The sequence below is a fragment of the Conger conger genome, chromosome 2 (assembly GCF_963514075.1).
Source record: "Conger conger chromosome 2, fConCon1.1, whole genome shotgun sequence".
In the NCBI taxonomy this organism is placed as follows: domain Eukaryota; kingdom Metazoa; phylum Chordata; class Actinopteri; order Anguilliformes; family Congridae; genus Conger; species Conger conger.
The window spans coordinates 85,774,704-85,899,356 of record NC_083761.1 but is presented as its reverse complement, the minus strand read 5'-3'; the positions used below and the strand labels follow the sequence as shown (position 1 = coordinate 85,899,356).

General features: G+C 43.1%; 5 protein-coding genes and 1 long non-coding RNA gene across 7 annotated transcripts in view; 5 read left to right on the top strand and 1 right to left on the bottom strand.

Moving 5' to 3' along the window:
• The first annotated feature begins 17,565 nt into the window (after window positions 1–17,565).
• On the top strand, window positions 17,566–69,706 carry LOC133121427 (scavenger receptor cysteine-rich type 1 protein M130-like). Its single transcript, XM_061230591.1, has 6 exons — window positions 17,566–17,624; window positions 55,913–56,004; window positions 57,047–57,358; window positions 60,799–61,110; window positions 61,752–61,883; window positions 69,648–69,706. The coding sequence occupies exons 1-6, from the start codon at window positions 17,566–17,568 to the stop codon at window positions 69,704–69,706; spliced, it is 966 nt and encodes a 321-aa protein (XP_061086575.1).
• A 6,508-nt stretch (window positions 69,707–76,214) lies between these two features.
• On the top strand, window positions 76,215–76,875 carry LOC133116369 (uncharacterized). The gene is made up of 2 exons (XR_009705859.1): window positions 76,215–76,317; window positions 76,449–76,875. It is a non-coding gene; the product is annotated as an uncharacterized LOC133116369 (long non-coding RNA).
• An 18,229-nt stretch (window positions 76,876–95,104) lies between these two features.
• LOC133116335 (deleted in malignant brain tumors 1 protein-like) lies at window positions 95,105–102,288 on the top strand. The gene is made up of 5 exons (XM_061225779.1): window positions 95,105–95,368; window positions 95,817–96,122; window positions 99,965–100,273; window positions 100,714–101,019; window positions 102,161–102,288. Exons 1-5 carry the CDS (start codon window positions 95,257–95,259, stop codon window positions 102,211–102,213), a joined length of 1,086 nt encoding a protein of 361 aa, XP_061081763.1. The 5' UTR covers window positions 95,105–95,256; the 3' UTR covers window positions 102,214–102,288.
• Window positions 102,289–105,114: 2,826 nt separating this feature from the next.
• On the top strand, window positions 105,115–112,947 carry LOC133116347 (scavenger receptor cysteine-rich domain-containing protein SCART1-like). Of its 2 annotated transcripts, none has more exons than XR_009705857.1 (3): window positions 105,115–105,346; window positions 109,983–112,380; window positions 112,512–112,947. XR_009705857.1 is itself a non-coding variant. In XM_061225805.1 (3 exons), the coding sequence occupies exons 1-3, from the start codon at window positions 105,136–105,138 to the stop codon at window positions 112,568–112,570; spliced, it is 351 nt and encodes a 116-aa protein (XP_061081789.1). In that variant the 5' UTR covers window positions 105,115–105,135; the 3' UTR covers window positions 112,571–112,947. The 2 variants fall into 2 exon arrangements, 1 of the variants encoding a protein (XP_061081789.1); XM_061225805.1 differs by having other exon boundaries at window positions 112,300–112,380.
• A 2,021-nt stretch (window positions 112,948–114,968) lies between these two features.
• Window positions 114,969–120,660, bottom strand: LOC133116342 (16 kDa beta-galactoside-binding lectin-like). Its single transcript, XM_061225792.1, has 4 exons — window positions 120,505–120,660; window positions 116,587–116,666; window positions 115,855–116,026; window positions 114,969–115,347 (listed from the first exon to the last, which is right to left on the bottom strand). The coding sequence occupies exons 1-4, from the start codon at window positions 120,508–120,510 to the stop codon at window positions 115,201–115,203; spliced, it is 405 nt and encodes a 134-aa protein (XP_061081776.1). The 5' UTR covers window positions 120,511–120,660; the 3' UTR covers window positions 114,969–115,200.
• Window positions 120,661–120,836: 176 nt separating this feature from the next.
• The window catches only part of LOC133116296 (GTP-binding protein 1-like), a 30,111-nt gene continuing 26,294 nt past the window's right edge, over window positions 120,837–124,653 (top strand). The window contains exon 1 of the mRNA XM_061225753.1: window positions 120,837–120,855. The gene's annotated coding sequence lies outside the window, so the exon portion shown is untranslated. The remainder of the gene's footprint in view (window positions 120,856–124,653) is intronic.

Below are 124,653 nucleotides of genomic sequence, written 5' to 3'. Positions count from 1 at the left end.
CTTGCACACACCGGGGAGTACAGCTGCAGAGCAGGGAGGAGCAACCCAGTCTGGTACACAGAGTACAGTCCCCCTGTCCACATACAGGTAACAGGTGAGTGCTGTTACACAGAGTACAGTCATCCTGTCCACATACAGGTAACAGGTGAGTGCTGTTACACAGAGTACAGTCACGCTGTCCACATACAGGTAACAGGTGAAAATCGTTCAGCAGAAGTTCAGCAGTTTCTGAGATAATCAAACCACCCTGTCTTCCACCATCGTCTTTGTAATGGACAGGTTTAACATCTTCATCATCACTGCCACCGTAATCAGCACCATAGAGTATATATATTTATTTTATTAATTAACAAAGGAATACAGTAAGAATTCAGTATACAGGGAATAGTGTACAAACAGAACAAAAACAAAAGAGCCAGGGGTATATCACACTCGAAAAATATAAGATATAAAATATATAAAATATAAGAATATAATATAAGATCCCCACCTTCAAGCGCAAGCTGAAGACACACCTCTTCAAGCAGCACCTCTCCCCATCCCTCCCTACCTCCCTGTGAACCTTAATTGTTGTCTCTGTGACTTGCTTTGTGTATCGGTATTTTTAGCTGGCTAGGTAAGCAGTGTTTGGATAGTTAACTTTGGTCACTTTTGCTCTGTTTGTTTGTTTGTTTGTTTGTTCAAAAAAAAAAAAAAAAAAAAAATGGCCCTTGTCCTTATCTTTGTTGTACAGGTAGCAGTTGAAATTGTACTTCCCTCTAGGGTCTTTCAGCGAACTTATCCCTGGTTATGGGTATGCACTTTGTTGTACGTCGCTCTGGATAAGAGCGTCTGCCAAATGCCAATAATGTAATGTAAATGTAATGTAATGTAAATTTAACATTAAGTGCTTTGATAGCCTTTTTGTTTGTTGAATTAGAAAGTAGTTTCACATACTGTTCAACATCTTTCATGAAAACAACAAAGTAAGGTTTTTTATTACTAAATTTACATTTATGAATGAAACATTTTGCCAGCATCAATATCAAATTTATTTTTCCCAAAATAAATTAAATTATTTAAAGATATTATCAATGAAAAATCTGCAAAGATCTTGCCACAATTTCTTGTTGTGAGAACAATGCCAAAATAGGCATAAAACTGTTTATGAATACGCGGTGACATACAGAACAGAGACAACATCTCTGAAAAATGGCACGTCGAACTCGCCTGTCGTCTCGTAGATCAGAGATCAGTTATGCGTCACTGAAGCTTCCTAGGAATGCCACGCCCCCTTTCTCTCACATTGAAATCAGTAGTAAAAGAGTCATAGTACTACAACGACAAAGAACAAACAGAAAAAGCGATAAAAACGCCCCAAAAAAGTTGCGATCTGCACTGCCATTGGAAAACCCTGTTTTTCATTTTTGTACGTTTGTCATGTCAGATTATATATGACTATGATTTGTTTTATGCTAAAAATAGCTACAATGGGGAACCTCACAGACGCGCCACATCGGTTGCAGGTTGCCATCGATAGGCCACTGATTACTGAATCTCGAGTTTCATTATTAACAATAAAAAACGCATGGTGGTTGGTCTCACTTTCTTGCTTTTTATATGCAATTTGCACAAGAGGGCATCGAAGAAACACGATCATGAAAGTATTAAATATATCCTTTCTTTAGTTTTGGATAGGTAAGCGGTTTAAATGTATTGTCCTGTTTTCAACCGGTTGAGAATATTCTCCTTGCAGTGCATCACATGAGGACGTGAGCAAGCTAAATAATTTGGTTTCATAAGGACGTTAACTTAAATGTATGGGTGTTTTTATCTTAACTTGGCTAGCTAGCAAGCAGAAATTATTATTGGATAAGCCAGCATCCTTACCTTAGCTATCGATCAAAGTTGAAATACTAAGTTAGCTAGCTTGTGAAAACTCACAGCGCGAGCGCCTATCATGGAGGTAGCTATGGTAACAAACCACAATGTGTGGAAAGTGGGGACACGGTCTATCAATCATAGCTAATTGATGTACATTTGTTTTATTGTTGCTTAAAGATAACTGGCAAGTGTCACATTCAACCACCATGTTACTGTTTAAATCAACAGAATGCAGGTCCTCTCTGTTCTGATAGAATGGGAAATCATAATGCTTTAGCTCTTAGCCGTAACCCTAACCAGCTCCACTGCAGTCATATCTGCATTACAAGGGGTGTCTAATTTTATCTGTAAAGGGCCAAGGTGGGTTCAGGTTTTTGTTTTAGCCCATCAGAATCGGGGTATCGTAGTGCTGGGGAAAAACAAGAACTCACGCTCACACCGGTCCTTTTTGGATAAGACTGGGGGCGACATTGGCTCAGGAGGTGAGAGCAGTCGTCTGGCAGTCGGGGGGTTGCTGGTTGATCCCCTGGGTGTGTCGAAGTGTCCCTGAGCAAGACATCTAACCCCCAATTGCTTCTGATGAGCTGGCTGGTGCCTTGCATGGTAGCCAATTGCTGTTGGTGTGTGTCAATTATTCAGCGCTTTGCATAAAGGCACTATATAGATGCAGACCATTTGCCATTTGATTAGACACCCCCGATCTAGCAGTTAGAGCGTTGACCCCGCCCACACCTACTCTGAGGCGGTCACATGGTTTCCCAGTACATGGATGAGTGAAATGCGCTCAGCTGAATACCAGGTTAAAGCCCGTTTGCACTGTATGTTTGATGAGAACATTATTATGAGGGAGAAGCTCAGTCTGTTCTCTGTCTTACAGAGACACCCCAGGCTGTCTTGACGGTCTCTCCACATGGGCGGATATATAGAGGACAAGCTGTCAGTCTCTCTTGTGAGGTCACAGTGCCCTCTGCTGGCTGGGAATATTACTGGTACAAAGGAGATGGATCAAGTGGCACTGCCCTCATTGCCAGTACAGCTGAAGGCTCGTACACCCTCAGTGCTGCAGCTCTTGCACACACCGGGGAGTACAGCTGCAGAGCAGGGAGGAGCAACCCAGTCTGGTACACAGAGTACAGTCACCCTGTCCACATACAGGTAACAGGTGAGTGCTGTTACACAGAGTACAGTCATCCTGTCCACATACAGGTAACAGGTGAGTGCTGTTACACAGAGTACAGTCAGGCTGTCCACATACAGGTAACAGGTGAGTGCTGTTACACAGAGTACAGTCACCCTGTCCACATACAGGTAACAGGTGAGTGCTGTTACACAGAGTACAGTCACCCTGTCCACATACAGGTAACAGGTGAGTGCTGGTACACAGAGTACAGTCATCCTGTCCACATACAGGTAACAGGTGTGTGCTGTTACACAGAGTACAGTCACCCTGTCCACATACAGGTAACAGGTGAGGGCTGACTGATATTCTTCTGTGTGTAAAACTTGCAACATCCCATAATGCAGTGGGTATTACTGAAAAACCACATAATTTCTGGTCATTCTGGTATCCTGTTTGTTCCATAACTGCCAACATACTTTTCCGGAGTTCATTAGTCTGCTTCCCACAGCACTGCCTAAGGCCACTCTGGATGTAGAGCCAAAATGGTGTCCACTGTACACTGCATTACAGTACACTGCATACACTTACTGTAGCAGATGCATTACGGTACACTTACTGTAGCAGATGCATACAGTACACTGCATACACTTACTGTAGCAGATGCATTGCAGTGCACTTACTCCTATGCAGTCCTATGTTCAGACAGCTGTGCTGAATGTTGTCTCTGAATAAGGTGCTGGCCATTGCTGATGATTCTCTCTTTATTCTCTGTTCAACTGCAGAGGTCAGGCTGTGTGGGCGGGACTGACCTGTGCTCTGGGAGAGTAGAGGTGCATCATGGGAGCTCCTGGGGCACGGTGTGTGATGCTGACTTTGACCAGCAGGATGCAGAGGTTGTGTGCAGGGAGCTGGGCTGTGGGGCTCCTAAATATCTGCGTGGGGCAGCTGCATTCGGCCAGGGCGAGGGCCAGGTGTGGGCAGAGGGAGTCAGTGCAGAGGCAACGAATCTCAGATTAACTTCTGCCCCAAAGCAGCCTCACAGAATCAACCCTGCTCCATGGAAACGATGTGGGCCTGGTGTGTTCTGGTAAGAGTCTTCTGTGCACTGTGAGAGTTTCTGTGATGCTGGGTGAATATAGCCCCTTAATAGGCCATATGAGTTTATATTTAACAAGGTCTTTATTCATTTTACTGTGAAATGTTACACGTCAGTTGTGTGAGTTTAATCAAGTGTGGAGTTTGGATGATCTCCAAGATATGTACTTAGAACATCTCAACATCCTCATTCCTCTATTCATTACATTACATTACATTATTGGCATTTGGCAGACGTTTGGCACTCCTCTCTCTCTCCTCTCTCTCTCTCTCTCTCTCTCTCTCTCTCTCTCTCTCCTTCTCTATCTCTCTCTCATCTCTCTCTCCTCTCTCTCTCACTCTCTCTCTCTCTCTCTCTCTCTCTCTCTCTCTCTCTCTCTCTCTCTCTCTCTCCCTCTCTCTCTCTCTCTCTCTCTCTCAGACAGTTATAAGGCTGGTGAATGGTAGCAGCCCCTGTGCTGGGAGAGTGGAGGTTTACCATCGGGGAGAGTGGGGGACAGTGTGTGATTATCAGTGGGACATGATGGATGCTGGAGTGGTGTGCAGACAGCTGGGCTGTGGAGATGCTGTAGATGCACTAGGAGAGGCTCACTTTGGACCAGGGTCTGGGAGAATATGGATGGATGATGTGTCCTGCAGTGGATCAGAATCCTCACTGAAGCAGTGTGAGTCACTCGGATGGGGTAAACATCGCTGTAATCATGGAAAGGATGTTGGAGTGATCTGCTCAGGTAGGACTCAGTGTTATTCAGCTCTTACCAATGTTCTTTAAAAACCCATACATTACAACAGTGGTATGCAGAAGAGCATCACTGAACACACAACAAATCATAGGATAGGCTACAGCAGTAGAAGTCCAAAGAAAAGTCTAATAAAAACCTTATGAAGTGCTCACTGAGTGTGAGCACTTTATTAGGTATACATTAGACTCATCTTTTAGACTGGAGTCTTCTGCTCCTGTCGCCTATCCACTTGGAGGTTTGACGCGTTGTGTGTTCAGAGATGCTCTTCTGCAAACCACTGTTTTAATGTGTGGTTATTTGCATTTCTGTCACCTTCCTGTCAGCTTTGACCAGTCTGGCCCTTCTCCTCTGACCTCTCTCATTAAGAAGGCATTTATGCCCACAGAAATGCTGCTAATTGGACTTCTTTTTGGTTTTTGCGAATTCTCGAGACAAGTGTTTGTGAAAATCGTTCAGCAGAAGTTTCTGAGATAATCAAACCACCCTGTCTTCCACCATCATCTTTGTAATGGACAGGTTTAACATCTTCATCATCACTGCCACCGTAATCAGCACCATAGAGTATATATATTTATTTTATTAATTAACAAAGGAATATAGTAAGAATTCAGTATACAGGGAATAGTGTACAAACAAACAAAAACAAAAGAGCCAGGGGTATATCACACTCGAAAAATATAAGATAAAACATTAAGTGCTTTGATAGCCTTTTTGTTTGTTGAATTAGAAAGTTGTTTCACTTATCGTTCAACATCTTTCATGAAAACAACAAAGTAAGGTTTTTTATTCCTAAATTTACATTTATGAATGAAACATTTTGCCAGCATCAATATCAAATTTATTTTTCCCAAAATAAATTAAATTATGTAAAGATATTATCAATGAAAAATCTGCAAAGGTCTTGCCACAATTTCTTGGTGTGAGAATAATGCCAAAATAGGCATAAAACTGTTTCTGGATATTCATCACAAAAAGAGCAGTTTGTGTTTATGTCTCTTTTAATTGTTTTGCATATGGCAGGGTAGTATTTATGGCCGGGTAGTATTTATGAATCATTTTGAAGGACACCTCCTTAACCTTATCCACAATGAGGTATTTATGGGGAAGCATCCTGACTTTCTTCCAATACATGGAATTTACAAACCGATTCCAATATGCGGTGACATACAGAACAGAGACAACATCTCTGAAAAATGGCACGTCGAACTCGCGTGTCGTCTCGTAGATCAGAGCGGTTATGCGTCACTGAAGCGTCATAGGAATGCCACGCCCCCTTTCTGCGGCACATTTCAGCTGCTCCCATTGAAATCAGTAGTAAAAGAGTCATAGTACTACAATGACAAAGAACAAAAACAGAAAAAGCTATAAAAACGCCACAAAATAAGTTGCAGCGTTGTGATCTGCACTGCCATTGGAAAACCCTGTTTTTCGTTTTTGTACGTTTGCCATGTCAGATTATATATGATTTGTTTTATGCTAAAAATAGCTACAATGGGGAACCTCACAGACGCGCCACATCGGTTGCAGGTTGCCATCGATAGGCCACTGATTACTGAATATCGAGTTTCATTATTAACAATAAAAAACACATGGTGGTTGGTCTCGCTTTCTTGCTTTTTATATGCACTTTGCACAAGAGGGCATCGAAGAAACACGATCATGAAAGTATTAAATATATCCTTTCTTTAGTTTTGGATAGGTAAGCGTTTTAAATGTATTGTCCTGTTTTCAACCGGTTGAGAATGTTCTCCTTGCAGTGCATCACATGAGGACGTGAGCAAGCTAAATAATTTGGTTTCATAAGGACGTTAACTTAAATGTATGGGTGTTTTTATCTTAACTTGGCTAGCCAGCTAGCAAAAATTATGATTGGATAAGCCAGCATCCTTACCTTAGCTATCGATCATAGTTGAAATAGTAAGTTAGCTAGCTTGTGAAAACTCACAACGCGAGCGCCTATCATGGAGGTAGCTATGGTAACAAACCACAATGTGTGGAAAGTGGGGACATGGTCTATCAATCATAGCTAATTGATTGCCAGTACATTTGTTTTATTGTTGCTTAAAGACAACAGGCAAGTGTCACATTCAACCACCATGTTACTGTTTAAATCAACAGAATGCAGTCCTCTCTGTTCTGATAGAATGGGAAATCATAATGCTTTAGCTCTTAGCCGTAACCCTAACCAGCTCCACTGCAGTCATATCTGCGAGACAATAGCACAGGGGTGTCTAATCTTATCTGTAAAGGGCCATGGTGGGTTCAGGTTTTTGTTTTAGCCCATCAGAATCGGGGTATCGTAGTGCTGGGGAAAAACAAGAACTCACGCTCACACCGGTCCTTTTTGGATAAGATTGGGGGCGACATTGGCTCAGGAGGTGAGAGCAGTCGTCTGGCAGTCGGGGGGTTGCTGGTTGATCCCCTGGGTGTGTCGAAGTGTCCCTGAGCAAGACACCTAACGCCCAGTTGCTTCTGATGAGCTGGCTGGTGCCTTGCATGGTAGGCAATTGCTGTTGGTGTGTGTGTGTGTGTGAATGGATGAATGAGAACCATCAATTATACAGTGTTTTGGATAAAGGCGCGATATAAATGCAGACCATTTGCCATTTGATTGGACACCCCCGATCTAGCAGTTAGAGCGTTGACCCCGCCCACACCTACTCTGAGGCGGTCACATGGTTTCCCAGTACATGGATAAGTGAAATGCGCTCAGCTGAATACCAGGTTAAAGCCCGTTTGCACTGTATGTTTGATGAGAACATTATTATGAGGGAGAAGCTCAGTCTGTTCTCTGTCTTACAGAGACACCCCAGGCTGTCTTGATGGTCTCTCCACATGGGCGGATATATAGAGGACAAGCTGTCAGTCTCTCTTGTGAGGTCACAGTGCCCTCTGCTGGTTGGGAATATTACTGGTACAAAGGAGATGGATCAAGTGGCACTGCCCTCATTGCCAGTACAGCTGAAGGCTCGTACACCCTCAGTGCTGCAGCTCTTGCACACACCGGGGAGTACAGCTGCAGAGCAGGGAGGAGCAACCCAGTCTGGTACACAGAGTACAGTCATCCTGTCCACATACAGGTAACAGGTGAGTGCTGTTACACAGAGTACAGTCACCCTGTCCACATACAGGTTACAGGTGAGTGCTGGTATACAGAGTACAGTCATCCTGTCCACATACAGGTAACAGGTGAGTGCTGTTACACAGAGTACAGTCACCCTGTCCACATACAGGTAACAGGTGAGTGCTGTTACACAGAGTACAGTCACCCTGTCCATATACAGGTAACAGGTGAGTGCTGTTACACAGAGTACAGTCATCCTGTCCACATACAGGTTACAGGTGAGTGCTGTTACACAGAGTACAGTCACTCTGTCCACATACAGGTAACAGGTGAGTGCTGTTACACAGAGTACAGTCACCCTGTCCACATACAGGTAACAGGTGAGTGCTGTTACACAGAGTACAGTCATCCTGTCCACATACAGGTAACAGGTGAGGGCTGACTGATATTATTCTGTGTGTAAAACTTGCAAGGTCCCATAATGCAGTGGGTATTACTGAAAAACCACATAATTTCTGCTAATTCTGGTATCCTGTTTGTTCAATAACTGCCAACAAACTTTTCCAGTGTTCATTATTGAATATCTTTTCAAAATAGTATTCATAAAATAATTCCATCTGCCTTTGTTTGTTCTTTGTCCCTCTGTGAGGGTGATTTGTTTTCTCCACAGTCATAAATACACTGGTGTGAAAACGGAACAGTGACCCAGTCTGTCTGCTTCCCACAGCACTGCCTAAGGCCACTCTGGATGTAGAGCCAAAATGGTGTCCACTGTACACTGTATTACACTACGCTGCATTTACTTACTGTAACAGATGCATTACAGTACACTGCATACACTTACTGTAGCAGATGCATTGCAGTGCACTTACTGTCGCAGATGCATTACAGTACACTGCATACACTCACACTACCAGATGCATTACAGTACACTGCATACACTGACTGTAGCAGATGCATTACAGTACACTGCATTCACTTACTGTAGCAGATGCATTACAGTACACTTACTGTAGCAGATGCATTTCAGTACACTGCATACACTTACTGTAGCAGATGCATTACAGTACACTGCATACACTCACTGTAGCAGATGCATTACAGTACACTGCATTCACTTACTGTAGCAGATGCATTACAGTACACTGCATACACTTACTGTAGCAGATGCATTACAGTACACTGCATACACTTACTGTAGCAGATGCATTTCAGTACACTCACTGTAGCAGATGCATTTCAGTATACTGCATACACTTACTGCAGCAGATGCATTACAGTACACTTACTGTAGCAGATGCATTACACTACACTTACTGTAGCAGATGCTTATGTTCAGAGTGACGTTCAGCACAGGAGCAATGTATAGCAGTATGCATCCCTCATCTCTGTGTCTCCACAGGCAGAGTGATGTGTGGTCTGGGTGCTGCTCCTCTCCTGCTGGCCACCATTGTACTGTGTGTGAAATGGTACAGGAGACCAGGTGATGTGCTTTCACTGGGATGCACACTTACTCTCTAAAACATGATGTGTGTTTCAGGGCTCAGGCTGCAGCTCTGCTCACTCACAGTTCTCTCTCATCTGTTGTGTCTGTACGTGTTTGTTGATGTACAGGGCCGTCTACTGAAACAGCTGTCCGCTACACTGGAGGGAATGTGGAAATTGGCATGTAAAACACACAGAGGCTGGGTCCGTGTACTTATGTGAAATGAGAATGAAGTCTGAGAGCTCAGGACTCTTTTTTCATCATTGTGATGTTTCTCAGCTTGCAGGAGGGGAAATTGGGAGTGCAGTCATGGGGGCATTTTAGGGAATGGGAACAGGAAGATGTTGTGTCTTTAGAGCGCAGCATCTGTACGATATAAGCAGAGTTTCTGATTCACCTGGGCTGCACTTGTGATCCTCGTGTAGTTAGTTTGCTTTGATTGCTGTATGTTTGTTCTAGGTTAGGTCACTGATGCAGTAAATTGACATAAATTGACTGAAATTGAATATGTATGTCACCATGTGTCTGTATGTATTAAATTGGATAGATGTTAAACTCTGTGTTACATTATTTTTAAAGTGTAATGTAGCTCTCTTACTCTTCCCCTATTTCAGAATCACAAATGTAAAAAAAGCAAAAAAAAATGTACTATACCCATCCCTGCAATAAGTTTTCCAAGCAAATGAATAAAAACATAAATACACAATAAAAAATAAATTAAAAAAATGAAAGAACAAAGTAAAATAAGTCTTTTAAGCTTTACTTGAAAATATCATATTAATGCACAGCCATTAATATGCTGGTATTGCTGAAGACAAAGAAATACATGTGAGCATTTAAAAAAAAATTAATGTTTCATTTTTATGAAATGCTCTCTCAAAATCTGTATAATTCTTCAATATGTGGAATCCAAATGTCTAAAAATATGGGATGTTGATGATAATATTTGGCAAAAGATTTTTGAAAGTTGCGCGGTGGGGCCTCCATGGATTGGACTTGTTTATCCAGTACATCCCACAGATGCTCCATCGGATTGAGATCTGGGGGATTTGGAGGCCAGGGCAACACATTGAACTCTTTGTCATGTTCCTTCAACCATTCCACTTTCACGGGGATCACGGCTGAGTGCAGAAGATGCCTCTTCTGTGGAAATCATTTTCACTTTTCCAGTCTTTACCCTGTTACATGTCATTAGGGTGTCTTCCATTTTCTAGATACTTTTATCCAGAGGGAATTAAAGTGTAATAAAGATCAAGGAAGGAAGTGCAGTAATTCTCTGGAGAGGGCAAGTATCATCCCAAGAGAGCCAACTTATCTGCAAAACTGCCGTTTTACGAACCACAGGGGTCTACTGAGCTCCATGTTTGGGTGACCGTTTAACCAAAAAATGCAACATAATATTAAAACTGTTATTACTGCTTTTTAATACCATATCAGCATTCTCCTTCCAATTATCAGGGCAGTGAAACAGTTTTTGTGTCTGACAAAGTAAAAAGGTTTACTCTCCCTTGTGGCCAACGTGTGTCCCTGCAGTCTGTAGGGGCTTCTTCTCCCTGAGAGATGAGCGCTGTCACAGGAGTGTCATCTGCTTAATCAGTCATGTGACAGGCCTCACTGGCAGAGCTCATATCACTGGTGTCCAGTGCACAAAGCAAGGCAGATAGAGCGCACCCTAGTGGTGTCCCTGTGTTCCTGCAGACACTGCTGGGGTCATCCTTTGAAGCAACAGGGAATGTGTTACAACTGGCTAAACAGTATTAAAGATCAATGTTTTTACACAAGAACAATGTTCATCAAGAAGATGTTTCCATCCTGTATGGCATAAAAAAAATCTATGAATAATCTTCACTTCTTTAGGCAGTGTTGGCCAATGATAGATGTCAAAATAGTAGGAATAATAGTAAATATATTTATTTTGCACTTGCCTGATTTATTTCCAACATGTGGAACATGTCCTCTTTGGGTATTACTCTGCATAGCTTGCCCACAGAGTGTCGATACATAGCATACAGTTTGTAAACTGTGATTAATTGATAGATGGCTGGCTGTATGTCATTCTGGATAAAAGTGCAGCAGCAGATATATCCCCTGCAGTATGTACTATATGGGCTTATACATTGTATCGCTTTCTGCACTCCAGCACATTGGATTTGAAACAAAACTGTCATTTTCAAAAAACTGGCCACACTGTGCATGTGCTGAAGATCAACCACATATTTTGTGTCTTCTGAAAAAAACATTTCCTCCCCACCAACAGGGCAGAAACCACAGTGCTCACAGTGACCTGCAGAAAAACTTGCAAACGAGTTGTATCCAGTACATACTGCTATTGAAAAACTAGAGACTTCTACACCTGTTTTTCTGGACATATTGTTTGGTGTCTGACCTATGGAAGAAGCTCCATACCACAGTGTGGAAAGCACTGATATTGAACTGCACAGGACTGGGGGGAGGGCGGTGGCTGGAGGTATATTATCACTGTAGATATTCCCAGGGCCGTATTAAGGTTTTACTCTGTCATAAGCACGGGCCATTTCTATGTTTGCAAATACATACCCATATATGGGCAAAGAGCAGAGTGCTCACATGTAGCTGGCCGGCTACTCTGTAAAACATCATAATATCTTTAAAAAGATATATTCAATGGTATCTGTAATTATGAAATCAGAAGACTAATAATATTATCCGCTGCCAACTACATTGTCACACGCACTAGCTTCATATATCAATGCAATGTTCATTTATGCGCTCTCTTGGGAGAGAGGAAAGAGCCTACTGCCACTCTCTGCACTGACAGCTCGTCATTGTCTCTGTGAACCCGATGTAACGTAGGCACCTAATCATAATCAGCGGTGAGTTGCATTTTCTGTGGGCTATTTCACATATTAGCTCTCTAATTAACACATTAAGTTCTATCAGTGTTTACCCGGTTTGCAAACTACCCTCAACGGTAAAATAATTGCAATGCTTGAAGAATAAAGTAAACCATATTTTACAGAGGGCTCCCCAAAAATGTAAGTAGTAGGCCAAAGAGAAAAAGTAGCTGGCCAGGGGGTTTCAGATGAAATATCATAGTATCAGGCACTCAGAACGGTGGATCCAATAGCGAGACCACAACGAAAGTTATTTATAAAATCAGGTCTTTATTTTCTCAGGGTAGGTTGGTACAGCGAGGGTCAATAGCCAGCAAACAGTTATAACAGGGATAAGGCAGTTCATCCAGAATGCAGCAGCTCGTCTGGTCTTCAACCTTCCCAAATACTCACACGTCACCCCCCTGCTTACTTCCCTCCACTGGCTGCCTGTCATGGCTCGCATCAAATTCAAAACATTGGTGCTAGCCTTCCAAGCAGTTAAAGGGTCTTCCCCAGCTTATCTGCAAAAAATCATCAGACCCTACACCCCTGCCAGACCTCTTCGTTCAGCCTCCACAGGCCGCTTGGCACCTCCCCCTCTCAGAACCTCCACCTCACGCTCACGACTACTGTCTGTTCTGGCTCCACGGTGGTGGAACGAACTCCCCGTTGAGGTCAGAACTATAGAATCTCTCCCCACCTTCAAGCGCAAGCTGAAGACGCACCTCTTCAAGCAGCACCTCTCCCCATCCCTCCCTACCTCCCTGTGAACCTTAATTGTTGTCTCTGTGACTTGCTTTGTGTATCGGTATTTTTAGTTGGCTAGGTAAGCAGTGTTTGGATAGTTAACTTTTGCTCTGTTTGTTTGTTTGTTTGTTCAAAAAAAAAAAAAGAACAAAAAAAAAAAAAAAAAGGCCCTTGTCCTTATCTTTGTTGTGCAGGTAGCAGTTGAAATTGTACTTACCTCTAGGGTCTTTCAGCGAACTTATCCCTGGTTATGGGTATGCACTTTGTTGTACGTCGCTCTGGATAAGAGCGTCTGCCAAATGCCAATAATGTAATAAGCGATAGTCCAGGCAAAGTGTCAGATCTCCAGCAAATAGATATATTGAGGATAATCCAAAGAATAGTCGCGGTCACAGGCAATGGGTCAAAAACAAACGGGCTAATTAAACAGAAACACAATCCAGAAACAAAGATAAACAGAAACAGGTCGGAAAAACTACAGGTCAGAACAAGACAGAAGGAATAAGCTAAATTTGGTTGGGGACGAAACAGGTCAAAACAGGTATCAATACGAAAATGCTGGAGAATATGGATTAAACACATAACAATCTGGGGTTTTTATACACAGGTAACTCGAGGGAATGGGAATCAGGTGGGAAACAATCAGGAAGTGAAACAGGTGAAACGAATGAATGAAGTGACAGGGAGACTACGGTGTGCAAGGAGGTAACAAAAACACGAAAACGCGAACAACAGAATTTTGCAGAATACAGAACATGAAAAACACGAAACCTAACACATAGTTTCATTCACTTTTTATGGCTTAGAGTGGCTCCACTTTTAGAAAGACCCAGACTGGTGGTCCCCTGTGCTGGCACTAGCAGGGCTCCATCCGACCTGTTTCACATCCGACCAAAGAATCCAAGTAGGCTAATTGAAAAAATAACCTCCGGAGGATAATGAGGGCATTTTCTTCTACATAACTAGGTGCAAAATGGAGAGCACATTTTTTAAAATTGTTTCTTATCCCCAAACTATTATTTCTTGTGGGAGCTGGCTTAATGGTATGGGTAACAATTAGCCAATGTTTTTTGAATGAAAGTATTATTTTCCGTATATTAATCCATCCATCCATCCATTATCTGAACCCGCTTATCCTGATCAGGGTCACAGGGGGGCTGGAGCCTATCCCAGCATACATTGGGCAAAAGGCAGGAATACACCCTGGATAGGTCGCCAGTCCATCACAGGGCACACACACCATTCACTCACACACTCATACCTATGGGCAATTTAAACTCTCCAATCAGCCTAACCTGCATGTCTTTGGACTGTGGGAGGAAACCGGAGTACCCGGAGGAAACCCACGCAAACACGGGGAGAACCTGCAAACTCCACACAGAGAGGCCCCGGCCAACAGGGATTCGAACCCAGGACCTCCTTGCTGTGAGGTGGCAGTGCTACTAACTGCACCATCCGTGCCACCCCGTATATTGACAAGTAGCAAATTGTTTTATTTGGAGCATCTTTGGGAGAGACTGGCAAAGGTGTGTGTGCAGACAGTAGCAACAAGCGAAGGAGAATAAAGTAGCAAATCACAGCACTGTATTTTTTATAAAAATGTATTGTTCGATTTTGTCACAATAATTAATCCCACCAATCTTCAACATCTTATTAGTCTTACAATAATAACAATCTTATTATTATTATTATCATTATTATTTTCAATGTAAATACATGTTTACAGATCATTGGTTTGAATAGGCAACAGTACCTGCCTTAAAACAAAAATGTGCTCTTCAAAGTCCCATTCAGCTGGCAGATTTCAGTAAAGGATTCATTAATGTGCTGCTTTCATGAATGAAAGCTCTAGATGACATGAAATGGTGGTCAGAAGTCTATGCAAAATGCCTCAACTTCCAGTGGGGGTTACATCCCCTCCGAATCTCTCCCATTTGTGTCCCTACCAATGTGAAAATCGAACCTACGCCCTTGGACTCTTCCCAGTCCCTGTCAAGAGACACCAATGCTCTACAAAGCTCCTCTCCGAGACTGGGAACTGATTTGTTTATTAAGGCTTGGGCTTCTTCCTCCTCTATCTCTGCACTGCATGGAGGCTCTCTGTGAGGCTGGCGTTGGTGCTATCTGTGGGCCTGTCTGTGAGGCTGGCGTTGGTACTATCTGTGGGCCTGTCTGTGAGGCTGACTGGGGCCTGACTGGCACTGGTGTGGAGGCTGACTGATCCCCCTCTACAAAAGCAAATGCCATTCCAAGATGAGATTTCATCTTTCATATTCTTCATATTAGTTTAGGACACAAATTTAATCACTCAGGTCTTAGTAATAAAATACCATATTGGTAAAATCATAATTAAGCACCTATAAAATTTAGAGCATGTTTTCCAAGTCATAGTCACTGATGAATCAAATTAACTCTTTATTACGGTTTCTTATAGTAGCCTGAAGTAGCCTGAATAATATGCACACTTCACATTACATAATCTAAAGCATACCTGAATTGTATTTAAGACATTTTCACTGCAACACCAAATGACACATGGGTTTGCTAATTTAACAAAAATTAAATCGATATAGATGCAATAACTTTACATTGTTCAACACCAAATCCGACGGAGACAAACAGTGGATTCAGTGGTTTCTCCTGTTCGCTTATAGCCTAAAAAGCAAAGTGGCTTCACAACGTCGATCGCGTTTGCTTTTACTTTCGTCAAGCCGTTCAGGTTGTGACGGCTGATGAACTGAACTGAATTTCAATTTCATGAATTGGTAACGTTAGAAGGTTTATTATGTTAACTCCTCCATTTTACAATTGCCTTACTTCACCATTCTATGCTAGACATATATAGAATATATATCACTGACATTATAACTGATGTTCAAACCCTGAAGTCCATCCATCCATCCATCCATCCATCCTTTATCTGAACCCGCTTATCCTGAACAGGGTGGCAGGGTGGCTGGAGCCTATCCCAGCATACATTGGGCAAAAGGCAGGAATACACCCCGGACAGGTCGCCAGTCCATCGCAGGGCACACACACCATTCACTCACACACTCATACCTACGGGCAATTTAAACTTTCCAATCAGCCTTACCTGCATGTCTTTGGACTGTGGGAGGAAACCGGAGTACCCGGAGGAAACCCACGCAGACACGGGGAGAACATGCAGACTCCACACAGAGAGGCCCCGGCCGACGGGGATTCAAACCCAGGACCTCCTTGCTGTGAGGCGGCAGTGCACCATCCGTGCCACCACCCCTGAAGTCTCATATGTAATTGACAGATTTCCGTGTCCACAAAAATCGGATCTTAAGAATGAATGAATTGATCCAGGATATCTATATCTGTCAGGTTCTGTCAGGTACGGGGAGACAGAGGAACCAAGCGCAGACTCAGGGAGAAAAATAGCAGGTTTAATGACACAGGGGGGCAGATCCAGAACACAATCCAGAAAACAGGCAAAGGTCGAGATCCAGGCAGACAGGTAAATGTGGGACAGGCAGAGTTCATAAGTCGAGGAGACAGAAAACAGAAGCACAAATCCAAGAATCAAAAGGAGACTCAAAAAAGCCAGGTGGAGTTCAAAACCAAAAGATCCAAAAACAGAACTGAACAGAGCGGAGAGGAGCAGGACCGAACAGAACAGAACAGAACAGAACAGAACAGAGCAGAACAGAGCAGAACAGAACAGAACAGAACAGAACAGAACAGATAACAGGCACAGGCACAGGTACAGGGAGCTAGAACTGGGGTGGGAAAATTACATTAGGTCTGGCAGGGGTGTAGGGTTTGATGATTTTTTGTAGGCAAGCTGGGGAAGACCCCTTAACTGCTTGGAAGGCCAGCAGCAATGTTTTGAATTTGATGCGAGCCATGACAGGCAGCCAGTGGAGGGAAATAAGCGGGGGGGTGATGTGAGTATTTGGGAAGGTTGAAGACCAGACGAGCTGCTGCATTCTGGATAAGTTAGAGGGGTCTGATGGTGGATGCTGGGAGGCCAGCCAAGAGGGAATTGCAGTAGTCCAGGCAGGACAAAACCATCGCTTGGACCAGGAGCTGGGTCGAGTAGAGGGTGAGAAAGGGGCGGATTCGGGAACAGAATACAGAAAGACGAACGAGCAACAAGAAACTAAAAATGACAGGTTTAAATAGACTGGTGATTTACAGATAATGAGACACTGCTGATGTTATCTCTGTATGTCCAACAAACCTGGTTAACCTTTGTATCACAGCAGGATGCTGACTCACAGGTAACTTGCATCACCTGTGGTTTATTCCTATCAGATCTTTATTCAGCAACCAGTGTACTACACCGCCAATGACACAAAACTATTTCCCACATCATTAGCTATCTAAAGACACCAAACACTGTTTGTGGAAAACCCATGGTTTATACAGTGCTATTTCAACTCATCAGTTCTGGGAGCATTCCACTGAGGTGGCAGAGTTGCGCAGAGGCAGCACAATGATGGGAGCAATAGTCCTGTATTGATGAGCACTGTCTTTTCATCAAGCCTTGCTGACCCTGTGTCAACATGGTCAACACAGTCTGTTTCCTTTTGGGGGTCTGCAGAGAGGCACACTTATGTACAATGCCCTACAGGGTCTCAGGGGAGCTTGGGCCCTCAGGGGGCTTCTTCGGGCAGAAGCAGTGCGGTTCAGCCTTATTTTTTGTAAAAGCAATGAAAAAATCATTCAGTTTGGTCCACATACAGTGCTCTTGTGCTCACAAAAAATGATTTAAAAAAACAGTATTCTAATTAAATATATATTTTACAGTATTCTGATTTTATTAAATGATTCCACTCTCTTCTACTGTTTCCACTATTCCCTTTATTTAGAACGACAAAAATTGAAACCATATTGAGACATGTATCAAGTATTTCTAACTGCAATATTAAAGTATTGTAAAAACACCGGTGATCTAAACAAATGTTTATATAATATTTCACGATAAATTGAACCAGTGATTTTGGAAGTGCAACATTTCTTCAAAGATATGCACAATGCATGTTTTGAACAGGCGAACAGGCTGTGTTTACAAGTACTTCTCGTTTTTAGTGTTGTGTCTAAGGTTTTTAAAATTGAGCACAAACTTAATGTATAATTAATTAAAATAAATGTAGGCTGTAGGCCAAATTTTTTTCTTTTCGGAAAAGTTCATTACCAGTTGCAGACTGCCGCACAAACGATACTTCATGTTAGATTAGGCTCATTGGATTTGAAACAAAACTGTAATTTCCAAAAAACTGGCCACACTGTGCATGTGCTGAAGATCAACCACATATTTCCTTTCTTCTGAAAAAAACATTTCTTCCCCACCAAGAGGGCAGAAACCACAGTGCTCACAGTGACCTGCAGAAAAACTTGCAAATGAGTTGTATGCAGTACATACTGCTATTGAAAAACTAGAGACTTCTGCACCGGTTTTTCTGGACATATTGTTTGGTGTCAGACATATGGAAGAAGCTCCATACCACAGTGTGGAAAGCACTGATATTGAACTGCACAGGACTGGGGGGGAGGGCGGTGGCTGGAGGTATATTATCACTGTAGATATGCCCAGGGCCGTATTAAGGTTTTACTCTGTCATAAGCACAGGCCATTTCTATGTTTGCAAATACATACCCGTATATGGGCAAAGAGCAGAGTGCTCACGTGTAGCTGGCCGGCTACTCTGTAAAACATCCTTATATCTTTAAAAAGTCAATGGTATCTGTAATTATGAAATCAGAAGACTAATAATATTATCCACTGCTAACTGCATTGTTACACGCACTAGCTTCATATATCAATGCAATATTCACTTATGGGCTCTCTTGGGAGAGAGGAAAGAGCCTACTGCCACTCTCTGCGCTGACAGCTCGTCATTGTCTCTGCGAACCCGATGTAATGTAGTCACCTAATCATAATCAGCGGTGAGTTGCATTTTCTGTGGGCTATTTCACATATTAGCTATCTAATTAACACATTAAGTTCTATCAGTGTTTACCCGGTTAACAAACTACCCTCAACGGTAAAATAATTGCAATGCTAGAAGAATAAAGTAAACCATATTATACAGAGGGCTCCCCAAAAATGTAAGTAGTAGGCCCAAGAGAAAAAGTAGCTGGCCAGGGGGTTTCAGATGAAATATCATAGTATCAGGCACTCAGAACGGAGGATCCAATAGCGAGACCACAACAAAAGTTATTTATAAAATCAGGTCTTTATTTTCTCAGGGTAGGTTGGTACAGCGAGGGTCAATAGCCAGCTATAGTTATAACAGGGATAAGGCAGTTCATAAGCGATAGTCCAGGCAAAGGGTCAGATCTCCAGCAAATAGATATATTGAGGATAATCCAAAGAGTAGTTGCGGTCACAGGCAATGGGTCAAAAACAAACGGGCTAATTAAACAGAAACACAATCCAGAAACGAAGATAAACAGAAACAGGTCGAAAAACTACGGGTCAGAACAAGACAGAAGGAATAAGCTAAACTCGGTTGGGGACGAAACAGGTCAAAACAGGTATCAATACGAAAATGCTGGAGAATATGGATTAAACACATAACAATCTGGGGTTTTTATACACAGGTAACTCGAGGGAATGGGAATCAGGTGGGAAACAATCAGGAAGTGAAACAGGTGAAACGAATGAATGAAGTGACAGGGAGAATACGGTGTGCAAGGAGGTAACAAAAACACAAAAACGCGAACAACAGAATTTTGCAGAATACAGAACATGAAAAACACGAAACCTAACACATAGTTTCATTCACTTTTTATGGCTTAGAGTGGCTCCACTTTTAGAAAGACCCAGACTGGTGGTCCCCTGTGCTGGCACTAGCAGGGCTACATCTGACCTGTTTCACATCCCACCAAAGAATCCAAGTAGGCTAATTGAAAAAATAACCTCCGGAGGATAATGAGGGCATTTTCTTCTACATAACTAGGTGCAAAATGGAGAGCACATTTTTAAAAATTGTTTCTTATCCCCAAACTATTATTTCTTGTGGGAGCTGGTGTAAGCCAGTCATAAGTAACATTTGGTCTCATGCGCTGGTCAGCTTGCTGACTTCCCCCTCCTGGAGCATACATTGTTAGCCCCCACCGTTGGCATGCATGCCTGTGGGGGAGAGCTGGAGAAGGATTCTTAGAGGCGCCTTCTTGGGCCCTGGGGGCCCCCTTTTCTCACATTCCAGAACAGGAATATTGGAGATGGTATAAAGATGTTTCATGATAATCCCAGGTCAGAATATAGTGATGTTTGGTGTTATTCTGATTGGTTCAGTGCGACTGGTGTAATGGTCTAGTTTTTGTAACAGTCTACCGTTGATATCATAACCATTCAGGAGCCGAGGGGAAACTGGGCAAAAGCTGTCTCTGTAGAGGCCATGTGTTTTAGCCCCCTGCCTGGTGGGCCTGGCTGTAAATTATAGATGGGTGACTCACTTTTAGGGTCAAGAACTAAGGCCTGGATTTCGGAGATAAGGAGAAGAAACCAAACAGTCTGGGATGTCTCCTTTCCTTTCATTCACCCAAATCAGGTTTATCCAAAAGGTATATTACCATGAGAGGCACAAAGACATATTTACAGCATAATGCAGTTATCATGAAAACTCCCAACTACAGCATTCATAGATATGATGGGGCGGCCTGTAGCATAGTGGTTAAGGTCAGGAAGGGCTGCCATTTGTGAGGGGCCTGAGAGCTGGGGTTTCAATGTTGTTTAGACTACCTGTTGGGGAGTTAAGATGTATGAGTGGTCCAAGGCCAGTTGGGTCATGGGAAAAGAATCCTCCCGAACATTGGTGACCTCCCTGTGACCCCATACCTGGTCACTTCCAAGGGGGAAGACTCCGGACAATGCCACAGTGCCCTCATTTGGGCACTGCTGTCATTACACCGGTGACTGTTCTCCTAGATTAAATATTCAAAACTGCTATTAAGATAGTAAATAGACCTGGTAACACCTTGAAAACATTGCCCATGTGATCCTTGTATTATTGCATTAAGTCTTATGTAATGGTAACAGGAATTGCATGTAAAATGGATAATCAGGAGGGAAGTTTCATGATAACTGCAACATAATAAAACATAAGGGTAATCTGTTTGGTATGGATGCGATCTGATAAAATCAAGGAATCGGATGAGGTACATTTCATACCAAATGGAATTTAATAAACTATAGTTTCAGTATCCCAAGGGAAACCCTACACTTCCTCTCTTGGTAATCATCTCATTTTCCCTACTCAACAACCCCCAACGGTGGGGGTCTAAATTCCAGATTTGACCACCCCTCCGGGTTGATTTATGGCACTGCCGCCTGGTTCCAAACGTATGATTTGGCATAAAAGCAAGGGAGACAGACCAATCTGGGAAGATCGTATTCGACTTCCCACACAGCATATTGTACGTGTATGTAAGTATCAGGAAGATCGTATTCGACTTCCCACACAACATGTCTTGTGTATGTATGTATGTATGTATGTATGTGTAGCAGTGGAAGATCGTATTCGACTTCCCACACAGCATAATGTACGTGTATGTAAGTATCAGGAAGATCGTATTCGACTTTCCATACGGCATATTCTATACTCTGTGTTTGTGTGTAGTCCAAGCAGGCTAGGTATGATTATTTACTCTATCTCTATTCTTAATTTGTGTATTTTATACTTGATTGTGATATTCTAAAGCTAATAACCTACCTGTCTGCGAATAAACTATTTTGTTTGGAACTTGCGTGATCTCCATGACTCTAATTCATCTTGTACCTTTTCAGCCTAAGTTACAACTGAATACTCAGGGGGAAATGGTGGCCGAAGACCGACCGATCGGCGGGGCGGTACACCTGTGGTAGTTCTAAGCTGTGCGGCCAGCAATTTCTGTCCCTTAAAGGGTCGGGTGACGCACGGCTCTTGTGATTTGGTGCGAAGGGAACCCTTGGGCGTTACGGCGCTGGTTCCTGCCAAATTAGCTCTAAGGAGCCCAGTTAATGCTACGCCAACCTGGGCTCGCAACTATCATGGCAGGTTTGCATGTATTGTGTTGACTGGACCCGCAGCCTCTGAGTTCTCCACCGAACTGAGATTTCAGCAGTAATGCTAATCCCGGGAGCATCTATTGAGTAATGGTGGCGCAGGTACAAGTTGAATGTAATCACTCCCGAGGTCCGCGTAAATTGCAAACCCAAATTTCTAAATTATATTTTAAATGGAGTCAGATAAACGAGTAAAACTATAGTAACCACTAAGCGTACAATACGGCCCCGTTTGAGAACGGAGAATATTAAGAATTGTACTGATCCGTTTCTGGCCAGCTATAAGCGGGATATGGGGCAGGTCAATCCATATCCGACCCATGGCAACGGACCCAGTATATTCTTAAACATAATTGTGCTCTGTTCTTGTACGGAGGATAATAATTAACCCAACTAATGATCTCCCAGCAACGCCAGAAGGACAAGCAAGCAAAACCCCCTTCGGCCCCCGCTAAATTCCGTCATTGGGTTAGCTGTGGAGTTTTACACTGGCTTAATGGTACGGGTAACAATTAGCCAATGTTTTTTGAATTAAAGTATTATTTTCCGTATATTGATCCATCCATCCATCCATTATCTGAACCCGCTTATCCTGAACAGGGTCACAGGGGGGCTGGAGCCTATCCCAGCATACATTGGGCGAAAGGCAGGAATACACCCTGGACGGGTCGCCAGTCCATCACAGGGCACACACACCATTCACTCACACACTCATACCTATGGGCAATTTAAACTCTCCAATCAGCCTAACCTGCATGTCTTTGGACTGTGGGAGGAAACCGGAGTACCCGGAGGAAACCCACGCAAACACGGGGAGAACATGCAAACTCCAAACAGAGAGGCCCCGGCCAACGGGGATTCGAACCCAGGACCTCCTTGCTGTGAGGCGGCAGTGCTACCCACTGCACCATCCGTGCCACCCCATATATTGACAAGTAGCAAATTGTTTTATTTGGAGCATCTTTGGGAGAGACTGGCAAAGGTGTGTGTGCAGACAGTAGCAACAAGCGAAGGAGAATAAAGTAGCAAATCACAGCATTGTATTTTTTTATAAAAATGTATTGTTCGATTTTGTCACAATAATTAATCCCACCAATCTTCAACATCTTATTAGTCTTACAATAATAACAATCTTATTATTATTATTATTATTATTATTTTCAATGTAAATACATGTTTACAGATCATTGGTTTGAATAGGCAACAGTACCTGCCTTAAAACAAAAATGTGCTCTTCAAAGTCCCATTCAGCTGGCAGATTTCAGTAAAGGATTCATTAATGTGCTGCTTTCATGAATGAAAGCTCTAGATGACATGAAATGGTGGTCAGAAGTCTATGCAAAATGCCTCAACTTCCAGTGGGGGTTACATCCCCTCCGAATCTCTCCCATTTGTGTCTCTACCAATGTGAAAATCAAACCTACGCCCTTGGACTCTTCCCAGTCCCTGTCAAGAGACACCAATGCTCTACAAAGCTCCTCTCAGAGACTGGGAAGGGATGTTGTGTCAATTTGAACTGATTTGTTTATTAGGGCATGGGCTTCTTCCTCCCCTATCTCTGCACTGTATGGAGGCTCTCTGTGAGGCTGGCGTTGGTGCTTTCTGTGGGCCTGTCTGTGAGGCTGGCGTTGGTGCTGTCTGTGGGCCTGTCTGTGAGGCTGGCGTTGGGTCTCTGTGGGCCTGTCTGTGAGGCTGGCGTTGGTGCTATCTGTGGGCCTGTCTGTGAGGCTGGCGTTGGTGCTATCTGTAGGCCTGTCTGTGTAGCTGACTTGGGCCTGACTGGCACTGGTGTGGAGGCTGACTGATCCCCCTCTACAAAAGCAAATGCCATTCCAAGATGAGATTTCATCTTTCATATTCTTCATATTAGTTTAGGACACAAATTGAATCACTCAGGTCTTAGTAATAAAATACCATATTGGTAAAATCATAATTAAGCACCTAAAAAATTTAGAGCATGTTTTCCAAGTCATAGTCACTGATGAATCAAATTAACTCTTTATTACGGTTTCTTATAGTAGCCTGAAGTAGCCTGAATAATATGCACACTTCACATTACATAATCTAAAACATACCTGAATTGTATTTAAGACATTTTCACTGCAACACCAAATGACACATGGGTTTGCTAATTTAACAAAAATTAAATCGATATAGATGCAATAACTTTACATTGTTCAACACCAAATCCGACGGAGACAAACAGTGGATTCAGTGGTTTCTCCTGTTCGCTTATAGCCTAAAAAGCAAAGTGGCTTCATAACGTCGATCGCGTTTGCTTTTACTTTCGTCAAGCCGTTCAGGTTGTGACGGCTGATGAACTGAACTGAATTTCAATTTCATAAATTGGTAACGTTAGAAGGTTTATTATGTTAACTCCTCCATTTTACAATTGCCTAACTTCACCATTCTATGCTCGACATATATAGAATATATATCACTGACATTATAACTGATGTTCAAACCCTGAAGTCCATCCATCCATCCATCCATCCTTTATCTGAACCCGCTTATCCTGAACAGGGTCGCAGGGTGGCTGGAGCCTATCCCAGCATACATTGGGCAAAAGGCAGGAATACACCCTGGACAGGTCGCCAGTCCATCGCAGGGCACACACACCATTCACTCACACACTCATACCTACGGGCAATTTAAACTTTCCAATCAGCCTAACCTGCATGTCTTTGGACTGTGGCAGGAAACCGAAGTACCCGGAGGAAACCCACGCAGACACGGGGAGAACATGCAGACTCCACACAGAGAGGCCCTGGCTGATGGGGATTCAAACCCAGGACCTCCTTGCTGTGAGGCGGCAGCGCACCATCCGTGCCGCCACCCCTGAAGTCTCATATGTAATTGACAGATTTCCGAGTCCACAAAAATCGGATCTTAAGAATGAATGAATTGATCCAGGATATCTATATCTGTCAGGTTCTGTCAGGTACGGGGAGACAGAGGAACCAAGCGCAGACTCAGGGAGAAAAATAGCAGGTTTAATGACACAGGGGGGCAGATCCAGAACACAATCCAGAAAACAGGCAAAGGTCGAGATCCAGGCAGACAGGTCAATGTGGGGCAGGCAGAGTTCATAAGTCGAGGAGACTGAAAAACAGAAGCACAAATCCATGAATCAAAAGAAGACTCAAAAAAGCCAGGTGGAGTTCAAAACCAAAAGATCCAAAAACAGAACTGAACAGAGCGGAGAGGAGCAGGACCGAACAGAACAGAGCAGAACAGAACAGAGCAGAACAGAACAGAACAGAACAGAACAGAACAGAACAGAACAGAACAGAACAGATAACAGGCACAGGCACAGGTACAGGGAGCTAGAACTGGGGTGGGAAAATTACATTAGGTCTGGCAGGGGTGTAGGGTTTGATGATTTTTTGTAGGCAAGCTGGGGAAGACCCCTTAACTGCTTGGAAGGCCAGCAGCAATGTTTTGAATTTGATGCGAGCCATGACAGGCAGCCAGTGGAGGGAAGTAAGCAGGGGGGTGATGTGAGTATTTGGGAAGGTTGAAGACCAGACGAGCTGCTGCATTCTGGATAAGTTAGAGGGGTCTGATGGTGGATGCTGGGAGGCCAGCCAAGAGGGAATTGCAGTCGTCCAGGCGGGACAAAACCATCGCTTGGACCAGGAGCTGGGTCGAGTAGAGGGTGAGAAAGGGGCGGATTCGGGAACAGAATACAGAAAGACGAACGAGCAACAAGAAACTAAAAATGACAGGTTTAAATACACTGGTGATTTACAGATAATGAGACACTGCTGATGTTATCTCTGTATGTCCAACAAACCTGGTTAACCTTTGTATCACAGCAGGATGCTGACTCACAGGTAACTTGCATCACCTGTGGTTTATTCCTATCAGATCTTTATTCAGCAACCAGGGCACTACACCGCCAATGACACAAAACTATTTCCCACATCATTAGCTATCTAAAGACACCAAACACTGTATGTGGAAAACCCATGGTTTATACAGTGCTATTTCAACTCATCAGTTCTGGGAGCATTCCACTGAGGTGGCAGAGTTGCGCAGAGGCAGCACAATGATGGGAGCAATAGTCCTGTATTGATGAGCACTGTCTTTTCATCAAGCCTTGCTGACCCTGTGTCAACATGGTCAACACAGTCTGTTTCCTTTTGGGGGTCTGCAGAGAGGCACACTTATGTACAATGCCCTACAGGGTCTCAGGGGAGCTTGGGCCCTCAGGGGGCTTCTTCGGGCAGAAGCAGTGCGGTTCAGCCTTATTTTTTGTAAAAGCAATGAAAAAATCATTCAGTTTGGTCCACATACAGTGCTCTTGTGCTCACAAAAAATTATTTAAAAAAACAGTATTCTAATTATATATATATCTTACAGTATTCTGATTTTATTAAATGATTCCACTCTCTTCTACTGTTTCCACTATTCCCTTTATTTAGAACGACAAAAATTGAAACCATATTGAGACATGTATCAAGTACTTCTAACTGCAATATTAAAGTATTGTAAAAACACCGGTGATCTAAACAAATGTTTATGTAATATTTCACGATAAATTAGTTACTTGAACCAGTGATTTTGGAAGTGCAACATTTCTTCAAAGATATGCACAATGCATGTTTTGAACAGGCGAACAGTACTTCTCGTTTTTAGTGTTGTGTCTAAGGTTTTTAAAATTGAGCACAAACTTAATGTATAATTAATTAAAATAAATGTAGGCTGTAGGCCAATACTTTTTTCTTTTTTGCAGTTGCAGACTGCCGCACAAACGATACTTCATGTTAGATTAGGCTCATTGGATTTGAAACAAAACTGTCATTTCCAAAAAACTAGCCACACTGTGCATGTGCTGAAGATCAACCACATATTTCGTGTCTTCTGAAAAAAACATTTCCTCCCCACCAAGAGGGCAGAAACCACAGTGCTCACAGTGACCTGCAGAAAAACTTGCAAACGAGTTGTATCCAGTACATACTGCTATTGAAAAACTAGAGACTTCTGCACCTGTTTTTCTGGACATATTGTTTAGTGCCTGACATATGGAAGAAGCTCCATACCACAGTGTGGAAAGCACTGATATTGAACTGCACAGGACTGGGAGGGAGGGCGGTGGCTGGACGTATATTATCACGGTAGATATGCCCAGGGCCGTATTAAGGTTTTACTCTGTCATAACCACAGGCCATTTCTATGTTTGCAAATACGTACCCATATATGGGCAAAGAGCAGAGTGCTCACGTGTAGCTCTTTAAAAAGATTCAGTGGTATCTGGAATTATAATCCTCTGTGCTGGCACTAGCACGGCGACATCTGACCTATTTCACATCCCACCAATAAATCCCAAAAACCAGGGCATCTTCTTCTGCATAACTAGGTGCAGAATGGATAGCAGCAAATCAAACCTACGCCCTTGGACTCTTCCCAGTCCCTGTCAAGAGACACCGATGCTCTACAAAGCTCCTCTCAGAGACTGGGAACAGATGTTGTGTCAATTTGAACTGATTTGTTTATTAGGGCATGGGCTTCTTCCTCCTCTATCTCTGCACTGCATGGAGGCTGTCTGTGAGGCTGGCGTTGGTGCTATCTGTGGGCCTGTCTGTGAGGCTGGCATTGGTGCTATCTGTGGGCCTGTCTGTGAGGCTGGCGTTGGGTCTCTGTGGGCCTGTCTGTGAGGCTGGCGTTGGGTCTCTGTGGGCCTGTCTGTGAGGCTGGCGTTGGTGCTATCTGTGGGCCTGTCTGTGAGACTGACTGGGGCCTGACTGGCACTGGTGTGGAGGCTGACTGATCCCCCTCTACAAAAGCAAATGCCATTCCAAGATGAGATTTCATCTTTCATATTCTTCATATTAGTTTAGGACACAAATTGAATCACTCAGGTCTTAATAATAAAATACCATATTGGTAAAATCATAATTAAGCACCTATAAATTTTAGAGCATGTTTTCCCATTCATAGTCACTGATGAATCAAATTAACTCTTTATTACAGTTTCTGAAGTAGCCTAAATAATATGCACACTTCACATTACATAATCTAAAACATATTACCTACCTGAATTGTATTTAAGACATTTTCACTGCAACACCAAATGACACATGGGTTTGCTAAATTAACAGAAATGCATTCGATATGGATGCAATAACTTTACGTTGTTCAACGCCAAATCTGACGGAGACAAACAGTGGATTCAGTGGTTTCTCCTGTTCGCCTATAGCCTAAAAAGCAAAGTGGCTTCATAACGTCGATCGCCTTTGCTTTTACTTTCGTCAAGCCGTTCAGTTTGTGACGGCTAATGAATTGAACCGAATTTCAATTTCATAAATTGGTAACGTTAGAAGGTTTATTATGTTAACTCCTCTATCCATCCATCCATCCATCGCGGTTCAAGCTGACCCCTTGACTGCTTGGAAGGCTAGCACCAATGTTTTGAATTTGATGTGAGCCATGACAGGCAGCCAGTGGAGGGAAGTAATCAGGTGACGTACAGTTGATTAGACTAAGCAGGAGACAATCCTCCCCTGGAGCAATGCAGGGTTAAGGGCCTTGCTCAAGGGCTTATTATCTTATTGTGGCTACACCAGGATTAGAACCACCGACCTTGCGTGTCGCAGTCATTTACCTTAACCACAATGCTGCAAGCCGCCCCACATAATGTAAAACCTCTGTTGGCTACATAAATTGTATTTAAGACATTTTCACTGCAACACCAAATGACACATGCGTTACAACTAGGTCACTTCTATGTGATAAACTCTATGCTCAAAAAACACATTTCATTTCACAAAACCACTTCTGTTAGACACACACATACTTTAAGAAGCTATATCTCCTAAATGGATTGACCAAAGTGATACCTAATTGTGTAGCTCTGATCTTCTAGTTTCACATCAAATAAAAATCAGATCTGCACGAAGATACACCATTTACTGCATTGTACGACATTTTGACTTCTTCCTCTCTAATGCTATGTCAAAAGCATCCTCTCATGGCACTGGTAACCCAATGAAGTAAACTATCTGATCCCTTTCTGAGGACAAAACCATGTCAGGTCTCAAGGAGGTTGAAACAATAATCGGGAACGTGGAGTTTCCTACCAATATCTGTTAGTAGTTTCCTGTCCATCTACCAGTATGATTTACCTGTGGTTGAACAGCACTACTCTGCCCCTCTTGCATGAAAGCAATCAAACAATTTCCACTATAAGCAGCATGCAAGTTAACCTTGACGTGTTTGCTTTCAAATACTTGACCCAAACAATTAAGAACTTGACATGATTGTGAAAGAAAAAAATCTAGGGTCCCTAAATAAGAGCAAAAAAGGGAAATGAGGGACCACAGCAAGCTTCCTTTAGGGGAGGGCTCAGTTTATTTTAGAGCTCAGAGGTGTGAGAATCCACTCTGCTCTGTGGAAGGGTGCGTTTGTCTGCGCTGAAGATGGAGAGATGTCTGCTGTTCCTCTCTTTCTCCTCCCTCCTCCTGCTCTCCACAACCAGTGAGTACCAGCTTCATCCTCCTCTCCTGCTTCTCCACACCCAGTCAGGGTCAGAGATTGGGGGCCAGGGCCAAGGGTTCAGAGGGTCTGCTGGTCAAAGGGCTCTCCAGTAAGAGCAGGGTTACAGGCAGCCTCTAAACACCACAGATTACTGGAGGGACATTTCTCTGCCTGATTCATTGAGTTTTCATCAAACATGTTATTATGAATTATTTAGAAAATGTTTCTGTATTTATTTGACATACTCTCTTCACAGCAGTGCATTTGAGTTCCTCATGAGAGCACTTTAATAAATTATTTTAAAAAATATATATTAAAAAAAATGACAAAAAAAAAAGTATACAAACACTAACAAGTACTAGTGGTAACGCCTGTGGAAACCTTTACTTTCTAAGCAGGGCTAAAGCAACATTGATCCAGAGTCAGACTTCTTATGAAGATCTTTTAAAATAACAGACTCTGAAAAGTTAATATCCTCAACCTCTTCTTATACAAATATATAATAATAATATATGAAATATTACTTAAAGCTCACATTGGTTTGAATATGTGGCATGGTTTTTTTTAAAGCATGTTGTCAACTAAAATTAAAAAAATAAATCTGGAAATTTAACAAGTGAAAAAAGATATCCTGATAAATAGTGATTGTTTAACGGGCAGGCATTTCATGAAGCGCAACTACAGATATGAACTGTTTCCTCATGGTGAAAACAACATTTGACTGAAAACAAAACCATCACAAATGTGAAACATTAAAAACCCTTTTTGCTTTATATATAAAAAATGCAAAGTAGATGTGTTATGTTCGGCTCTGAGAACCCAAACGCAGACCACAGGATAATCCAAAATTGTTGTTTATTTGTACGAAGTCGTAGCCAGGAGATCCAATACAATGACAAAAACGAAAGGCAAAAGAATAGTCGAAAACTGGTGAGGGGGGGTCAAAAATCCGGAAAATCAAAAGGCTAAAGTACAGAAGGGCGAAGGCCAAAATCGAAGTCCGAAAACAAAGCAGAATGTCAAAAAACCAGAAAAGCAGAAAGGCAAACGAAACAAAAGGGCAAGGCAGGCTCGGAAATCAAAAGGCAAAGGGGTGCCTATCAAGAATTAGGCTTACAAAGTTTTCCGCAATAAGACTGATCAACGTTCTGACAAGGAACAATACAGAGACTGAGGTTTAAATACATGAAGGAAGGTGACAATCTAGGCGGGGCTGGGGAAAAGGTGGGCTAAACAAATAGACAACAGGTGGGGAAACGTAATAGGGTAATAACATCATAACAGGAGGGAGACGAAAACGCAGACTGGATGCACGTAACCAACATGTAAAACATACAGCTCCAGGTTAGGGAGTAGACATTTGCATAGCTTGAAGACGTAGTGATAGTTAGAGACAGGTGCAAATACTTCGCTGAAACTAAACAAGTAATCAGGGATAGCATAGGGAGGCGGAGTTACAGAACAGTGCAGAAATACTAAGAGATTGCCTTAGTGAGTTAGTCTCCCCCTCTCCGAACCTCCACCTCACGCTCATGACTACTGTCTGTTCTGGCTCCACGGTGGTGGAACGAACTCCCCGTTCAGGTCAGAACTGTAGAATCTCTCCCCACCTTCAAGCGCAAACTGAAGACGCACCTCTTCAAGCAGCACCTCTCCCCATCCCTCCCTACCTCCCTGTGAACCTTAATTGTTGTCTTTGTGATTTACTTTGTGTTTTGATATTTTTAGTTGGCTAGGTAAGCAGTATGTGGATAGTTAAGTTTGGTCACTTTTGCTTTGTTGTTTGTTTATTTGTTGATTTAAAAATAATAAATAAATAAATATAGGCACTGGTCCTTATCTTTGTTGTATGGGTAGCAATTGAAATTGTACTTCCCTCTAGGGTCTTTCAGCGCACTTATCCCTGGTTATGGGGATGCACTTTGCTGTACGTCGCTCTGGATAAGAGCGTCTGCCAAATGCCAATAATGTAATGTAATGTAATATTTCTAAACTACCCAATAAAAGTGATTGTTAATTAGTTAGTTAGTAAGACAGACAGTAAGTGTATCAATCGGATTAGTTCTGCACAAAACTTAGATTAGTAGTAGTTAGTAAGAATCGTGCTTTACAACATTTAACTACCAAGAAAAAGCCGGAAGTAAGAATCGCGAGTTGGGAAGGAATTTCTTGAAAACACAAAAATACCGTAAAACACCCGAATAGTGGGACAAACATTCAGACGCAGACATAACAGGGGAAGACAAATAAGAACTGTAATGGAAAACACTAACCGATGAGCTATGAATAATTAACAAGAATAAACATGAATACCTACAGGACAAGTACAGAAACATTTCAAGATGCCATGCATACAGGTTTCTAGCCATGACTAATTTGCAACCCCTGTCCCGGGCCAAATTTTTTAAAGTTAAAACAGGAAATACAGATGCAGTGAACTTCAAATAATACCTAAATATTAAAAAGTGGTACAGATAAAAGACTAAAATAAGTACAAACACTAAAATAAGGGCAAAGACAAAAATCAAAATGTTAATAATACATAAAATCAGTGTTCACAGACTTGCTTCAGTTTCAGCATGTGTGTTTAAAAATCTTGAGCTCTTTCAATGTTTTAATTTCAGATGGTAATGCGTTCCACAGTTGTATACTTCTTACTGAGAAAGAAGACTGACCAAATGTTCTGCGTTTTGCTGCTCTGTGATTTCCAGTTGTTGCACCTCTGATTCCACTGTTTTGTTTGTTTCCCAATTGACAGAGTATTTCTGGGGCAAGGTTGATCACACTTAAAAATAAGTTTAATAAATGGTATATTTACAAAACTGTCAAAACTGTTAAATTAGGTAATGGTGCCTGTTTATATAACGACCTGATGGGTGTAGTTGTTGTTTGGTTGGCCTGGCCCCAAACGGTTATACAGTATGATAAATGAGAAAATATAATGGCATGCATAAACTGCTGTGCTGCCTTAATAGGTATTTAATATCTAATTAAGCGGAAGCAATTGAAGTTTGTTTTGACAGTTTTGCACAACCTCTTTACATGTTTATCAAACTTAAGGTTTGAGTCTAAATTAACACCTAAAAATGTCATTTCATGTACCTCATCTATCTCTTGCTCGTCAATCTTTATTCTTAAATTTTCATTGAATTGTATTTTTCATTAAAAAGCACATTGAGACCGTCTTATTACAGTTCAAAGTCAGATGATTATTTCAGAGCCACTGTGACACACCAGACATTTATTTTGTGAGCATCTCTGCTGTCATATGAGGGTTTTTTTGGATGCACATATATAATTGTGTCGTCCGCATACATTTGGCATCTAACTCTTTTACAGCTGTCAGGTAAGTCATTTACATATAAACTAAAAAGTAAAGGGCCTAAAATTGAACCTTATGGAATTCCCATTTGGCAAGTTTGGGCAGATGACTGGGTAGAATTTATTCTAACACATTGCTCTCTGTATTCAAGATAAGATCTAAAGCAGGTTATTGCATCGTTTGAAAAATTGAATCGTTGCAGTTTATTTGAAAGAATTTCATGGTTCACAGTACAAAAATACTGCTCCCACTACACTGCCTTCATCTAATGACTGTTTTATAGTTTCAGTGAGGTAACAGTTTGCTAACTCTGTTGAGTACCTTGGTCTGAATTCAAATTGTTTTGGGTGCAGAAGATGATTACTTTCAAGGTAATCAACAAGTTGTTCAGCAACTGTTTTTTCAAGAACCTTTGAGAGTGCTGATAAAATTGAAATTGGTCTGTAGTTACAGACCTGGTCAAGTGCTCCAGACTTGGAATTGGAGTGATAGTTACCGATTTCCAATGCTGAGGAAACTCATTAGTTCCGATTGATAAATTGACCACATGTGTTACTGCCGTTAAGAGAAGAGAACTATGTTTTTTTTTGTAAACAAAATAACAAAATTATCCTTGGCCTTCGATTGCCTTCACTGCGTGATAACCTTACCAGTCTTTCTTTGATCTACTTCTTTAATATAAAAGGATGTTGATTTGTCTCTCAGTGTATCTTTTACCTGTACTGGTTGGAAACTTGCTGCCATTTCCTCAGCTGATTGAGTAAAACATTTATTACATTTGTTTGCAATTTCAATACATTACTAACTCATTTCTATAATCAATTCCACTGTTGATTTTTGTGGGTTAAGCACTCAATTGGCTAAAATAATTTAAGTGCTTCCAAAGTGCCAAGCTTTTCCCCTCTGATTCTGTGATCAACTGCATGAAGTAACATGTTTTTTCATCAGGTGGCGAATATCCTTATTCTGCCACAGTAAAGCCCTACTACGCTGTGGGAGCTTCAATGAGTGTATTTCTGAATCACATCTATAAAGTGTTTTTGTCATTGTAGTACAGCAGGTATTTAAATCCTGAATTTGTTTAATGTTATCCCAATTAATATTCAGTAATTCATTTTCAAATTGTGTTATTTTATTCTTTGGGATGCCTGTGAACTCTGGATAATTTTCTAACAATTAAAATCATATTATGGTCGGACAGACCTGTAATTAAATTGTACGTCTTTGTCACTCGCTCAGTTCTATTTGTGAAGATCAAATCAATAAGGGTTTTAGTGACTTTAGTAAGACTTGTTGGTCCTTTAATTATTTGGTGAAAATTATGTTTTGAATACATTTTTTTCAGTTTTTGCTCACTGCTTTTGTTCACCAATTTATATTGAAGTCTCCGAAAAAGATAGTTTCACAGCGACAATTTATCTGTTCAATGAATTCATAAAAATCCTGGTAAAATGAAACACCATGTGAGGGAGGATTACATAGTGTCACAAGATTACATTTCATTTTTGTTGACAAGACTACATTAATAGCCACGCATTCTAAAGGTGTGTCCAGATTCATTTGAACAGATTTAAAAGTATCTCTAATATAGATCAACACTCCACCCCCCCTGCCCATCAATCTGTCTTTTCAAAAACAAACATAACCACATACATCAATTATATGTGTTGGGATATTACTCTTTAACCAAGATTCACGTCGACACTTCTTTAGAGGAACCATCCTTCCCCATCTGCAGGGGATCACGGCTGAGTGCAGAAGATGCCTCTTCTCTGGAAATCATTTTCACTTTTCCAGTCTTTACCCTGTTACATGTCATTAGGAGGTCTTCCATTTTCCAGATACTTTTATCCAGGTATATCCAGGTATCATATCACTGGTGTCCAGTGCACAAAGCAAGGCAGATAGAGCGCACCCTAGTGGTGTCCCTGTGTTCCTGCAGACACTGCTGGGGTCATCCTTTGAAGCCACAGGGAATATGGTCCAACAGGTTAACCCCTTCCCCGCCAATTATTTTGGAAAAAACCTGTCATTTTCAGACGATTTTTAATTTTTTTTATTTAATATATTATGCTGATTATGAAAAATAACTTGAATTTCATTTTTTTTCCCATTTTTGTGGTTGAAATTTAATTTTGTTTAGACCTGTTTACTCGTCCGTGACTGAAAAAAAACACATTCGGTCAAAACGTATATACTCGTCTCCGCCGGGGAAGGGGTTAAACAGTATTAAAGATCTATAATCAGTGTTTTTACATAACCATGTGTATCAAGAAGATGTTTCTATCCTGTATAGCAGAAAAAATCTATGCATATTCTTCACTTCTTTAGGCTGTGTTGGCCAATGGTAAAAAGCATTCTGCAATCTTGAAGCCTTTACAGGCATAGCAGCAAATACCTTTCAGTTTAAGGAAATCTTTCTTGAGTTGTCTTAAATCTGTTCATCCGTGAAGTTAATTTGAGTATTTCTCTCTCTCTCTCTCTCTCTCTCTCTCTCTCTCTCTCTCTCTCAGGCAGGGAGGATGTGAGGCTGGTGAATGGTAGCAGCCCCTGCGCTGGGAGAGTGGAGGTTTACCATCGGGGAGAGTGGGGGACAGTGTGTGATGATGACTGGGACATGAGTGATGCTGGAGTGGTGTGCAGACAGCTGGGCTGTGGAGATGCTGTAGATGCACTAAGAGAGGCTCACTTTGGACCAGGGTCTAGGAGAATATGGATGGGTGATGTGTACTGCAGTGGATCAGAATCCTCACTGAAGCAGTGTGAGTCACCAGGATGGGGTGAACATCGCTGTAATTATGGAGAGGATGTTGGAGTGATCTGCTCAGGTTGGACTCAGCTCTTACAATAGTCTTATACCAAACGGCACTTTGGATTTAAATGAGGATATGTAAATTTTTAAAAGCAAACTTATATAACATGTGTCTAAAACATAGTATTTCATTTTTTTATGTTGTGTTATAAACTGTTGTGTGCATTGTGCCATTCACTGAACTAACCAGAGTTTGCACAGTTGCAACAGACTCATGTTTATGTTCTGTCTTTTTATGTTGCTCTTATTTTATAAATGTGATTGGCTCATCTCCTAAAGAGGTTTACAGGTGATTGTCTCACCTCAGACTGCAGTAGACGTGTGATTGGCTCATCTCACACCCTATGTATAATAGCTGTGCAGGCCTGTGTTCAGACAGCTGTGCTGAATGTTGTCTCTGGAATAAGGTGCTGGTCATTGCTAATGATTCTCTCTTTATTCTCTGTTCAACTACAGAGGTCAGGCTGGTGGGCGGGACTGACCTGTGCTCTGGGAGAGTAGAGGTGCATCATGGGAGCTCCTGGGGCACGGTGTGTGATGCTGACTTTGACCAGCAGGACGCAGAGGTTGTGTGCAGGGAGCTGGGCTGTGGGGCTCCTAAAGAGCTGCACGGGGCAGCTGCATTCGACCAGGGCGAGGGCCAGGTGTGGGCAGAGGAGATTCAGTGTAGAGGCAACGAATCTCAGATTAACTTCTGCCCCAAAGCAGCCTCACAGTATCAACCCTGCCCCCATGGAAACGATGTGAGCCTGGTGTGTTCTGGTAAGAGTCTTCTGTGCACTGTGAGAGTTTCTGTGATGCTGGGTGAATATAGTCCCTTAATAGGCCATATGAGTTTATATTTAACAAGGTCTTTATTCATTATACTGTGAAATGTTACACGTCAGTGTGTGTGAGTTTAATGAAGTGTGGAGTTTTGATGATCTCCCAGATGTGTACTTAGAGCCATCTCACCATCCACATTTCCTCTATTCAGGGCAGAATTGTTCTTACATCTCGGAAAGTCAAACTTATATACTCAGTGACCTCTTTATTAGGTAGACCTGTACACCAGCTTGTTAATGCAAATATTGAATCAGCCAATAATGCGGCAGCAATGCATAAAAGCATGTAGACATGGTGAAGAGGTTCAGCTGTTTTTCAGACCAAATGTCAGAATGGGGAAGAAATGTGATCTAAGTGACTGTTTGATGTTGGTGCCAGACAGGCTGGTTTGAGTATCTGCTGATCTCCTGGGGTTTTCATGCACAACAGGCTCTAGAGTTTGTGGAGAATGGTGCGATAAACAAAAAACATCCAGGGAGCAGCGGTTCTGCGGACAGAAACACCTTGTTCAAAAGAGAGTTCAAAGGAGAAGGGCCAGACCGGTCGAAGCTGACAGGAAGTCGACAGAAACGCAAACAACCACACATTACGGCAGTGGTATGCAGAAGAGTATCTCTGAACACACAACGTGTCAATCCTTGAAGTGGATAGGCTACAGCAGCAGAAGACCAATAAGAAAGAAATATATAGGTCAAATAAATACCTAATAAAATGCTCACTGAGGGTATATAGTGTCTTTTGCAAGTATTTTAACATTTACAACCATTTGTTTTCTCCACCTTGTGGCTAAGGTGTGTTCCTTGAGAGGTACACACCTGTAGCGTCTGTAGGGGCTTCATCTAACTGAGAGATGAGCGCTGTTGCACGAGTGGGGTGACATTAGCTCAGGAGCTAAGAGCAGTCTGAGGGCAGTCGGAGGGTTGCAGGGTCGATTCCCTGCCCGGGGTGTGTCGAAGTCTCCCTGAGAAAGACACCTCACCCCCAATTTCTCTTGACAAGCTTGTTGGTGCCTTGCATGGCAGCCAATCGCTGTTGGTGTGTGAGTGTGAGTGTGTGAATGAGAAGCATGAACTGTACAGCGTTTGGATGAATGCGTGACACAAATGCAGACCATTTCCCATTCATCAGTCATGTGACAGACAGAGCTCATGTCACTGGTGTACAGTGTACAAAGCCAGGGAGATAGAGACTCGGGTGCACTCTGTGTTCCTGCAGACACTGCTGGGGTCTTACCCTTTGAATCCACAGTGAAGGTGTTTAGGCTGTATTCACAACTCAGCGCATCATCGGCTTGACACCAGAAGTCATTCATTCCAATGGAGAATGGTTATTGGACAGTTGCGCTCCTGCGCCCCCTTGTGGCCAATATTTATGCTGGCCGACGGATGAAGTGTTCTTTGGATTTTTCCAAACTTTGTGTTGTTGGCGGACCATCGGATTAACGGGAAGTAAAGAAAATCACAGTGTGCTCACTGAAAAAATCGGGCATGCAATGCATTCCATTCATTTTCTATGGAGAGGCTTGCGGTGCGTGAAGTTTGCAGTCTGGTGAGTGCCGTGTACGTTTGGCGGTTCTGTATTTACATATCGTGATCTGCCCATGCAAATCAACTGAGTCCAGCACTGCTCGCATGGCTCACAAAACTAGGATCAAACTTTCAAACTAGGTGTTGCAGATAAAATATGAATCAGCACGTCTATGTTGTTTATTTTGCTCTTCAGATGTTTTCAAAAACATATTTTAATGGACTGTTTAAGAGGAATAGGACCCGCCATATTGTGATGTTTTGCCAAAACTCTCTCTCTCTCTCTCTCTCTCTCTCTCTCTCTCAGGCAGGGAGGATGTGAGGCTGGTGAATGGTAGCAGCCCCTGTGCTGGGAGAGTGGAGGTTTACCATCGGGGAGAGTGGGGGACAGTGTGTGATGATTGGTGGGACATGAGAGGTGCTGGAGTGGTGTGCAGACAGCTGGGCTGTGGAGATGCTGTAGATGCACTAGGAGAGGCTCACTTTGGACCAGGGTCTGGGAGAATATGGCTGGGTGTTGTGTCCTGCAGTGGATCAGAATCCTCACTGAAGAAGTGTGGGTCACGAGGATGGGGCAAACATGACTGTAATCATGGAGAGGATGCTGGAGTGATCTGCTCAGGTAGGACTCAGTGTTATTCAGCTCTTACCAATGTTCTTTAAAAACCCACACATTACAACAGTGGTATGCAGAAGAGCATCACTGAACACACAACAAATCATAGGATAGGCTACAGCAGTAGAAGTCCAAAGAAAAGTCTAATAAAAACCTTATGAAGTGCTCACTGAGTGTGAGCACTTTATTAGGTATACATTAGACTCATCTTTTAGACTGGAGTCTTCTGCTCCTGTCGTCTATCCACTTAGAGCTTAGACGCGTTGTGTGTTCAGAGATGCTCTTCTGCAAACCACTGTTTTAATGTGTGGTTATTTGCATTTGTCAGCTTTGACCAGTCTGGCCCTTCTCCTCTGACCTCTCTCATTAAGAAGGCATTTATGCCCACAGAAATGCTGCTAATTGGACTTCTTTTTGGTTTTTGCACCATTCTTTGCGAATTCTCGAGACAAGTGTTTGTGAAAATCGTTCAGCAGAAGTTTCTGAGATAATCAAACCTGTCTTCCACCATCGTCTTTGTAATGGACAGGTTTAACATCTTCATCATCACTGCCACCGTAATCAGCACCATATAGTATATATATTTATTTTATTAATTAACAAAGGAATACAGTAAGAATTCAGTACACAGGGAATAGTGTACAAACAAACAAAAACAAAAGAGCCAGGGGTATATCACACTCGAAAAATATAAGATAAAACATTAAGTGCTTTGATAGCCTTTTTGTTTGTTGAATTAGAAAGTAGTTTCACATATCGTTCAACATCTTTCATGAAAACAACAAAGTAAGGTTTTTTATGACTAAATTTACATTTATGAATGAAACATTTTGCCAGCATCAATATCAAATTTATTTTTCCCAAAATAAATTAAATTATTAGATATTATCAATGAAAAATCTGCAAAGGTCTTGCCACAATTTCTTGGTGTGAGAACAAGGCCAAAATAGGCATAAAACTGTTTCTGGATATTCATCACAAAAAGAGCAGTTTGTGTTTATGTCTCTTTTAATTGTTTTGCATATGGCAGGGTAGTATTTATGGCCGGGTAGTATTTATGAATCATTTTGAAGGACACCTCCTTAACCTTATCCACAATGAGGTATTAATGGGGAAGCATCCAGACTTTCTTCCAATACATGGAATTTACAAACCGATTCCAATATGCGGTGACATACAGAACAGAGACAACATCTCTGAAAAATGGCACGTCGAACTCGCGTGTCGTCTCGTAGATCAGAGCGGTTATGCGTCACTGAAGCGTCATAGGAATGCCACGCCCCCTTTCTGCGGCACATTTCAGCTGCTCCCATTGAAATCAGTAGTAAAAGAGTCATAGTACTACAACGACAAAGAACAAAAACAGAAAAAGCTATAAAAACGCCACAAAATAAGTTGCAGCGTTGTGATCTGCACTGCCATTGGAAAACCCTGTTTTTCGTTTTTGTACGTTTGTCTCGTCAGATTATATATGATTTGTTTTATGCTAAAAATAGCTACAATGGGGAACCTCACAGATGCGCCACATCGGTTGCAGGTTGCCATCGATAGGCCACTGATTACTGAATCTTGAGTTTCATTATTAACAATAAAAAACGCATGGTGGTTGGTCTCGCTTTCTTGCTTTTTATATGCAATTTGCACAAGAGGGCATCGAAGAAACACTATCATGAAAGTATTACATATATCCTTTCTTTAGTTTTGGATAGGTAAGCGTTTTAAATGTATTGTCCTGTTTTCAACCGGTTGAGAATGTTCTCCTTGCAGTGCATCACATGAGGACGTGAGCAAGCTAAATAATTTGGTTTCATAAGGACGTTAACTTAAATGTATGGGTGTTTTTATCTTAACTTGGCTAGCCAGCTAGGAAAAGTTATTATTGGATAAGCCAGCATCCTTACCTTAGCTATCGATCATAGTTGAAATAGTAAGTTAGCTAGCTTGTGAAAACTCACAGCGCGAGCGTCTATCATGGAGGTAGCTATGGTAACAAACCACAATGTGTGGAAAGTGGGGACATGGTCTATCAATCATAGCTAATTGATGTACATTTGTTTTATTGTTGCCGAAAGACAACGGGCAAGTGTCACATTCAACCACCATGTTACTGTTTAAATCAACAGAATGCAGTCCTCTCTGTTCTGATAGAATGGGAAATCATAATGCTTTAGCTCTTAGCCGTCTAATCTTATCTGTAAAGGGCCAAGGTGGGTTCAGGTTTTTGTTTTAGCCCGTCAGAATCGGGGTATCGTAGTGCTGGGCAAAAACAAAACTCACACTCACACCGGTCCTTTTTGGATAAGATTGGGGGCGACATTGGCTCAGGAGGTGAGAGCAGTCGTCTGACAGTCGGGGGGTTGCTGGTTGATCCCCTGGGTGTGTCGAAGTGTCCCTGAGCAAGACACCAAACCCCCAATTGCTTCTGATGAGCTGGCTGGTGCCTTGCATGGTAGCCAATTGCTGTTGGTGTGTGTGTGTGTGAATGGATGAATGAGAACCATCAATTATACAGCGCTTTGGATAAAGGCGCTATATAAATGCAGACCATTTGCCATTTGATTAGACACCCCTGATCTAGCAGTTAGAGCGTTGACCCCGCCCACACCTACTCTGAGGCGGTCACATGGTTTCCCAGTACATGGATAAGTGAAATGCGCTCAGCTGAATACCAGGTTAAAGCCCGTTTGCACTGTATGTTTGATGAGAACATTATTATGAGGGAGAAGCTCAGTCTGTTCTCTGTCTTACAGAGACACCCCAGGCTGTCTTGACGGTCTCTCCACATGGGCGGATATATAGAGGACAAGCTGTCAGTCTCTCTTGTGAGGTCACAGTGCCCTCTGCTGGCTGGGAATATTACTGGTACAAAGGAGATGGATCAAGTGGCACTGCCCTCATTGCCAGTACAGCTGAAGGCTCGTACACCCTCAGTGCTGCAGCTCTTGCACACACCGGGGAGTACAGCTGCAGAGCAGGGAGGAGCAACCCAGTCTGGTACACAGAGTACAGTCACCCTGTCCACATACAGGTAACAGGTGAGTGCTGGTACACAGAGTACAGTCCCCCTGTCCACATACAGGTAACAGGTGAGTGCTGTTACACAGAGTACAGTCATCCTGTCCACATACAGGTAACAGGTGAGTGCTGGTGCATAGAGTACAGTCACCCTGTCCACATACAGGTAACAGGTGAGGGCTGACTGATATTCTTCTGTGTGTAAAACTTGCAAGGTCCCATAATGCAGTACGTATTATCCTGTTTGTTCCATAACTGCCAACATACTTTTCCGGCGTTCATTATTGAATATCTTTTCGAAATAGTATTCATAAAAGAATTCCAGCTGCCCTGCCTTTCTTTGTCCCTCTGTGAGGGTGATTTGTTTTCTCCACAGTCATAAATACACTGGTGTGAAGACGGAACAGTGACCCAGTCTGTCTGCTTCCCACAGCACTGCCTAAGGCCACTCTGGATGTAGAGCCAAAATGGCGTCCACTGTACACCTTATTACAGTACACGGCATTCACTTACTGTAGCAGATGCATTACAGTACACTGCATTCACTTACTGTAGCAGATGCATTACAGTACACTGCACACACTTACTGTAGCAGATGCATTATAGTTCACTGCATTCACTTACTGTAGCAGATGCATTACAGTACACTGCATACACTTACTGTAGCAGATGCATTACAGTACACTTACTGTAGCAGATGCATTACAGTACACTGCATTCACTTACTGTAGCAGATGCATTACAGTACACTGCATACACTTACTGTAGCAGATGCATTACAGTACACTTACTGTAGCAGATGCATTACAGTACACTTACTGTAGCAGATGCTTATGTTCAGAGTGACGTTCAGCACAGGAGCAATGTATAGCAGTATGCATCCCTCATCTCTGTGTCTCCACAGGCAGAGTGATGTGTGGTCTGGGTGCTGCTCCTCTCCTGCTGGCCACCATTGTACTGTGTGTGAAATGGTACAGGAGACCAGGTGATGTGCTTTCACTGGGATGCACACTTACTCTCTAAAACATGATGTGTGTTTCAGGGCTCAGGCTGCAGCTCTGCTCACTCACAGTTCTCTCTCATCTGTTGTGTCTGTACGTGTTTGTTGATGTACAGGGCCGTCTAATGAAACAGCTGTCCCCTACACTGGAGGGAATGTGGAAATTGCCATATAAAACACACAGAGGCTGGGTCCGTGTACTTATGTGAAATGAGAATGAAGTCTGAGAGCTCAGGACTCTTTTTTCATCATTGTGATGTTTCTCAGCTTGCAGGAGGGGAAATTGGGGGTGCAGTCATGGGGGCATTTTAGGGAATGGGAACAGGAAGATGTTGTGTCTTTAGAGCGCAGCATCTGTACGATATAAGCAGAGTTTCTGATTCACCTGGGCTGCACTTGTGATCCTCGTGTAGTTAGTTTGCTTTGATTGCTGTATGTTTGTTCTACGTTAGGTCACTGAACTTTATGTTTGATGCAGTAAATTGACATAAATTGACTGAAATTGAATATGTATGTCACCAGGTGTCTGTATGTATTAAATTGGATAGATGTTAAACTCTGTGTTACATTATTTTTAAAGTGTAATGTAGCTCTGTTACTCTTTTTTATTCTAAAAAAAATAAAAAAACAATGCACTATACCCATCCCTGCAATAATTTTTCCAAGCAAATCAATAATAACATAAATACTCAAGAATTTTTTTTTTTAATGAAACAACTAAGTAAAATAAGTCTTTTAAGCCTCACTTGAAATATATTAATGCATAGCCATTAATATGCTGGTATTGCTGAAGACAAAGAAATACATGTGAGCATTTTAGAAAATTTGAATATTTCCTATTTATGAAATGCTCTCTCAAAATCTGCATAATTCTTCAATATGTGGAATCCAAATGTCTAAAAATATGGGATGTTGATGATAATATTTGGCAAACGATTTTTGAAAGTTGCGCGGTGGGGCCTCCATGGATTGGACTTGTTTATCCAGCACATCCCACAGATGCTCCATCGGATTGAGATCTGGGGGATTTGGAAGGCAGGGCAACACATTGAACTCTTTGTCATGTTCCTTAAACCATTCCGCTTTCGACAGTAGACAGAGGTCAGAATGGGCACTCTGCCTGACATATGTAACATGGTGTGTTGTGACACATTCATCACGTAGCCATCATTAAAATAGTCTGTGACTTGTGCCACAGTAGCCCTTGTGTCAGTTTGGACCAGATGGTATGGCCTTTGTTGCCTGTAGACGGTTCATGGATTGTCCCTCCTTGGACCACTGTAGGTAGGTGCTCACCACTGCTGACCGGGAGCATTTCGGAGTTGCTCTGACCCAGTCGTCTGGCAATAACGATTTGGCCCTTCAGGTCACACAGGTCTTTACGTCTGCCCATTTCCCCCGCCTTCAACACGTCTACCAAGGCTTCACCACCTAGTGATAGCCTTATTTAAAATTATTTAGAAAATGTTTCTGTATTTGATTCACTGAAAATGTGGCAGACTCTCTTCACAGTGATACATTTGATTACCATGTGACAGCACTTTCATTATACATTACACAACCATACTACATTCTTATGAAACATATTACAGCCACTATTAAAAATAAACTTGGTCCACGTTAGTCAGTGCTAATGCCCGTGGCATCTTCAACAGCAGGGCTGAAGCAGCCTTGATCCAGAGTCAGACTTCCTGTCTAAACCTTTTAAAATGACACACTCAAATAATATCCTCAGCTAACACCAGCAAATGCAATATATTTTATTTCAAGCTCACATAACTTTGAATATGTGGCATGTTTCATACAACATTTTTAAAGCATGTTGTCAACTAAAAGAAAAAGTTTTTTAATGGAATGGAAATTTAACAAAACATGAAAGATATACTCCATAGATTGGATTCAATCTAAAATGTGATTGTTTCACAGGCTGGAATTTCATGAAGCACAACTACAAATATAAACTGTCACCTCGTGGTGAAAAGAACATTGAAAACAAAACCATCACAAATGTGAAACATAAAAAACCAGAGTAATGCACATGGGGGCGGCCTGTGGTTAAGGTAAATGACTGGGACCCGTAAGGTTGTGGCTTCTAATCCTGGTGTAGCTGCAATAAGATCCGCACAGCCTTTGGGCCCTTGAGCAAGGCCCTTAACCCTGCATTGTTCCAGGGGAGGATTGTCTCCTGCTTAGTCAAATCAACTGTTAGTCGCTCTGGATAAGAGCGTCTGCCAAATGCCAATAATGTATTGTAATGTAATGTACAGGAACCATCCTTCCCCATCTGCAGGGGAGTGCAGAACATGCCTCTTCTGTGGAAATCATTTTCACTTTTCCAGTCTTTACCCTGTTACATGTCATTAGGGTGTCTTCCGTTTTCCAGATACTTCCATCCAGAGGGAGATCAGGGAAGGAAGTGCCGTAATTCTCTCGAGAGGGAAACTATCATCCCGAGAGAGCCATGGTATCTGCAAAACCGGCGTATTACGAACCTCAAGAGTCTCTTGAGTCTTTTTGAGTGACCGTTTAGCCAGAAAATGCAACCAGACACAAAGGAACAGATTTTTTTTCCAATGTCCAGATACTCACTGACAGCACTGTAGTTTAAGTTTGTCTGTTGAAAAAATAATCCAAGAAAGAACATGGTGTGCTACAGGTAGTGTTTTCTTTTTCTCTGAGGCCCTTGTGGTCAGGAAGACTAGTATCTTCTCTCACATCTCACAGACCACTTCCTCTGCTCAAATGTTTGCTGCATTTTAAGAAAGCAACAAGGTAATTCAGCATCTGTTATTGACAGTACGTAGTGTACCACCATCTTGTAAAACTCCGATCTGCTTACTAAGGTATGTGCTATGGTGCAAAGTGAACAATGATTCTGGATAAGAGCGTCTGCCAAAATGCCATTAATTAATTAATGAATAAGGAAACAAGTGAAAACTGAAAATAACAAAATAAACATGTATGCCCAGCATAGCACAGCACTGCAGATAACTTTTTTATCTTTTGACTTTTTCCTGTGGTGATATCAGTGGAGCTCTTTATCTGTGGGCCTCTCAGTTCCATAGATACTGATCTAAGATAATGTTCCATTTCTGCTACTCCGCAATGCTAGAAACAAACTCTATTACTGAAGACATTTACATTTTTGTCACTTAGCAGACGCTTTTAATCCAAAGCGACTTACAAGTGCATAGGTTCTTCCACAAGTTAAAGCATCACAAGAGGGATAGGGATATCAGAAAAGTATCAGAAATCAGGAGGGAGGACTAAGGTACAGTTTGAGAAAAACTGTTATTGATACAATTAGTTGTCCTGAAGGTAGGGCATGAGGAAGAAGCGTGAAGAGTGCGTGTTACCCTGGTGCTGATGTGCTGCACAGTGCATGCAATAGCTGCAGAGTAAAAGGAGCAGGCTGCTTCCTATTTAAAATGCATATACACTCACCGAGCACTTTATTAGGAACATTTTTACTTTATTACTTCTACTTATTCATTCACCCAGTTGTGTGGCAGCAGTGCAATGCATACAGTTAATGTTCCCATCAACCATCAGAATGGGGAAAAGAATGTTACAATCCGTAGTATTGCAATAATAATGCATAAAGATACAACAAAAATGACAACAATGACAGTTCTGGTGGAATTAAAAGCAAGGGAAAAGAAGTGAAGAAGTGAATGGATTTGAGCTGGGGTTTGAAGGTGTGTATGGATGGTGCAGACCTGATAGAGAGGGGCAGTTTGTTCCACAGTCTCGGTACGGCCACAGCAAAGCCCTGTCACCCTTTAGCTTTAGTCGAGACCGAGGAACAGAGAGGAGCAGTTGGGTGTAAGACCTCAGTGACCTGGGCACAGAATATGGGTGAAGGAGATCAGAGATATGGGGGGAGGGGGGAGAAGGCTAAACCATTGAGTGCTTTAGAAACAAACAACAAGATGTTAAAATCAATCCTATATCTAACCAGGAGCCAGTGCAGGGAAGCGAGAATTGGTGTGATGTGTTCACATTACCTGTTAAAAGCCTTGCAGCAGCATTTTGCACTAGCTGCAGGCGGAGGAGGGATGATATAATGCATGAATAATTATGTCCAAGTTGTGAAACCAAAGAAAGGGCTTGGCCTTGGCTTGGCTCGGAGTTGAAAAAAGCTGGTTTTAATGACAGAATTAATGTGTTTGTTGACCGTGAGGGTGGAATCAAAAATGCTTTTGGCATGGGGTTTAGTGCAGTGAATAGAGGCCCTAGATTAATAGAGAGACCTCTAAGAGTGTCAGGTGGACCGAACCGGATCACCTCCATCTTACTTTCTCTTGGTTGGAGAAAGTATTTAGTCATCCAGTCTTCAATGTCAGCAAGACAATCACACAGGCTCTTAAGCGAGCACTTGTCGTTTGCTTTTATAGGGAGGTAAAGCTGAATATCGTCAGCATAACAGTGGAATATTGCATTTCTCTACAATAGAGCCGAGGAGGATGCATTTACAGGCAGAAAAGAAATGGCCCAAAAATTGAACCCTGGGGGACTCCACATGGAATAGGAGCAGAGGAGGACGAGGAGCACTTGATGTTAACTGAGAAGGTCCTGTTCTTTAGATAAGAGGGAAACCATTTTGTGTGAGTGAATAGTGTATCTGCCCTGCGATGGACTGGCGACCTGTCCAGGGTGTATTCCTGCCTTTCACCCAATGTATGCTGGGATAGGCTCCAGCCCCCCTGTGACCCTGTTCAGGATAGGCGGGTTAAGATAATGGATGGATGGATGGCCTTGAATGGCACCTGTGTGCATAATCCGGTCCGATCATGGTCGACCTAAAATAGAGCATTCTCTGGCGACACTTTAAGGAGCGCAGGTTCAGTACTGTGAAGGGCTGTGAAGCCAGGCTGAAACGTTTCAAAGATGTTAATTTGGTTTCGTAATTTGGTTAATAATAAGAGTTGTGAAAGAGCTATTTTTTCCAAGACTTTTGGGCCAGAAGTTATTTTGAATAGTGGGTTTGGTTTGGATTTTTTAACAGAGGCTGAACCACTGCATGTTTAAAGCAGGAAGGGACCATGGAACTAATTTCACACCAGCGCCAAAGCTCACACGTGGCAAACATTTGGGGTCCTTTCATAAAATCATTCAATTTGCCTGTGGACTAACCCCCCAACCCCACCCTAACCAACATATACTCACATACTCTAGAAACACTATCCATACAATGCCAAATCCCAATCCAACCCATCCGTAATCATGCATATTTTCCTTTTACTGTTCCTTTTTTGGTTTTGCTTTGTTATTTGTTAGTTTTATTTTATTTTTATTTGTTTTGTATATATTTTTTTCTTTTTCTTTTGTATTTAAGAATGTGTTATTCATATTCATCATCCATCCATCCATTATCTGAACCCGCTTATCCTGATCAGGGTCGCAGGGGGGCTGGAGCCTATCCCAGCATACATTGGGCGAAAGGCAGGAATACACCCTGGACAGGTCGCCAGTCCATCGCAGGGCACACACACCATTCACTCACACACTCATACCTACGGGCAATTTAGACTCTCCAATCAGCCTAACGTGCATGTCTTTGGACTGTGGGAGGAAACCGGAGTACCCGGAGGAAACCCACGCAGACACGAGGAGAACATGCAAACTCCGCACAGAGAGGCCCCGGCCGACGGGGATTCGAACCCAGGACCTCCTTGCTGTGAGGCGCATATTCATCATGTTCTTCTTATTTTATTTCATTTTTTCCCCATCGTGACTTTTATTATTATTACTTTTTCGCCTCTTCTCTCCCTTTTTCCATACAAGGCTCCAATCAACAACCACCCACTTGTCCACCTGTCTGTTTGACTGTTCATCCCCCTGTCTATCTGCCCGTTGGTCTGCGTATCCATGTGTACACAAGTCACTCTTTCCACACTTTATTATTCTTTTTATTATTATTCTTTTTTTCATTTATTGTTATTTTTAGTGACTCTGTCTGTTTTGTTTTACCCTCCCCTCAAAGGCTTCATATTGTTTTCTTCCTTTGCTCTTTCTCCTTCTCCCTCTCTCTCTCTCTCTCTCTCTCTCTCTCTCTCTCTCAAAATGACCAATGTATATATGTTTGTTTTTGTATTATTGAGAATAAAGTTGACCTCCCAAGAGGGTGGGGGGGTGGTGGCGGGAATAAAAAAAAATAAAAATAAAATAAAGCAGGAAGGAACAATGCCTGAGGTGAGTGGTTTATAATAGACAGGATGCTGGGACCAATTGTGTCTAAAACCATTTTAAGGAGGTGTGAGAGGATAGTGTCAAGAGGGCAGGTAGTGGGCTTCATATGAGACACTGTATCTATCAGGATGGAAAGAGAGACTGGCTCAAACTGACTGAAGACAACAGTGTGCATAGGAAGGCTGGAAGGACCATGTGCAGGAGGTGGGATGTGAGATCAGATGTCATCAATCTTGGAAATAAAGACATTTTAAAAAATCATCATATCACAGAGGAAGTGTCAGGATTAATTGTGTTTAACAGAAATTTAGGCCTGTGGTGTTTTGATATCACAGCACAAAAAACCCATGCTCTGGCTGCTTTAACTCCTACCTGGAACTTAACCAGACAGTTTCTCAGGATATCAGCGGGTACTGGGTGCGTGTGGGTTTTTGTGTGGGTTTTCTACTGTTTTTTTGGGTTGTAACAAATAAACTCTGTTTTTAATATTGAACTCATGTCTCTGCTTGTTAATTTAATTCTTAAATTCTTAAACTATTTCCTTGGGCATAATTCCCAAGGTGGCGTAATCGAGTGGTGTTATGCCAGGTCACACATGGTGGAGGTTCCTTGCAGGTTTGGGGCTGCATTTCTGCAAATGGAGTTGGGAATTTGGTCAGGATTAATGGTCTCCTCAATGCTGCGAATTACAGGCAGATACTTACACATCATGCAATACAGGGGAGGCATCTGATTGGCCCCAAATTTATTCTGCAGCAGGACAATGACTCCAAACAGTTGGCCGATGTCATTATGAACTATCTTCAGTGTAAAGAACAAGGAGTCCTGGAAGTGATGGTATGGCCCCCACAGAGCCCTGATCTCAGCATAATTGAGTCTGTCTGGGATTACATGAAGAGACAGAAGCATTTGAAGCTGCCTAAATCCACAGAAGAACTGTGGCTAGTTCTCCAAGATGTGATGCTGTTTTGAAGGCAAAGGGTGGTCACACCAAATATTGATTTGATTTAGATTTTTCTTCTGTTCATTCTCTTCTGTTTATGCATTTTGTTAATTGATAAAAATAAACTATTAACATTTCTATTTTTGAAAGGATTTTTTCACACCTGCCTAAAACCTTTGCACAGTACTGTATATATTTTGACAACAATGTCCAATATTTTTTTTAATATTTCTGACAAGCTGAAAGTCTTCTGAGCATTGTCATACTAAGTTGACATTTTTTAAATGAGTTGTTTTTGAGAACAAGAGCTTTGGTTTGACACCAGCACCAGTCTGTATCTGCACCTGCTCAATTGGCAAGTCCGGCAGTGCACTGAATTAAATTGTTTCTCACCGGATCAATTGATAGCTAGCTTGCTCCGTGTCTTGTATATAATTTGTATAGATAGATATATCGATAGATAGTTTCAGCACCAGTGTCAAGTAACAGTAGCTAGCTAGCTAGCTCCGTGTCTGGTAATGCCATGTTGGTGTCAAACAAAGCTCCACTTCTCAAAAACTATTAATCGTAAAAATGTCAACTTCATTTGGAAATGCTCAAAATACTTTCAGGCGATCTTATCCAGAAAGGTCCGGGGTGGGTGCAGGTTTCTGTTTTAGCCAAGCTTCAACTGATTAACTAATCATGATCTATGATCAGTCAAGATCTTGAAGTAGAATCGCGTGACTTCATGCTGGGCTTAAACGCCAACCTACATTTGAGCAAAAAAAGGAACTGGGAGGCCACAGCAAATGTCTTTCAGGGAAGGGCTCAGTTTATCTTAGAGCTCAGAGGTGCAGGTGTGAGGATCCACTCTGCTCTGTGGAAGGGTGCGTTTGTCTGCGCTGAAGATGGAGACATGTCTGCTGTTCCTCTCTCTCTCCTCCCTCCTCCTGCTCTCCACAGCCAGTGAGTACCAGCTTCATCCTCCTCTCCTGCTTCTCCACACCCAGTCAGGGTCAGAGACTGGGGGCCAGGGCCAAGGGGTCAGAGGGTCTGCTGGTCAAAGGGCTCTCCAGTAAGAGCAGGGTTACAGGCAGCCTCTGAACACCACAGATTACTGGAGGGACATTTCTCTGCATGATTCATTGAGTTTTCATCAAACAAATGTTATTATGAATTATGTAGAAAATGTTTCTGTATTTGATTCACAGGAAATTGGCACACTCTCTTCACAGCAGTGCTCATTTCCTCATGAGAGCACTTTAATAAATTATTTTAAATATATATATTTTTAAAAAATGACAGAGAAAAAATTATAGCTATAAATATAGTACACAAACACTATTACTAAGTACTAGTGGTAATCCATCCATCCATCCATTATCTGAACCCGCTTATCCTGATCAGGGTCGCAGGGGGGCTGGAGCCTATCACAGCATACATTGGGCGAAAGGCAGGAATACACCCTGGATAGGTCGCCAGTCCATCGCAGGGCACACACACCATTCACTCACACACTCACACACTCACACCTACGGGCAATTTAGACTCTCCAATCAGCCTAACATGCATGTCTTTGGACTGTGGGAGGAAACCGGAGTACCCGGAGGAAACCCACGCAGACACAGGGAGAACATGCAAACTCCGCACAGAGAGGCCCTGGCCGACGGGGATTCGAACCCAGGACCTCCTTGCTGTGAGGCGGCAGTGCTGCACCACTGCACCATCCGTGCCGCCTCTACTAGTGGTAACGCCTGTGGAAACCTTAACTTTCTAAGCAGGTCTAAAGCAACATTGATCCAGAGTCAGACTTCTGATGGAAATCTTTTAAAATAACAGACTCTGAACAGTTAATATCCTCAACCTCTTCTTATACCAATATATAATAATAATATTATATGCAATATTATATTTCAAGCTCACATTGGGTTGAATATGTGGCATGTTTTTTTTTAAAAGCATGTTGTCAACTAAAATAAAATTTAATAAAAAAATATGGAAATTTAACAAGAAATTTAAAAAAGATATCCTGATAAATAGTGATTGTTTAACGGGCAGGCATTTCATGAAGCACAACTACAGATATGAACTGTTTCCTCATGGTGAAAACAACATTTGACTGAAAACAAAACCATCACAAATGTGAAACATTAAAAACACTTTTTGCTTTATATATATAAAATGCAAAGTAGATGCCTACAGGTTTCTAGCCATGGCTAATGTGCAACCCCTGTCCCGGGCCAGGTTTTTTAAAGTTAAAACGGGAAATACAGAAGCATTGAACTAAAAATAATACCTAAACATTAAAAAGCGGTACAGATAAAAGACTAAAATAAGTACAAACACTAAAATAAGGGCAAAGACAAAAATCAAAATGTTAATAATACATAAAATCAGTGTTCACCGACTTGCTTCAGTTTCAGCATGTGTGTTTAAAAATCTTGAGCTCTTTCAATGTTTTAATTTCAGATGGTAATGCGTTCCGCAGTTGTATACTTCTTACTGAGAAAGAAGACTGACCAAATGTTGTTCTGCGTTTTGCTGCTCTGTGATTTCCAGTTGTTGCACCTCTGATTCCACTGTTTTGTTTGTTTTATTTCTGGGGCAAGGTTGTTCACACTTCAAAATAAGTTTAATAAATGGTACATTTACAAAACTGTCAAAGCATGTTATGTTTCTGTGAAATTAGGCAATGGTGCCTGTTTATATAACGACCTGATGGGTGTAGTTGTTGTTTGGTTGGCCTGGCCCCAAACCGTTATACAGTATGATAAATGAGAAAATATAATGGCATGCATAAACTGCTGTGCTGCCTTAATAGGTATGTAATGTCTAATTAAGCGGAAGCAATTGAAATTTGTTTTGACAGTTTTGCACAACCTCTTTACATGTTTATCGAACTTAAGCTGAGAGTCTAAATTAACACCTAAAAATGTCATTTCATGTACCTCATCTATCTCTTGCTCGTCAATCTTTATTCTTAAATTTTCATTGAAATGTATTTTTTATTAAAAAGCACATTGAGACCGTCTTATTACAGTTCAGAGTCAGATGATTATTTCAGAGCCACTGTGACACACCAGACATTTATTTTGTGAGCATCTCTGCTGCCATATGAGGGTTTTTTTGGATGCACATATATAATTGTGTCGTCCGCATACATTTGGCATCTAACTCTTTTACAGCTATCAGGTAAGTCATTTACATATAAACTAGTAAAGTAAAGGGCCTAAAATTGAACCTTATGGGATTCCCATTTGGCAAGTTTGGACAGATGACTGGGTAGAATTTATTCTAACACATTGCTCTCTGTATTCAAGATAAGATCTAAAGCAGGTTATTGCATTGTTTGAAAAGAGAAATCGTTGCAGTTTATTTGAAAGAATTTCATGGTTCACAGTACAAAAATACTGCTCCCACTACACTGCCTTCATCTAATGACTGTTTTATAGTTTCAGTGAGGTAACAGTTTGCTAACTCTGTTGAGTACCTTGGTCTGAATTCAAATTGTTTGGGGTGCAGAAAGTGATTACTTTGAAGGTAATCAACAAGTTGTTTAGCACTTTTCAAGAACCTTTGAGAGTGCTGATAAAATTGAAATTGGTCTGTAGTTACAGACCTGGTCAAGTGCTCCAGACTAGAAATTGGAGTGATAGTTACCGATTTCCAATGCTGAGGAAACTCATTCGTTCTGATTGATAAATTGACCACATGTGTTACTGCCGTTAAGAGAAGAGAACTATGTTTTTTTTTGTAAACAAAATAACAAAATTATCCTTGGCCTTAGATTGCCTTCACTGCGTGATAACCTTACCAGTCTTCCTTTGATCTACTTCTTTAATATAAAAGGATGTTGATTTGTCTCTCAGTGTATCTTTTACCTGTACTGGTTGGAAACTTGCTGCCATTTCCTCAGCTGATTGAGTAAAACATTTATTAAATTTGTTTGCAATTTCAATACTATCATTACTAACTCATTTCTATAATCAATTCCACTGTTGATTTTTGTGGGTTAAGCACTCAATTGGCTAAAATAATTTAAGTGCTTCCAAAGTGCCAAGCTTTTCCCCTCTGATTCTGTGATCAACTGCATGAAGTAACATGTTTTTTCATCAGGTGGCGAATATCCTTATTCTGCCACAGTAAAGCCCTACTACGCTGTGGGTGCTTCAATGAGTGTATTTCTGAACCACATCTATAAAGTGTTTTTGTCATTGTAGTACAGAAGGTATTTAAATCCTGAATTTGTTTAATGTTATCCCAATTAATATTCAGTAATTCATTTTCAAATTGTGTTATTTTATTCTTTGGGATGCCTGTGAACTCTGGATAATTTTCTAACAATTAAAATCATATTATAGTCGGACAGACCTGTAATTAAATTGTACGTCTTTGTCACTCGCTCAGTTCTATTTGTGAAGATTAAATCAATAAGGGTTTTAGTGACTTTAGTAAGTCTTGTTGGTCCTTTAATTATTTGGTGAAAATTATGTTTTGAATACATTGTTTTCAGTTTTTGCTCACTGCTTTTGTTCACGAATTTATATTGAAGTCTCAGAAAAAGATAGTTTCACAGCGACAATTTATCTGTTTAATGAATTCATCAAAATCCTGGTAAAATGAAACACCATGTGAGGGAGGATTACATAGTGTCACAAGATTACATTTCATTTTTGTTGACAAGACTACATTAATAGCCACGCATTCTAAAGGTGTTTAATTTGAACAGATTTAAAAGTATCTCTAATATAGATCAACACTCCACCCCCCCCCCATCAATCTGTCTTTTCTAAAACAAACATAACCAGATACATCAATTATATGTGTTGGGATATTACTCTTTAACCAAGATTCACTTCGACACTTCTTTAGAGGAACCATCCTTCCCCATCTGCAGGGGATCACGGCTGTGTGCAGAAGATGCCTCTTCTGTGGAAATCATTTTTACTTTTCCAGTCTATACCATGTTACATGTCTTCCATTTTCCAGATACTTTTATCCAGAGGGAATTAAAGTGTAAACACAGGTGCAAAGATCAGGGAAGGAAGTGCAGTAATTCTCTGGAGAGGGAAAGTATCATCCCAGGAGAGCCAACGTATCTGCAAAACCTCCGTTTTAGGAACCACAGGGGTCTACTGAGCTCCATGGTTGGGTGACTGTTTGACCACAAAATGCAACAGAATGTTAAAACCGCTATTACCAAACAACAATAAGAATGCACATCATCTCAGTTTTACAACTCTTATTTTTTGTACAAAGTAGATCCTGATTACATTTTGACTATGTCCTTTTTTGTAATGGCATGGAACTTCTGATATCTGCAAGTGCTTTTTAATACCATATCAGCATTCTCCTTCCAATTATCAGGGCAGTGAAACAGTTTTTGTGTCTGACAAAGTAAAAGGTTCCCCTTGTGGCCAACGTGTGTCCCTGCAGTCTGTAGGGGCTTCTTCTCCCTGAGAGATGAGCACTGTCACAGGAGTGTCATCTGCTTAATCAGTCATGTGACAGGCCTCACTGGCAGAGCTCATATCACTGGTGTCCAGTGCACAAAGCAAGGCAGATAGAGCACACCCTAGTGGTGTCCATGTGTTCCTGCAGACACTGCTGGGGTCATCCTTTTCCCTGTGAAGCCACAGGGAATATGGTACAACAGGCTAAACAGTAAAGATCTATAATCAGTGTTTGTACACAAGAACCATGTATATCAAGAAGATGTTTCCATCTTGTATAGCATAGAAAATCAATGCATAATCTTCACTTCTTTAGGCAATGTTGACCAATGGTAAAAGGCATTCTGCAATCTTGAAGCCTTTACAGGCATAGCAGCAAATACCTTTTAGTTTAAGTCAAAGGAAACCTTTCTCGAGTTGTCTTAAATCTGTTCATTCGTCAAGTTAATTCTCTCTCTCTCCCACCTCCCCCCGCCTCTCTCTCTCTCTCTCTCTCTCTCTCTCTCTCTCTCTCTCTCCCTCTCTCTCAGGCAGGGAGGATGTGAGGCTGGTGAATGGTAGCAGCCCCTGTGCTGGGAGAGTGGAGCTTTACCATCAGGGAGAGTGGGGGACAGTGTGTCATTATGCCTGGGATATGAGTGATGCTGGGGTGGTGTGCAGACAGCTGGGCTGTGGAGATGCTGTAGATGCACTAGGAGAGGCTCACTTTGGACCAGGGTCTAGGAGAATAAGGCTGGGTGCTGTGTACTGCAGTGGATCAGAATTCTCACTGAATGAGTGTGAGTCACTAGGATGGGGGGAAGATGTCTGTGATCCTGGAGAGGATGCTGGAGTGATCTGCTCAGGTAGGACTCAGTATTATTCAGCTGTTACCAATGTTCTCAACCCAACTCAGCACATTGGAGTTAAGTGAGGATATAGTGTATTAATATTCATCGACAAATAGATAATATTACGAATCTTTAAATCTCATAATCTCTAAAACATAGTGTTACATTTTTTCAAGTTGTGTTCTAAAGTAGTGTGTGCATTGTTACATTCACTGAACTAATCCAGAATGTACACAGTGCTATCTATCAGAATGTTTATGCATTATAGTCTCAGTCTGTCACTACAGTGTACACTTGATTGACTCATCTCACACTGCAGGTGATGTGTGATGGCTCATCTCACACAGCAGTAGACGTGTGATTAGATAGATTGATAGATCATTGCATTTATATCACACTTTTCTAGACACTCAAAGCGCTTTCCAGTGATGAGGGGGAAACTCGCCTCAACCACCACCAATGTGTAGCACCCAACTGGGTGAAGCACAGCTGCCATTTTGCACCAGAATGCTCACCACACACCAGCTGAGGTGGAGAGTGAGAGAATAATGCTTTCTCTAATTAAATCAAGTGGCAGGTTGAGAGAGCCAGTTTGGGAATTTAGGCAGGACACTGGGCAACCCCTTCTCTTTGCCAAGAGTGTTTTGGGATCGTTAATGACCACAGTGAGTCAGGACCACGGTTTTACTCCTCCTCTGAAAGATGGCGTCTCCTACAGCACAGTGTCCCTCTCACTGTGTTGGGGCATTGGGGGTAATTGAACCAGAAGGAAGTCCGCCTCCTAACTGGCCCCCAACAACACTTCCAGCAGCAACTTAGGTTTCCCAGGAGGTCTCCCATCCAAGTACTGACCAAGCCCACACCTGCTTAGCTTCAGCAGGAGCAGGGTGCATGATGGTATGACAATACCATGATGGCTTGGCTCATCTCACACTGCTGTACTCCATGTATAATAGCTGTGCAGTCCTGTGTTCAGACAGCTGTGCTGAATGTTGTCTTTGGAATAAGGTGCTGGTTATTGCTAATGATTCTCTCTTTATTCTCTGTTCAACTGCAGAGGTCAGGCTGGTGGGCGGGACTGACCTGTGCTCTGGGAGAGTAGAGGTGCATCATGGGAGCTCCTGGGGCACGGTGTGTGATGCTGACTTTGACCAGCGGGACGCAGAGGTTGTGTGCAGGGAGCTGGGCTGTGGGGCTCCTAAAGAGCTGCGCGGGGCAGCTGCATTCGGCCAGGGTGAGGGCCAGGTGTGGGCAGAGGAGATTCAGTGTAGAGGCAACGAATCTCAGATTAACTTCTGCCCCACAGCACCCTCACAGAATCAACCCTGCTCCCATGGAAACGATGTGGGCTTGGTGTGTTCTGGTAAGAGTCTTCTGTGCACTGTGAGAGTTTCTGTGATGCTGGGTGAATATTGAGATGGTGCATGGGGGGTTGGACCCAAAATGCATGACTCAGACAACAGAGATGTTGTCAGAGTGTCGTCGAAAAACAAGCAAAGTTCATACACATGAAATCCAGCCAAAACCAAAGTACTGTACCGAGGGATAAGGCAGTCTTGAAAACAGTAAACCATGCAAAAAGTCCAGTAACCAGGAAAGCTTTCAGCAGGGCAGTAGGGTTGGGGTCGATGATGGCGCAAGAGTCAAGACCAAAGTCCGCTCCGCGGGGCAAAAGCACAAAGCAGCAGGCAAAGTTGTGGTACAGGCAGGCAATTGTCAACAAAACAGAAGTCAATCATCTTTGGTCAATAAACAGGCTTGGATTGTAACGGGTAGACAATAGCCTGACAAAATGCTTAAAAGTGCACTTAGCTACAGACAATAGACAGTAGACAGGTATAGACAATTAGCTTGAGAGCAGCATGTGAATGGACATCAGGTGTGGAGGATTGACAAGTAAACAAGATAATTAGTAACTGTTCGTAATAAAACTATCCTGCCCTAGCATTAGTCAACACAACACAACACAAATTCAGAACTCCGGTTCTAACCCCCGGAAACTTTTCTCTATTTTCTCCTCTCTCCTCAATGAACCGCCTCCTCCTCCTCAGTCCTCCTTTGCTGCTGATGACTTTGCTGATTTCTTTGATGAGAAGGTCACAGTCATCCGTAGATCCTTTACAAGCACCGCCCCCCTCTAGGCCCATCCCTTCCTTTTCCACTTTCTCCCCCCTTACAGACTCTGATGTTTCTCAACTCCTGCTCTGCCACCGCCCTACAACCTGTGCCCTTGACCCTATCCCCTCTTCTCTTCTCCAAACTATCACACCTGACATTCTCCCATTTGTCACCTCCCTTGTCAACTCCTCCCTGTCTTCCGGCTGTTTTCCGGCATCCTCCAAGAGGGCCCACATCACTCCGCTGCTAAAAAAGCCTACTCTGGATCCCTCCATCATCCAGAACTACCGCCCGGTATCTCTTCTTCCTTTCCTTTCTAAAACTATAGAACGAGCCGCTTCTACTCAACTTTCTTCTTTCTTTTCTAACAACAACCTGCTAGACCCCCATCAGTCTGGCTTCAGATCAGGCCACTCGACAGAGACTGCGCTCCTCTCTGTCAGTGAGTCACTCCATGCCGCACGAGCAGCCTCCCTCTCCTCTGTCCTCATTCTTCTAGATCTCTCTGCTGCCTTCGACACTGTGGATCACTCCATCCTCCTGTCTGCCCTGTCAGCAACGGGCATCTGTGGCACAGCCCTGGACTGGATTGAGTCCTACCTCTCTGGTCGCTCCTTCCAGGTTGCCTGGGCTGGTTCGGTATCAACACCTCGGCCCCTCGCCACAGGAGTTCCCCAGGGCTCAGTCCTAGGCTCGCTTCTTTTTTCTCTTTACACTCGCTCCCTTGGCCCTATGATCACTGCACATGGGCTATCCTACCACTGCTACGCGGACGATACCCAACTCTTCGTCTCGTTCCCGCACGCTGATACGCAGGTTTCAGCCCGTATCTCTGCTTGCCTGAGGGACATCCAGATCTGGATGGACAACCACCATCTAAAGCTCAACCCACACACACACCATTGACTCACTAACTCATACACTCATACCTACAGGCAATTTAGACTCTCCAATCTACCTAACCTGCATGTCTTTGGACTGTGGGAGGAAACCGGAGTACCCGGAGGAAACCCACACAAACACGGGTCGAACATGCAAACTCCACACAGAGAGGCCCCGGCCGAACGGGATTCGAACCCAGGACCTGCTTGCTGTGAGGCAGCAGTGCTACCCACTGCACCATCCTTGCCACCGACAATAACATAAATAAGACAATAACTAAACATGAAACATGATGTGACAAACATGAAACGTGAGAAATATAGCCCCTTAATAGGCCTTATGAGTTTATATTTAACAAGGTCTTTATTGATTATACTGTGAAACGTTACACGTCAGTGTGTGTGAGTTTAATCAAGTGTGGAGTTTGGATGATCTCCCAAATATGTACTCAGAACCATCTCAACACCCTCATTTCCTCTATTCAGGGCGGAACTGTTCTTACATCTGAGAAAGGCAAACTTATACACAAGGTGACCACTTCATTAGGTAGACCTGTACACCAACTTGTTAAAGCAAATATTGAATCAGTCAATAATGTGGCAGCACCTAAATGCATAAAAGACTGCAGACATGGTGAAGAGATTAAGCTGTTTTTCAGACCAAATGTCAGAATAGGGATTAAAAATTATCGAAGTGACTTGTTGATTGTTGGTGCCAGACAGGGTGGTTTGAGTAACTGCTGATCATGCACAACAGTCTCTAGAGTTTGTGGAGAATGGTGCGAAAAACAAAAAACATCCAGTGAGCAGCAGCTCTGTGGGCAAAAACACCTTGCTAATGAGAGAGGTCAGTGGAGAAGGGCCAGACTGGTCAAATCTGACAGGATGTTGACTGTAACGCAAACAACTACGCATTACAGCAGTGGCATCTGTGAACACACAACATGTCAAACCTCTAAGTGGATAGGCTACTGCAGCAAAAGACCAATAAGTCTAAAAAATAACATTACATTACATTAATGGCATTTGCCAGACGCTCTTATCCAGAGCCACATACAACAAAGTGCAAAGTGCACACCCATAACCAGGGATAAGTGTGCTGAAAGACCCTAGAGGGAAGTACAATTTCTACTGCTACCTGCACAACAACGATAAGGACCAGGGCCTATTTGATCATCAGATTTCTTGAAATTTTTTATTTTATTTTATTTAATTAAATCGTAATACCGTAACAAGAAAATGTAGGAACAAACTGCTTACCTAGCCATACTAAACATCCTAATACACAAGTGAATAACACAGGTAAAGACAACACTTAAGGTTTACAGGGAGGTAGGGAGGGACAGGGTTCAGTTTGCGCTTGAAGATGGCAAGAGATTCTGCTGTTCTGACCTCCATGGGGAGTGTGGAGAGGGGGAGGCCCCAAGCGGTCTTTGGTGGCTGAAAGAAGAGGTCTGGCAGGGGTGTAGGGTCTGATGAAGAGGTCTGGCAGGGGTGTAGGGTCTGATGAAGAGGTCTGGCAGGGGTGTAGGGTCTGATGATTTTTTGGAGGTAAGTAATAAATAAGTTATAAATACCAAAAATACCTAATAAAGTGCTCACTGAGTTTATATAGTGTATTAGGCTAGTATTTTAACATTTAAAACGGTCACTGCTGTACAGTGTACAAAGCCAGGGAGATGGAGATTTGGGTGTGCTCTTTGTTCCTGCAGACAGTGCTGGGGTCATATCCTTTAAATCCGCAGTATGGTGTACGCTCATCCCCTCCTCTCTTTCTCTCTCTCTCTCTTTCTCTCTCTCTCTCTCTCAGGCACAGATGTGAGGCTGGTGAATGGTAGCAGCCCCTGTGCTGGGAGAGTGGAGGTTTACCATCAGGGAGGGTGGGGGACAGTGTGTCATTATGGCTTGGACATGAGTGCTGCTGGGGTGGTGTGCAGACAGCTGGGCTGTGGAGATGCTGTAGATGCACTAGGAGAGGCTCACTTTGGACCAGGGTCTGGGAGAATATGGATGGCTGGTGTGTTCTGCAGTGGATCAGAATCCTCACTGAAGCAGTGTGGGTCACAAGGATGGACTGAAGATCACTGTGATCATAGAGAGGGTGCTGGAGTGATCTGCTCAGGTAGGACTCAGTGTTATTCAGCTCTTAACCCAACTGAGCATTGTTCCATTTGCTGAACTCATCCAGAATGTACACTGTGCAAGCTCTCATATTTATGTTTCTGATGTACTTGCTCTTGCTCTGTAAATGGTAAATGGTTGGAATTTATATAGCGCCTTCATCCAAAGCACTGTACAATTGATGCTTCTCATTCACCCATTCATACACACACTCACACACTAACAGCGAAGGCGCCGACCAGCTCGTCAGGAGCATTTGGGGGTTTGGTGTCTTGTTCAGGGACACTTTGACACAGCCTGGGTGGGGGATCGAACCAGGCAACCTTCTGACTGCCAGACGCCTGCTTTTACTGCCTGAGCTATGTTGCCCCTGTAGCTATCAGAATGTTTATGCAGGACTCTGGGCAACCCCTTCTCTTTGCCAAGGGTGTTTTGGGATCGTTAATGACCACAGTGAGTCAGTCCCAGGGTTTTACTTCTCCTCTGAAAGATGACGTCTCCTACAGCACAGTGTCCCTCTGCTGTACTCCACGTATAATAGCTGTGCAGGCCTGTGTTCAGACAGCTGTGCTGAATGTTGTCTCTGGAATAAGGTGCCAGCCATTGCTGACGATTCTCTCTTAATTCTCTGTTCAACTGCAGAGGTCAGGCTGGTGGGCGGGACTAACCTGTGCTCTGGGAGAGTAGAGGTGCATCATGGGAGCTCCTGGGGCACGGTGTGTGATGCTGACTTTGACCAGCAGGACGCAGAGGTTGTGTGCAGGGACCTGGACTGTGGGGCTCCTAAAGAGCTGCGCGGGGCAGCTGCATTCGGCCAGGGCGAGGGCCAGGTGTGGGCAGAGGAGATTCAGTGCAGAGGCAACGAATCTCAGATTAACTTCTGCCCCACTGCACCCTCACAGAATCAACCCTGCTCCCATGGAAACGATGTGGGCCTGGTGTGTACTGGTAAGAGTCTTCTGTGCACTGTGAGAGTTTCTGTGATGCTGGGTGAATATAGTCCCTTAATAGACCATATGAGTTAATATTTAACAAGGTCTTTATTCATTATACTGTGAAATGTTACACGTCAGAATTATTTTGAAAATGTTTCTGTATTTGAATCACGGGAAATGTGACATACTCCCTTCACAGCAGTGCATTTGATTTCTTTACGAGAGCACTTTAATTATACATTACACATACATTCTCATTAAACATATTACAGACTCTGAACAGATAATATCCTCAAGCTCTGCTTAAACCAACAAATGTGGCAATATTAAAAGCATGTTGTCAACTACATTTACATTTACATTTTAGTCATTTGGCAAACGCTTTTAATCCAAAGCGACTTACAAGTGCATAGGTTCTACCATAAGTCAGAGCATCACATCCAGAAACTAGCAAAATACACAGGAAATGCTGTTCTAAACATAGTTGTCATCAGAAGTTTTTTTTTTTTTTTTTTTTTTTTTGGGGGGGGGTTAGACAAGGATAGGGATATCAGAAAGGAGGGGCAGGGGAAATCAGGAGGGAGGACTAAGGTAGAGTTTGAAAAGGTGGGTTTTGAGTCTGCGTCGAAATAGGGGGAGGGATTCTGCTGTTCTGACAGTGGTAGGCAGGTCATTCCACCACTGAGGAACCAGAACGGAAAACAGGCGTGAACGTGCAGCTCGACCGCCAGGTGCACGTAGAGAGGGAACCGTAAGGCGACCAGATTTGGCAGACCGGAGTGGTCTAGCTGGGGAGTAGGGAGTGATCAGGGATTGTATGTAAGGTCGGGCAGTCCCCTTAGCAGCCTGAAATGCCAACACTAGGGCCTTGAAACGGATGCGTGCGGCAATGGGAAGCCAGTGGAGGCCAATGAGAAGCGGGGTGACATGAGCCGACCTGGGCTGATTGGTGATCAGGGCTTGATGGCACACGCTGGGAGACCGGCTAGGAGGGAGTTGCAGTAATCCAGGCAGGAAATGACGAGCGCCTGGACTAAGAGCTGGGTGGCTTTCTCAGTCAGGAGATGACGGATACGGCGTATATTATACAGAAAGAACCTGCAGGTTCTGGCAGTGGAGGATACTTGTGGAGCCAGGGTGAGGCAGTTATCAAGAGTCACCCCAAGATTCTTTGCCGTACGGGAGGAGGAAACTACAAAGTCCTCAACAGTCAATGAGAGGTCGATTGTCGGAGAGGACTTAGCAGGGATGTAGAGAAGCTCAGTTTTGGCAAGGTTGAGCTTCAGGTGATGGGAAGTCATCCACGCAGAGATATCAGCCAAGCAGGCAGAGATCTGTGTGGTGATTTGGGTGTCGGGGGGGAAGGAAATGAAGAGTTGGGTGTCATCAGCGTATGAGTGATAAGAAAAGCCGTGGGAAGAGATAACAGAACCAAGAGACATGGTGTATAGCGAGAAGAGGAGAGGCCCAAGAACCGAGCCCTGCAGGACTCCAGTTCGTAGGGGTTGAGGGTCGGAGACTGCGCCCCTCCAAGTCACCTGGTAGGAGCGACCAGAGAGGTAGGAGGAAAACCAAGCGAGTGCAGAACCTGTGACACCCATCCCAGACACCGATGAGAGCAGAATCTCATGGTTGACTGTATCGAAGGCGGCTGACAGGTCGAGGAAGATGAGGACAGAGGAGAGGGATTTTGCTTTAGCAGAGTGGAGTGCCTCAGTGACCGCGAGCAGGGCGGTTTCAGTGGAGTGGCCACTCTTGAAGCCAGACTGGTTGGGGTCATGGAGATTGTTGTGGAGAAGATAAGTGGACAGTTGGGAGCAGACCGCCCGTTCCAGGGTTTTAGCGAGAAAGGGAAGAAGAGAGACAGGCCGGTAGTTGTTCAGGGCAGAGGGGTCAAGAGTAGGTTTTTTGAGGAGGGGAGTGACTCTGGCCCTCTTCAGGGAAGAGGGCATGGTGCCGGAAGAGAGGGAGGTTTGATTAGAGAGGAGAGAAAAGGGAGAATGTCCTCAGATATAGATTGTAGGAGGGGGGAGGGGATGGGGTCAAGAGGACAGGTGGTTGGGCGGTGGGAAGTAAGGAGTTTCAGTGTGTCGGCGTCAGAGAGGGGAGAAAAGGAGGTTAGGGAGTTGGGGAGGGTAGGAGGGTCAGCAGGGGTGGAGGGTTGGGAGAAGGAATTGCGAATAGCATCGACCTTCTTTTCAAAGAAGGAGACTAAGTCATCAGGTGTGAGTGATGAGGGGGGTGGGGGGGGGGAGGGGGGCCAGAAGAGAGGAGAAAGTTGAAAACAGTTTGCGGGGATTAGAGGCGGCCGCGTTAATTTTCGAGTGAAAGAAGGAAGATTTAGCTACAGAGACAGAGGAATGGAAAGATGATAAGAGGGCATGGAAGGAAGCTATATCACTGGGGAGACAGGACCTTTTCCATTTTCTCTCCGCCGCCCGCAGTTCGGTTCGGACAGCTCGTAGAGCATCAGAAAGCCATGGACTGGGGGGGGAGGCCCGAGCTAGTTTGGTGGTGAGGGGACACAGAGAGTCAAAGGAAGATGAGAGGGAGGACATGAGAGTTGTAGCCGCATCATCGGGAGACAGTCGAGAGAAAGACTCCGCAGATGGTAGGGAGGAGAGGATTGTAGATGAGAGGGTGGAAGAAGACAGGTGGCGTAGGTTCCGTCGACAGGTGACAGTGGATGGTGGGAGAGATGGATGGGTGTTGGAGGAGAGTGGAAGAGAGAAAGAGATGAAGGAGTGGTGAGATATATGGAGTGGTGTTACAGAGATGTTGGTTGTTGTGCAGCTCCTTGTGAAGATGAGGTCAAGAAGGTTGCCTGCTTTGTGGGTGGGAGGGGAAAGAGTGAGGGTAAGGTCAAAAGAAGAGAGGAGGGAGAGAAAGGTAGACTGGGTGGACTCTGAGTTGAGGTTGAAGTCACCCAGGAGGATCAGGGGGGTGTCATTGACAGGTGAGGAGCTGAGGAGGATGTCCATCTCATCCAAAAAGTTTCCCAGAGGACCCGGGGGGCGATAAACAACAATAACAAACAGTTTGCACGGCAGAGTAACAGAAACCGCATGAAATTCAAAAGAGGAGAAGGAGAGGGATGAGGAGAAGACACTAGATCTCCATGAGGATGGGATTAGGAGACCTGTGCCACCTCCTCTGCCAGAGGATCTGGGTGTGTGGGAAAAAGAGAAGGCAGAGGAAAGGGCAGCCGGGGTGGCTGTGTTCTCTGGTGAGAGCCACGTTTCAGTTAAAGCAAGAAACTCAAGGTTGAGGTGGGAGGCATAGGCAGATATGAAGTCTGCTTTCTGGACGGCGGACTGGCAGTTCCAGAGGCCACCAGCCACACAGAGATCAATACCAGGGGATCTGGGAGGGAAGATGAGGTTAGAGATATTCTGCCCATGTTGGCGGGAGGCGAACCTCCTACCTGACTGACACTGACTACAAACACTGCTGGGGTCATCCTTTGAAGTCACAGGGAAAATGGTACAACTGGCTAAACAGTATTAAAGGTCTAAATTAGTGTTTGCACACAAGAACAATGTTTATCAACAGATGTTTCTATCCTGTATAGCATAAAAAATCTATGCATATTCTTCACTTCTTTAGGCCGTGTTGGCCAATGGTAAAAGGCTTTCTGCAATCTTGAAGCCTTTTCAGGCATAGCAGCAAATATCTTTCAGTTTAAGTCAAAGGAATCCTTTCTTGAGTTGTCATAAATCTGTTAATTCGTCAAGTTAATTTGAGTATCTCTCTCTCTCTCTCTCTCTCCCTCTCTCTCTCTCTCTCTCCCTCACTCTCTCTCTCAGGCAGGGAGGATGTGAGGCTGGTGAATGGTGGCAGCCCCTGTGCTGGGAGAGTGGAGGTTTACCATCGGGGAGAGTGGGGGACAGTGTGTGATGATGGCTGGGACATGAGGGATGCTGGAGTGGTGTGCAGACAGCTGGGCTGTGGAGATGCTGTAGATGCACTAAGAGATGGTCACTTTGGACCAGGGTCTGGGAGAATATGGGTGTCTGATGTGTCTTGCAGTGGATCAGAATCCTCACTGAAGCAGTGTGGGTCACTAGAATGGGGTAAACATGACTGTAATCATGGAGAGGATCCTGGAGTGATCTGCTCAGGTAGGACTCAGCTCTTACAATAGTCTTATACCAAACGGCACTTTGGATTTACGTGAGAATATGTACATTTAAAAAAACAAACTTATATTACATGTGTCTCAAACATAGTATTTCATTTTTTTATGTTGTGTTCTAAACTGAGGTGAACTAACCAGAGTTTGCACAGTTGCAACAGACTCATGTTTATGTTCTTTCTTGTTATGTTGCTCTTATTTTGTAAATATTATTGGCTCATCTCCGACTGCAGTAGATGTGTGATTGGTTCATCTCACACTCCATGTATAATAGCTGTGCAGTCCTGTGTTCAGACAGCTGTGCTGAATGTTGTCTGGAATAAGGTGCTGGTCATTGCTGATGATTCTCTCTTCATTCTCTGTTCAACTGCAGAGGTCAGGCTGGTGGGCGGGACTGACCTGTGCTCTGGGAGAGTAGAGGTGCATCATGGGAGCTCCTGGGGCACGGTGTGTGATGCTGACTTTGACCAGCAGGACGCAGAGGTTGTGTGCAGGGAGCTGGGCTGTGGGGCTCCTAAAGAGCTGCGCGGGGCAGCTGCATTCGGCCAGGGCGAGGGCCAGGTGTGGGCAGAGGAGATTCAGTGCAGAGGCAACGAATCTCAGATTAACTTCTGCCCCACAGCACTCTCACAGAATCAACCCTGCTCCCATGGAAACGATGTGGGCCTGGTGTGTTCTGGTAAGAGTCTTCTGTGCACTGTGAGAGTTTCTGTGATACTGGGTGAATATAGCCCCTTAATAGGCCATATGAGTTTATATTTAACAAGGTCTTTATTCATTATACTGTGAAATGTTACATGTCAGTGAGTGGAGTTTTGATGATCTCCCAGATATGTACTTAGAGCCATCTCAACATCCTCATTTCCTCTATTCAGGGCAGAATTGTTCTTACATCTGGGAAAGTCAAACTTATATACTCAGTGACCTCTTTATTGGGTCGACCTGTACACCAGCTTGTTAATGCAAATATTGGATCAGCCAATAATGTGGCAGCACCTAAATGCATAAAAGCATGTAGACATTGTGAAGAGGTTCAGCTGTTTTTCAGACCAAATGTCAGAATGGAGAAGAAATGTGATCTAAGTGACTGTTTGATGTTGGTGCCAGACAGGGTGGTTTGAGTATCTGCTGATCTCCTGGGGTTTTCATGCACAACAGTCTCTAGAGCAGAGGTCACCAACCCTGGTCCTGGAGAGCTACTGGGTCTGCTGGTTTTCGCTGTTACTCTGCACTTAATTGATGAAGTAGAGCAGATGATTACACAGCTAACTCACCTCACCTGGTTACCTGGTACTCAGTAGGGTGCTGATTTTAAGGTGAAAACAAAAACCAGCAGACCCAGTAGCTCTCCAGGACCAGGGTTGAATGGAGAATGGTTAACGGACAGTTACGCTCCTGCGCCCCCTTGTGGCCAATATTTATGATGGCCGACGGATGACGTGTTCTTTGGATTTTTCCAAACTTTGTGTTGTTGGCAGACCATCGGATTAACCGGAAGTAAAGAAAATCACAGTGTGCTCACAGAGAAAATCGGGCATGCAATGCATTCCATTCATTTTCTATGGAGAGGCTTGCGGTGCGTGAAGTTCGCAGTCCAGTGAGTGCCGTGTACGTTTGGCGGTTCTGTGTTTACATATCGTGATCTGCCCATGCAAATCAACTGAGTCCAGCACTGCTCGCATGGCTCACAAAACTAGGATCAAACTTTCAAACTAGGTGTTGCAGATAAAATATGAATCAGCAAGTGTATTTTGTTTATTTTGCTCTTCAGATGTTTTCAAAAACATATTTTCATGGACTGTTTAAGAGAATAGGACCCGCCATATTGTGATGTTTTGCTAAAACAAACGGACGCAGTGCTGTCCAATCAGGTGCCGACAGTGTTCTGCAGTAGATTACGTCCCTCCTCGTATTGATCCCATAGAGCGATCAATCAGACAGAACCCACCTACAGTACCGCCCATTATATGGACAACTTGGGGGAACAATTTGTCACCATGTGTCACTGGTCGCTGGATTTGGTGTGTGGGTATCTTGACAACTTGGGGGTATAAACCCACGCTACACCAGGTTAAGCAATTTTAAAGATCTATCAACAGTGTTTGCACAAAAGAACCATGTTCCTGAAGAAGATGTTCATGTACTGTATACCGGTTAAATCTATGCATTATCTTCACTTCTTTTGGCACTTTTGGCCACCGTTAAAAAGCATTCTACAATCTAGCAAACACATCGGTGAAAGCACCTTTTATTTTAAATCCAGTAATTGGGACAGGGAGGAAACCCTTGTAGAGTTATATTAATTCTGTATTTCATTAATTAATTTGAGTACATCTCTCTCCTTTGCTTTCTTTCTCTCCCCCTTTCTCTCTCTCTCTCTCTCTCTCTCTCTCTCTCTCTCTCTCTCTCTCTCTCTCTCTCAGACAGTATAAGGCTGGTGAATGGTAGCAGCCCCTGTGCTGGGAGAGTGGAGGTTTACCATCGGGGAGAGTGGGGGACAGTGTGTGGTTATCGGTGGGACATGAGTGGTGCTGTAGTGGTGTGCAGACAGCTGGGCTGTGGAGATGCTGTAGATGCACTAGGAGAGGCTCACTTTGGACCAGGGTCTGGGAGAATATGGATGGATGGTGTGTCCTGCAGTGGATCAGAATCCTCACTGAAGCAGTGTCGGTCACCAGGATGGGGCAAACATCACTGTGATCATGGAGATGATGCTGGAGTGATCTGCTCAGGTAGGACTCAGTGTTATTCAGCTCTTACCAATGTTCTTAACCTAACTCAGCACATTGGAGTTAAATGCGCATATTGTGTATTAATATTCAGAGACAAATACATAATTTTCCAAATATTTAAATTTCATAACTCTAAAACGTAGTATTACATTTTTAAAGTTCTATTATAATGTTATGTGTGCATTGTTCCATTCACTGAACTAATCTAGAATGTACACAGTGCAACAGACTCTCATATTTATGATGTGTTTGCTCTTGCTCTGTAGCTATCAGAATGTTTTTGCATTATAGTCTCAGTCTGTCACTACAGTGTACACGTGATTGACTCATCTCACACTGCAGATGATGTGTGATGGCTCATCTCACACAGCAGTAGACGTGTGATTAGATAGATAGATAGATCATTGCATTTATATCACACTTTTCTAGACACTCAAAGCGCTTTGTAGTGATGAGGGGGAAACTCGCCTCAACCACCACCAATGTGTAGCACCCAACTGGGCGATGCACAACAGCCATTTTGTACCAGAACGCTCACCACACACCAGCTGAGGTGGAGAGGGAGAGAATAATGCTTTTTCCAATTAAGGCAGGGAATGACTATGTGGCTGGTTCAGAGAGCCAGGTTGGGAATTTAGAAAGGACACTAGGCAACCCCTTCTCTTTGAGAAGAGTGTAATGGGATCTTTACTGACCACAGTGAGTCAGTAACACGGTTTTACTTCTCCTCTGAAAGATGGCGTCTCCTACAGCACAGTGTCCCCCTCACTGTGTTTGGGCTTTGGGGGTAATTGAACCAGAGGGAAGTCCGCCCCCTAACTGGCCCCCAACAACACTTCCAGCAGCAACTTAGGTTTCCCAGGAGGTCTCCCATCCAAGTACTGACCAAGCCCACACCTGCTTAGCTTCAGCAGGAGCAGGGTGCATGATGGTATGACAATACCATGATGGCTTGGCTCATCTCACACTGCTGTACTCCATGTATAATAGCTGTGCAGTCCTGTGTTCAGACAGCTGTGCTGAATGTTGTCTTTGGAATAAGGTGCTGGTCATTGCTGATGATTCTTTCTTTATTCTCTGTTCAACTGCAGAGGTCAGGCTGGTGGGCGGGACTGACCTGTGCTCTGGGAGAGTAGAGGTGCATCATGGGAGCTCCTGGGGCACGGTGTGTGATGCTGACTTTGACCAGCAGGACGCAGAGGTTGTGTGCAGGGAGCTGGGCTGTGGGGCTCCTAAAGAGCTGCGCGGGGCAGCTGCATTCGGCCAGGGCGAGGGCCCGGTGTGGGCAGAGGAGATTCAGTGTAGAGGCAACGAATCTCAGATTAACTTCTGCCCCAAAGCAGCCTCACAGAATCAACCCTGCTCCCATGGAAACGATGTGAGCATGGTGTGTTCTGGTAAGAGTCTTCTGTGCACTGTGAGAGTTTCTGTGATGCTGGGTGAATATAGCCCCTTAATAGGCCATATGAGTTTATATTTAACAAGGTCTTTATTCATTATACTGTGAAATGTTACACGTCAGTATGTGTGAGTTTAATCAAGTGTGGAGTTTGGATGATCTCCCAGATATGTACTTAGAACCATCTCAACATTCTCATTCCTCTACTCATTACATTACATTACATTACATTATTGGCATTTGGCAGACGCTCTTATCCAGAGCGACGTACAGTTGATTAGACTAAGCAGGAGACAATCCTCCCCTGGAGCAATGCAGGGTTAAGGGCCTTGCTCAAGGGCGGATCTTATTGTGGCTACACCGGGATTAGAACCACCTTGTGTGTCCCAGTCATTTACCTTAACCACTATGCTACACTATGCTATGCTATTTGAATCAGCCAATAATGCGGCAGCAATGCATAAAAGCATGTAGACATGATGAAGAGGTTCAGCTGTTTTTCAGGCCAAATGTCAGAATGGGGAAGAAATGTGATCTAAGTGACTGGTTAATGTTGGTGCCAGACAGGGTGGTTTGAGTTTCTGCTGATCTCCTGGGATTTTCACGCACAACAGTCTCTACAGTTTGCAGAGAATGGTGCGAAAAACAGAAATCATCTAGCGAGCAGCAGTTCAGTGGGAAGAAATGCCTTGTTAATGAGAGAGGTCAGAGGAGAAGGGCCAGACTGGTCAAAGCTGACAAACATTACAAACATTGCAGGAACATTCCAGTGTGCTCACACACCAAATCCAGCATGCTACACATTCCATTCATTTTCTATGGAGAGGCTTGCGGTGCGTGAAGTTCGCAGTCCAGTGAGTGCCGTGTACGTTTGGCAGTTCTGTATTTACATATCGTGATCTGCCCATGCAAATCAACTGAGTCCAGCACTGCTCGCATGGCTCACAAAACTAGGATCAAACTTTCAAACTAGGTGTTGCAGGTAAAATATGAATCAGCATGTCTATTTTGTTTATTTTGCTCTTCAGATGTTTTCAAAAACATATTTTAATGGACTGTTTAAGAGGAATAGGACCCGCCATATTGTGATGTTTTGCCAAAACTCTCTCTCTCTCTCTCTCTCTCTCTCCCTCTCTCTCTCTCTCTCTCTCTCTTTCTCTCTCAGGCAGGGAGGATGTGAGGCTGGTGAATGGTAGCAGCCCCTGTGCTGGGAGAGTGGAGGTTTACCATCGGGGAGAGTGGGGGACAGTGTGTGGTTATCGGTGGGACATGAGTGGTGCTGTAGTGGTGTGCAGACAGCTGGGCTGTGGAGATGCTGTAGATGCACTAGGAGAGGCTCACTTTGGACCAGGGTCTGGGAGAATATGGATGCGTGTTATGTTCTGCAGAGGATCAGAATCCTCACTGAAGCAGTGTGGGTCACAAGGATGGGGTAAACATTCCTGTAATCATGGAAATGATGTTGGAGTGATCTGCTCAGGTAGGACTCAGTGTTATACAGCTCTTACCAATGTTCTTTAACAACCCACACATTACAACAGTGGTATGCAGAAGAGCAGTAGAAGTCCAAAGAAAAGTCTAATAAAAACCTTATGAAGTGCTCACTGAGTGTGAGCACTTTATTAGGTATACATTAGACTCATCTTTTAGACTGGAGTCTTCTGCTCCTGTCGCCTATCCACTTAGAGCTTAGACGCGTTGTGTGTTCAGAGATGCTCTTCTGCAAACCACTGTTGTAATGTGTGGTTATTTGCATTACTGTCACCTTCCTGTCAGCTTTGACCAGTCTGGCCCTTCTCCTCTGACCTCTCTCATTAAGAAGGCATTTATGCCCACAGACAAGTGTGTGTGAAAATCGTTCAGCAGAAGTTTCTGAGATAATCAAACCACACTGTCTTCCACCATCGTCTTTGTAATGAACATCTTCATCATCACTGCCACCGTAATCAGCACCATAGAGTATATATATATTTATTTTATTAATTAACAAAGGAATACAGTATGAATTCAGTATACAGGGAATAGTGTACAAACAGAACAAAAACAAAAGAGCCAGGGGTATATCACACTCGAAAAATATAAGATATAACATTAAGTGCCTTGATAGCCTTTTTGTTTGTTGAATTAGAAAGTAGTTTCACATATTGTTCAACATCTTTCATGAAAACAACAAAGTAAGGTTTTTTATTACTAAATTTACATTTATGAATGAAACATTTTGCCAGCATCAATATCAAATTTATTTTTCCCGAAATAAATTAAATTATTTAAAGATATTATCAATGAAAAATCTGCAAAGGTCTTGCCACAATGCCAAAATAGGCATAAAACTGTTTCTGGATATTCATCACAAAAAGAGCAGTTTGTGTTGATGTCTCTTTTAATTGTTTTGCATATGGCAGGGTAGTATTTATGGAGGAATGCCACGCCCCCTTTCTGCGGCACATTTCAGCTGCTCCCATTGAAATCAGTAGTAAAAGAGTCATAGTACTACAACGACAAAGAACAAAAACAGAAAAAGCTATAAAAACGCCCCAAAATAAGTTGCAGCGTTGTGAGCTGCACTGCCATTGGAAACCCCTGTTTTTCGTTTTTGTACGTTTGCCATGTCAGATTATATATGATTTGTTTCATGCTAAAAATAGCTACAATGGGGAACCTCACAGACGCGCCACATCGGTTGCAGGTTGCCATCTATAGGCCACTGATCACTGAATCTCGAGTTTGATTTCTGACTGTCATGCTGTTTTTTTTTTTTTTGTTAATATTTTAGCTTCTGCATATTAACAATAAAAAACACTTGGTGGTTGGTCTCACTTCCTCGGTTTTTATTTGTAATTTGTCCAAGAGGTCATTGTGAAGAAACGATCATGAAAGTATTAAATATATCCGTCCTTATGTTTTGGAGAAGTAAGCGTTTTAAATGTATTGTCCTATTTTCAACCGGTTGAGAATGTTCTCCTTGCAGTGCGTCACATGAGGACTTTAGCTGGCTAGCAAATTTTTCATGAGGTGACATTATTGAAAACACTAGCTAGCTAGTTTGCTTTTATAAGGACGTTAACTTATAGTTGTGCTTTTATCTTAACTTGGCTAGCTAGCTAGCAAAAATTATTATTGGATAAGCCAGCATCCTTACCTTAGCTATCGATCATAGTTGAAATAGTAAGTTAGCTAGCTTGTGAAAACTCACAACGCGAGCGTCTATCATGGAGGTAGCTATGGTAACAAACCACAATGTGTGGAAAGTGGGGACACGGTCTATCAATCATAGCTAATTGATGTACATTTGTTTTATTGTTGCCTAAAGACAACTGGCAAGTGTCACATTCAACCACCATGTTACTGTTTAAATCAACAGAATGCAGTCCTCTCTGTTCTGATAGAATGGGAAATCATAATGCTTTAGCTCTTAGCCGTAACCCTAACCAGCTCCACTGCAGTCATATCTGCATGACAATAGCACAGGGGTGTGTAATCTTATCTGTAAAGGGCCAAGGTAGGTTCAGGTTTTTGTTTTAGCCCGTCAGAATCGGGGTATCGTAGTGCTGGGCAAAAACAAAACTCACACTCACACCGGTCCTTTTTGGATAAGATTGGGGGCGACATTGGCTCAGGGGGTAAGAGCAGTCGTCTGGCAGTCGGGGGGTTGCTGGTTGATCCCCTGGGTGTGTCGAAGTGTCCCTGAGCAAGACACCTAACGCCCAGTTGCTTCTGATGAGCTGGCTGGTGCCTTGCATGGTAGCCAATTGCTGTTGGTGTGTGTGTGTGTGAATGGATGAATGAGAACCATCAATTATACAGCGCTTTGGATAAAGGCGCTATATAAATGCAGACCATTTGCCATTTGATTAGACACCCCCGATCTAGCAGTTAGAGCGTTGACCCCGCCCACACCTACTCTGAGGCAGTCACATGGTTTCCCAGTACATGGATGAGTGAAATGCGCTCAGCTGAATACCAGGTTAAAGCCCGTTTACACTGTATGTTTGATGAGAACATTATTATGAGGGAGAAGCTCAGTCTGTTCTCTGTCTTACAGAGACACCCCAGGCTGTCTTGACGGTCTCTCCACATGGGCAGATATATAGAGGACAAGCTGTCAGTCTCTCTTGTGAGGTCACAGTGCCCTCTGCTGGCTGGGAATATTACTGGTACAAAGGAGATGGATCAAGTGGCACTGCCCTCATTGCCATTACAGCTGAAGGCTCGTACACCCTCAGTGCTGCAGCTCTTGCACACACTGGGGAGTACAGCTGCAGAGCAGGGAGGAGCAACCCAGTCTGGTACACAGAGTACAGTCCCCCTGTCCACATACAGGTAACAGGTGAGTGCTGTTACACAGAGTACAGTCATCCTGTCCACATACAGGTAACAGGTGAGTGCTGGTACACAGAGTACAGTCACCCTGTCCACATACAGGTAACAGGTGAGTGCTGTTACACAGAGTACAGTCACCCTGTCCACATACAGGTAACAGGTGAGTGCTGTTACACAGAGTACAGTCACCCTGTCCACATACAGGTTACAGGTGAGTGCTGGTACACAGAGTACAGTCACCCTGTCCACATACAGGTAACAGGTGAGTGCTGTTACACAGAGTACAGTCACCCTGTCCACATACAGGTAACAGGTGAGTGCTGTTACACAGAGTACAGTCACCCTGTCCACATACAGGTAACAGGTGAGTGCTGTTACACAGAGTACAGTCACCCTGTCCACATACAGGTAACAGGTGAGTGCTGTTACACAGAGTACAGTCACCCTGTCCACATACAGGTAACAGGTGAGTGCTGTTACACAGAGCACAGTCATCCTGTCCACATACAGGTAACAGGTGAGTGCTGTTACACAGAGTACAGTCACCCTGTCCACATACAGGTAACAGGTGAGTGCTGGTACACAGAGTACAGTCACCCTGTCCACATACAGGTAACAGGTGAGGGCTGAATGATATTCTTCTGTGTGTAAAACTTGCAAGGTCCCATAATGCAGTACGTATTATCCTGTTTGTTCCATAACTGCCAACATACTTTTCCGGCGTTCATTATTGAATATCTTTTCGATATAGTATTCATAAAAGAATTCCAGCTGCCTTTGTCCCTCTGTGAGGGTGATTTGTTTTCTCCACAGTCATAAATACACTGGTGTGAAAACGGAACAGTGACCCTGTCTGCTTCCCACAGCACTGCCTAAGGCCACTCTGGATGTAGAGCCAAAATGGCGTCCACTGTACACTGTATTACAGTACACTGCATTTACTTACTGTAGCAGATGCATTACAGTACACTGCATACACTTACTGTAGCAGATGCATTACAGTACACTGCATACACTTACTGTAGCAGATGCATTACAGTACACTGCATACACTTACTGTAGCAGATGCATTACAGTACACTGCACACACTTACTGTAGCAGATGCATTACAGTTCACTGCATACACTTACTGTAGCAGATGCATTACAGTACACTTACTGTAGCAGATGCATTACAGTACACTGCACACACTTACTGTAGCAGATGCATTACAGTTCACTGCATACACTTACTGTAGCAGATGCATTACAGTACACTTACTGTAGCAGATGCATTACAGTACACTGCATTCACTTACTGTAGCAGATGCATTACAGTACACTTACTGTAGCAGATGCATTACAGTACACTGCACACACTTACTGTAGCAGATACATTACAGTTCACTGCATACACTTACTGTAGCAGATGCATTACAGTACACTTACTGTAGCAGATGCATTACAGTACACTGCATACACTTACTGTAGCAGATGCATTACAGTACACTTACTGTAGCAGATGCATTACACTACACTTACTGTAGCAGATGCTTATGTTCAGAGTGATGTTCAGCACAGGAGCAATGTATAGCAGTATGCATCCCTCATCTCTGTGTCTCCACAGGCAGAGTGATGTGTGGTCTGGGTGCTGCTCCTCTCCTGCTGGCCACCATTGTACTGTGTGTGAAATGGTACAGGAGACCAGGTGATGTGCTTTCACTGGGATGCACACTTACTCTCTAAAACATGATGTGTGTTTCAGGGCTCAGGCTGCAGCTCTGCTCACTCACAGTTCTCTCTCATCTGTTGTGTCTGTACGTGTTTGTTGATGTACAGGGCCGTCTAATGAACCAGCTGTCCGCTACACTGGAGGGAATGTGGAAATTGCCATATAAAACACACAGAGGCTGGGTCCGTGTACTTATGTGAAATGAGAATGAAGTCTGAGAGCTCAGGACTCTTTTTTCATCATTGTGATGTTTCCCAGCTTGCAGGAGGGGAAATTGGGAGTGCAGTCATGGGGGCATTTTAGGGAATGGGAACAGGAAGATGTTGTGTCTTTAAAGCGCAGCATCTGTACAATATGAGCAGAGTTTCTGATTCACCTGGGCTGCACTTGTGATCTTCCTGTAGTTAGTTTGCTTTGATTGCTGTATGTTTGTTCTAGGTTAGGTCACTGATGCAGTAAATTGACATAAATTGACTGAAATTGAATATGTTTGTCACCATGTGTCTGTATGTATTAAATTGGATAGATGTTAAACTCTGTGTTACATTATTTTTAAAGTGTAATGTAGCTCTGTTACTCTTCGCCTATTTCAGAATCACAAATGTAAAAAAAACAAAAAAACAATGTACTATACCCATCCCTGCAATAAGTTTTCCAAGCGAATGAATAAAAACATAAATACACAATAAAAAATAAATTAAAAAAATGAAAGAACAAAGTAAAATAAGTCTTTTAAGCTTTACTTGAAAATATCATATTAATGCTCAGCCATTAATATGATGGTATTGCTGAAGACAAAGAAATACATGTGAGCATTTAAAAAAAATGAATGTTTCATTTTTATGAAATGCTCTCTCAAAATCTGTATAATTCTTCAATATGTGGAATCCAAATGTCTAAAAATATGGTGTTTTGATGATAAAATTTGGCAAAAGGTTTTTGAAAGTTGCGCGGTGGGGCCTCCATGGATTGGACTTGTTTATCCAGCACATCCCACAGATGCTCCATCGGATTGAGATCTGGGGGATTTGGAGGCCAGGGCAACACATTGAACTCTGTCATGTTCCTTCAACCATTCCACTTTCACGGGGATCACGGCTGAGTGCAGAAGATGCCTCTTCTGTGGAAATCATTTTCACTTTTCCAGTCTTTACCCTGTTACATGTCATTAGGGTGTCTTCCATTTTCCAGATACTTTTATCCAGAGGGAATTAAAGTGTAAACACAGGTGCAAAGATCAGGGAAGGAAGTGCAGTAATTCTCTGGAGAGGGAAAGTATCATCCTGAGAGAGCCAACGTATCTGCAAAACCTCCGTTTTAGGAACCACAGGGGTGTCCTGAGCTCCATGGTTGGGTGACCGTTTAACCAGAAAATGCAACAGAATGTTAAAACTGCTATTACCAAACTACAATAAGAATGCACATCATCCCAGTCGATGGGGGGCAGATCCAGAACACAATCCAGAAAACAGGCAAAGGTCGAGATCCAGGCAGACAGGTCAATGTGGGACAGGCAGAGTTCATAAGTCGAGGAGACAGAAAAACAGAAGCACAAATCCAAGAATCAAAAGAAGAGTCGAAAAAGCCAGGTGGAGTTCAAAACCAAAAGATCCAAAAACAGAACTGAACAGAGCAGATAACAGGTACAGCTTGAACTGGGGTGGGGAAAATTACATTAGGTCTGGCAGGGATGTAGGGTTTGATGATTTTTTGTAGGCAAGCTGGGGAAGACCCCTTAACTGCTTGGAAGGCCAGCAGCAATGTTTTGAATCTGATGTGAGCCATGACAGGCAGCCAGTGGAGGGAAGTAAGCAGGGGGGTGATGTGAGTATTTGGGAAGGTTGAAGACCAGACGAGCTGCTGCATTCTGGATAAGTTAGAGGGGTCTGATGGTGGATGCTGGGAGGCCAGCCAAGAGGGAATTGCAGTCGTCCAGGCGGGACAAAACCATCGCTTTGACCAGGAGCTGGGTCGAGTAGAGGGTGAGAAAGGGGCGGATTCGGGAACAGAATACAGAAAGACGAACGAGCAACAAGAAACTAAAAATGACAGGTTTAAATACACTGGTGATTTACAGATAATGAGACACTGCTGATGTTATCTCTGTATGTCCAACAAACCTGGTTAACCTTTGTATCACAGCAGGATGCTGACTCACAGGTAACTTGCATCACCTGTGGTTTATTCCTATCAGATCTTTATTCAGCAACCAGTGCACTACACCGCCAATGACACAAAACTATTTCCCACATCATTAGCTATCTAAAGACACCAAACACTGTATGTGGAAAACCCATGGTTTATACAGTGCTATTTCAACTCATCAGTTCTGGGAGCATTCCACTGAGGTGGCAGAGTTGCGCAAAGGCAGCACAATGATGGGAGCAATAGTCCTGTATTGACGAGCACTGTCTTTTCATCAAGCCTTGCTGACCCTGTGTCAACATGGTCAACACAGTCTGTTTCCTTTTGGGGGTCTGCAGAGAGGCACACTTATGTACAATGCCCTACAGCAGGGGTGTCAAACTCAAATACACAATTAAAATTAAACAAAGCCAACGTTGAACAAATGAACCTTTTAATATGGACCCAAACAAGTTTTGCTTTAACATTGAATATGGAACAAGCAACGCTTATATAACTTCGAATTTCAAATAAAATAAAAAAACATATCAATGGCATATTAAATAAAATTTAAATAAAAATTGTATGCCTCTTTTCTATTTGCAGCCTTCTGAGGTAAATATCAAAATAAACTTTTTCCACAGGCTAATAAATTTGAAAATAAAATAACAACAATGAATGAATCAACCATTCAGGCCTTGGAGTAGCAAGAAAAAGTGCATAAAGAAAACGTTAATTATTGCTCAGTTTGCGACGCACTGATCTAATCTGATGTGCCCAAGCCAGATACCTGGCATCTTTTCTTGGATGCTAGTTCATCAATGTCTGGGCTCAGGCTCTGAGCTGAGGAAACCCTCAGTATCGAACGAAGGTGTTCATCAGTCAGACATCTCCTGTGAGATGTTTTCGTCATCTTCATCAAGGAGAAAAGTTGCTCACATAGATAAGTGCTGCCAAACATGGAGAGCAATTGAGCAGCTTGGGTGCGGAGCTGAGGCATTGTGTCAGGGATGAACTGTGGAAACTGTGCGGCGCCAACAGCATCATACTTTGACTTCAGCGTGTCATTACACTGGAGTTCAATCAGCTCCATTTGGAGGTTGGTTGGTGCGTTTTCCATATCAACTGCGAAGGGATTACTAAGCAGTTCAAATCTACATTTCTGTACATCAAAGTCGGCAAATCGCCGGCTAAACTCAGCGCCGAGTACACTGAGTTTTTCAGCAAACTGCGCACACGGCGGTTCCATCAATGTTAAATGCTGGACCCCGACGGCACCGAAAAACAGGCAGATTTCACTGCCATTCCATTGTTTACATTTATGGAGATCGAAAATGGTGACGCAACAATAGCTTTAACTGGTTTACTTCACGCGCTCATACATGGCAGTTGATGGCAGTTCGAACTGTCAAAATTGTGACTGTAGCCAGGTCAATATTTTTGCTGGGTACTCGGTATGTCCAGCCTTATAAGTCCAAAGTCCCTGGTTACTTTTTAATAGTTTCAATGGATTTTGACATTAGACATGTCAGACTTCAATCATGCCCAAAACATAGATATTTTTAAATCCCTGTTAAAAACCCACCTTTTTAGTGAGGCCTTTATGTCAGACATAAATGGGGAATCCAGATGATGTACTTGTATTTAATTTAATTTAATTTAATTTAATTTAATTTAACTTCTTTTTATCTCATTTCATTTTATTTCATTTTATCTTTAATTGTATTGCCTGGTTTTGTTTTGTACAGCACTTTGGTCAACCATGGTTGTTTTAAATGTGCTTTATAAATAAAGTTTATTATTATTAAGTTTATTATTAACGCTCTCGAGCGTGCGTCAAAGTATAGGTAGCAAATAACAGTGCTGTATCCTTCTGACGTCATTTACATAGCTACAGAACTGTCCGATCACGCCGAATCACTGATAGAAACAGGATGAATTAATGACGATTCAGAAAATGTATAACTTTTAAAGATTTAAATAAATCGTATGGTGGGATTTTTGCCATTTATGGACGGTACGACAGAAAATTCTGGTGCCGTCGAACTTAATCGAATGCTTTTATTTATATCGTTCGAATGACCAAGTGCCGTTAAAAAGCAAATTGTATGGCTTTGTGCTATTCGCGTATGCTAGCTAGATCATGCTAACATCGTACAGGGACCAGTAAAGGCTTAGAACACACTAGCACTTAGTTATTGTAAGTTTGATCACCTCTACTGTGAAGTAAAAAAGTGGACAAATTACGTTTTCTGTGAGAAATATATTGGCGAGCTCACGTGCACACACAGCGGTCTACATTCTAAAGCTCCACTTTGCCCTCCCTAAAACAAGACAAACAGGTCTGTCTTTTACATATGTAAACAGATATTCTGCCTCCCACCTGTCCAGAAAAGTTCTGTTTTCTGCCTTTCTTTTCGACATTTTTGGGAAGGGGTAACACGGTGACAGTTGTAGTATGAGGTCGCGGCGTTGTCTGGGACAGAGGCACGGGGAGGCGGGGTGAGCGGGGGCTTTCATGTCTGGGTCCTGTCCTGATGGACGCGCCAAAACAACAGCAGAGCATTATGGGATATGTAGTATTAGCGGTGAATACGCTGTTCGCTTAATACGCTTAATACCGGCGGGCCAGCTCTAATAGTAATTTGATATTGCCTCGCGGGCCAAATATAATTACACTGCGGGCCAAATTTGGCCCGCGGGCCAGAGTTTGACACCCATGCCCTACAGGGTCTCAGGGGCGCTTGGGCCCTCAGGGGGCTTCTTCGGGCAGAAGCAGTGCGGTTCAGCCTTATTTTTTGTAAAAGCAATGAAAAAATCATTCAGTTTGGTCCACATACAGTGCTCTTGTGCTCACAAAAAATGATTTAAAAAAACAGTATTCTAATTAAATATATATTTTACAGTATTCTGATTTTATTAAATGATTCCACTCTCTTCTACTGTTTCCACTATTCCCTTTATTTAGAACCACAAAAATTGAAACCATATTGAGACATGTATCAAGTATTTCTAACTGCAATATTAAAGTATTGTAAAAACACGGGTGATCTAAACAAATGTTTATATAATATTTCACGATAAATTAGTTACTTGAACCAGTGATTTTGGAAGTGCAACATTTCTTCAAAGATATGCACAATGCATGTTTTGAACAGGCGAACAGGCTGTGTTTACAAGTACTTCTCGTTTTTTGTGTTGTGTCTAAGGTTTTTAAAATTGAGCACAAACTTAATGTATAATTAATTAAAATAAATGTAGGCTGTAGGCCAAATTTTTTTCTTTTCGGAAAAGTTCATTACCAGTTGCAGACTGCCGCACAAACTATACTTCATGTTAGATTAGGCTCATTGGATTTGAAACAAAACTGTAACTTCCAAAAAACTGGCCACACTGTGCATGTGCTGAAGATCAACCACATATTTCCTTTCTTCTGAAAAAAACATTTCTTCCCCACCAAGAGGGCAGAAACCACAGTGCTCACAGTGACCTGCAGAAAAACTTGCAAATGAGTTGTTTCCAGTACATACTGCTATTGAAAAACTAGAGACTTCTGCACCTGTTTTTCTGGACATATTGTTTGGTGTCAGACATGTGGAAGAAGCTCCATACCACAGTGTGGAAAGCACTGATATTGAACTGCACAGGACTGGGGGGGAGGGCGGTGGCTGGAGGTATATTATCACTGTAGATATGCCCAGGGCCGTATTAAGGTTTTACTCTGTCATAAGCACAGGCCATTTCTATGTTTGCAAATACATACCCATATATGGGCAAAGAGCAGAGTGCTCACGTGTAGCTGGCCGGCTACTCTGTAAAACATCCTTATATCTTTAAAAAGATATATTCAATGGTATCTGTAATTATGAAATCAGAAGACTAATAATATTATCCACTGCTAACTGCATTGTTACACGCACTAGCTTCATATATCAATGCAATATTCACTTATGGGCTCTCTTGGGAGAGAGGAAAGAGCCTACTGCCACTCTCTGCGCTGACAGCTCGTCTTTGTCTCTGCGAACCCGATGTAATGTAGTCACCTAATCATAATCAGCGGTGAGTTGCATTTTCTGTGGGCTATTTCACATATTAGCTATCTAATTAACACATTAAGTTCTATCAGTGTTTACCCGGTTAACAAACTACCCTCAACGGTAAAATAATTGCAATGCTAGAAGAATAAAGTAAACCATATTATACAGAGGGCTCCCCAAAAATGTAAGTAGTAGGCCCAAGAGAAAAAGTAGCTGGCCAGGGGGTTTCAGATGAAATATCATAGTATCAGGCACTCAGAACGGAGGATCCAATAGCGAGACCACAACAAAAGTTATTTATAAAATCAGGTCTTTATTTTCTCAGGGTAGGTTGGTACAGCGAGGGTCAATAGCCAGCAAACAGTTATAACAGGGATAAGGCAGTTCATAAGCGATAGTCCAGGCAAAGGGTCAGATCTCCAGCAAATAGATATATTGAGGATAATCCAAAGAGTAGTTGCGGTCACAGGCAATGGGTCAAAAACAAACGGGCTAATTAAACAGAAACACAATCCAGAAACGAAGATAAACAGAAACAGGTCGAAAAACTACGGGTCAGAACAAGACAGAAGGAATAAGCTAAACTCGGTTGGGGACGAAACAGGTCAAAACAGGTATCAATACGAAAATGCTGGAGAATATGGATTAAACACATAACAATCTGGGGTTTTTATACACAGGTAACTCGAGGGAATGGGAATCAGGTGGGAAACAATCAGGAAGTGAAACAGGTGAAACGAATGAATGAAGTGACAGGGAGAATACGGTGTGCAAGGAGGTAACAAAAACACAAAAACGCGAACAACAGAATTTTGCAGAATACAGAACATGAAAAACACGAAACCTAACAAATAGTTTCATTCACTTTTTATGGCTTAGAGTGGCTCCACTTTTAGAAAGACCCAGACTGGTGGTCCCCTGTGCTGGCACTAGCAGGGCTACATCTGACCTGTTTCACATCCCACCAAAGAATCCAAGTAGGCTAATTGAAAAAATAACCTCCGGAGGATAATGAGGGCATTTTCTTCTACATAACTAGGTGCAAAATGGAGAGCACATTTTTTAAAATTGTTTCTTATCCCCAAACTATTATTTCTTGTGGGAGCTGGTGTAAGCCAGTCATAAGTAACATTTGGTCTCATGCGCTGGTCAGCTTGCTGACTTCCCCCTCCTGGAGCATACATTGTTAGCCCCCACCGTTGGCACACATGCCTGTGGGGGAGAGCTGGAGAAGGATTCTTAGAGGCGCCTTCTTGGGCCCTGGGGGCCCCCTTTTCTCACATTCCAGAACAGGAATATTGGAGATGGTATAAAGATGTTTCATGATAATCCCAGGTCAGAATATAGTGATGTTTGGTGTTATTCTGATTGGTTCAGTGCGACTGGTGTAATGGTCTAGTTTTTGTAACAGTCTACCGTTGATATCATAACCATTCAGGAGCCGAGGGGAAACTGGGCAAAAGCTGTCTCTGTAGAGGCCATGTGTTTTAGCCCCCTGCCTGGTGGGCCTGGCTGTAAATTATAGATGGGTGACTCACTTTTAGGGTCAAGAACTAAGGCCTGGATTTCGGAGATAAGGAGAAGAAACCAAACAGTCTGGGATGTCTCCTTTCCTTTCATTCACCCAAATCAGGTTTATCCAAAAGGTATATTACCATGAGAGGCACAAAGACATATTTACAGCATAATGCAGTTATCATGAAAACAATTAAAATTTAGAGCATGTTTTCCAAGTCATAGTCACTGATGAATCAAATTAACTCTTTATTACGGTTTCTTATAGTAGCCTGAAGTAGCCTGAATAATATGCACACTTCACATTACATAATCTAAAACATACCTGAATTGTATTTAAGACATTTTCACTGCAACACCAAATGACACATGGGTTTGCTAAATTAACGGAAATGCATTCAATATGGATGCAATAACTTTACATTGTTCAACACCAAATCCGACGGAGACAAACAGTGGATTCAGTGGTTTCTCCTGTTCGCTTATAGCCTAAAAAGCAAAGTGGCTTCACAACGTCGATCGCGTTTGCTTTTACTTTCGTCAAGCCGTTCAGGTTGTGACGGCTGATGAACTGAACTGAATTTCAATTTCATAAATTGGTAACGTTAGAAGGTTTATTATGTTAACTCCTCCATTTTACAATTGCCTAACTTCACCATTCTATGCTCGACATATATAGAATATATATAGATCCAGAACACAATCCAGAAAACAGGCAAAGGTCGAGATCCAGGCAGACAGGTAAATGTGGGACAGGCAGAGTTCATAAGTCGAGGAGACAGAAAAACAGAAGCACAAATCCAAGAATCAAAAGAAGAGTCGAAAAAGCCAGGTGGAGTTCAAAACCAAAAGATCCAAAAGCAGAACTGAACAGAGCGGAAAGGAGCGGGACCGAACAGAACAGAACAGAACAGAACAGATAACAGGCACAGGTACAGGGAGCTAGAACTGGGATGGGGAAAATTACATTAGGTCTGGGAAGGGTGTAGGGTTTGATGATTTTTTGTAGGCAAGCTGGGGAAGACCTCTTAACTGCTTGGAAGGCCAGCAGCAATATTTTGAATTTGATGTGAGCCATGACATGCAGCCAGTGGAGGGAAGTAAGCAGGGGGGTGATGTGAGTATTTGGGAAGGTTGAAGACCAGACGAGCTGCTGCATTCTGGATAAGTTGGAGGGGTCTGATGGTGGATGCTGGGAGGCCAGCCAAGAGGGAATTGCAGTCGTCCAGGCGGGACAAAACCATCGCTTGGACCAGGAGCTGGGTCGAGTAGAGGGTGAGAAAGGGGCGGATTCGGGAACAGAATACAGAAAGACGAACGAGCAACAAGAAACTGAAAATGACAGGTTTAAATAGACTGGTGATTTACAGATAATGAGACACTGCTGATGTTATCTCTATATGTCCAACAAACCTGGTTAACCTTTGTATCACAGCAGGATGCTGACTCACAGGTAACTTGCATCACCTGTGGTTTATTCCTATCAGATCTTTATTCAGCAACCAGTGCACTACACCGCCAATGACACAAAACTATTTCCCACATCATTAGCTATCTAAAGACACCAAACACTGTATGTGGAAAACCCATGGTTTATACAGTGCTATTTCAACTCATCAGTTCTGGGAGCATTCCACTGAGGTGGCAGAGTTGCGCAAAGGCAGCACAATGATGGGAGCAATAGTCCTGTATTGATGAGCACTGTCTTTTCATCAAGCCTGGCTGACCCTGTGTCAACATGGTCAACACAGTCTGTTTCCTTTTGGGGGTCTGCAGAGAGGCACACTTATGTACAATGCCCTACAGGGTCTCAGGGGAGCTTGGGCCCTCAGGGGGCTTCTTCGGGCAGAAGCAGTGCGGTTCAGCCTTATTTTTTGTAAAAGCAATGAAAAAATCATTCAGTTTGGTCCACATACAGTGCTCTTGTGCTCACAAAAAATGATTTAAAAAAACAGTATTCTAATTATATATATATTTTACAGTATTCTGATTTTATTAAATGATTCCACTCTCTTCTACTGTTTCCACTATTCCCTTTATTTAGAACCACAAAAATTGAAACCATATTGAGACATGTATCAAGTACTTCTAACTGCAATATTAAAGTATTATAAAAACGCCGGTGATCTAAACAAATGTTTATATAATATCCATCCATCCATTATCTGAACCCGCTTATCCTGATCAGGGTCGCAGGGGGGCTGGAGCCTATCCCAGCATACATTGGGCGAAACACAGGAATACACCCTGGACAGGTCGCCAGTCTATCTCAGGGCACACACACCATTCACTCACACACTCATACCTACGGGCAATTTAGACTCTCCAATCAGCCTAACGTGCATGTCTTTGGACTGTGGGAGGAAACCGGAGTACCCGGAGGAAACCCACGCAGACACGGGGAGAACATGCAAACTCCGCACAGAGAGGCCCCGGCCGACGGGGATTCGAACCCTGGACCTCCTTGCTGTGAGGCGGCAGTGCTACCCACTGCACCATCCGTGCCGCCTCTGTTTATATAATATTTCACGATAAATTAGTTACTTGAACCAGTGATTTTGGAAGTGCAACATTTCTTCAAAGATATGCACAATGCATGTTTTGAACAGGCGAACAGGCCGTGTTTACAAGTACTTCTCGTTTTTAGTGTTGTGTCTAAGGTTTTTAAAATTGAGCACAAACTTAATGTATAATTAATTAAAATAAATGTAGGCTGTAGGCCAATACTTTTTTCTTTTTGGAAAAGTTCATTACCAGTTGCAGACTGCCGCACAAACGATACTTCATGTTAGATTAGGCTCATTGGATTTGAAACAAAACTGTCATTTCCAAAAAACTAGCCACACTGTGCATGTGCTGAAGATAAACCACATATTTCCTGTCTTCTGAAAAAAACATTTCCTCCCCACCAAGAGGGAAGAAACCACAGTGCTCACAGTGACCTGCAGAAAAACTTGCAAACGAGTTGTATCCAGTACATACTGCTATTGAAAAACTAGAGACTTCTGTACCGGTTTTTCTGGACATAGTGTTTGGTGTCTGACATATGGAAGAAGCTCCATACCACAGTGTGGAAAGCACTGATATTTAACTGCACAGGACTGGGAGGGAGGGCGGTGGCTGGAGGTATATTATCACGGTAGATATGCCCAGGGCCGTATTAAGGTTTTACTCTGTCATAACCACAGGCCATTTCTATGTTTGCAAATACATACCCATATATGGGCAAAGAGCAGAGTGCTCACGTGTAGCTGGCCGGCTTCTCTGTAAAACATCCTAATATCTTTAAAAAGATTCAGTGGTATCTGGAATTATAATCCTCTGTGCTGGCACTAGCACGGCGACATCTGACCTATTTCACATCCCACCAATAAATCCCAAAAACCAGGGCATCTTCTTCTGCATAACTAGGTGCAGAATGGATAGCAGCATTTTTTGAAATGGTTTCTGAGTATTAAATATTGTGGGAGCTGGCTTAATGGTATACTTAACCCAATGAAGTAAACAATCTGATCCCTTTCTTAGGACAAAACCATGTCAGGTCTCAAGGAGGTTGAAACAATAATCGGGAACGTGGAGTTTCCTACCAATATCTGTTAGTAGTTTCCTGTCCATCTACCAGTATGATTTACCTGTGGTTGAACAGCACTACTCTGCCCCTCTTGCATGAAAGCAATCAAACAATTTCCACTATAAGCAGCATGCAAGTTAACCTTGACGTGTTTGCTTTCAAATACTTGACCCAAACAATTAAGAACTTGACATGATTGTGAAAGAAAAAAATCTAGGGTCCCTAAATAAGAGCAAAAAAAGGAAATGAGGGACCACAGCAAGCTTCCTTTAGGGGAGGGCTCAGTTTATTTTAGAGCTCAGAGGTGTGAGAATCCACTCTGCTCTGTGGAAGGGTGCGTTTGTCTGCGCTGAAGATGGAGAGATGTCTGCTGTTCCTCTCTTTCTCCTCCCTCCTCCTGCTCTCCACAGCCAGTGAGTACCAGCTTCATCCTCCTCTCCTGCTTCTCCACACCCAGTCAGGGTCAGAGACTGGGGGCCAGGGCCAAGGGGTCAGAGGGTCTGCTGGTCAAAGGGCTCTCCAGTAAGAGCAGGGTTACAGGCAGCCTCTAAACACCACAGATTACTGGAGGAACATTTCTCTGCATGATTCATTGAGTTTTCATCAAACATGTTATTATGAATTATTTAGAAAATGTTTCTGTATTTATTTGACATACTCTCTTCACAGCAGTGCATTTGAGTTCCTCATGAGAGGACTTTAATAAATTATTTTAAAAAATATATATTAAAAAAAATGACAAAAAAAAAAAGTATACAAACACTAACAAGTACTAGTGGTAACGCCTGTGGAAACCTTTACTTTCTAAGCAGGGCTAAAGCAACATTGATCCAGAGTCAGACTTCTTATGAAGATCTTTTAAAATAACAGACTCTGAAAATATATAAATAATATCCTCAACCTCTTCTTATACAAATATATAATAATAATATATGAAATATTACTTAAAGCTCACATTGGTTTGAATATGTGGCATGGTTTTTTTTAAAGCATGTTGTCAACTAAAATTAAAAAAATTAATCTGGAAATTTAACAAGTGAAAAAAGATATACTGATAAATAGTGATTAACGGGCAGGCATTTCATGAAGCGCAACTACAGATATGAACTGTTTCCTCATGGTGAAAACAACATTTGACTGAAAACAAAACCATCACAAATGTGAAACATTAAAAACCCTTTTTGCTTTATATATAAAAAATGCTAAGTAGATGTGTTATGTTCGGCTCTGAGAACCCAAACGCAGACCACAGGATAATCCAAAATTGTTGTTTATTTGTACGAAGTCGTAGCCAGGAGATCCAATACAATGACAAAAACGAAAGGCAAAAGAATAGTCGAGAACTGGTGGGGGGGGGTCAAAAATCCGGAAAATCAAAAGGCTAAAGTATAGAAGGGCGAAGGCCAAAATCGAAGTCCGAAAACAAAGCAGAATGTCAAAAAACCAGAAAAGCAGAAAGGCAAACGAAACAAAAGGGCAAGGCAGGCTCGGAAATCAAAAGGCAAAGGGGTGCCTATCAAGAATTAGGCTTACGAAGTTTTCCGCACTAAGACTGATCAACGTTCTGACAAGGAACAATACAGAGACTGAGGTTTAAATACATGAAGGAAGGTGACAATCTAGGCGGGGCTGGGGAAAAGGTGGGCTAAACAAATAGACAACAGGTGGGGAAACATAATAGGGTAATAACATAATAACGGGAGGGAGACGAAAATGCAGACTGGATGCACATAACCAACAGGTAAAACATACAGCTCCAGGTTAGGGAGTAGACATTTGCATAGCTTGAAGACGTAGTGATAGTTAGAGACAGGTGCAAACACTTCGCTGAAACTAAACAAGTAATCAGGGATAGCATAGGGAGGCGGAGTTACAGAACAGTGCAGAAATACTAAGAGATTGCGTTAGTGAGTTAGTCTCCCCCTCTCCGAACCTCCACCTCACGCTCACGACTACTGTCTGTTCTGGCTCCACGGTGGTGGAACGAACTCCCCGTTCAGGTCAGAACTGTAGAACCTCTCCCCACCTTCAAGCGCAAACTGAAGACGCACCTCTTCCAATCCCTCCCTACCTCCCTGTGAACCTTAATTGTTGTCTTTGTGATTTACTTTGTGTTTTGATATTTTTAGTTGGCTAGGTAAGCAGTATGTGGATCAGTGGAGGCTCCTCCATAGAGGTGGAGGAGGCCTGGCCTCCCCAATAATTTGAGAGAAGAGAGAGATTTAAAAAAAACAATAAATATATTTATTTTATTTATTTATTTTAACAAAAAACATATTTTTTATTTTTTATATTCATATTATTTTAGTTTTGTTCATAAATCTAAATTTTCCCATGGCTAAAACCCAATATTGCAATTGTAAAGCAACAGGCCAGATTTCCCTATCAGTTTGTATTAAGGGAGGCCAGGCCTCCCCTAGGAAATGAGATTCTCATAGAAGTCAATGTAATGCATTTTTTTTCATGCCAATATGTGATTGGCCAGATCACTGAAAATGGGTGGGCAACGGAGGCCTGGCCTCACCATGCATTGTGTCCAGGGCTGAAAGATTGACATTTTGTTCGTCCAATCACATGCTACTGGTTCATTTGGAATCAACTATCCTTTCCTTTCCTATTCAACACAGAAGCCATTTTGAGAATTCGCTAGTCACTTCAGTCAAACAAACACTCGCCATAGTGGCTACGAGTGTCCTATCAACTTGTGCTTTTCAGGAAATTTAGAGAACACCCCTGGCTATCATCCCTGGAGTTTATAGCTCAAACACTTTTGCTTAAAACTACCTCGGAAGTCGGCGAGATTCTAGCGCAATTTGAGATCTTGGGCTGGAGATATGCAGATTCCAGATACTAGGGAGTGAGAATGACATTCAATAGGTCATGTTAGACACCATTTGGGATTTATTGAACAGTTTTTTTTTTAATGTAGTCCATTTCGTTTTATTACAAGTCAATTTAATAATCTTCCATATCAAATTACCGAATTGTTGCTCTGTGAGGAAATTCACTCTAAATACGAATAGAGTGCTGCCCTCTAGTGGATAACGTTAACGTTAGATAAAGCCAACTGGAACCATATTTTTACATATTTTATATTAAATATATTGAATAAAACTACATATGATAAAGAAAGTGTTATCTTATCTTTTTTATATGCTAAACTTGATTAAATTGGTGATTACATGTTGAAGCTGTAGAAGAATGAAAAATGTAAGCTAAACAAAATTGTTTTTAACTACATAATTAAAATTCCTGCCTTTTACACATGTTCACTTGGCATTTATATTACATCCAAATGTCATTTCTCAGCTTAATTATCAGGCAGGCTCATAGACTTACAGCAATGTCATTTCTTCAGGAAGGCACAAGGCTAAGCTCTGCACAATGAATTTCATCAGCCAGAACTTTCTGACTGTAGCTTACACTCCAAATAGTATGCCTTTGGCCAGCACAAAGACAGATAAGAGAACAGGGAACATTCCATCGCGAGTGAAGTGAGCAAGCGGAAAAAAATGGCCTCCTCAATTCTGGAAGTCACCAGCCTCCACTGATGTGGATAGTTAAGTTTGGTCACTTTTGCTTTGTTGTTTGTTTATTTGTTGATTTAAAAATAATAAATAAATAAATATAGGCACTGGTCCTTATCTTTGTTGTATGGGTAGCAATTGAAATTGTACTTCCCTCTAGGGTCTTTCAGCGCACTTATCCCTGGTTATGGGGATGCACTTTGCTGTACGTCGCTCTGGATAAGAGCGTCTGCCAAATGCCAATAATGTAATGTAATGTAATATTTCTAAACTACCCAATAAAAGTGATTGTTAGTTAGTTAGTTAGTTAGACAGACAGTAAGTGTATCAATCGGATTAGTTCTGTACAAAACCTAGATTAGTAGTAGTTAGTAAGAATCGTGCTTTACAACATTTAACGACCAAGAAAAAGCCGGAAGTAAGAATCGCGAGTTGAGAAGGAATTTCTTGAAAACCGGAAAATACCGTAAACCCGAATAGTGGGACACGCAGACAGGGGAGTGACTCGGCTGGTGAACATTCAGACGCAGACATAACAGGGGAGGACAAATGAGAACTGTAATGGAAAACACTAGCCGATGAGCTATGAATAATTAACAAGAATAAACATGAATACCTACAGGACAAATACAGAAACATTTCAAGATGCCATGCATACAGGTTTCTAGCCATGACTAATTTGCAACCCCTGTCCCGGGCCAAATTTTTTAAAGTTAAAACAGGAAATACAGAAGCAGTGAACTTCAAATAGTACCTAAATATTAAAAAGTGGTACAGATAAAAGACTAAAATAAAGACAAACACTAAAATAAGGGCAAAGACAAAAATCAAAATGTTAATAATACATAAAATCAGTGTTCACAGACTTGCTTCAGTTTCAGCATGTGTGTTTAAAAATCTTGAGCTCTTTCAATGTTTTAATTTCAGATGGTAATGTGTTCCACAGTTGTATACTTCTTACTGAGAAAGAAGACTGACCAAATGTTGTTCTGCGTTTTGCTGCTCTGTGATTTCCAGTTGTTGCACCTCTGATTCCACTGTTTTGTTTGTTTTATTTCTGGGGCAAGGTTGTTCACACTTAAAAATAAGTTTAATAAATGGTACGTTTACAAAACTGTCAAAACTTAGCATGTTATGTTTCAGTAAAATTAGGCAATGGTGCCTGTTTATATAACGACCTGATGGGTGTAGTTGTTGTTTGGTTGGCCTGGCCCCAAACGGTTATACAGTATGATAAATGAGAAAATATAATGGCATGCATAAACTGCTGTGCTGCCTTAATAGGTATGTAATGTCTAATTAAGCGGAAGCAATTTAAATTTGTTTTGACAGTTTTGCACAACCTCTTTACATGTTTATCAAACTTAAGGTTTGAGTCTAAATTAACACCTAAAAATGTAATTTCATGTACCTCATCTATCTCTTGCTCATTTCAATTTTTTTTAAATTAAAAAGCACATTGAGACCGTCTTATTACAGTTCAGAGTCAGATGATTATTTCAGAGCCACTGTGACACACCAGACATTTATTTTGTGAGCATCTCTGCTGCCATATGAGGGTTTTTTTGCTTGCACATATATAATTGTGTCGTCCGCATAGATTTGGCATCTAACTCTTTTACAGCTGTCAGGTAAGTCATTTACATATAAACTAAAAAGTAAAGGGCCTAAAATTGAACCTTATGGAATTCCCATTCAGCAAGTTTGGGCAGATGACTGGGTAGAATTTATTCGAACACATTGCTCTCTGCATTCAAGATAAGATCTAAAGCAGGTTATTGCATCGTTTGAAAAATTGAATCGTTGCAGTTTATTCGAAAGAATTTCATGGTTCACAGTCCAAAAATACTGCTCCCACTACACTGCCTTCATCTAATGACTGTTTTATAGTTTCAGTGAGGTAACAGTTTGCTAACTCTGTTGAGTACCTTGGTCCGAATTCAAATTGTTTGGGGTGCAGAAGGTGAGTAGTTGTTCAGCAACTGTTTTTTCAAGAACCTTTGAGAGTGCAGATAAAATTGAAATTGGTCTATAGTTAGAGACCTGGTCAAGTGCTCCAGACTTGGAATTGGGGTGATAATTACCGATTTCCAGTGCTGAGGAAACTCATTAGTTCTGATTGATAAATTGACCACATGTGTTACTGGCGTTAAGAGAAGAGAACTGTGTTTTTAAAAAATAAACAAAATAACAAAATTATCCTTGGCCTTAGATTGCCTTCACTGCGTGATAACCTTACCAGTCTCACTTTGATCGACTTCTTTAATATAAAAGGACGTTGATTGGTCTCTCAGTGTATCTTTTACCTGTACTGGTTGGAAACTTGCTGCCATTTCCTCAGCTGATTGAGTAAAAAATTTATTAAATTTGTTTGCAATTTCAATACTTTCATTACTAACTAATTTCTATAATCAATTCCACTGTTGATTTTTGTGGGTTAGGCACTCAATTGGCTAAAATATTTAAGTGCTTCCAAAGTGCCAAGCTTTTCCCCTCTGATTCTGTGATCAACTGCATGAAGTAACATGTTTTTTCATCAGGTGGCGAATATCCTTATTCTGCCACAGTAAAGCCCTACTACGCTGTGGGTGCTTCAATGAGTGTATTTCTGAATCACATCTATAAAGTGTTTTCGTCATTGTAGTACTTAAAACAGGTATTTAAATCTTGAATTTGTTTAATGTTATCCCAATTAATATTCTGTAATTCATTTTCGAATTGTTATTTTATTCTTCGGGATGCCTGTGAACTCTGGATAATTTTCTAACGATTAAAATCATGTTATGGTCGGACAGACCTGTAATTAAATTGTACGTCTTTGTCACTCACTCAGTTCTATTCGTGAAAATCAAATCAATAAGGGTTTTACTGACTTTAGTAAGTCTTGTTTGCTCACCCCCCCCCCCCCCCCCCAATCTGTCTTTTCAAAAACAAACGTAACCAGGTACAGCAATCATATGTGTTGGGATATTACTCTTTAACCAAGATTCACTTCGACACTTCTTTAGAGGAACCATCCTTCCCCATCTGCAGGGGATCACGGCTGAGTGCAGAAGATGCCTCTTCTGTGGAAATTATTTTCACTTTTCCAGTCTTTACCCTGTTACATGTCATTAAGGTGTCTACCATTTACCAGATTTACACTTTTATCCAGAGGGAATTAAAGTGTAAACACAGGTGCAAAGATCAGGGAAGGAAGTGCAGCAATTCTCTGGAGAGGGAAAATATCATCCCAGGAGACCCAACGTATCTGCAAAACTGCCGTTTTACAACAGAATGTGAAAACTGCTATTTCCAAACTCCAATAAGAATGCACATCATCCCAGTCTAAATAAGTAAAATTAGGTTTTACAACTCTTATTTTTTTGATCCTGATTACATTTTGACAATGTCCTTTTTTGTAATGGCATGGAACTTCTGATATCTGCACGTGCTTTTTAATACCCTATCAGCATTCTCCTTCCAATTATCAGGGCAGTGAAACAGTTTTTGTGTCTGACAAAGTAAAAAGGTTTTTCTCCCCCTTGTGGCCAACGTGTGTCCCTGCAGTCTGTAGGGGCTTCTTCTCCCTGAGAGATGAGTGCTGTCACAGGAGTGTCATCTGCTTAATCAGTCATGTGACAGGCCTCACTGGCAGAGCTCATATCACTGGTGTCCAGTGCACAAAGCAAGGCAGATAGAGCGCACCCTAGTGGTGTCCCTGTGTTACTACAGACACTGCTGGGGTCATCCTTTGAAGCCACATGGAATTAAAGGCATTCTGCAATCTTGAAGCCTTTGCAGGCATAGCAGCAAATACCTTTTATTTTAAGTCAAAGGAATCCTTTCATGAGTTGTCTTAAATCTGTTCATTCGTCAAGTTAATTTGAGTATTTTTCTCTCTCTCTCTCTCTCTCTCTCTCTCTCTCTCTCTCCCTCTCCCTCACTCTCTCTCTCAGGCAGGGAGGATGTGAGGCTGGTGAATGGTAGCAGCCCCTGTGCTGGGAGAGTGGAGGTTTACCATCGGGGAGAGTGGGGGACAGTGTGTGATGATGGCTGGGACCTGAAGGATGCTGTGGTGGTGTGCAGACAGCTGGGCTGTGGAGATGCTGCAGATGCACTAGGAGACGCTCCCTTTGGACCAGGGTCTGGGAGAATATGGATGGCTTATGTGTCCTGCAGTGGATCAGAATCCTCACTGAAGCAGTGTGGGTCACAAGGATGGGGTGAACATTCCTGTAATCATGGAGAGGATGCTGAAGTGATCTGCTCAGGTAGGACTCAGCTCTTACAATAGTCTTATACCAAATGGCACTTTGGATTTACGTGAGGATATGTACATTTTAAAAAACAAACTCATATTACATGTGTCTAAAACATAGTATTTCATTTTTTTATGTTGTGTTATAAACTGATGTGCGCATTGTGCCATTCACTGAACTAACCAGAGTTTGCACAGCTGCAACAGACTCATGTTTATGTTCTTTCTTTTTATGTTGCTCTTATTTTGTAAATGTGATTGGCTCATCTCCTAAAGAGGTTTACAGGTAATTGTCTCACCTCAGAGTGCAGTAGACGTGTGATTGGCTCATCTCACACTGCTGTACTCCATGTATAATAGCTGTGCAGTCCTGTGTTCAGACAGCTGTGCTGAATGTTGTCTCTGGAATAAGGTGCCGGCCATTGCTAATGATTCTCTCTTTATTCTCTGTTCAACTGCAGAGGTCAGGCTGGTGGGTGGGACTGACCTGTGCTCTGGGAGAGTAGAGGTGCATCATGGGAGCTCCTGGGGCACGGTGTGTGATGCTGACTTTGACCAGCGGGACGCAGAGGTTGTGTGCAGGGAGCTGGACTGTGGGGCTCCTAAAGAGCTGCGCGGGGCAGCTGCATTTGGCCAGGGCGAGGGCCAGGTGTGGGCAGAGGAGATTCAGTGCAGAGGCAACGAATCTCAGATTAACTTCTGCCCCACTGCACCCTCACAGAATCAACCCTGCTCCCATGGAAACGATGTGGGCCTGGTGTGTTCTGGTAAGAGTCTTCTGTGCACTGTGAGAGTTTCTGTGATGCTGGGTGAATATAGCCCCTTAATAGGCCATATGAGTTTATATTTAACAAGGTCTTTATTCATTATACTGTGAAATGTGTGAGTTTAATCAAGTGTGGAGTTTGTATGATCTCCCTGATATGTACCTCGAACCATCTCAACATCCTCATTTCTTCTATTCAGGGTGGAACTGTTCTTATATCTGGGAAAGTCAAACTTATACACTGGTGACCACTTTATTGGGTAGACCAGTACACCAGCTTGTTAATGCAAGTATTGAATCAGCCAATAATGTGGCAGCATCTAAATGCATAAAAGCATGTAGACATGGTGAAGAGGTTCAGCTGTTTTTCAGACCAAATGTCAGAATGGGGAAGAAATGTGATCTAAGTGATTGTTTGATGTTGGTGCCAGACAGGGTGGTTTGAGTATCTGCTGATCTCCTGGGGTTTTCATGCACAACAGTCTCTAGAGTTTGTGGGGAATGGTGCGATAAACAAAAAACATCCAGGTAGCAGCGGTTCTGCGGACAGAAACACCTTGTTCAAAAGAGAGTTCAAAGGAGAAGGGCCAGACCGGTCGAAGCTGACAGGAAGTCGACAGAAACGCAAACAACCACACATTACGGCAGTGGTATGCAGAAGAGTATCTCTGAACACACAATGTGTCAATCCTTGAAGTGGATAGGCTACAGCAGCAGAAGACCAATAAGTCTTGTAAGGCGGAAATTATTAACATCTGGCATTATCACTCAGGGCACTGGTCAACTTGCTGGCTTCCTCTGGTACTGTGGAATATGTGGCTGTGAAGTAATTTAACCCAGGAGCATGCACCATTAACCCCCACTATCTCCGCACCCATACGGGCAGGAGCCTGTGGGGGAAGACTCAGGCCTCCAGCCGTAAAACTCGTTACAACGGGGCAACATCCTTTACGGCACGGGAAGGTTTCAGAGGGCACGGCCTGTTAGGCCCTGACCTTCTCCTGAACCCCCCTTCATTGCTCTCTCCCTCTTTACTCAGTCACTATATGATGTGTACAGCACTGGATGTTTCATGACAAAGTCAGTTTCGATAATATTCATGTTTGGTATTATTCTGATTGTTTCAGTGCGACTGGTGCAATGGTTTCATTTCTGCAACAGCAAACCCTGGACATCATAACCAACCAGGAACCAGGGAAAAACTGTGTGGAGCTCTGCCCCAGTGAAAGCCATGTGCCTCAACCCCCCTGCGTTTCCTGGGGAGGCGTGGCTCCAAATTACAGATGGGTGACCCATTTTTAGGGTTAACATCAAAGGCCAGATTTTGGATTTAAGGACAGTAAACTAAGCATTCTGGGAGGATGCAATCAGTCTCTCCCGTGCACACCGTGCACGTAATTTCTATGTACAGGGCGTCTGTAGCCAGACTCCCGTATGTAGCTTTTATTACCAGGTATGACTTTTAAGACTCCGTAATTTGGTTTCCATTGTAATGCTTTTTTGATTTGGAACTAGTGTATAATTACGTATGTAATCTGCCAGGTAAAATAAATTGTTAAAACTTGATCTGTGTGGTTTCGCTTACTGACACTCAAAGTTATACAGGGAATGCTTGGTTTACCCCCTCGAACTGGTCTAGGGAGGATGAATATTTACGCTTAATGTATCACGGCGTATAGCACCCGTAGGCCTATGTTGGTAAATCCCTCACCTCCGCGTGGTAGTTCATTCATGTCGAGCACAGCCGTAGCTAGGTTGGTCTGCTTGGGTCCCTAGGCTGTAAACAGATATACCCAAGAGTAGCTATTCCTGCGACCTCTGTAATGACTACAGATAGCTAGTCAGTTTGTGAGACGTGCACATAACGCGCGATGTGACATGCGGCGGTACCAGCAGAGGACTGTTCGGAGAGTAAATCTCAGTACAGGATTCCTATAGCGATCAAGTCAAAATTATCAATAAGAAATCTACCTAATGTGGATAACTAATCTAAATTATTATTCTAAAATGGAGTCAGATAAACAAAGGTGAATCTATTGGCCCTATTGTGGAGATTCTCGTTCAGCCCGGACCAGTGAAGAGAGGAAGGCAGAGTGGTACTACTGCCTTTGTATCGTGGTTTATTTATTGGCTGATCTAGAATCTCTGCATAAGGGCCACTAATTTTTAACCCTATTAGTATTCTTTCAGCAACACCAGAAGGACGAGCACGCTGATACCTTCAGCCTTCGCTAAATTCCGTCGTTGGGTTAGCGTGGGGTTTTACAGTCTAAAAAATAAGTCTAATAAATACCTCTGTTGCACAAGTGGGGTGACATTGGCTCAGGAGGGATGAGCAGTTGTCAGGCAGTCGGAGTGTTGCCGTATCAATCCCCGCTCTGGGTTTGTCGAAGTCTCAAGACTGAGCAAGACACCCCCATTTGCTCTTGAAAAGCTGGTTGGTGCCTTGCATGGCAGCCAATCGCTGTTGGTGTGTGAGTGTGAGTGTGTGAATGAGAAGCATGAACTGTACAGCATTTGGATGAATGCGTGATACAAATGCAGACCATTTCCCATTCATCTGTCATGTGACAGACAGAGCTCATGTCACTGGTGTACAGTGTACAAAGCCAGGGAGATAGAGACTCGGGTGCACTCTGTGTTCCTGCAGACACTGCTGGGGTCTTACCCTTTGAATCCACAGTGAAGGTGTTTACGCTGTGTTCACAACTCAGCGTATCATCGGCTTGACACCAGAAGTCATTCATTCCAATGGAGAATGGTTATTGGACAGTTACGCTCCTGCGCCCCCTTGTGGCCAATATTTATGCTGGCCGACAGATGACGTGTTCTTTGGATTTTTCCAAACTTTGTGTTGTTGGCGGACCATCGGATTAACCGGAAGTAGAGAAAATCACAGTGTGCTCACAGAAAAAATCGGGCATGCAATGCATTCCATTAATTTTCTATGGAGAGGCTTGCGGTGCGTGAAGTTTGCAGTCCAGTGAGTGCCGTGTACGTTTGGCGGTTCTGTATTTACATATCGTGATCTGCCCATGCAAATCAACTGAGTCCAGCACTGCTCGCATGGCTCACAAAACTAGGATCAAACTTTCAAACTAGGTGTTGCAGATAAAATATGAATCAGCAAGTGTATTTTGTTTATTTTGCTCTTCAGATGTTTTCAAAAACATTAATGGACTGTTTAAGAGAATAGGACCCGCCATATTGTGATGTTTTGCTAAAACAAACAAACACAGTGCTGTCCAATCAGGTGCTGACAGTGTTCTGCAGTAGATTACGTCCCTCCTCGTATTGATCCCATGGAGCGATCAATCAGACAGAACCCACCTACAGTACCGCCCATTATATGGACAACTTGGGGGAACAATGCGTCACCATGTGCGGTCGCAGGATTTGGTGTGTGGGTATCTTGACAACTTGGGGGTATAAACCCACGCTACACCAGGCTAAGCAATTTTAAAGATCTATCAACAGCGTTTGCACAAAAGAACCATGTTCCTGAAGAAGATGCTCATGTACTGTATACTGGATAAAATCAATGCATTTTCTTCACTTCTTTTAGCACTTTTGGCTGCAGTTAAAAAGCATTCTACAATCTAGCAAACACCTAGGTGAAAGCACCTTTTATTTTAAATCAAGTAATTGGGACAGGGAGGAAACCCTTTGTGAGTTATAATAATTCTGTATTTCATTCATGAAGTTAATTTGAGTACATCACCCCCCCCTTCCCTCTCCCTCTCTCTCTCTCTCTCCCTTTCTCTCTCTCTCTCTCTCTCCCTCTCTCTCCCTCTCTCTCTCTCCCTCTCTCTCTCTATCTCTCTCTCTCTCTCTCTCTCTCAGACAGTATAAGGCTGGTGAATGGTAGCAGCCCCTGTGCTGGGAGAGTGGAGGTTTACCATCGGGGAGAGTGGGGGACAGTGTGTGATGATGACTGGGACCTGAAGGATGCTGTGGTGGTGTGCAGGCAGCTGGGCTGTGGAGATGCTGTAGATGCACTAGGAGACGCTCACTTTGGACCAGGGTCTGGGAGAATATGGATGGCTTATGTGTCCTGCAGTGGATCAGAATCCTCACTGAAGCAGTGTGAGTCACGAGGATGGGGTAAACATCACTGTAATCATGGAGAGGATGCTGGAGTGATCTGCTCAGGTAGGACTCAGCTCTTACAATAGTCTTATACCAAATGGCACTTTGGATTTAAATGAGGATATGTAAATTTAAAAAAACAAACTCATATTACATGTGTCTAAAACATAGTATTTCATTTTTTTATGTTGTGTCATAAACTGATGTGTGCATTGTACCATTCACTGAACTAACCAGAGTTTGCACAGCTGCAACAGACTCATGTTTATGTTCCTTCTTTTTATGTTGCTCTTATTTTGTAAATGTGATTGGCTCATCTCCTAAAGAGGTTTACAGGTGATTGGCTCATCTCCGACTGCAGTAGATGTGTGATTGGCTCATCTCACACTCCATGTATAATAGCTGTGCAGTCCTGTGTTCAGACAGCTGTGCTGAATGTTGTCTCTGGAATAAGGTGCTGGTCATTGCTGATGATTCACTCTTTATTCTCTGTTCAACTGCAGAGGTCAGGCTGGTGGGCGGGACTGACCTGTGCTCTGGGAGAGTAGAGGTGCATCATGGGAGCTCCTGGGGCACGGTGTGTGATGCTGACTTTGACCAGCGGGACGCAGAGGTTGTGTGCAGGGAGCTGGGCTGTGGGGCTCCTAAAGAGCTGCGTGGGGCAGCTGCATTCGGCCAGGGCGAGGGCCAGGTGTGGGCAGAGGAGATTCAGTGCAGAGGCAACGAATCTCAGATTAACTTCTGCCCCACTGCACCCTCACAGAATCAACCCTGCTCCCATGGAAACGATGTGGACCTGGTGTGTTCTGGTAAGAGTCTTCTGTGCACTGTGAGAGTTTCTGTGATGCTGGGTGAATATAGCCCCTTAATAGGCCATATGAGTTTATATTTAACAAGGTCTTTATTCATTATACTGTGCAATGTTACACATCAGTATGTGTGAGTTTAATCAAGTGTGGAGTTTGTATGATCTCCCTGATATGTACCTCGAACCATCTCAACATCCTCATTTCTTCTATTCAGGGTGGAACTGTTCTTATATCTGGGAAAGTCAAACTTATATACTCGTGACCACTCTATTGGGTAGACCTGTACACCAGCTTGTTAATGCAAATATTGAATCAGCCAATAATGTGGCAGCACCTAAATGCATAAAAGCATCTAGACATGGTGAAGAGGTTCAGCTGTTTTTCAGACCAAATGTCAGAATGGGGAAGAAATGTGATCTAAGTGATTGTTTGATGTTGGTGCCAGACAGGGTGGTTTGAGTATCTGCTGATCTCCTGGGGTTTTCATGCACAACAGTCTCTAGAGTTTGTGGGGAAAGCGATAAACAAAAAACATCCAGGTAGCAGCGGTTCTGCGGACAGAAACACCTTGTTCAAAAGAGAGTTCAAAGGAGAAGGGCCAGACCGGTCGAAGCTGACAGGAAGTCGACAGAAACGCAAACAACCACACATTACGGCAGTGGTATGCAGAAGAGTATCTCTGAACACACAACGTGTCAATCCTTGAAGTGGATAGGCTACAGCAGCAGAAGACCAATAAGTCTTGTAAGGCGGAAATTATTAACATCTGGCATTATCACTCAGGGCACTGGTCAACTTGCTGGCTTCCTCTGGTACTGTGGAATATGTGGCTGTGAAGTAATTTAACCCAGGAGCATGCACCATTAACCCCCACTACTATCTCCGCACCCATACGGGCAGGAGCCTGTGGGGGAAGACTCAGGCCTCCAGCCGTAAAACTCGTTACGACGGGGCAACATCCTTTACGGCACGGGAAGGTTTCAGAGGGCATGGCCTGTTAGGCCCTGACCTTCTCCTGAACCCCCCTTCATTGCTCTCTCCCTCTTTACTCAGTCACTAAATGATGTGTACAGCACTGGATGTTTCATGACAAAGTCAGTTTCGATAATATTCATGTTTGGTATTATTCTGATTGTTTCAGTGCGACTGGTGCAATGGTTTCATTTCTGCAACAGCAAACCCTGGACATCATAACCAACCAGGAACCAGGGAAAAACTGTGTGGAGCTCTGCCCCAGTGAAAGCCATGTGCCTCAACCCCCCTGCGTTTCCTGGGGAGGCGTGGCTCCAAATTACAGATGGGTGACCCATTTTTAGGGTTAACATCAAAGGCCAGATTTTGGATTTAAGCACAGTAAACTAAGCATTCTGGGAGGATGCAATCAGTCTCTCCCGTGCACACCGTGCACGTAATTTCTATGTACAGGGTGTCTGTAGGCAGACTCCCGTATGTAGCTTTTATTACCAGGTATGACTTTTAAGACTCCGTAATTTGGTTTCCATTGTAATGCTTTTTTGATTTGGAACTAGTGTATAATTACGTATGTAATCTGCCAGGTAAAATAAATTGTTAAAACTTGATCTGTGTGGTTTTGCTTACTGACACTCAAAGTTATACAGGGAATGCTTGGTTTACCCCCTCGAACTGGTCTAGGGAGGATGAATATTTACACTTAATGTATCACGGCGTATAGCACCCGTAGACCTATGATGGTAAATCCCTCGCCTCCGCGTGGTAGTTCATTCATGTCGAGCACAGCCGTAGCTAGGTTGGTCTGCTTGGGTCCCTAGGCTGTAAACAGATATACCCAAGAGTAGCTATTCCTGCGACCTCTGTAATGACTACAGATAGCTAGTCAGTTTGTGAGACGTGCACATAACGCGCGATGTGACATGCGGCGGTACCAGCAGAGGACTGTTCGGAGAGTAAATCTCAGTACAGGATTCCTATAGCGATCAAGTCAAAATTATCAATAAGAAATCTACCTAATGTGGATAACTAATCTAAATTATTATTCTAAAATGGAGTCAGATAAACGAAGGTGAATCTATTGGCCCTATTGTGGAGATTCTCGTTCAGCCCGGACCAGTGAAGAGAGGAAGGCAGAGTGGTACTACTGCCTTTGTATCATGGTTTATTTATTGGCTGATCTAGAATCTCCGCATAGGGGCCACTAATTTTTAACCCTATTAGTATTCCTCTATTCATTACATTACATTACATTATTGCCATTTGGCAGACGTTCGTATCCAGAGCGACGTACAGTTGATTAGACTAAGCAGGAGACAATCCTCCCCTGGAGCAATGCAGGGTTAAGGGCCTTGCTCAAGGGCGGATCTTATTGTGGCTACACCGGGATTAGAACCACCTTGTTTGTCCCAGTCATTTACCTTAACCACTATGCTACAGGCCGCCCCGGGGCGACCACTTTATTGGGTAGACCTGTACACCAGCTTGTTAATGCAAATATTAAATCAGCCAATAATGTGGCAGCAATGCATAAAAACATGTAGACACGGTGAAGAGGTTCAGCTGTTTTTCAGACCAAATGTCAGAATGGGGAAGAAATGTGATCTAAGTGACTGGTTGATGTTGGTGCCAGACAGGGTGGTTTGAGTTTCTGCTGATCTCCTGGGATTTTCACGCACAACAGTCTCTATAGTTTGCAGAGAATGGTGCGAAAAACAGAAATCATCTAGTGAGCAGAAGTTCAGTGGGAAGAAATGCCTTGTTAATGAGAGAGGTCAGAGGAGAAGGGCCAGACCGCTCAAAGCTGACAAACATTACAAACATTACAAACATTACAGACATGACAGGAACGTTCCAGTGTGCTCACACACCAAATCCGGCACACTACACATTCCATTCATTTTCTATGGAGAGGCTTGCGGTGCGTGAAGTTCGCAGTCTGGTGAGTGCTGTGTACGTTTGGCGGTTCTGTATTTACATATCGTGATCTGCCCATGCAAATCAACTGAGTCCAGCACTGCTCGCATGGCTCACAAAACTAGGATCAAACTTTCAAACTAGATGTTGCAGATAAAATATGAATCAGCACGTGTATTTCGTTTATTTTGCTCTTCAGATGTTTTCAAAAACATATTTTAATGGACTGTTTAAGAGGAATAGGACCCGCCATATTGTGATGTTTTGCCAAAACTCTCTCTCTCTCCCTCTCTCTCTCCCTCTCCCTCCCTCCCTCTCTCTCTCCCTCCCTCCCTCCCTCTCTCTCTCTCTCTCTCTCTCTCTCTCTCTCAGGGAGGGAGGATGTGAGGCTGGTGAATGGTAGCAGCCCCTGTGCTGGGAGAGTGGAGGTTTACCATCGGGGAGAGTGGGGGACAGTGTGTGGTCGTCGCTGGGACATGAGGGATGCTGGGGTGGTGTGCAGACAGCTGGGCTGTGGAGATGCTGTAGATGCACTAAGAGCTGGTCACTTTGGATCAGGGTCTGGGAGAATATGGATGGCTTATGTGTACTGCAGTGGATCAGAATCCTCACTGAAGCAGTGTGAGTCACGAGGATGGGGTAAACATCACTGTAATCATGGAGAGGATGCTGGAGTGATCTGCTCAGGTAGGACTCCGCTCTTACAATAGTCTTATACCAAACGGCACTTTGGATTTACGTGAGGATATGTAAATTTAAAAAAACAAACTCATATTACCTGTGTCTAAAACATAGTATTTCATTTTTTTATGTTGTGTTATAAACTGATGTGTGCATTGTGCCATTCACTGAACTAACCAGAGTTTGCACAGCTGCAACAGACTCATGTTTATGTTCTTTCTTTTTATGTTGCTCTTATTTTGTAAATGTGATTGGCTCATCTCCGACTTACTTATCAAACTAGGTGTTGCAGGTAAAATATGATTCAGTTATGTTCTTTATTTTGCTCTTCAGATGTTTTCAAAAACATATTAATGGACTGTTTAAGAGAATAGGACCCGCCATATTGTGATGTTTTGCCAAAACTCTTTCTCTCTCTCTCTCTCTCTCTCTCTCTCTCTCTCTCTCTCAGACAGTATAAGGCTGGTGAATGGTAGCAGCCCCTGTGCTGGGAGAGTGGAGGTTTACCATCGGGGAGAGTGGGGGACAGTGTGTGGTCGTCGCTGGGACATGAGTGATGCTGGGGTGGTGTGCAGACAGCTGGGCTGTGGAGATGCTGTAGATGCACTAGGAGAGGCTCACTTTGGACCAGGATCTGGGAGAATATGGATGGCTTATGTGGACTGCAGTGGATCAGAATCCTCACTGAAGCAGTGTGAGTCACCAGGATGGGGCAAACATTCCTGTAATCAATCAGAGGATGCTGGAGTGATCTGCTCAGGTAGGACTCAGTGTTATTCAGCTCTTACCAATGTTCTTTAAAAACCCACACATTACAACAGTGGTATGCAGAAGAGCATCACTGAACACACAACAAATCATAGGATAGGCTACAGCAGTAGAAGTCCAAAGAAAAGTCTAATAAAAACCTTATGAAGTGCTCACTGAGTGTGAGCACTTAATTAGGTATACATTAGACTCATCTTTTAGACTGGAGTCTTCTGCTCCTGTCGCCTATCCACTTGGAGGTTTGACGCGTTGTGTTTTCAGAGATGCTCTTCTGCAAACCACTGTTTTAATGTGTGGTTATTTGCATTACTGTCACCTTCCTGTCAGCTTTGACCAGTCTGGCCCTTCTCCGCTCACCTCTCTCATTAAGAAGGCATTTATGCCCACAGAAATGCTGCTAATTGGTTTTTGCACCATTCTTTGCGAATTCTCTAGACAAGTGTGTGTGAAAATCGTTCAGCAGAAGTTTCTGAGATAATCAAACCATCTTGTCTTCCACCATCGTCTTTGTAATGGACAGGTTTAACATCTTCATCATCACTGCCACCGTAATCAGCACCATAGAGTATATATATTTATTTTATTAATTAACAAAGGAATACAGTAAGAATTCAGTATACAGGGAATAGTGTACAAACAGAACAAAAACAAAACAGCCAGGGGTATATCACACTCGAAAAATATAAGAAATAACATTAAGTGCTTTGATAGCCTTTTTGTTTGTTGAATTAGAAAGTAGTTTCACATATTGTTCAACATCTTTCATGAAAACAACAAAGTAAGGTTTTTTTTTACTAAATTTACATTTATGAATGAAAGATTTTGCCAGCAACAATATCAAATTTATTTTTCCCAAAATAAATTAAATTATTTAAAGATATTATCACTGAAAAATCTGCAAAGGTCTTGCCACAATTTCTTGGTTTGAGAACAATGCCAAAATAGGCATAAAACTGTTTCTGGATATTCATCACAAAAAGAGCAGTTTGTGTTTATGTCTCTTTTAATTGTTTTGCATATGGCAGGGTAGTATTTATGGCCGGATAGTATTTATGAATCATTTTGAAGGACACCTCCTTAACCTTATCCACAATGAGGTATTTATGGGGAAGCATCCAGACTTTCTTCCAATACATGGAATTTACAAACCGATTCCAATATGCAGTGACATACAGAACAGAGACAACATCTCTGAAAAATGGCACGTCGAACTCGCGTGTCGTCTCGTAGTTCAGAGCGGTTATGCGTCACTGAAGCGTCCTAGGAATGCCACGCCCCCTTTCTGCGGCACATTTCAGCTGCTCCCATTGAAATCAAAAAACAGAAAAAGCTATAAAAACGCCACAAAATAAGTTGCAGCGTTGTGATCTGCACTGCCATTGGAAAACCCTGTTTTTCGTTTTTGTACGTTTGCATTACATTACATTACATTATTGGCATTTGGCAGACGCTCTTATCCAGAGCGACGTACAACAAAGTGCATACCCATAACCAGGGATAAGTTCGCTGAAAGACCCTAGAGGTAAGTACAATTTCAACTGCTACCTGTGCAACAAAGATAAGGACAAGGGGATTTTTTTTTTTTTTTTTTTTTTTTTGAACAAACAAACAAACAAACAGAGCAAAAGTCACCAAAGTTAACTATCCAAACACTGCTTACCTAGCAACTAAAAATACCGATACACAAAGCAAGTCACAGAGACAACAATTAAGGTTCACAGGGAGGTAGGGAGGGATGGGGAGAGGTGCTGCTTGAAGAGGTGCGTCTTCAGCTTGCGCTTGAAGGTGGGGAGAGATTCTATAGTTCTGACCTCAACGGGGAGTTCGTTCCACCACCGTGGAGCCAGAACAGACAGTAGTCGTGAGCGTGAGGTGGAGGTTCTGAGAGGGGGAGGTGCCAAGCGGCCTGTGGAGGCTGAACGAAGAGGTCTGGCAGGGGTGTAGGGTCTGATGATTTTTTGCAGATAAGCTGGGGAAGACCCTTTAACTGCTTGGAAGGCTAGCACCAATGTTTTGAATTTGATGCGAGCCATGACAGGCAGCCAGTGGAGGGAAGTAAGCAGGGGGGTGACGTGTGAGTATTTGGGAAGGTTGAAGACCAGACGAGCTGCTGCATTCTGGATGAGTTGGAGGGGTCTGATGGCGGACACTGGGAGGCCAGCCAAGAGGGAATTGCAGTAGTCCAGGCGGGACAGAACCATCGCTTGGACCAGGAGCTGGGTCGAGTAGGGGGCGAGAAAGGGGCGGATTCTCCGTATGTTGTGTAACCTGAGGGAATCACTACCACCACACAGGACACAAAACGTATCGGGGTTCTTTGTCTTTATTTTCCCATCGTTACATTTGACTGCCAATGAGGGCTAGCAGTATGAAGACGTATTGTAGCTTGTTTGCTAAAAGCGTTTTATATCCATACAATACGGCAGTGGGCTTGCCTAAAACCAATACCAAACAAAATAATACATATCAATATCACGGTAACGACCACCGCATAAAAAGTATAAGAACCCCCTTTCAGTTCATTAACTCACATCCAAAACAATCTCAGGCTAACCGCCAAGTAAACGTGGACGATGACCGAACATCAATCTTCAAACATCTTAATTTCGTCGATCTACGATACAGTGATCAACTCATGTTTTTAACTAGTACATTACAAGTAATTTGACAATAAAGGAATATCATGTGTGGAAATCTTATTACCAGATAATTATTCAAACCATGCACCCTTCTGCTTACTTCTCACATGAAGATATCAAACGAAAAAGACAGATTTCCCATGAGCACGGTAAACTAATAAATCACACGAGTAAGTATACACTCTAGAACAGGTACAGTGACTATCGCCTCCTTCTGGGTAAACAGTTAACTGAACCTCGTCGCTGTGCACTTGACATTACATGAAATCAACACAGCAACAAAATGACAATGTAGGCCTTTTATATTAAATCAACTTATTCACCTTTTAATACCCATTGTACTGGATCTTAATATTCCGAAATGCCACCTGGTTACAGTTGTGTAGGAAGAACCTGCAAGACCGGGTCACCGCCGCAATGTTCTCGGAAAAGGACAGTCTGCTGTCCATCACCACGCCGAGGTTCCTTGCACTGGGTGACGGCGTGAGTGTGGTATCCCCGAGAGAAATGGAGAGATCCAGATGGGGAGAAGTATTAGCAGGGATGAATATCAATTCAGTTTTACCTGGGTTGAGCTTTAGATGGTGGTTGTCCATCCAGCTCTGGATGTCCCTCAGGCAAGCAGAGATACGGGCTGAAACCTGCGCGTCATGTCAGATTATATATGATTTGTTTTATGCTAAAAATAGCTACAATGGGGAACCTCACAGACGCGCCACATCGGTTGCAGGTTGCCATCGATAGGCCACTGATTACTGAATCTCTAGTTTCATTATTAACAATAAAAAACGCCTGGTGGTTGGTCTCGCTTTCTTGCTTTTTATATGCAATTTGCTCAAGAGGGCATCGAAGAAACACGATCATGAAAGTATTAAATATATCCGTTCTTTAGTTTTGGATAGGTAAGCGTTTTAAATGTATTGTCCTGTTTTCAACCGGTTGAGAATGTTTTCCTTGCAGTGCATCACATGAGGACGTGAGCAAGCTAAATAATTTGGTTAACTTAAATGTATGGGTGTTTTTATCTTAACTTGGCTAGCTAGCAAGCAAAAATTATTATTGGATAAGCCAGCATCCTTACCTTAGCTATCGATCATAGTTGAAATAGTAAGTTAGCTAGCTTGTGAAAACTCACAGCGCGAGCGTCTATCATGGAGGTAGCTATGGTAACAACCCACAATGTGTGGAAAGTGGGGACACGGTCTGTCAATCATAGCTAATTGATGTACATTTGTTTTATTGTTGCCTAAAGACAACTGGCAAGTGTCACATTCAACCACCATGTTACTGTTTAAATCAACAGAATGCAGTCGTCTCTGTTCTGATAGAATGGGAAATCATAATGCTTTAGCTCTTAGCCGTAACCCTAACCAGCTCCACTGCAGTCATATCTGCATTACAATAGCACAGGGGTGTGTAATCTTATCTGTAAAGGGCCAAGGTGGGTTCAGGTTTTTGTTTTAGCCCATCAGAATCGGGGTATCGTAGTGCTGGGGAAAAACAAGAACTCACGCTCACACCGGTCCTTTTTGGATAAGATTGGGGGCGACATTGGCTCAGGAGGTAAGAGCAGTCGTCTGGCAGTCGGGGGGTTGCTGGGTGATCCCCTGGGTGTGTCGAAGTGTCCCTGAGCAAGACACCTAACGCCCAGTTGCTTCTGATGAGCTGGCTGGTGCCTTGCATGGTAGCCAATTGCTGTTGGTGTGTGTGTGTGTGTGTGAATGGATGAATGAGAACCATCAATTATACAGCGCTTTGGATAAAGGCACTATATAAATGCAGACCATTTGCCATTTGATTAGACACCCCCGATCTAGCAGTTAGAGCGTTGACCCCGCCCACACCTACTCTGAGGCGGTCACATGGCTTCCCAGGACATGGATGAGTGAAATACGCTCAGCTGAATACCAGGTTAAAGCCCGTTTGCACTGTATGGTTGATGAGAACATTATTATGAGGGAGAAGCTCAGTCTGTTCTCTGTCTTACAGAGACACCCCAGGCTGTCTTGACGGTCTCTCCACATGGGCGGATATATAGAGGACAAGCTGTCAGTCTCTCTTGTGAGGTCACAGTGACCTCTGCTGGCTGGGAATATTACTGGTACAAAGGAAATGGATCAAGTGGCACTGCCCTCATTGCCAGTACAGCTGAAGGCTCGTACACCCTCAGTGCTGCAGCTCTTGCACACACCGGGGAGTACAGCTGCAGAGCAGGGAGGAGCAACCCAGTCTGGTACACAGAGTACAGTCACCCTGTCGACATACAGGTAACAGGTGAGTGCTGGTACACAGAGTACAGTCACCCTGTCCACATACAGGTAACAGGTGAGTGCTGTTACACAGAGTACAGTCATCCTGTCCACATACAGGTAACAGGTGAGTGCTGTTACACAGAGTAGTCACCCTGTCCACATACAGGTAACAGGTGAGTGCTGTTACACAGAGTACAGTCACCCTGTCCACATACAGGTAACAGGTGAGTGCTGTTACACAGAGTACAGTCACCCTGTCCACATTGTAGGGGTCCTCGCACGGGACTCCAAATTATGTAGGGTCCTCGCACGGGCCGCCAAATAACGCAGGGATTTTACTCTCTACGAAACCAGGGCGCCAGTTAAACGTTGTGTAGCAGTATAACTGCAAAAAGTAATCAGTCTCATAAAATTACTATTATCAGGAATATCTAACCACAAATTTAGTATTTTAATTAATAATTAAAATAACCAATATTAATGATTAAACATACCGATAACCTGAAGGTTGGAAGTTCTTCGAAAGACTGCTTTAACTCGGCTCTCATGTCTATGCGATTCCAAAACGGACACCGGGGTTTAATAAAATATATTTATTTATTTATTAAACACAGAACAGATAAACTAACGGGAATTAGTAGGGGAAGTTAGGGTGTGTGTGTGCGTGTGTGTGGGCGCGAGCAAGCGCGCGTGTCGCTTGAACAAAGGAAAGGTGGGAGTAGCTAGCTTGAGTAAGCTAGAGTTCTGGGTGTGGTAATGAGTTAGAGTTAGCTGTGAGAAGGGACTACTTGCGTAGTTTTGCTCTATATATGCGCAAAAGACGGCGAATCAATTCACGTACATATATATGTAGCTAACCAAACACATTACAATGGTAGGATGGTAAATATTGAAACACAGATTCACAAAAACAGTTAAGACTAAACTAAACACTGCCTATGCCTGAATGTTTGTTCTCTTACTGAGTTCATACGCATTGGATCCAAAAGACGTGCTGTCCTTATAGGAGCCATGATGGTGCTGTGAATGTGTGTCCTGGAGAGATGCGCAGGCTGGGGCGTCTTAGCCGCGCGTTGTCGTCTGGTCCACTCCGTTGCTGGAAGGATGTTCGCTTGTCCTTTTTCCGGGTGGAAAAGTTCGTTGCTGTTGTTCGATGGTGAGCTTTGCAGGAGTAAACTGATGTAGCGTTCCGCGTACACCAGTTTCCACTCGCTATAGGCGACGAAGTTACCGCGAGGTAACTGGGTGTGTCCGTAGGCCTGGTAGTGCGCTGTGCAGCATTCAGCCTCTGTCCGAGTCTCGGAGCAGATGAGCTGAAGCGAATGGCCAAAAAGGGTGCGTCGAAGAGAAGAAGCAGAAGAGGCAGAAAAAGCAGAAGAGAGACAGAAGAAAGATCCCAAGAACGTGTCTTGCTCTTATACGGGACCGTTTATTGCTCCCGCCATTACGGGATTGGCTGAACCAAGTTAGACGTCATTCGTGGTGGACGTCGCAGAATTTTCCTGTGGGAATGTGGAAGTTGTAGTCCCTACAACATACAGGTAACAGGTGAGTGCTGTTACACAGAGTACAGTCACCCTGTCCACATACAGGTAACAGGTGAGGGCTGACTGATATTCTTCTGTGTGTAAAACTTGCAAGGTCCCATAATGCAGTACGTATTATCCTGTTTGTTCCATAACTGCCAACATACTTTTCTGGCGTTCATTATTGAATATCTTTTCGAAATAGTATTCATAAAAGAATTCCAGCTGCCTTTGTCCCTCTGTGAGGGTGATTTGTTTTCTCCACAGTCATAAATACACTGGTGTGAAAACTGCATTCACTTACTGTAGCAGATGCATTACAGGACACTGCATACACTTACTGTAGCAGATGCATTACAGTACACTGCATACACTTACTGTAGCAGATGCATTACAGTACACTGCATACACTTACTGTAGCAGATGCATTACAGTACACTTACTGTAGCAGATGCTTATGTTCAGAGTGACGTTCAGCACAGGAGCAATGTATAGCAGTATGCATCCCTCATCTCTGTGTCTCCACAGGCAGAGTGATGTGTGGTCTGGGTGCTGCTCCTCTCCTGCTGGCCACCATTGTACTGTGTGTGAAATGGTACAGGAGACCAGGTGATGTGCTTTCACTGGGATGCACACTTACTCTCTAAAACATGATGTGTGTTTCAGGGCTCAGGCTGCAGCTCTGCTCACTCACAGTTCTCTCTCATCTGTTGTGTCTGTACGTGTTTGTTGATGTACAGGGCCGTCTACTGAAACAGCTGTCCGCTACACTGGAGGGAATGTGGAAATTGCCATATAAAACACACAGAGGCTGGGTCCGTGTACTTATGTGAAATGAGAATGAAGTCTGAGAGCTCAGGATTCTTTTTTCATCATTGTGATGTTTCTCAGCTTGCAGGAAAATTGGGGGTGCAGTCATGGGGGCATTTTAGGGAATGGGAACAGGAAGATGTTGTGTCTTTAGAGCGCAGCATCTGTACGATATAAGCAGAGTTTCTGATTCACCTGGGCTGCACTTGTGATCTTCCTGTAGTTAGTTTGCTTTGATTGCTGTATGTTTGTTCTAGGTTAGGTCACTGAACTTTATGTTTGATGCAGTAAATTGACATAAATAGACTGAAATTGAATATGTATGTCACCATGTGTCTGTATGTATTAAATTGGATAGATGTTAAACTCTGTGTTACATTATTTTTAAAGTGTAATGTAGTTCTGTTACTCTTCCCCTATTTCAGAGTCACAAATGTCAAAAAAACTACAAACTATTCCCATCCCTGCAATAATTTTTCTCAGCAAATGAATAAATGTATAAATAGACAATAAAAAAAGAAATGAAAGAACAAAGTAAAATAAGTCCTCAAAAGCTTCACTTGAAAATATCATATTAATGCGCAGCCATTAAAATACTGGTATTGCTGAAGACGATCAAAAAGACATTGCTGAAAGACATTTCTGAAAAATACATTTCATTTTTATCAAATGCTCTCAAATGCTGTATAATTCTTCAATACGTCGAATCCAAGTATCAACAAATATATGTTAATGAAAATATTTGTATCGTTAGCAAAAACATTTTTGAAAGTACACAGAAAAAAGTTCTGATCTAATGAAATAGTTGATTACTAATGACAGTTAATGTGCAACCGGTGTGCCATGCGTCTCCCTATCCCTACAGCAACATTGAATCTCCCCTTTCAGTGGCATCAGGATTATCCTGTTGCTCAGGCTAGCCAAGTTATCTGTATGCTAACGTTACCCTGTTTTCGTGGGAGTGTCATGTGATCGCCCGGATGAGGGCGTGTCCGTAGACCCGTCTCTGTGTCCGAGGGCGCGAGTTTGAGCGCCCATAGTGTTGCCCCTAATGTAGGAAACGGCTACACCAGCGGTGATTTTGAAAAAAGGTCTGCACACGGAATTTAAGCATTTAATCCCAATAATCTCAACTGAAACAAGCGTGACGGCGGTCCTTAAACGGTACAATAGGTAGTTTCGGACTTCGATGACCGACCAATGAGCTTGAAGAGGGTGAGTCAACATGTCACTGAGCCTTTTTCAATGATAGGAAGGGATTTACAACGATCTTGTAACAGTATTTTAACACTGAAATCTTACCAATTGCACCTTTAAAATTTTGAAATACCCAAAACCAACATTTGATCCAGATTCTAGGTATGGATTACAAAATCCATATTTTTTTTTAAAAATGTTTACCATCAGGATCACAGCTTGCTTTGTAATACCCCATTGTAATACCCCATTTTGAGATTTAATCCTATACGATTACTGATAGCCTATCCAAAAAAAAATAGATTTTAGTCAATAATACATCCCACACAGGATGCACATCACCTCAATGAATCTGTCCAACACTAGGAATAAAAATAGGGTTTTTTTTGCCTGTGTGACGTTTATTTTTTATAAAAAATTATTTCAGACTTTTTCCTTTTTTATTGTGAATTCAGTAGCCAATTGTACCCCCCTCTATTCGAATTGGGAGTTGGTGTTAGATACACCGCCCCCTGGCGGGCTGAGGAAGAGCGACACGCCTCGTCTCTGTGAACGTGTCCGTGGTTCCGAGGTGCTTATTGTGCGGTGATCAGCTGCACCCTGCACACGTGAGCCGGCCACGCTTGGCTTCTGGGAAAAACATCCGACGCTGCGGCGTTTCACCTGTATCAATCTCGCCTGTATCGTAATAGTCTTGCTTTGAGATACATTTATCATGCTCGGGTTTCAATTAACACGAATTAGATAACCAGGTTTATGTTTTTTTTGCTCCCGTTTATACATTTGGACAATTTTATGGGCTAGATTGTTTACACTGTTCATGTGGAGATTTAAGTCAGATATGGGTCAGCGTATCGTGAATTTCTTCTTTTCTTACAGTTCAGGACCACTGCCATGGGTCAGTCTAGTCTTTGTGACCAAAATCAGCCGCAGTCTTCGCAGTATTCCTGAGATCACAAAACTTTCACTGGATCCACACTTCGTTAGATCAGATTTCATGCGAAGGGAAATTTAATCTGTATTAACCGTGCACTAGTAAGCGCTGATAGTGGATGGGCAGTAGTGCAGAATATGGAACGTGTAGCCCCATTAAGCATTTGCAGTACGTACTGTTGAAGGGACGCGCAGTAGGAACTACGACTCCCCACCCCCCAAACGAACGGCCCAAGAACAGGCGCGGAGACGTGACACTTAAGCGCCTGAGCGTTTATTGTGAAATCTGGAGCAATTACCACTGAAGAGAGGACACAAGGACAGGCCATCTTCAGGTCCACCACTGTAAAAGTGCAATGGGTTTTTTACCGTGTACGGCAGCACACGGCAGCACCAGGCACACGCCCAACGGCACTCGTGCGCTCGTCAGCAGCCAGGCCAGGAAGCAGGCCGGCCGAACGGCGGCGAAGCGGCCACCGTGGCGAGCCGTTATTTTATCTTGAAGGCTTTGATCCGGACGTCCCCGTCGATGAAGATGAACTTGTACTTGTCGTCGCCCAGACGGTTGGGAAACTGCACCACGTTGTCGTCCGGCAGTTTAATGCGAAACTCGTCGTTGTCAAAGGAAATGGTCACCTGGGTGAGAGAAGGGGAGAGGTCAAAGGTTCATTTAAAAAAAGAGGGAGAGAAAGGCAGGACATGCTAGTTGGCAAAGGCGTCAAAGCAGCCCGGCTCACAAAAAAAATGCACAACTGCACAGCGGAGACCGATTAGATAAGAAGCCCACAAGAGATCAATGAATACGGTGGCATCAGGAAGTATACAGTCGCCTTCACTTTTTGCACACTGTGTGTTGTGGATTTAAAAATAAAATTGCCGATGACCGTTTTGTTCAGAACAGCACTTCGTGTGTATTTTACTAGTTATGGATGTGACGCTTTAACTTGTGGAAGAACCTATGCACTTTTAATCCAAAGCGACTTACAAGCGCCTGCCAAATGACTAAAATGTAAATACAAATATAAAGCCACGCCCTGGGGAGGGAACGTATCGCTCAACACAGAAACCGCAGCAAAACCTTTTCCGATAAAAAAAAAGAAACCCCCCCAAAGAAAACCGGCCCCCCAGTCCCCGGGGCCTTGCCTTGAACTCCTCGCCCTGCTGGAAGGGGAACTCTGCCACCCGCTGCTCCTCGTTCCAGCCGCCGTCGAGCTTGGAGTTGCAGACGATGGTGCGGTGGTCGCCGTGGCAGTCGAAGCGGGGGTTAAAGTGCAGCGCGACGCGGTCCTCGCAGTGCCCCACGTTGATGGAGAACCTGCGCCGGGGGATGGACGCAACGCGTTACGTTACGTTACGAGGCATTTAGCGGACGCCCTTATCCAGAGCGACGTGCGACGAAGAGCAGATCGAACGCAGGAACGAGTGTGAAGAGGACCCTAGAGGACAGTACGGTTCCGAGTCCGCGTGTGACCGTAGAGATACAATCGGAACCCTTGAAGAGTACATCAACTTCCAAACTAGCATACCACAGTTGGTAGCTAGAATAGCCCCCGAGTACAACAATACAATAGCAAAACAACAATATCTATATAACTATATCAGTGCCATTATAGTCAATGGCATATACAAGGCTTATCATGGTGGTGAGGTAGGGAGGGAAAGGTGCAGCCTGAAGAGATGAGTCTTCAGTCTGCGCTTGGAGGAGGTCAGAGACCCTGCCGTTCTGACATCCACCGGGAGGTCATTCCACCACCGTGGGGCCAGGACGGACAGCAGTCGTGAGCGGGAAGTGCAGGTGTGGCGAGGGGGAGGCACCAGACGGCGCACAGTGGCAGAGAGGAAGACGCTCACCAAGCGGAAGTGGCAGTGACTCACCCACAAGCATCAGATTTGGGCACGCCGGTGACCTTCAGCTCTTTCCCGGCCTCGAAGGACATGTTCTTCACTTGCATATTCTGACAAAAGGAGAGACAACCAACAGACACGTACAGTCAGAAGCATCATAAGGGCTTTCCACGGACACAAATTCATTACATGACATTATTGGCATTCGGCAGACGCTCTTATCCAGAGCGACGTTGATTAGACTAAGCAGGAGACAATCCTTCCCTGGAGCAATGCAGGGTTGGGGGCCTTGCTCAAGGGCCCAACGGCTGTGTGGATCTTATTGTGGCTACACCGGGATTAGAACCACTGACCTTGCGTGTCCCAGTCCTTTACCTTAACCACTACGCTACAGACCTCCCCATCGGCCCCTCTGTGTGAAAGTGGATTTCGGGCACGAAGACATTTCAATTCAAAATGCACATTTATTTGCATTCCACACGTTTACTTCTTTTGGGCGGTCAACAGTCATAGTTAAAGGAAAGCTTGCTGGTCATGTGTAAAAGTTTCAAATACTGCAGCGATTGCTGCTTAAAATCAAGAGTCTTTTTGTATAACTCTTCACTTGTGTAAGCACAATTTGCCCGGGAACTCTAGTTTAACAGACTGAGACGGAGTCCATGACAGATCACGTCCAATTGGCCGAATGCATACGGAGAGGCGGCAAGTTGGATCTCGAGTGGACTGTTCAGAGGTCCCTCTGTGTCGCAGTCTCTGATGAACTGGGGAGGGAAGTTATTGTGCAATATGAAATCTTACAAAACTGTCTTGGCCTGGAAACGCACCGCAATTCATTATGACGGGTCATTTATTTCCCCGAGATAAAGTAGCTACCGTCATCTCCAGCGGTCTTCAACCACACCTTGAGCTGGATCTACTCAATCACAGAAGGGTTACAAATGTACCGAAAGATCCCAGCTGTGGCCAGCCACCCGCAAATAAGTCTGAGGTCTCACTCCAAATTGGCCAATTTTATCGTTCCTCATCTCCTCGCTCCCTTGGCTGACCGGGAAAACGATCGAGGTCAGCGCATCCACTGCAGGATTCTTTTTTTTGTATAAATGAAAGCCGCCACATCTGTTACTGACGTGGCTTCAAACTCGTGTTTCGGGGAGCAAGGACATTGCTCCATCCTCGCTGCCTTTCTCTGCCTTCGGCAATGGCTGGAGGCCCTGTGCCTTGCTGCGTCTAAAACAGAAGTCAGCGCTTCAATTTGCTGCTAGTACTCGAAGATGAGAAGTTCTTTATGACACAGAAACAAGAGCTACACACACCCAAGTGTTCACGGTCAAAGACGGCGTTCACGTTTTGGTCGACCAGGACAGAGCCTGGACCATGTAAGGAAGCAGAGATTACGTTTGTCCGGAAGCACACCGTCATACACATTTCACCAAGGACTGCCAGAGCAGGTGGGGATTCGGATATCCATGTTGTGTGCATTCTAAGCACACAAGCTGTAACCAATGAACAGCAGATTTTACTGTAACGCAAAGGTGGGGTGGCCTGTAGCGTAGTGGTTAAGGTAAAAGACTGGGACACCCAAGGTCGGTGGTTCTAATCCCGGTGTAGCCACAATAAGATCCGCACAGCCGTTGGGCCCTTGAGCAAGGCCCTTAACCCTGCATTGCTCCAGGGGAGGATTGTCTCCTGCTTAGTCTAATGAACTGTACGTCGCTCCGGATAAGAGCGTCTGCCAAAATGGCAATAATGTAAAAGGTTACGATAAACTTATCCCTGGTTATGGGCATGGACTTTGCACTCTGTTGTACGTTGCTCTGGATAAGAGAGTCTGCCAAATGCCATTAACGTAGTGTAATGGTGGTACTGCAGCGCTGTGGGTGGGGAGCCCCCACAGTTCCTGCGGTATCTCCTGGGCAAAGGCTGAGTTAATGATACACCTTTTTGGATCAATAGACTAAGGGGGGGGGGCCATAAACGGGAGGAAACAGGAACACATACCATACGACTGTGACAAAATCAATAAAGTAGGCAGTAAACCTATGAAGCAACTATGTGTTTTCAGGCAGCTGGCGTTTCGCAAGCCCTGATACTCGACTCGGACACGGTCCGCTCCCAGGTCACCGGATCACAGCAAACAGGGGCGCGGGCGGGACTGTGTCAGACATAGCTTGGCAGGGCGGTTTCTTCCGGGCAAGTTTTCAGCATCGAGTGTAGCAGGAACTACTGATAGGACCCTCACTGATGGGATATGTTGAAGTAACTTTGCATATCAGGAGTCTTTCCACAGATTTTTTTACTGATGGTTTTTGAAACAATACAAACCCAATACATTCATTCATTATCCTAACCTGCTTATCCCGAACAGGGTCGCAGGGGGGCTGGAGCCTATCCCAGCATAAATTGGGCGAAAGGCAGGAATACACCCTGGACAGGTCGCCAGTCCATCGCAGGGCACACACACCATTCACTCACACCATTCACTCACACAATCATACCTACGGGCAATTTAGACTCTCCAATCAGCCTATCCTGCATATCTTTGGACTGTGGGAGGAAACCGGAGGAAACCCACACAGACACGGGGAGAACATGCAAACTCCGCACAGAGAGGCCCCGGCTGACGGGGATTCAAACCCAGGCCCTCCTTGCTGTGAGGCAGCAGTGCTACCCACTGCACCATCCATGCCACCAAACCCAATACATTTTATAATTTTACATAACATAACATTTTTACAGCAGCTAGGCTACTAAAATGTGTTGCAAATCCGATCCATGATAGACAAGAACATACAAGCACAGAAATGTATATTCATGTTGACATACAGGACTGTCATGGGAAATGGTGTAACACCAGTAGCTTCTGGTCTTTCAGACTTTTAGATTTTTTTTTAGCTGATTTTTCTATCCTGAATCCATCTGGTGGTATCTAGCTGAGCAGAGCATACATTCCAAAGCTGGACAATTGATGCTTCTCATTCGCCCAGTCACGCACGCACGGAAATGTCCACGCAAGCCATGCAAGCCATGCATGCAGCCAAACCAGCTCATCAGGAGCAATTTGGGATTAGGTGTCTTTCTCAGGAACACTTCGACACACCCGCGGCAGGATCGTACCGGCGACCCTCCAACTGCCAGGTGACTGCTCTTACCTCCTGAGCCAATGTCACCCTTGTGTATTACAAAACATCTATTATGCTGTATTACAACTCGGGTGTTCATTGATAAGATAAATGAACAGCATTCGTGTCAGGAATAACACTCCAGAATCAGAGAAATGGGTTTAGTTTGGACATACTCGGCAACTGATTCCTTGTTGCTTGAGTGAGCTCTCTGGCATCTGCACTAGAAATAACGTGAAGCTAACATGAAGCGCTCCAGTAACGGTGCAGCAATATTACTGTGACTCTCTGAAACAGGGATGGGACACTGCTTGCACTACTATTCACCAATTTTCTACAGATATACTGCAATCATGTCAAAAGATTTTCCATGTTGAAAGAGGAACGAAGAGACAGTGCCCTATGTCTAATACCTGGAAACCGTTAAAACCGTTGTGTGTGAAGGCACACACCACCGATGTGCTAATAAGTTTTGTTAATGAATGTTGTGCGTTCACTGCTAGGTGGGAAATAAATAACGCGAAGAGGTCCGTCTACCCACTTGTTTCTTAAACCACCTAAGGTGGTGACAAATTGCTTTCACCCTCGGTTATAAGTAATGCACAACCGTGGATATTAAGTAAATTCACACATAAATCGTAGTAAGATATTCAGCGCTGTGTACAGACCAGTTTACCAAACACGGATTCATTCTTAGCAAGGTAGTTCCCCGCTGGTAATTATTTGTTTTTGTCAGCCCAAATTATCATAATTAAATATCTGAGAAATTGTTGGTCTTTTTGGTCTAGGTTTCGATTTTTAAACAAAAACGAAAATCGTCTGTACTTACACTCATCTTGGCAATTCTGCTCCCGATTCAGCCGGACGGCACTCGTTCTGAGTTTTGCGACGTGATTCGTTTATGTATGTGCCAGTGAGACAAGTCATGAGATTCAGGGAGCCAGGGAGCTCTCACCAATCAAATCTAGGGAAATTAATTGCGCGTGTATTACCCAGAACCAACGGTATCTTCAGCCTGCACCGCGAAAGGGGGTGTGTTTAAGAGTTACGTCGGCGTCGGATTGTTTCATTGGAGGCGTTACTTCCGGTTATGTTTTTTTATTTTATTTTTTATTTAACGAATGTGAAAAACAGTCGTTATATTCAACATTTGTACAGAAACATGTGTGAAAAGAAAGAGGTAAGAAAAAAATACAAATCTATATAAAGATTTTTTATATAGTGCAAGCAGTAATGGTTTGAATAGCTTTTTGTTTGATAGTGTCCTATTGAATCAATTTCTCTATCGATTTTCTCCATTAAAGGCAATGAAGCATGGTTTCTTTCCCAGTGAATTTACATTTATGGATATGGAATTTAGCCGTTATAATGATAAGATTAATTATGTATACAGAAGTATTTTTTTGGACATTATATTCGAATAGACCATCTCTCCAAAGTAAAGAAAAATGTATATCAATATTTTCGATAATAAAAACGCAAAGGTTTTGCCTAAAAGTCTTCACAATTGGGCAATGCCACAATAAATGTTTCCGGACATTCATGACAGAAACTACAGTTTACATCGATGTATTTTTTAAACCTTCTTACAATGTTGCTTTTAGCTGGGTAGAATTTATGAATTAGTTTAAAAGAAACTTCCTTTATCTTGTTAGCGATTAAAAATCGATTAGGTAGAAGCCAGGCCCTTTTCCATGTCATATAATCTACAAATTGATTCCAGAATGAAATTACATACGGTAAAGTAATAACGCCTCTTTGGAATAGTTTGTTGTTCTTACCAGCGTTATTGAGAAAGCACATTTTTCCTATGGGAGTGTATGTTGGAGATAACAAGGGCAATTGTCAGATATTAAGCCTTGGCTGGGATTTAAACAGCATACAGACTCCGGAGGGTATTGCACCAAAGATTTTGGCATAATCCCCAGGTGTTACTGGGATATTATATTCTGATAAAAACTCCTGATAAGTGAAAAGAAACCCCTCCCTATTAAATAACTGATCTACTAATGTAATATTATTATAAAACCAACTTCCTGTTAAACTGAGCACTTTTGTTATCATGAAATAGAAATGAAATTAGATTTAACATTGCCGTTGTGCAAATTAGTTTTAATTTTGATCATAGTTGAGAATTATTACATTACAAAATTATTTCACAATTTATTAACTCATATACAATATATTACTGAATTTATTCATAACACAGCTATTTATATCATGAAGGCATATTTACTTCTTTAATTTTGAAAACAAAAATGATTCAATACTTGAATGGTAGCATGTGCTTGAGGTCTGAATTTGACTCCATGAATTCTTGACTCCATTAAAATAAAATAAGTAACAATGGTGTCATGCTGGTTTTTTTTTTAAATAATAACAAATTCAGAGAATGTTGTGCAACTGCCAACTTTGCTCTTTGCTCTTTGTTCTGGAGCGAGCAGTCGGACATTCATTTATTGATAGAGTGGTTGCAGGTGACTGAATTAGGTGCCTCCCCTACATCAATTTCGACTGTCCTTGAGACGGTTGATTGGTTGGGAAAACTGCATAAATGTTGTACACGTGCAGTCCGTAAGTATTTGGACAGCGGTACGATTTGTGTTTCTTTCTGCTTCTCAGCCTCATGTTGGCTTCCTCGACGGTTGACAAATGCCAATAACAGACCCCCAAAGGCAATCAATCAAAAGCCTAGAATCAAGATTTGATACTGAAAGCTCTCTTATACCTGCACCAAGGATGCGAGTGAATACACCTGACTATTCAGAAATAGCTGTCCAATTACTTTTGGTCCCCAAACGGGGCGGCCTGTGGCCTAGTGGCTGAGGTGCTTGACCGAGAGCTGCGCGGTTGGCTCAAGCCCCGGTGGCCCAATAAGGGCGGCCTGTAGCGTAGTGGTTAAGGTAAATGATTGGGACACCCAAGGTCGGTGGTTCTAATCCCGGTGTAGCCATTATAAGATCCGCACAGCCATTCACTCACTCACACCCTATGGGCAATTTAGACTGTCCAATCAGCCTAACCTGCATGTCTTTGGACTGTGGGAGGAAACCGGAGTACCCGGAGGAAACCCACGCAGACACGGTGAGGACATGCAAACTCCACACAGAGAGGCCCCGGCCGACGGGGATTCGAACCCAGGAACTCCTTGCTGTGAGGCGGCAGTGCTACCTACTGCACCATCCGTGCCGCCAAAATACGTATATGCCTACCTGGGGAATTAAGTAGCGGCGGCATGGATGGTGCCTGCCTCTACATGGCAGGATAGGCTGATTGGAGAGTCTAAATTGCCCGTAGGTATGAGTGTGTGAGTGAATGGTGTGTGTGCCCTGTAATGGACTGTCCAGGGTGTATTCCTGCCTTTCGCCCAATGTATGCTGGGATAGGCTCCAGCCCCCCTGCGACCCTGTTCAGGATAATTGGGTTAGGATAATGAATGAAATTATGTTGAAGTTAGTTTCATGAGTCAAAACATCATAAAATATGTTTTTTTTATGATTTACCACAATGCACAATTTATCAATTTTGGATAGATTTGGAGATACAAAGGGACACCAAGGTACACTGCTTACATTTTCATCCTCAGATTTTGACTTGTGCTCAAGGAGTTTATAATTCAGACAATGTATAGGTTGGGTATAACCATTTTAGTATTTTCTCCTTCTTTTTTGCATTACGTTTATACATTTTGTATTTGTAGCACTTAATTTAGATCTAAATTCTGAAAATAAACTAGATTAAGTTGGTTTTGTAAATGGTACAAGTGTCTTGCTTCATTTAAGCTGTTTTTAAAGTCTCCATGGTGCTCATCTCTGAGTTATAAAGCCTCAAATGGGTAAGGAGTGCCAGATTTGCACAAAGGGGTTTTAAGTGTTATTTACTTACATTTACTTAAATATTCTCTGTTCCAATACTTTTGCTCACATAAATATTGGGTGGTGTGATACCAAAGTTGCTACGTTCTAAGTATTTTAACACATTTAGGTGTAAACCAGGTACCAGGAAATAAAACCTGACATTCTGAACACTTGTCTTGTGTTCATCTTTCAATCTCAACCCCAAATGCATTCAGTGTATTGCAAAAACAAAGAAATTGGCCATGCTGTTGCAATAATTTTGGAGGAGACTGTATATCCATGTGTAAACAATAATCTATATACTGGCATAAACGGATTACTCCCAGTAATCGGGGTGCATGTAAATGTACATTTTACATTTTACATTACAAGTGCATAGGTTCTTCCACAGGTTAAAGCATCAAATCCATAACTGGTAAAATACCCATGAAGGGCTGTTCTAAACAAAAAGACAGTCATAGTTTTTTTTTTTTTTTTAAGGGTTAGGGTTAGACAAGAGGGATATCGGAAGGGGGGGAGGAAATATGAGTCTGAGTTGAAATATGGGGAGGGATTCTGCTGTCCTGACAGTGGTAGGCAAGTCATACCACCACTGAGGAACCAGAACGGAAAACAGGCATGAACGTGCAGCGTACTCGTAGTGAGGGAACCATAAGGTGACCAGAACTGGCAGACTGGCACTCTTGCTGGGGAGTAGGGAGTGATTAAGGATTGTATGTAAGGTGGGGCAGTCCCCTTAGCAGCCTGGAATGCCAACACTAGGGACTTGAAGCGGATACGTGTGACAATAGGAAGCCAGTGGAGGCCAATGAGGAGTGGGGTGACATGAGCTGACCTGAGCTGACTGGTGATCAGGTGGGCTGCAGCATTCTGGACCAGCTGGAGGGGCTTGATGGCACAAGCTGGGAGACCGGCTAGGAGGGAGTTGCAGTAATCCAGATGGGAAATGACGAGCGCCTGGACTAGGAGCTGGGTGGCTGTCTCCGTCAGGAGGTGACGGATGCGGCGTACATTGTAGAAGAAGAACCTGCAGGTTCTGGCAGTGGAGGATACATGTGGAGCCAGGGTGAGGCAGGTATCAAGAGTCACCCAAAATTTCTTGGCCATATGGGAGGAGGATA

Bases quoted from the DNA above. Each gene is read 5' to 3' on its own strand.
- LOC133121427 (XM_061230591.1), top strand. From the start codon at position 17,566: ATGCCCTACAGGGTCTCAGGGGAGCTTGGGCCCTCAGGGGGCTTCTTC. The intron at 56,005-57,046 runs GTAGGACTCAGT...GTTCAACTGCAG, and splicing joins TGCTGGAGTGATCTGCTCAG to AGGTCAGGCTGGTGGGCGGG. The intron at 61,111-61,751 runs GTAGGACTCAGT...GTTCAACTGCAG, and splicing joins TGCTGGAGTGATCTGCTCAG to AGGTCAGGCTGGTGGGCGGG.
- LOC133116335 (XM_061225779.1), top strand. From the start codon at position 95,257: ATGGCTTATGTGTCCTGCAGTGGATCAGAATCCTCACTGAAGCAGTGT. The intron at 96,123-99,964 runs GTAAGAGTCTTC...TCTCTCTCTCAG, and splicing joins TGTGGGCCTGGTGTGTTCTG to ACAGTATAAGGCTGGTGAAT. The intron at 101,020-102,160 runs GTAAGAGTCTTC...TGATTGTTTCAG, and splicing joins TGTGGACCTGGTGTGTTCTG to TGCGACTGGTGCAATGGTTT.
- LOC133116347 (XM_061225805.1), top strand. From the start codon at position 105,136: ATGAGTGATGCTGGGGTGGTGTGCAGACAGCTGGGCTGTGGAGATGCT. The intron at 105,347-112,299 runs GTAGGACTCAGT...GTGTCTCCACAG, and splicing joins TGCTGGAGTGATCTGCTCAG to GCAGAGTGATGTGTGGTCTG. The intron at 112,381-112,511 runs GTGATGTGCTTT...GTTGATGTACAG, and splicing joins GAAATGGTACAGGAGACCAG to GGCCGTCTACTGAAACAGCT.
- LOC133116342 (XM_061225792.1), bottom strand. The intron at 116,027-116,586 runs GTGAGTCACTGC...CCCCCGGCGCAG, and splicing joins CCCAAATCTGATGCTTGTGG to GTTCTCCATCAACGTGGGGC. The intron at 115,348-115,854 runs GCAAGGCCCCGG...TCTCTCACCCAG, and splicing joins AGCAGGGCGAGGAGTTCAAG to GTGACCATTTCCTTTGACAA.